At 40.2% G+C, this 125,862-nt stretch overlaps 6 protein-coding genes across 8 annotated transcripts; 1 reads left to right on the forward strand and 5 right to left on the reverse strand.

Annotated features, from left to right (window-relative positions):
- Nucleotides 1-1,506: 1,506 nt before the first annotated feature.
- Nucleotides 1,507-24,553, reverse strand: gtf3c1 (general transcription factor IIIC subunit 1). The gene is made up of 39 exons (XM_085458734.1): nt 24,116-24,553; nt 22,260-22,472; nt 21,406-21,582; nt 21,146-21,289; nt 20,782-20,881; nt 20,577-20,700; nt 19,967-20,146; nt 19,037-19,152; nt 17,793-17,845; nt 17,295-17,686; nt 17,101-17,169; nt 15,731-15,968; nt 15,498-15,651; nt 15,275-15,378; nt 14,172-14,263; nt 13,443-13,817; nt 13,153-13,298; nt 12,470-12,567; nt 12,275-12,371; nt 11,881-12,064; nt 11,695-11,791; nt 11,047-11,179; nt 10,870-10,957; nt 10,706-10,767; nt 10,043-10,151; nt 9,818-9,960; nt 9,582-9,724; nt 9,424-9,508; nt 9,218-9,330; nt 9,071-9,130; nt 8,895-8,988; nt 8,201-8,373; nt 6,765-7,373; nt 6,304-6,446; nt 5,299-5,403; nt 4,920-5,209; nt 3,479-4,032; nt 3,209-3,392; nt 1,507-1,907 (listed from the first exon to the last, which is right to left on the reverse strand). The coding sequence occupies exons 1-39, from the start codon at nt 24,334-24,336 to the stop codon at nt 1,710-1,712; spliced, it is 6,660 nt and encodes a 2,219-aa protein (XP_085314860.1). The 5' UTR covers nt 24,337-24,553; the 3' UTR covers nt 1,507-1,709.
- Nucleotides 24,554-27,733: 3,180 nt separating this feature from the next.
- On the reverse strand, nt 27,734-50,600 carry LOC146707398 (axin-1-like). 2 transcript variants are annotated; one of them, XM_085458735.1, is made up of 15 exons: nt 50,388-50,600; nt 46,133-46,268; nt 45,456-45,621; nt 42,213-42,894; nt 40,492-40,685; nt 40,129-40,284; nt 38,829-38,963; nt 38,610-38,706; nt 36,334-36,471; nt 34,454-34,844; nt 33,544-33,721; nt 32,707-32,883; nt 31,399-31,695; nt 31,155-31,304; nt 27,734-31,070 (listed from the first exon to the last, which is right to left on the reverse strand). In XM_085458735.1, exons 4-15 carry the CDS (start codon nt 42,822-42,824, stop codon nt 30,944-30,946), a joined length of 2,652 nt encoding a protein of 883 aa, XP_085314861.1. In that variant the 5' UTR covers nt 42,825-42,894; nt 45,456-45,621; nt 46,133-46,268; nt 50,388-50,600; the 3' UTR covers nt 27,734-30,943. The 2 variants fall into 2 exon arrangements, with proteins under 2 accessions (XP_085314861.1, XP_085314862.1); XM_085458736.1 differs by lacking the exons at nt 45,456-45,621; nt 46,133-46,268; nt 50,388-50,600 and adding an exon at nt 43,815-43,997.
- A 9,088-nt stretch (nt 50,601-59,688) lies between these two features.
- Nucleotides 59,689-62,542, reverse strand: thumpd1 (THUMP domain containing 1). The gene is made up of 5 exons (XM_085458737.1): nt 62,070-62,542; nt 61,414-61,591; nt 61,235-61,320; nt 60,853-61,015; nt 59,689-60,764 (listed from the first exon to the last, which is right to left on the reverse strand). Exons 1-5 carry the CDS (start codon nt 62,274-62,276, stop codon nt 60,436-60,438), a joined length of 963 nt encoding a protein of 320 aa, XP_085314863.1. The 5' UTR covers nt 62,277-62,542; the 3' UTR covers nt 59,689-60,435.
- Nucleotides 62,543-64,252: 1,710 nt separating this feature from the next.
- Nucleotides 64,253-69,032, reverse strand: eri2 (ERI1 exoribonuclease family member 2). The gene is made up of 9 exons (XM_085458738.1): nt 68,832-69,032; nt 68,518-68,579; nt 68,345-68,425; nt 68,125-68,252; nt 67,888-68,044; nt 67,563-67,663; nt 67,223-67,304; nt 67,052-67,140; nt 64,253-66,309 (listed from the first exon to the last, which is right to left on the reverse strand). The coding sequence occupies exons 1-9, from the start codon at nt 68,852-68,854 to the stop codon at nt 64,840-64,842; spliced, it is 2,193 nt and encodes a 730-aa protein (XP_085314864.1). The 5' UTR covers nt 68,855-69,032; the 3' UTR covers nt 64,253-64,839.
- Nucleotides 69,033-69,693: 661 nt separating this feature from the next.
- rexo5 (RNA exonuclease 5) lies at nt 69,694-78,210 on the forward strand. 2 transcript variants are annotated; one of them, XM_085458740.1, is made up of 19 exons: nt 69,694-69,889; nt 70,472-70,744; nt 70,874-71,000; nt 71,099-71,210; nt 71,397-71,504; nt 72,101-72,189; nt 72,606-72,721; nt 72,887-73,025; nt 73,291-73,385; nt 73,460-73,562; nt 73,642-73,706; nt 74,677-74,764; nt 74,979-75,095; nt 75,177-75,314; nt 75,411-75,503; nt 75,617-75,977; nt 76,066-76,223; nt 76,385-76,498; nt 77,666-77,731. In XM_085458740.1, exons 2-18 carry the CDS (start codon nt 70,494-70,496, stop codon nt 76,484-76,486), a joined length of 2,262 nt encoding a protein of 753 aa, XP_085314866.1. In that variant the 5' UTR covers nt 69,694-69,889; nt 70,472-70,493; the 3' UTR covers nt 76,487-76,498; nt 77,666-77,731. The 2 variants fall into 2 exon arrangements, with proteins under 2 accessions (XP_085314866.1, XP_085314865.1); XM_085458739.1 differs by lacking the exon at nt 76,385-76,498 and adding an exon at nt 77,862-78,210 and having other exon boundaries at nt 69,696-69,889; nt 77,666-77,775.
- A 2,193-nt stretch (nt 78,211-80,403) lies between these two features.
- On the reverse strand, nt 80,404-90,630 carry parn (poly(A)-specific ribonuclease (deadenylation nuclease)). Its single transcript, XM_085458741.1, has 26 exons — nt 90,505-90,630; nt 90,182-90,259; nt 90,004-90,083; nt 89,763-89,830; nt 88,569-88,650; nt 88,338-88,398; nt 87,133-87,301; nt 86,905-86,967; nt 86,774-86,812; nt 86,652-86,694; nt 86,487-86,567; nt 86,314-86,370; nt 86,019-86,096; nt 85,837-85,880; nt 85,697-85,739; nt 84,713-84,788; nt 84,513-84,623; nt 84,368-84,437; nt 84,213-84,268; nt 83,793-83,879; nt 83,631-83,705; nt 83,356-83,524; nt 83,106-83,230; nt 82,646-82,703; nt 82,409-82,563; nt 80,404-81,290 (listed from the first exon to the last, which is right to left on the reverse strand). The coding sequence occupies exons 1-26, from the start codon at nt 90,521-90,523 to the stop codon at nt 81,244-81,246; spliced, it is 2,034 nt and encodes a 677-aa protein (XP_085314867.1). The 5' UTR covers nt 90,524-90,630; the 3' UTR covers nt 80,404-81,243.
- Between the last annotated feature and the right edge of the window lie 35,232 nt (nt 90,631-125,862).

Below are 125,862 nucleotides of genomic sequence, written 5' to 3' on the forward strand. Positions count from 1 at the left end.
AGGCTATGGAGAACTCAAGGAATTCACACACACCTGCACAGTGCACTCAAACATATTCATCTGTACATAATATCTGTAGGCTGATCGGAGGTCCACACTTACAGTCAACAATGTTGAAGGTTTGGTACTTTGGCTGAAGGAAAAGAGGAAGTTTTGTGCTCATAAGTCACATTGAAATGAATGTGACTGTGGTACATTCCTTTCCTCTTTGTTTCCCCGGTGATCGTTATCACGGTTTCCTGAGACTCCCCCCATTCTGTATCAGTCTTGTATTTATTCACCCAATAACAACGGTATTATTCCTGCACTTTCTGTTGTAACCCCAGTTCTCTATATGACTGTACCTATCTCAAGTGTATCAACAGATGACGGCAGAACATCATAACTAGACTTAAACTGTGAGTCTTTAAAAAAACAAAACAAAAACAGAGCAGTCCTGCCTAGTCCGACTTTCAGCACCTTTACAACCATCTAGGAAGTGAAAGCACAGCGTACGCCAGTAATTACAAAACCACCTGAACAAATAAAATTATAGCACTGGTCACAGACAGGCTGGTCTGAGCATTTCACATTTTCTCACACTAGCATCTCTAGGGTTTACAAACAAGTCTCAAAAAGAGAAAATATAGAGCAAGTTCTGTGCAAAATGTCCTGTTGATGCCAAATGACAATAAATGTAATAAAGGTTAGGCGAGCTTCCACTGCCAATCAAAGATACAGATGCTTTTCATTAAGTACTTAGAGCTCTGGTTTTCATATTGCACTCTCACCTGGCTTTTATATATTGTGATTGTCTTAAAATATCCTAATGACAGCTTATTGCTAAAACATCTCCACCTTCTTATCCTGTAATAAAACAGTTATTAAAGTGCTTTTCATTAGAGTGTGCTGGTGTTTTCGCCCTTTTCCAGATATCTGCCCGTTCTGTAAACACTACTCGCATTACTAGTCTTCTGCAGCTAGAAACAACCTCGCTCCACTACACCAATCTCTTGATACACTTTGAAGGTACCCAATCAGGCTATAGAGAGAACATGAGTGAACGAATGGGTCCAACAACAGGAGCCATGAAAACCTGACAAAAAGATGACTCCTCAGCAAACAGATATCAGACATACCATTTTTTTGCATGAAAGACTTCCCCCAGAGTCATTCACGCAACACCAAAGAATCTAAGTAATTGATAAACAATTAAATGACAGAAAATCTCTTGTTTTCCATTGTACTATAAAAAATATGGGAAATATGGGACAGTGTGGGCAGTGAGCGCAAACATTTTCTGTGATTTCACACCTTCATCATGTAGAAAAAAACTTGTAATGTAAAGAATCTAAATTTATTACTAAATAAAGTAAAAAATAGAGTACACCGAGTGCGTTTCTCTCATAAGACTTTACAAAGCTGATTTTAACCTTTAAGACCTGCATACTGTATACATAAGTGTAAACACAGCTTTTGCATGTTTCAGAGAAAATGACAAAAACGTGATTAACTAATAAATACAAGTTTTAAGAAGACTTATGGGTTTTTATTAAGAATTATAAGTTAGAGTACACAAAAGCTGAACACAAAAAAAAAACTTTCCCAAAAGAAATACAAACAACCTGATCAAATTTTTTAAATATCCTCACTTAGCTCTCAAAGGCTTGATCATTGTGTCAATATTTTCTCAGTCCTTGGAGATCTAAAAGAAGTTTAGCAAACACTTTTCAGGGTATACAACAGTTCCAGGTTCGCTCGTTGGGCAACACTCGACAGAGTCGCAGGCAGCAGCTGATGGTGGGCTCATACATCACTATGTCTGGTTCTCTCTCGCTTTTTCTTTGCTGTGCAGGACGAGTGAACAGTGAGGGTTTAGGACTTTTAGCCAGAGTTTTCTTCGTCACACAGCCCAGTTCGATAAGTGCCTGTGGAAGAGACAAAAAGAGTAAAAACACAACCATAAAAAGGGTCAATTTTTGTCTTTGATGCATTTTGGCTCACGGGTATTCTTAACAAAGTTGCGGAACTTGTCATCTCAAACTTTGAACATGTTTAATATGGGCACATTATCTATAGGACAAAAAATAAGGAAAGACAGCTCTTTTATAGCAATGCTAAAACTGTGACAAGCTAAAGAGTGCTAATGTGTAAAAACTAGTTATCCTGGGATGTACCACGTTTTAAGAATTTCTTCCTTTGCCCTCATCAAACTTGTGGTAACTTTTATAGTTGTCATTTTTCATGTTGTGTATACTGCCCCCCAAAAGTTGGGATGCTGCAATTTACAAATCTCATAAACTACTTCCAGCCAATTAGGTTAATGGGCAACAAGTCAGTAACATGACTGGATAAAAGAAGAGCATCTTAGAGACGCTCAGAGTTTCTCAGAAGTAAGGACAGGAAGAGGTTCACAATCTGCAAAAATAACGGTGTCTACAAATTGTGGAACAATTGAGAATGTTCAGCATCACGTCTTTTTCAGGGAAGATCTTGCATATTTCAGTAAGACACTACACTGCAGACCAGTATGGCTTCATAGCAGAAGAGTCCAAGTGCTGAACTGTCCTGCCTACAACCCAGCCTTCTCAACAACTGAAAACATTTAGAGCATGGAACCAAAAATGCAATAAAAAAAGCCAGGACTGCTGAGCGGCTAGAATCCTCCATCGGACAAGAATGGGAAAACATCCTCTCCCAAAAGTCCAGCAGTCGGTCTCCTCAGACGCTAAACGGCAGCAAACAACTTTTCTGAGACTTGATCTATTTCACAACTTTAAACATTTGATACCTTTTATTGTGTGAATAAAATCTGGGTTTATGAGATTTGCAAATCATTGCTTCCTATTTTTAAAATCACGTTTTACACAGCAATCGTGTTGCGTCTGCTATTCAAAGATACAGGCATATTTTTAACATTTAAGCATGGATTTAGTGCCGCTATAAGGCTGACTGGTTCATTTTCACTACTCTCATCAGTGCACTTGCTCAGCCCAGCAACAAACTGTCACTATAGAAAGCATTTACCTGCTAAAGGAGCTGATAGAGGTCAGAAGGGAGACTGAATATTGGATGTGTATGACCCAAGTGCTCAAATAATGGAAAGTCTATTTTATCTTTAGATCCTTTAGATTTAGATTTCTAGTGTTTGTGTGTATGAAATGTTGATACACTTAAACGAAAAAATAAAAAACTAATAGATGAAGTAACAACTACTAGACTGGAATACCTGCACAAGATCCTGAACTGCCACTGGCTGCAGCAAATCTTTGTAATGCTCTACCAGCGCCTGGTGTGTCAGGCCGGGCTGAGACATGATGTGGTAGAGAACAGCTTCCAGCATGCCCTTACACACCTGCCGGTTCACCTTACCATCAACCAAGCGCCAGGGCCGGCTGATGAAGCTGGTTTCACTGGATGCAAAAAGGAGAGAGATGAAACTTGGAATATTGATGAAGGGAAAAACGAAAACCTTGGTATGATTAAATTTGGTACTCACGCATCAGTATCGGGGCCTGTGGAGGAAGAGCACGCCTCATCGTTGTTCTCATCCTCTTTCCTTCCTCTTCTCAACCTCTGCTCTTTCCTGTTATCTTGTCTTCTCTCTGCGTCCGTCGTCTTCTTCCTTTCTGCAGCCTGTTTTTCCTCCTCCTGTATCTGCTTTCCTCCCTCCTCCTCCAATAACAACAACTGGTCTCCCCTCGATTCATCTGCCCTCTCCATCGGCCGTTCCAGTTGTTCCAGCTGTTTCTCCTCATTTGTTTCTTGGTTACTCGGCACTCCGTCCACATCCTCTTTGTCAGCGACGTCCTCTCTATCCACAGCCAATCTTTTCGCCGGTGGTTCTTCCTTCTCCACTTGGAATTCGCGGCTGCACCGCTTCCGTATAAAGGGGATGGTTTGCTTCTTCTCCAAAAACGGGTGTGACGCAGTGGATGACTGAGACCAGTGCTTGGAGCTGACAGTAAGAAGCCATGGTCCAGCGAGCTTCATGAGCACCCAGCGGACACTGAGACTCCCAACTTTTACCACCTGGCCTTCTTCTTCCAACTCCTAGAACACAAACATGTTGCTATGAGTCACTGCCATTTTTAATACTTTTTACAAGGTGATTCCTCTGTAATTATTGCAGCTTCAGTGTTGTATAACATTTCAACTACATATCAAGAAAATTAGAACAGACTAAAGAAACTGAATGAGCTGCTGTGGCTTTCATCATTGGAAAGAGGTGCGTGATGTAAAGCCTGGCTTAGGCTCCTGTGGGGAATCCTAGTAGAGACATACAACATAACCTATTCCCTACCTACCTAGTGTCTGATGTTATTGCCCACATTTATGCTGGTGCATTATGTGTAATAACCGTGTCCCGGTGCCAGTTTATAGAAGGGGAAAAAAAAAACTTTTTCCCCTCCTGGGTCTCCACTTTTTGTTCCGGTCATTTTTTTTTTCAGGAAAAACATATTTGCTTCTATTCAGATAGTTTCAACTCGAGGAATTTGCTGGCATTTGGGAATCTTTATATTATACTATGACTACTATTCCTTATACTGAGAGAATGATTGTTATTCTCTCACTAATAAATTCAAAAACTGGTGAAAAAGTAGTGCACAGAATGAACTGATGGTGCTGAACGACATGTAGTTCCATGGGGTTTGCATTTATGACATCGCTACAGTGTAGATTTCCCATTGAAGCACAATGAAAGCAGTAATGCCTAGAATTTTAAAACATCCTGAGGACTTGTCATTTTTCAGTTCCTGCAGTGCAGACACGCAAACAAAGGGAGAAATCCTTAAAGAGTCATAAGAACGATGACGAAGATCCTGTAGCAGGAAATAAATTAAAACGATGCAGAAAACACATCGTAACATAACTTAGACACCAAATCTGTTTTCTTCACCCTTCACATAAGGATGTTGCGTTTAGATTTTGATTTTTACCTCCATGTACTGCTGCAGCTTCCTGCTGCGTCCAGACTGCCGCTCCAGCAGGTTCGCGTGAGCCTCGAGAAAGTCATAAGCATCCCAACCTCTTTCACCAGCTTCATCTAAGCTCCTCATGATCTGAGTGCACGCTTCAATGTCCCGCGGGGTGTATCCCTTTTGATTTACAAAGCGCCTGTAACACTCCTCCACACTGGGTGGAGAAAAGGAGGCTGAACGGACGAAGGAGGTGAGGTTGGAGGGCAGAAGGGATGGACCACATTTTGTCAAGTCCAGAGGTGCAAAGTCTAAAAATGAAGGAAACAGAAAATAAAGGATTTTATACAAACGGAGTCTGGTGTTCAAAAATAAAAGTCTAAAATGCGGTGGCTCTTACTCTCTTCACTGAACAGGCTGTGAGCGGGCGTGTTGCGCAGCTGCAACCTCATAATACACGACTCCATCACAATGCTATCATTGGTGTTTAGGTTGCGCACTTTTACTAGAAAAAGAGAAGAACAAACATAAATAGAAATGCAACATCCTTTAATCTTCTTAACACAGAAAACACCTACAAATTATATTACTAGCAATCAACTGATGCTACTGCAGGACTGCTGCTAATAAACACAATGCTAGCGACTGCTGTCCATGAGTGTGTGAAAGACAGACGGGACCAGCTTTGGCTGGAGGTTGTTTCTCCGAAGATTTTCTAAGAAGATTCTTGATCGAGTTATAATTGTTTACAAAACAATGAAACGGCTCAACGATCACAAAACTTTTCCACCTTTGTGCATAAATTATAAGCCACCTACCTACCTCACCTCTCTTAAGACTTACAGTTAGGCATAGATCATGTGACCCTGAACCCTCCTTTAGTTATACTGTCTTCTTCACTCACTATGTGTTTAGACACCACTCTGTATTTAATCATTTGTTATTATTAATCTCTGGTGTGTGTCTTTTTGTCATGTCTTTGTTCCCTCACCCCCAACCAGTCACAGCAGACGGCTGTCCCTCCAACAGACAGCTGTTGTGCTGGAGGCTTCTTCCTGTATAAGGAAGTTTTTCCCTCCCACTGTCGCTAAGTGCTTGCTCATAAATGGTCATTTGAATATTAAGCTTTCTATTTCTATTACTGTCGGGTCTTTACAATAAAGCACAGCGACTGTTGCTCTGATTTGGTGCTATATAAATAAAACAGTTTCTCCAAATATGGCAGGAACTTCACTGAAGAGTGTGTAAACTGTTTTAGAACAAAATGCACTGACATAAACTGCTTGCCACTTGCTACAAAACTGTTTTGGAAGTTTGCTGACAAATTGTTCAATCAATCCAACAAACTTTCCGTTCAATCATCCACCAGGTATTATTACACAGTAAAAGGTTTCTAAAGCTTTACCGATGCCCGGGGTGCAATATCCTCGCATCATTAAGTACTTGGTGTGCGAAGCTTTTTGTGCCTTCACTTGTTGCCTTTTTTTCCCATCGTAATCGTCACCATCATCGTCATCCTCCTCTTCTTCTTCTACTAGTTCTGCCATACTGAAAAGAAAAGATTGTGACTTTTGTAAATCGGGCTACAAATAATTTTTTTATGTTTTCTGTTTGTAAGCTTCATGAGAGCCCACTGTACAGTTCCTTCTAGCTAAAAACGGGATATATCTGTACAACTTAATAATAAAAACTACTTTCTGATTTTGCTTTTACTTCAATGTGTTGTCACTACTACACTTTCAACCTGCTGTTGTTTATTAACACTTCAAGCAACATTTCATGTGTGAAAGATGATGTACATATCTTTGCCTGAGATGCTTTGAAACTGTATAAAAGTCATTACGGTGCTGAATCCTTATGCCTCACCTCTTCACTACATCCTTGTCCACCAGGTTGCTGTCCACCACCACCATCTGTTTAGGTATGGAGGCGTACACATTCAGCAGTCCTAGAGACATCAGGCTGAGCGAGACTAGGCAGGCTCCACCCGGGGACTGGAGAGAGAACTTGAGCATGTCCGACACATCTGGAGGCTCGTCTGAAGCTGGAGGTACCGTGTTTGACGTGGCCGACACTCCTGGAGCCTCTTCACCAGATCCAGATGTGGAGCTGTCGTCAGGCTTTTTCTGCTCGTCCGGCTTGCTCGAAACATCAGTTTTCTCGTTGTTCGTGTCAGCGTCCTTTATACTCTCGTCTCCTTTAATTTCACCTTGGTTGTCATCTCCTTCCTTTGTGGTGACATCTTTTGCCCTTTCCGGCTCACTCGCTGGTCTGTCAGCTTCTTTTCCTCCATGTTCTTTACTTTTGGAGCCTGTTTTTGTCTCCAGCACTTCCTCTCCATTCTGTGACCTGTACTCAGTTTCGTTGTAGAGTGTGATGATGGGCCTGTCATCATGCGTGCCATTGTCAATTAGACTCCTTAAGAAGCGGAAGGAATCGGTGCACAGGGAATGAGGAAAACGCCATGAAAAACACCTATAAGGAAGGAGAGGGAGAGGGGTGGTGAAAAACTTCAGGGGGCAGTAAGTAGTGCAGGAAGAATTCACATACTGGACTACTGGATTTTTATTTTATTTTTATTATTCTGTATCCACCTGTACAGTTTATGGATGCAGCTTATCAACCACACTTGCTAGCTTTAGGTGAATATCTTGAAGCTTTACCATCTTCACTTGTTTCTAGGAATCCACCATATAATAAAAAGGGCCTGACACCGGACACAACTGGGTAATGAATCACTCTGGATTTCCTGTAAGCAGTCAAATGCAAACAGAAACAAAGGGCTGGAAGCTACACTGATCCCAGGGGCACCCCTTCCTAAAGGGTACTTACCATAACATAGCGCACATAACTATTTGTCATGAAAGCAGCTTTTGTGTGAGAAATTTAAAAAAACCAAAGACGTCCAGGTTTCTAGACGAGTTCTAGCAGTTACAAAAATCACCTATAAGTCCTACTTATGAGTGCTACTTAGGTGAAAGTGGCTACAGCTCTATTCCAGCTAATTAATCAACTCATTCATTCAGACATACAGTACATTTGGAAAGTGTCCATTAGTTATAATGTAGGTTTTTTTTCTTCTTTGTTTTGAATACCTCGCCACTTTTGATGAGCAAACAGTGGAGCAAATAACATGTGGAAGACAGAGGAGGAGCCGTGGGTTACCATGGTAATGAAACAGTTAGTAAAACATTCCCACTCCGTTCTCTGTAGTGCAGGACGTTCACTCCCGACCAGCTACCAGGATCAAGTGTTGTTTCAGTGATGCGTGCGAGCGTATCATTTCTCAATTGGTCGCGTACCTGAAGTAGGACTGGGACAGCTGGTAGGACATGGGCAGGATGGGCAGCGCTCGGTTCTTCTTCGGCCCAAACTGCTGGCTGATACGCCGGCGGTTGACCAGACCCCTCTTCCTGCACTGTATGAAGACTTTGCACAGAAGCTCCTGGTCATACTGACTGTACAAGTGGAAGATCTACGACAGAAGTGAGACAAATAATCAAAGGACTGAGCCTTAAAACATGACACAGATCTACTTATTAAGGGAATTTAATCCTATATAAAGCTTGATTACACTTTTTACTGATTTTTTTGTTTGAAGACATGAATAAAAAAAAAACATTCTTTACAGATAAACTTAGTTAACCTCCTAAGACCCGAACTCTTCCAAAGTATGCATTTTTAATTTCTCTTTGATATTTGGGCTGATTGGCACTTGATGAATGTAAAAAACAAAGAATTACCAGATTTTTTTTTTACCTTTTTTTTGTTTCTAAGAAAAATGAGAGCCACATATGAGGATTTTCGTTTAAAATTTCGATAGAACAGTGGCAGTATAATGTCCTTCTAAGTGGATATCAGGCCCTTGTAGAGTAAAATTGAGTATTTTGGTCTAAATAACCCAAAATGTGATGTCCACATATGTGGACGCCAGGTCCTAGGAGGTTAAAGGGAGATTTTATGGAAAAAAGGACTAAAACTGAAGGTTGGCTGTACCTGAAAGGATCTGGAGGTTTTCATTTGATTGTTGGTCATGGCCAGAGTGCTCTGGATCAAGTTATGTAACACTACAGAATGAATGTCATCTGTGCTGCAGTGGAGACACACAAACAAACAATCACTTACTGCCATAAACATTCATATTCTAATGTAAAAATCTTAGATAACCTTACCTGTTCAAAGTGTCTTTGTATGGGAGCTTTTTCCCGCTGTCTATTGCAGAAACCTTAAACCTGTTTAAAAAAACAAAAACAAACACTTGTTAGCTTTACACTTAGCTACATATTGTATGTCAGCACATCAATCTTCCAGCTTTTTACCTCGAGAAGAGCTGCTGTTTGGTGTCAGGGATGATCAAATCATGAGCATTGACAATTGTGCTGAACTTCTGTCTGAGCAGCCGGATATACTCTGAGAACACTTTGGCACAATCCTAAAAAAGCACAGACAGAAATATTACACTTTCAATTCACTTAAATAAATAAAAATACAGAAAATGGAAATAAAAAGAACGGCAAACACATACCTCTGGTTTTTCGGGATCAGCAGGTTTCTCCTTCTCCAAAAGACTCATCAGCGACTTGTCCTGGTACACTTCAGCCAGGCAGATCCTGCAGCAAAATTCCACGAGTTTCACGAATGACTGGATTTAAAAGTATGTGTTTCTTTGCTATCTGCACTCACCTGTAGTTCAGAAGTGTCTGAGGATTTTTCAGGATGTATCTTGAGCGACGTCCAACGGCAACTGACGTTTTATCCGATGATATCTCAAACTCTGCGTGGAGCAGGTCTCTCACCACGCAGTGAGGTACAAACTGCCTTTTTAACTGCAACACATGACGTAACGTGCAGCACGTTTTGGAGGAAGTACGTGCGAGAAGCTGTAAAATTTAAAAAGATGATTGAATTTCTGTGCGTACCTTGCTGTTGAGCAGGTCTGCAGCCACACAGCAGAGCATCACCAGTGAGTCTTCCTGTACAGTCCAGTTGACTCTTTGTCTGGTCATCCGTTTCAAAGCCTGGTGGTCCGTCTCATCGTGTGCAGGAGTGCGTTTCTTGGGCTCTTTGATTATGAAAACACGTGTTTTTCCTCACATCCAGCAGACACATGCATTCATCTTTAGGTTAAGATGGACACTTTGTACCTTTTTTCTTCTTGCGTGGAACTTTGACAACATCTTTCTTGGTTCTCTTCCTCTTCTGCCCCTTTCCTCCAACCACCCGCTGGTTTCTGGATGCTGGTTCTATTCCCACCTGGTTATCAGTGAATAAGAATACAAACAATAACCTCTAGACAGTCTAAATAGATGTCTTTGAGCACTGACCAGTAATTAAATAAAAAGAAACAACACCATTACTGCCTTTGGATAGTTACAATACTGGACAAAGAATGAGCAGGTAAATAATTATGTTGTTTATTATATAATAAAGGCCCACATTATGATTGTACTCTCAATTTGAGCTTAATTAAACATACCTGCTTAAAAGCTTCTTCCACAAAGTTAGAATTATTAGTTTCTGTTAGCGTTGTGACGTACTAGATTATTAGACCAAATGTTGCACTGCTGCAACAGCGTTTCTATTCTTCTGCACATCCCATTACTATTAAGACGTGGCTGAAGACCAGAAACACCCCCACTGTTCAACAGCTTCCTCAAATTGTATGTCGGAAAAGAAAACCTCTGAACATTGTTCATTTTCTGCAGGCAGGATTTAATGCAGGGCTGTTGAGTAGCTTTGAACTTATTTAATAGACATAACAAACTGGAAGATGAGCATATGTTAGAGTTAGATAGAAAATCCCATACCTGAACTTTTTCTGCCCTCGCTGGCCGCTTGGATGTGACATAACGCGGTGTCGCTGTACCTCCTGTTGTAGAGATTTGTGGTTAATATAAATGTTAAAAGCTCCAGGAGCAGATGTGACATAGCTGATCACATGAAGTGGACAAAAGAAAAAAAAAAAACTCACCAGCTTTAAGCGCAAATCTGAGAGCATCTTTACTCAGGAGGCTCTTTAGTCTGGTTTTGTTGTCCTGTGCCTCTAAACCAGATTGCCTCTTAAAAACAAAAAAACCCCAATATGTCAAAAATGCCAGCATGCATTCAACATGCACATGACTGTCTGTATTGCATACTGTGTTTGTACCATGTTAACAGAAAGCAGCTGATTGGTCCAAAACCAGTTGCGTTTAAGATGACCAAAAAATTCAGAGTCCAGTCCTCCTGCTCCTTTACCGTCTCCTGGTATCAATCCGTCATCACACACTTCAGTACTGCCCCTGTGTGTGTTTGACAGATGCACATTCATCAGCGTGACTTTAAAACACTGTGTATGAAAGGTTTCTGTGCTACTGTAGTACTGTAACTGCTCGAGTTAGTCAGCTTTAATTGAAAATGAGAAATGGAAGAAAAGAAGCACAGTGAATAAGAACCCAGCCACACAGAAAAATGGGTGCTCTCTGACTGGCTGACAAGTGGCTGCCGGGAGTCGCTAGTGTGAAGCTGGTTGTAAAGTGGTATACGGTTGTTAGCAGCTCAATAGTTTGCATGGAAGCTGCCAACTTGTCTGCAAACACTCGCAAACTACTCACCAAGTAGTGAAGTAAAACTACATTTCTTTTGCCTTCAAAGTTGGCTGCTGTGGTAAGGCACAACTTTTACTTTAATAAGTCACAATGCGATTTATGATGCAGCACCCTCTTTAAAACCGATTTCACTCGGCGACAGCCAGGAACCTTCATATCGTTTTTTTCCTCCCTTGCAGCCAGAGGGAGAGAAATCATTACACACGTACTTTAGCAGGTACGCCATTCCTGCGAAAACGTGGCGTTCTTGCACAAAAGAAGGAGTCGTTTCCTCATCAGTGGTGTTCCTCTTACAACGAACTACCCCTAAAAAGAACATTTTCAAACAGGGACATATTATTATTTGAATAATTGCCAGAGCAGTGCGTGCGTTTTATGGTCATGTATGTACGTACCCAGTGGTGTGTTGAGGCAGACGCACATCAGGTCAAACCAGTACTTTTCCAGGTCATCAGCAGTGTTGAAGACGTAAGGGCGCCTTTCAAACGGTTTTTCAAGGCACTCTGTGACCAGCCAGTAGTGAGGCTCGGTGTTGGTGGTGTCAACAATAGTAGCATTACGTTTAAGATACACAAACACCTGGATGATTGAATGGATAAAGACATATTAGTGCATAAAAATGCTCCTGAGCAGCTACATTTACAGTCATTGATAAGTAAGATTTTTGTGAAGATCAAGCAATTTTTACAACCTTAGAAAAAACCTTAAAAATCAAAAACATGTGCTTGTATTCCTTTTAATAGTCCTCGTACGCTTACACGTACTTTACTGTTTTAAGGTTTTGTGTACCTGGTCTTTCTCCATGAACTTCTCAATTGGACCAAACTGCAGAAGACCCATGTAGACCAACTTTAGCAGGTTTTCATGAAATACAAAGATGTACTTCCTAAAATAAAAAAATAAAAAATAAAAAAATTAGTCCATAAATGCTCACTTTCAGGTCCCAGATGTGGCGTGTTACCGAGAGGACAGAATGAAAATCACCGTTTATAAAGCAGCCGTCTTCTCATTCGTGCAGGCAGCGCTCTCACCAGATGATGTTGCTTTACAGGATCATTGAGATATTCCTCCAGTCCTTCCACCTGTGGGCACAAGTTAGCAGTGTTAACTCAAAAGAATGGGTCGTTCTAAAGAGCTCACTGAATTTATGCATGGCACTGTAGTGGTACAAGTGTATTTAGGAGCACAGCATCTCAGCCATGAAGCAGCAGACCACATAAAGTCCCAAACTGGAGTTTAGCCAAGTGCTGAGATGCACAGTGTGTAAACATCACCAGCACTCTGCAGACTCAGTAAGCGCAGAGCTCCAACCCTCCTCTGGCATTAACATCAGCACAAGAACTATACTACCGTCCATATAGTGCATCTCAAAAAACAATAACAGGGCTGATGTTTGCCACTTGAAACTCAGAGAAAACTGAAAGACGGATGCTTTTAAAATATGTGAGCACATTTTTTAGTATTTACACAGTATTAAGGTAACTGATCCACAAATACCTAAACATTGCACTACATCTGCTACAAAATGAGTTCAAACTGAGAAAATCTGCACATATCTGCCACAAAGTTGACCCGTTCATCTTTTCAGAGAAAACATATTTTCCACTCCACACTAGCCAATGAACTGCATGGCCTTTTTCCCCCCAAAAACAAAGCTTCACACTCACCTTATAAGTAACTTGAATAATTTGCACAAAAACAGAAAGAGGCAAACAGAGGAGCAGGTCGCCCACCATCGCCCAGCCGCTGCTGTACTCCTCGTGAACACGGACAGGAGGGATGAATCTCTTCCAGGAGTCTTCATCGAGATAGACTATCAGTGTCACACAGGAAATAAAAAAGGGGAACCAAGAACATTAGCTGGGAAAATGCAAAACTTCCACACCCCTGTAGACAGAAACAAGCAATCCAAATTACATTTTCATTAGAAATGCAAGTATACATGAGGCTGTCTCACCTTTCATGTCAGACTGAGAGTAACTATCTTTTTGCTCCTCTCCTTCATCACCAGATGCCACTTCCATGTTAGATAAGCTGGAGTCTGCACTTTTCCGGCCGTCACATCCGGTGCCAACACTGTCAGACAACGGTGTTGGTCTGTCTGCAGGTGTAGAGCTTTCTGCTTCTTTCAGATCCTGTTGTGCTTTGCTGTCTGCGGGTTTGGCAGCAGGATCGGAGCCGTCTGTGCCGCTTGATGATTGACTGGTTGAATCAGAGCTGCTACAGTTGTGTCGGAGCGGATGCCCATAGATCAGGTACCAGAGGAAGGTATGCATCATGCGTAGACGATGCATTTTAGGCTGGAAGCCATAAGTCTTACTCAACCCTGGAACTATTTAAAAATAATAATAATAATAAAAAAGTGAGTCAAACATTTACTGGAGACAGATCTGATTTAGTATACACAACAGCATGATCTTAGCACGCCTGCTCAATTTACTGAATTTAAAAATGTTTTTAGTCTCTTCTTATTTTTGACCATCTGATGACCATCATTCACTTGTTAGAAGAGTATTAAGGAAATCATGAAAATAATGTTTATTCTGCCAGTTTGATATAGAGCTTGAATCACATGATTGACCCACTGGGAGAAACTATTCGTTTTTGCTCATTTCTGTTCTTGGGAATAGAAATCTGTGGGAAATTAAAGTTGTCTTTTTGTTGTGGTATAAAATCAAAAAACAACCTCTTGTGGGCTTGAAGTCCGGGTCATCATCGATAATTGCTTTCTTTTTGTCAGCCTCCTTCTCTTGTTCTCTGGCTCTGTCTTCAGCATGGCTGAGGGACAGAAGAAGAATACCGGGGGCACAACAGGCATAAGCCAGTGAAACACAGAAGACAACACAGATGTTCACATTCTGGTATAGAAAGATCTGAATACATAAACACAGCAATCAGGCAGGCCGAGTGATCATTACCAAGATCAGAAGTCCATTTAAATCTCTTCACATGTCAACAAACACCAGGTAACAGTAAAGGCACTGAGTACTGTGCAAAAGTCTTAAGTGAGACGATATTTCTTTGCATTTTGCTTCCATTGTTCTCCAGACTTTCTGAATATGGTAAAATGGATCTTTTAAAGTTTTCCTTTAGACATTGGCTGCCTTTTTGCTCATTTACTCTTAACACTCAAGGATAAACAAGGCATCAAACTCAAGGGATGAACCTGTGTTGTGTCTACACATAACAAATAAATTAGCAAAGAACCAATTTTAAGTTATATTTAGACAAAAAACACAATTTCTTTTTTAGTTGTATCTATGGGAAACACCACTTTCCTCAGTTTCACAGCCATTAAATGGTGTTTTTGAGAGTCACCTTGTAGAGTGTTAGCTGAAAATACCTCGGCTTGGTGTGCAGCATGTCCTAAAATAATTTTTAAAAAATGGACAAGTGGAGGACAAAAGAAAAATGAGGGTTACCCCAAGTAGACGTTTAAGGGGGAAAAGGTCAAAGGGAAAAGGCGGGAAGACTAAGATATGCCAAATTACACACGAACTGGACTGAGAATCTGAGGATCTAAATTTAACATTTTTTGAGGCAGCATTTGAGCCTGTGGTGATGGGGATCTCTTCAAAATTGCTGGACTAATGATCAGTGATCATCCAATCTCATCATTGTTCAGAAACACACTGACACCTGTTTTAATAAAGCACTGCCACTACTTTCCATTTTCCTAGTAAAATATTTTTTTAAAATGGAGGGGTCACGTAAGACATTAGGACAGCTCAAACATCCTGTTGTTTTTGTTTTTTTAAAAATGTGACTTATCTTTGATTATGTGCTCACCGTAACACTGCTGAAGAGCTGGAAATTCTGAATCGGACCTGCTCAATAACCTGTTTGACTCGGTCATTGTTGGGCTGAATGGACGGATGAACAATCATTTCAACCTACAGGTGCAACAACAGACACACACATCAGGCAGACAGAGGAGACTTTATATATGACTCCATAAAACTCCCATCTTGCCTGTATAGAAAGGCAGAGCAGATGTGATGTGTTCACGTACCTTCCTTGTCATCCCATCCTGTACAACAGTGGTCGTGTATATTTTAAGCAAGCCTTCTCTAGCGAGACAGTGGACGAGACGTACGATAGTCTTCTTGCAGCACTTTGAACTGACACCGTCCTGTTTCTCATCATCATTGATCATCTTCTGCAGCCTGTGGAAAGCACAGCACGCTCTTACCGTGCATCAAAAACACTTTGAACTTGAACTATTGCCATTTCAGACAAACTTACTGGAAAAGACCTTCTATGATTCTTAAGTTGCAGACAGCCTCAACTATCAAGTTCTTCCTCCTTAGCAGGCGGTACGTCTCGTGAGACCTCTCCCGAGTTACGCTGGCTTTTTTTGGAGAGGGAATACTTTTAACGACCACTGTGATGGGTGCCGCATTATCAGCTGCATTTGGTGTCTCACTTTGATGCAAAGAGCTGGCATCAGTTGAACTGGTTTCTTCCTTTTCCTCAACCGGAGCTTTGTAGGAGAGAAAGGAAATTTCACGGGCACATAATGCACATCATCATCATCCCAAAGAAAACTATCAAAGTTATTTCAGTAACAAACAAAGAAAAGCCATAAAAGGAGAAATTACAATTTGGCAGATGTTTGGTTTTTTAGGGCTATAAATAAACTGGTGGCACTTTTCTTTGTTAGCTAGGTTTCTGCACCAATTGTCCAAAGCGCACCTGAGCAGGACTTTCTGAATCACCCAACAAAAAAATTCCTTAGGCTGGTTTTAAAGCCCAACCTCACATGTAAATAGAAAATACTTGAAAAATGTCCTGAACTAACAGTTGGTGACCCCAGCTGTCTCCATGTGTGTTGAACATTAATCCACGTCTGCACTCAGAGAATGTGTTTCTCCTGCTTTTGACACTACGCCATCAGATGCATATTTTTACACTTTCATAACTGTGACTACATTTCTCTATAAGGAATGTTGTAATTATGCATACATAAGCACATTGAAAATAAATGCATTATAATAGCAGGAGCACAGAAGAGCCCAAACAATTTCTTAAAACTGGATCACCTGACTGCACCTTCTGTCACCTTCTTTCAGCTTTATAGTGAAATTCTGCTTCTGCTTTAACGTCTACAAACTTTTTTCATCTATACTGTTATTCTTTATTGATTTCATCGCCACCCTGTGGCTCATTTGGAACAATCTCAGACCGCTTTACCTGGATTTGGGGAACAAAAACAATCAAACAAAAAACCCTGGTAAAATCCACTTTAGGCTTCAGTCTTCAGTCTGCTTGTTAGCAGATCACCATGTTTGCTATAATTTCCAATTACAGATGCTTGTTGAGTTTGTGTTTGCAGACAAGTCAGCGTCTTCCACGGAAACTAGTGGAGAAACCTGCTAACAATCAAAGTGATCGCAAGGAGGTGTGACCAGTGGCTGCCAGTAACTATACGCAGACAGCAAAGCAAATCGAAATCGAAATGAATATTTACTCGATGTTTTAAGTTTTAATTCAAATGCACGCGTTTGTAAATAAGTATTAGTTTGATCTTTCTCCAACTAGAAAATATACAAAAACATTTTTTACTTTATTTTAATCTACAGTCAGAGCTCTTCAGGTTAAAATGTGGGAATTACCTGTCACAGCACCAGACACCGAGTCGGGTGTCCCGTGAGTCGCAGGTTTGCTGCACACTGAAGTTTCACCTGAGAGGTTCCAAAAAAAAAACAAAAAAAACAACTCATCAACATTAAGAGGTTATGATGTGGATTTTACCTTATAGAGATTTAGTATCTATTCTGAAATCAGCAAAGGTGTAATGACTGCTCACACTCAGCTGGTGCACTCTGCATGACAGGAACGTCAGGCTGAGTGTGCTCTGCTGTCATGCTGCCATTTTCCCCTGTTGTCTTTCTCCTGGCTCCTGAGTTTTCCCTCACTTTACTTTCATTTCCATCCAGCCCTTCCTCTCTTGAATTTCCTTTCCCGTCTTCAGATGTCTGCCCCCCTTCCTCTGCCTCTTTGCTTCTTCCCTTAACTTCTTTTTTATTCTTCTTGGCTTCAGGAGTTCTGGAGCTTCCTTTCACTGGCGCCTTTGACGATGACGGCGTTTTAGGGGAGGTCGGTTCTGCACTTGACGTTTGAGGTGCGGAAGAAAAGAGCAGCATCTGCCGCTCCTGCTCTTTAGCGAACAGCTGGAGTTGATTGCTACTGCCGACACACCTGCCAAAAGATGTGAGCAAAAGATATTTTTAACGGCAGGATTTAGTGCAAAGTGGCGCGAAAATAAGAATTTAAAGGTATAATTTATGCATTTAGGGTTACAAACTTATGGCTGATGAATTTTGTAGTCCTCTGCCGACCCTCATCTTCCATGAATCCCTACAGAGCGAGGCACACACACACACACACAAGTGAAAAACAGAAATTTACAATGTAAAACAAAACTAAGCAACACTAAACGACCCACTGCTTTGGTAGATTGCTGCGGCATATCATTTCCTGGTATGAAAAGTCAAGACAATGCTGAAGTGCCGGCTTATAGATCTATGACCTCATTAAACAATTTCCTGATGAGTTTATGATCGCAGTCAGTACTTGCAAGTTTTATTGAAAACAACGCGATATTCAGTTTGTAATTTTTGTTCCTCGTTTGAATCAAGAATGAGATCATGGATACCAGTGGCAGAAAAGAGTTTTCTCCAGTGGGTGGCTGTCCTCTGACTCAGAGACAGGGTGGGGCATCATTCGAAAAGGGCTCAGAGCAGCTGCTACTCTTTGGATGACAAGCAGAAATGATCCTGGGCTGGCAGTTGTGATGTCAGGTTTGGCATTTGCCGTTCATGAGGGCGAGAAGAGCTGATATAAAAAGGTTGTAACCGATAATTTCGGCTGCTCCCAAGGAGTTGCTTCAGAACATGGACCTGCATATTTAATTTGGCACAGATTTTACAGCCCAGGGTGGGTTCCTAATGCCTGTGCTTCCTCTCACTTGTGAACCGACGACCTTTCGCGTGTCAGAGAAACAACGGCAGAAGAATTAGAGGTTAAGCAGGGACATTTCTAGCACCATAAATATATACATTTTTAAAAATAAATAAAAACTGTATCAATCTATCAAGCAGATAATAATAAGGGCAATTAGAAACTGCTGATGGCACTAAAGGCCAAATCAGAGAGCACCAGAGGCAAGATTAGGTGCAGAATTTTGGGAAAACTTGGGGATTTACAGTTTGTAGCTCACCACAAATAAAAAAATAATACCAATAAAAAGGAAAAAAAAATTCCATTTAAATAAATATGCAATCCTCCAATTTGACACCAAATAAACTTTCAAGTGGGTATCTGATCGTCAGCACATGTGCCATTAATAATAGCGTTAGGAAGGACGTTGTTTGTGGCGGCTGACCTCTGGTCGTGTGGGTGGGAAGCCGAAACACATCTGACAATTGAGTATACCTCCAAATAAGCTATCCTGGTCATCAGTGCTGCTTTTTCTATTTTTAGCCTCGATCTTTTTTTAAGAGAAGGGCAAAAAGAAAGAAAGAATAAAAGCATGTGCCCAGACGTCACCTTGATCAACCCATCTTTCTCTAGCCTTCGCCAGAGCATGCGAGCTTCCAATTTGCTGACGTTCAGTCTGAATGCAATATCACGCTGGGGGATGCCCTTAGTGCCAGAGGATAGTACTGCATTACAAGAGAAAAAAGACAAAAGGCTACAGTTAACACAACACTCGAGTGTTCAGCTGATTACGAGCAAGACAAACAACTTCCTGTGAGACTGAACAGAAACAAAGTGATTTGAAGGTAAAATGCAGCCTTCATTAGAGAGTGCAGAGAACTGCAGTCTGTTATTAACTGTCCTGCTGCACTTTCTTGAGTTATGAGGACTAGTGATGAACTTCAGAAACAACAATATTTGTTGCCTTATTTACACCTCACTGTCTTCATGGAAAGAGATGACATAAGAATGATATTGTACATTTCACGAGAAGATTACGCTTTAGCACAAAATCAAACTATTAATAACAAATTAAGTAGTAACAATTTATAATGTAAGGAAAAAGGCCTGAAGGAGAATTAGTCCTCTGCAGCTTTGGACACTGAAAGCATGGTTCAATGTGGTGAATGTCACCATGGACACCGAGGTTTCAATCCCCCGTAAAAATTAAATCTTATTTTATCGCAGAAACCTTAAAAAAATTTAAAAAATTTAAAAAAAAGAACTTCGCAAAGAAGGAAGGCAATATTAAATATTGCATGAGATTTTAACTGTTGTAGTAAAATCAACGAGTTAAAAAGAGCTAAATGGGGTAAAAGCCCTTTGCTGTTGGCTCAGTACAGCTGTGATCACGCTCAAACATCTGCACCTTCATGCAACGGTTTGGAGCACAGACAGAAAAATATCGCTGTGTTTATGGAAGTGTTAGCTTTCACCAGTAAAAGCATCAAGACTTCATTTTTCTTTTGTTTCTTAACTTAAGGAAAAGATCAAACATACTGATGTGATAGGCCTGTGTTAACAGGTCCTTCTCCATGATCCGGCCCTCTGTAAGCAAACCCCCTCTTCCTGCTCCACCATCATCATCCTCGTCTTCATCGTCATCGTCATCTTCCTCAGCCACACCCTTCTTTATGTATGGCTTTAACAGCCTCACACAGCGAACAGTCACTTTGGAGCCTGAGAAATAAGTAAAGCAGTGTACTCTTTTATGTTTAAATTTTAGTAACGCACCAACAAAAACTAATTTCGAATACTCCAAAATCACTTCTTCATGGCTCTTTACTTTAGAAAGTCAAGCAGTGACAGAGTTGTTTTTTACCTCACCACTAAACATGGAATGACGACTTTTGCCAGGCACTGAAGGCCAGGCAAAAACGTGTGCATATACATCAAAATATCTGAGAAACTAAACACACAGAAGCAGCAACTCTGTAAACTGCACATGAAGGACAAATAAGACGTTGATTATATCAAGAAGCAGTTGAGTCATAGGCAATTTGTGTCTGATTTCTTGTCTTTCTGATAGGTCATTAATATCCAAATCAAGCATATGTTGTGGTGCACTCATGCACTGTGAGGCTTATGTGGTTTTTCAGTGTTGCATTACCATTTTTGTTGGTGCGGGGTCCAGCGCTGGGGTCCAACTCCTCCAAAGGGAATCGGCAAAACTCGATCAACTTGGACGCTCGCATGTACTTGAATAGACGCAAGTAAGTCCTGTCGTCCACGTTCTACGAGAAAAACAGACAACTTTCTACCACAAGCAGAAGGCTAGACAGACAGGGGCGACAGAAACTTAGAGGGATACTCACAACAAGCTGTTCTCTGAGCATGATGACTGTGGAAAACTGATTCGGACACTGCTGGAGAAAGTTGGACGTGACTTCCATCAGTATATCATACTTGGTCCTCCTGAAAGACAAAAACAGGAAGCAGATGTGATAAAGCCAACACACAGATGGATGCACCTAAATTTTAAAGCTGCAAAAACCGTGCACAGATTTAGGTGGTATCTTTATTGCAGAGGTGACGTGCATAAGACAGACTCTCAACTGAGGGTCCAAGGACAGACCATGTTTTATTTCATGCTTTTCTTTTTCACTGATGATGCTAAACCAACCATTCCCGTTTCTGCTTTTGATGAGATAAAATGTGAAACACAGAGCACAAACATACCTGTTTACATGGAAGCGTTTGAGCAGCAGAAGGATGGAGTGCTGCTGCTGTCCGGTCTTCATTCGCCTGACGTAGGACTGCATGGTGACCAACTGGTATCGGACAAGAGACTTTCTGAAGTAGTGAAACTTTCGGGCATCCACCCTGCTCAAACACAACACTGACTGTTAGAAGGAGGACACCTGAGTGTAAGCCGGTCTGTAAAGGAAACACAGAACAGTGATGGAACCGTGCGAAAGGTGGGTTTAAGTGTCTCCTACTTGAAAGAGCCTCCATGTAGATCCCTCTGCAGCTCCCCTTGCCATCGTGCTCGGCCCACTCTCTCCAGCACGCAGTAAGAGTCGCTGCCGAGTTTTACATCAGGATCGCTCTCGCTGCCAATCAGGGCACGATATCGCAGACACTGTGATGCCACGACAACCAGCTTTCTCCCGTATCTTAGAAGGAAGAGAGAGAGAAGAGGAGAATATGTTACTGAAAGACTTTGAAAGCACAATAAAGGACAAATACATCTGCTAATTCCACAGAGCATGTTAATCATCACCGGGGGGGGGGGGGGGGGGGGGGGGGGGTATGAAACATCCAACATCCCTCACTAAAAATCTCACCATCCTGCATAGATAGTTTCATGGTTAACACGAGCAGCTTTCATAAACACTATTTTAAAAATTGCATTTTATTGATGTTTTGTAGGCATAACCATGTGTTGCTAACTTTTCTGCCACTTAGGTCCTGTCTGCAACCATCTAGCAACCACCAGTCATCTGGAAAAATTTGTATTCTCCAACAGGTTGGGAGTGGTTGCTGCAGGAAAATCATTGCCAATGTCCCAGTCATGCAGGCCTGCAGACCAGTTGTTGCCCCTATGGCAACCACTTGTCACTAGGAAATCTAATAGCAACCAAAACAATCAATAGGAGGTTTTTGAAACAGCACCTCTGATGTCACACAACGCCAACCACTAGCAACCGGTATTATTAATCACATCCAATATAGCAGGCAACTCTGAAGCACTGTGCATGTGACATTGTATGAGAAATCTTCAATAAGCAGCATATTTAACCAGATTTAATTCCAGGTAGGGTTTTGTCAGTATCAGCGCATCTCTACAAACCTTTCCAAAGCCTCGCTCAAGCTGACCAATGGGGTCAGCGGGGACTTGGAGCGGACTTGCTTTGTGACGTCTTTCCTCGTTTTGAAGAAGGCACACGAGCCCTGAATCCCATCCTTGTTTTCTGGGACAACGTCGATGGGGTAGATGTCTTTGGGAGTGTCCGTAAAGCTGTCAGTCACTTCGATGCCTGTCTCTGCATCAATGTCCTTAAACCTGAAAGAAACAAGAGCAACTCCAAACATAAGGAGATGGCAAAATAACACATTTATTGCATTAAATTTCAATGGTAAACTTGACCCTGAAAGAAAAATGCTCTTAGAACTACTACTACCTCTACAAACTAGGGTGTAATATTAATAACTATCAATATTTACACTAATAAAAACAAAAGAATTCACTTCTGTTCAACCAGAAGAGCATTAGGAAAGTCCAAAACTTTTGTTAGGATGTCCACAAAAAGAGTTTACATCAGAGTTGTCAAACAAAAGGCTCGAGGACCAGAATAGGCCCACAAAAGATTCAAATTTGGCCCACTGGACATCTTCAAAGCAGGGAAGGCATAAACCTTGGATATTTTGAGTTTTACAGGTTTTCCTACTGATAATCACCTTCACCATGGAAATTCATACAGCACCGAGGTAAATAAGAAACAGATGAATGAAGAACAGAAAGTTCTTGTTTTAAAACTAATGCAGAAATTTATTATTTCTACAGTAGGTTCACAGTTCAAGAAAGAAAGAAAGAAAGAAAGAAAGAAAGAAAAGACATTCTGTCAATTAACAACAATTTTCCATGTTATACATCTTTCGCCATCTTACAATGCTGTGATTGCAGCCATTCCCCAACTCTCTGTGAATGGTACTCATGGCCATTGATCAGTGGTCTTTGATCAGTGGGTTTTGATCAATGGGTTTTGGTCAGTGGTTGTTGATCAATGGTCATGAGAATTTGCATAATTGTGATTAAGGAACTGACCTCCCAGCCCATCGTTCCTTCAGTGGGCTGGTTTCAGTCATTATGCAAATGTACTGTTTATAAGATTGGGGAAACCTGCAGTCAGCTGAGACTGAAGAAGTCACTGGATGCGTGACGAAACGTTTCTCCCAGAAAACGCTACGTCCAGATGAACAGAATCAACTTTTGGAGAGTTTCCATGTTATAATTACAGGACAGCCTGTGCAATTAATTTCTTACAATGAAGGAAAACTGAGTTATACTGTTCAAATTGCACTTTTGTTCTTATATTAAGATATCTCAGGGATTAAATGTGTAATTACACTTCTTTACAACAACAGAAAAAAGAATTTCACTGCTTCGGCTCACTTAAGATCAGCATGGATTGGATGCGATCAATGGTGCAAAATGACTTTGACATTCCTGGTCTACTTGCTTTTAGGTAAAGGGCGCACAGCTAAATGTTGTTTTTAAAGGATCAGTCCATTACCACCAGTGCTATCCAGCTGATGTTTCAGGTCACTAAAATCTCAGGAGTCACTGATGAGGTTAAGATGACTAATCTTTTTCTTTTGGTCGAACAAAAGAAATCAATGGAGGATGACAACAAAGGCTTGAGAAATTTACAGTGGGAGATTTTCTAACACAGATGCACACAGAGGATTATTAAGTGCATCACAATCTGGTTTACTGCAGGGTTTAAGATGGAGTACATAAAGTGCAAGAGTGTTAAAGTGTAGGAAAACAACAGCCCCACTCAGAAAATAATTGTTCCGCCTGTCTGTGAACCATCGTGACAAATCTGAGGATTGATTTACTTGTTGTGTGGAAGCCTGCCGTTTGTTTTAACTGTGTTAAAACTGTGAGATTCCTTATGATATCTGTGAGGATGAGAACGTCACCTGTCGGTCAGCACGACATCGTCTCTCTCCTCCGGGAGCTCGTAAAACAACAGGTCGCTGTTGATGACCAGTGACTTCCAGATGAGCTCCTTGGTGCAGTCGTCGAGCTTGAGGGGAAACCCGGGCTGCCTGTCTTCCAGTCGTATCCACAAAGTCGGAATGGTTATCCCGTCCAGCCCTTCCAGAGCCACTTCATCCACAACTATACTCAGCAGATCCATTCCGTGCTATTGGCTAGCTAACATGCTAGCTCACCGGCAACTATCCTGCAGTCTGTGCGCGCGCTATAGACTCGTAAAGTCACGGGATGTGACCGGAGAGCTCGCGGGCTCAGATATCTGTGTTAGTGGCAGAATAAATAAAAAGATTGATTTAGAAAGCATTACTTCTTACTTCTACTACGTCTTCCAGCTACTTTGTGTCCGTGTACGTTCCTGCGTCATATTTAAACTTTGACCTCACGTTGCGTGATTAGTTGGGGGAAAATGAAATCCACCAGGGGGCGTACAGGTACACTTTCTGAATGAGCTTCATCGACGCACTGGCATATTTTGAAAAAAAATTTTTAAAATAGAATAACTCGAAAACATATTTGCTTTACAGGAAAGTGAAAATTTTACAATTATGTTCCCATTTAAAAATTATTCTGGTTTTATGTTGAGCCCTGGCATTATATTCCCCCCGCCGCCTTTTTAAGTACTGGTGCTAGTAAATTTTGAGGTATATTGTATATTAGCCATAATTGAACCTATATTGTCCTCTCACCCAGTTGGACAGTTTCCAGATTTGAACGCCTTGAAACAAATTTCTGCCTGCTTCACAACCCTTCCCAGCGGATGTCTGCATATTAATCAGCATATTAATCATGCTTTTCTTTGAATATACACTCTTTCAGCAGTCACTTTGTTTTTAAGTTGCTGAGTAACCGCTGCAGTTTGTTACACCAATATTAAATGGCCATTGTTTTATTAGTTTTTGTAATTGCTATAAATTGACCTTCTATTCAGTGGAAAGGTTATCTCTTTACAACACAATACTCTGAGCCGATTACTCGAAAATAATAATAATAAATATGTACCAGTCAAGCATAAGAGTTTATTCATTTGAGACAGCGCGACAAACGACGGTGGTATATTTGGGGGGTTTCTGTCAACTTAACTTACAACCTTTTTCCTTAACTTGCTGTTTTTAAATATATTTATAAATATTTTTTATTTAAGTGTTTTGTGTGACTTCCCATCCATCCATTCGCTTCCGCTTCTCCTTTTCAGGGTCGCGGGGGGCGCTGGAGCCTATCCCAGCTGTCATAGGGCGAGAGGCGGGGTACACCCTGGACAGGTCGCCAGTCTGTCGCAGGGCCAACACACAGGGACAGACAACCATTCACACTCACACCTAGTGGCAATCTGGATTATCCAATTAACCTATCCCCACAAGCTGCATGTCTTTGGACTGTGGGAGGAAGCCGGAGTACCCGGAGGGAACCCACGCAAACACGGGGAGAACATGCAAACTCCACACAGAAAGACCCCGGCCTGATGGTGGAATTGAACTCAGGACCTGCTTGCTGTGTGGCAACAGTGCTAACCACCGTGCCAACGTGCTGCTATCCTGCTGTTTTGTGTGACTTAAATCTGTTGAATTTATCTGACTTAATTTTTTTTTTCAAACCTGACATAATCTAATTAAGTTTGTCCAGCAATTCTCCTTTTCCTTTTTAGGTCATGGGGACCTAACTCCATCTGCTGCTGAAGACAGTGCGTCACATGTGACACCTGTGGACATGAAAGCGAAGTGGATGGTACATGACATTTGGTAAGATGCTGAGTACATTAACTATATGCAACAGAAAGTTATATACATTTACACCCACACCCCCTGATGGAACAAGTATTGATATTGGAGACATGTATGATTATTGAAATCATGCTAAATTACATTTTCTTAGTGTTTCAATTAGTTAAGCTAAATAAGTGCCTGTAGACATTGCCAAGCGAAGGATCAATATTTGCTTCTAGGAGGACATTTTATATATCATACACTAGTGAACAAAGCTATAACTGATATAAAGACATTCAATTCTTGGCTTAAAATAAATCAGGCCCGACTTTATTAATTAGAGCTGTTTAACCTGCCAAGACCCGAACTCTTCCACAGCATGCATTTTTAATTTTTCTTTGATATTTGGGCATATTGGGTGGGGCCCAGTGAATGTAAAAACAAAGAATTACCAGCTTTATTTTTTTTACCCAATTTTTGTTTCTAAGAAAAATAAGAGCCACAAATGCGGGTATTCGTTTAAAATTTCGATAGAACGGTCGCAGTATAATGTCCTTCTAAGTGGATATCAGGCCCTTGTAGAGCAAAATTTAGTATTTGGGTCTAAATAACCAAAAATGTGATGTCCACATATGTGGACGCAGGTCCGAGGAGGTTAACTTCTCATTAACACAAATACAGTGTCTAATTAGCCAATCACATGGCAGAAACTTAGTGCATGCAGACATGTCAAGATAACCTGCGGAAGTTCAAACTGAGCATCAGAACAAGGAAGAAAGGTGATTAAATGATCTGAAAAAGAAGAAAATATCCAGAAGAAAAGCATCTCTGAATGTGGAACACAGCGAACCTTGAAGCAGATGGGTTAAAGCAGCAGAAGACCACACTGGCCCTGTCAGCTGAGGCTTACAATTTGCCCATTCCCACCAAAGTGGGGCGTTTGAAATACCAAAGGAGTTTGAAAAATGTTGTCTAGTCTGATGAGTCTCAGTTTCAGCTGCAATATTTGGGTAGTGATGTCAGAATTTGGTATAAACAACATGACAGCACAGATCCAAACTTCCTTGTATCAGTAAGGCAGGCTGCTAGTGGTGGAGTAATAGTGTGGGGAAATGCCACAGCTTACCTGAGTATTGTTGATGACCATGTTAATCCCTTTATGGATAGCGCACCATGTCGCAAAGCTCAAATCATCTCAAACTGGTTTCATGAACATGACAGTGAGTTCACTGTACTCAAATGATATCCACAGTCACCAGATGTCAGCCCAACCTCTGGGACATCACATCACGAATGTGCAGCAACTGTGTGATGCTATCATGTAAATATGGACCAAAATCTCTGAGCAATGCTTCCAGAAACTTGTTGAATCTGTGCCATGAAGTATTAAGACAGTTAAAAGGGGTCCACACTAATAGTAGTAAGGTATACCTATTGCAGAAGCTAGCGAGTGTACGTACATGCAGCCCTTATACAGAGTCTATACACACACGCGCACACACACGCGCGCACACACACACACACACACACACACACACACACACACACACACACACACACACGTGTAAATATGCTGTATGTATACTCAAAATACTGATTTCATTTCACAATAAATTTATCTAATGAAGTGGCTCATGAGTGTATGTGTGATTGTTAAAGGCTGCCTGAATATTTTAGTGTTTTTCATCACCAGCTACAGCTATCACATAAATGCAGAAGCCAAACAAACTCCAAACTGCAGTGGTGTACAAGTGCAATGCATCTGAAAGTTAAGACTTTTAGTTTAAGGCAAAAAGAGAAAGCCATATAAAATACATTTAACCTCAAAAATAAAGTTGATGAATTTATTCAACATCTTTATTATGAAGTACCCTTTTAAAAGAAATGTACAAGTGGAACCAGCACAGTGACATCTTGGCGTTGGAAAAAAACAAAACAGAAAACACCATGGACATGTGGTGCAGGTCTGAAGACACGTATGAAATGATAATGTACATATTTACAGCAGAGGGTTGATCAGAACAGAAGAAATAGAAATAGCATGACTGCAGCTAAAAATACAAATGGGACTGAGTGATGATTAAAACTAATAATAAAAAGCATGGATTGGTTTCAATAAACACATTTTTGAAAGGTTAAAGGCACTGTGTTTCACACAAATCAACAACGCAACAGATGCAGTTATTTGTTCTTGTCCATCAAATCATAAATCACAAGAAACAACTCAATGTAGTCATTCAACTGTCCCTGGGTGCTCTTTCTAATAAAACAGATGCAAAATATATCAGAGGGCCAAAAGCAGTTTGCACATAAACATTAAACCAAAATAGACAGTTCAATTCATCTGGAAACATTCCTTAAAGAACATGCTCGCTGATTATTAAAATTACATTTTTTTTTCTTATAAACAAATACATTTCTAAATTTTTTATTTCATACTGAAGGCATAATGGGTTGGAGTAAGGACAAACACATTTTCTGATCCTATGCTCCTCTTGCTGGGGCAAACCCAGGATGATTTCTATTTGACATTAATGCAACACATTCAATTAACAATCAGCATCGAGGACACAAAACAATCAGGTGAACAGATCAATAGTGAACCTGTCCTCAAGTAGCTGACATGATCGATCCTTCGAGGATATGGTGGACAAAAGTAAAAAAAACAAAAACAAACTTTTTAAAAAAAAAAAAATTCATAAAGTTACATTCGGCTTACGTAGCTGGTGTGCCCTCAGTGCAACGTTTGCACTGCGCTTTATATTCTGACCTCAAGGCTTTACCGCGTTATGGTACAAACACAAGCAGGTTAAAAGACTAGCTTGACATGTTGAAAAATTCACTCTGCTGTTTTCATAACAAAAAAGTGACCAAATGTGTAACACTCCTCGTGTCTATACAGTAAACATGAAGCTATAGGCAATTAGCTGAGCTTAGAATAGAAGACATCTCGCCTGGCTCTGTCTACATTTCGCAGTCTGCCTCCCAGCACATTTCAGCGTTTCCTAATCAGCATGCATCTATAACCTGAGCTGAAGGCCTTACAATCATTACGATCTTACAATCTTACTCCGACCTCAAATCTGTTTTTCCCCACCCGCAAAAGCGAGTAGTTATTAGACAGCTCATCAGGCTCTAGGCAATCGTGATAGGTCCTCTGAATCATCAATTTATATGTAATAATCTAGCAATCCACAGATCAACCAAATATCAATACTGGCATATTTTGAATCATCTACCGTGTCACCAATTTTGTGCTGAGCTAGTGTGATATAAATCTGAAAAACCTTTAAACAGTTTAGAATGACAAAAACAAAATAAATAAATAAACAAAAACTAACAATCAGCTATCAAGCAAACTATTTTAAACATCACCACTGGTGCCACCCTTCTTATAAACCAATGAACAACAAATAACTGATAATTAAATTAAATTAACTTAACTTGTAGTTGAAACTCACGTAGTTTAACTCACGTAAGAGCCAGGGTAGGTCCAATCTTTTTAGTAAACTATAAACTAACAACTGCTGGCTTTAGCTTTGCATTTACCGCTTAGATATATGAGCTGTATTAACTTATCACAGTATTCCTGGTGAAAATTTCTAATGTCAAACTATTAATTTAATTTGGAGAAAGGAAAACAAACAAAACAAACAACCCTGCAGTTTTTAAACTCAGTGTTCCTCTACAAAGTTTAAAGATGTAGGAGGAAATACTACATTCCCTCACAGTTATGTCAAATAACACACATTAGATAGCAGTGGACTGCACATACATGTGTATGTAGGCGAAGGGGGCTCACACTACACTCTTTGGCTGAGTTCCGGTGTACACGACGGACACTTAACGCTTCAGAATAAGCACTGTAGATAGTAATGGCACTGGCCAGGCAGGCAGGCAGGCAGGCACCTAGACTGAGCTTGGAGTTCTGTGCGCAGGCTTGTGATATAGCAGAAGACTTCTAAAGTTACACAAGGGGCCAGTGTGACCGTTTAAAAAAAAAAGATATATTGTGGTCTTTTTTGAGGGTAATAAAAAAAATCCTATATTTAAAAATCCTCCCGCAGTAGAACACGACTGCACACTCAAAGGTAAACAGTACAGAGCTGAGGTGCAGTGATGTGGTATACTGGGAAGAAACAAACAAATCGGTTGCCCTGAAATGACTAATGAACTAGCTTCAAAACATACACAATAATACAACATTAAGTCTGAGATATGACGAAATTAAGCTGCAATAATAAGTAATAGTACCTGCCTTGTACATACACGATTCAAATAAAATGAAAACAAGTAGCTAGAATACTTGTCTTATTAAAAATACGGTAAACAAGTTATGCAGAGAACTGTTATCTGAACAAGGTGATGTGAGAGATCACTACGTGACTTCTTGGAATTGAGGGTGAGCAGGTTTCTCTGTTCTGAGGCTATGAAGTCAACGAGAGGCAGGCTAAATGTTCCACTCCCCAAAAATCTTCTGTCACCAGCTGATGAGGAACAGAGACAGCAAAAGGCAGCTAGACTCCCGAGAGGAACAAAACTGCTTCCTTTACCGTCCTGAGCACCGATTGAAGAGTTTCCGTGGTAATGTAGCAGCATCGTAATGGTCTGCGGAGGACGGGCTCCTCCAGAGCAGAAGTGGAAGACTACTTTAAACCTCTCTCCTTCAGCAGTCCCCTCACCCTTTTCCCATCCATTGCAGTAGAAGTGGAAGACTGGTCAGACATACCTGAACAGCTCTCCTTGATCGTCCACAGTGGAGACAGGACAGGTGAAATAATTTATGTTCTTCTACTACCCGCTGTATCATCTGACTGAGCTTTTTTGCTTTATGTGGGTTTGGATCCAGGCGTTGATGCTCCGTAAAATTAACCGCCTCCTTAACGCTTGAGCTTCGACTATGCAGCGCAATCTCCATTCGGTCGCACGTTACTCCTTCCGCCTTTCTACTTCCCGTTGTTCGTTTTCTGGCAGGTGAATTTCAATCCCACCTGAATGTTTTCTTCCTCTTTTTCATGCCATCTGATTTGTTTTCATGTTCCCAAAATTTCAGTCAACCTTCTCCACCTTCCCAACGATCTTCTCCTCGAAGATAGGCAAGATTGCGTCATCGTCACGAACCTCCTCGAACACCACACCACAGTCAAACTCGTCGCTCACTTTCTTGAAATAGAACCTAAACACAAGCACAAGTGTAAGAGCACATCTTTAACATTCCCACACACACTTATGGCTTTTTAAAACCTGTCTATGTATTTACCTGTAGTGGCCCTTTTTGGTAAGCAGCTCCTTGAACTGGCCCAAAGTCACTACACGGCCTTTAACAGATGTTCGATAGGGAATTGGTTCTCCACAAAAGTAGTAAGCCACTGTCATGTTCTCGCACATTTGACGCTTTCCAGACTTGTGCCTGAGACAGAAAAAATACACGTAAACACACAACATAAAGAATAAACATTAATAATAATAATAACCGAGTACACAGAATTTGGCCTGACACCTACCTAGGCTTGACCTGTTGTAGTGCAGCCCTCCTCCTCTCCTCCTCCAGCCTCCGTCTAGCCTCCTCCAGCTGGGTGAGGGGGTTGGGAGCTGGGTTGGGGGGCATAGCTGGGTCCTGGATGAAGGGATGAGAAGGCTGGACTTGGGTGGATGATGAGCCGGGGATAGCGGTGGACACTGAAGAAGGGTTACGTAGTTGAGCAGAGACCCAGGGGTGCACAGCTCCAGGCCGCTCCACTGAAGCTGGACGTGGCGATTCGCTGCTGGTTCCTGTCCTCCTTGAGCTACTGGTGCTCCCTCTGAAAAAACAAGAGAATTGCCTGCATTAAAATGGGCACAGGAACTAGAGTCTCACAATATGAGACTATGCTAAGCATAGTCTTATTGATCGCTATATCAAGAACCACTGAAATTCTGGTTCTTGATATAGCAAGTACGCGTTACTCAGGACAAACATTTAAAACCTGAAGAAGAATAACCCCCAACATAAGCAGAAATGATTTGTTCGATGTATCCACGTGCTCCCCTGTGAGATTCTCCCTCTCCGATGCTGCCTAAATATCACTTTACTCTCATTTATTAGTAGGCTCCAAATTCCATTCATTTGCAGTAAACGTTAAATATTTCTAAGATATGTATGTCTCTCTGATCCTGTTTGAGGGGAATGGGCATCTGCCACATGGTGTTGTACACAAAAACTCATTTTTTAGCATCACTGGGGAAGAGAATTAAACTCTCACAAATAAAGTTATACTTCACTTGCGTTGTTACTGACAACATGTGCAACAAGTTCCTTCCATGTTAGAGCAGAACACGGGCAATCTGTAACACATCTAATGCTGGAGGGCGGCCTTGCTGTTAATCTTGTTGGCACAGGTCTGTTATATATGCCAGCTGACTAGTGCCCGCACACACAGTTATGTGGTCATGGGTTAATAATAAAGAGTAATCATTAGCCAGGTTATTGCTTAGCTGTGGGCACAATCGCAGATTCCATTTGCCGTTATCAAAGTGTCATCTATAAGGTCACAGAGACATTCACTTTGCTAGGAGCAGAGTCTGCTTTTACTTTGATCCTCTGCTTTAAATGGCGACCAACAACACAAAGTGTTCTTCTTTTTTGCCAAGTAAAATATCAATGCCAAACCACTGCCAAATAAAAAAAAAATTTCAATACACTATATCTGATGAGAAAGAAAACACATCACCTGTATTCCTAATTTAATTTTTATTTCATTATTTGATCTTAAGAATTTTAAAAATTTCAACAACTATAAATTACTGTCAGCTTTAAATATAAAACGACTCACCCATGGGAACTCTTTCTCTGTCTGTCTCCATCCATCATCCATTGCAGGATCTTCTGGTTTCTCTCCAAATCCTCCATTGGTACCTGTGCCTCCAGGCCACGCCCACTCTCGTCACCTTTCCCCGATGCCTCTGATGTCTTCTTACAACCTCGCCGTGATAGTGTGCTGCCTTTACTACTGCAGAACAAACAGGTAACAAAAGAAAAAAAAAAAAAAACAGTTGGAGTCATCCGATTACTTAACAATAAGATACTTTACTGCCACTAGGGCACTACCAGGATACGGACTTGTCATTAATAATAGTATAATACATTAAAGAAATACAAATGTATGCAAAGTTCTGGAGCCTATCCCAGGGTGCACCTGTCACAGGACAAACACACAGAGACAACCATTGGCACTCACTTTCACACCTATGGGCAATTGAGGTTCATCAATTAACCTAATCCCACTAACTGCAAGTCTTTGGGTTGTGGGAGAGAACCCATGCAAACATGGAGAGAACATGCAAGCTCCACACAGAAAGATCCCGGCCTGATGACGGAATTGAACTCAGGACCTTCTTGCTGTGAGCCAATCGTGCTCAGTGGGAATATGGCTGTACGGTAAAAACTGTTCAGGAATTGTCTAGTTTTGAATTTTTCATGAATCTGTATCTCTTAGCAGACGGTAAAAGTTCAAAAACATTTTAGGCAGGATGGAAAGGGTTTTTGAGTTGTATGCAAGCAGCAAAGAGATGAAGATGTCACTCAAAGCTGGTAGGTGGAAGTTAGTGACGCCTCTGCAAAGCTGTTCCCCTTCCATACAACTTCCTATAGACCAAGTGCACACGCTTACCTATAACCCATCCCCTCGTGTGTGCTGGCTCCAGCTCCGTCAGCATAGTTTCGACTTCTCCCGGCATACTGATTGGCTGACTCTCCATTCCACAGGAAGTTGGGCTGAGACCTACTACCCGTTTCCTCTGGCCCATCCCTTCCTCTGTGGTGGTACAACGGCTTGTGGTGATGCATACCTGAGATGGAAATCAGTAAAGTAAATGGAAACTCACAGCACTGACATCTGTGCTATTTCACCTGAAGAGTCAGTTATGGCTTGCCATTAAAAAAATTTGTAACAGGATGCACTAGTTAGTCCAAGCATATTATAGTTCCTTCCTGTGTTGTAAAGGCACATTAAAAATCTCAAGACTCCATCTTCACATTAACTCAATATAATGAGCACGAGTTAAGCCTACTCTGTTATACCAACATCAATATTAAACAGAGCAACAACAGCACATTATTCCACAGCAACACAAACACTTGAGCAGAATAACAACTATTTCTTGCTACTTGAGGTTACATTTGCCAAAAACTACAGTGTACAGTAGGTGTGGGGAATACGGTCTCCAAAAAACCAAAACAAAACAAAACACTCTTAAAAAGACAGGGACACAGGATATGAACCAGGTATAATGTTGAAGTATCAGCATTAACTTCTAATGCACAGTTCCGCAAATAAATAAAATAATTTTTAATGTTTGTAGAAATAATTTACCCAAAGTTGTGTAATGTAAGAAAAAGTCTGCACTTTTTCTAAATGTGTTTGTAGAACTGGAGAGGACATGTAACTGTGTCCGTTGGAGAGTTGCTTTAGCGACATGTGGTATTGGGGGCAGAGCTTAACACAGAGAGTAACCTGGGCCCACATTTAGATCGTGGAAATCGTGCTCGACCATTTCTCCCTCCCCTTCACAGCCTCTTACCTTTGACTCCAGCAGCAGGCAGACTGTGACCTGCACCTCTGTGTGCAGGGTAGTGAGGCGGCCCGATTCCCCCGTCAGGTGAACGCGATGATTTGGGAGGAGTGTGCCGACCCCCTCCTGCTAAGGTGCTGTTGTTTGCCCCTGGCGACTGGCAGCCTGGCGTCCTCATCACCCGCTGTACATGCTCATCCAAAATAGATTCTGGGTCGTCGTCATGGGGATCATCTATGGGGACCAGGCCTCCGTAAGTGGCGACTGTTGCCGTGTTAGCAGTTGTCTCGGAATAACGGGCACCATAAAGAGGTGGAAACGATGAGGGGACGGGTAGAGACATGCTATGAGAAGACATTGAGGTTGTCATGGAGACGTCAGCATCATCCCCCTCTTCTTCCTGTTAAGAACAGAAAATACATTTAGTTTTTCAATTTTAAAACTGGGTTGTACATCAATACAGAAGACAATGATTAAGGTGATGGAGGCTAATAAATGTGTTTCTTTTTTGCCTAGCCTTTCTGCCTGTGTATTACAAGCCGGATGGCTTCGTGGCAGTAACCTGACACCCAAGGGAAAAAAAGTAAATTAAAAAAGAAAAAGAAAAAAGAATTGGGCAAACTTTATCTAAAAATGCTGTTGTGCCAGTTCACCTGATATCAACTCACTTAGAATCACCAATAATTAAACTATCGATATATAATCCCAGAGTGATTATCTCTTCTCTTGATGGCATAGTCTCTCTTCTTACCAGCAGCAATGAGTCTATACAGAAGCTATCACTGTTAAAGTGGAATGCTAGAGCCAGATTAACTGAGTGTAATATTAAATTCCCACCGTGGCTGGTCACAAGAAACCGAAATGGCAAGTTTTTCTGGCAAGAATCTTGTTTGTCACTTGTTATAACAATGTGTTGCTGCTTAATAGGGCTGCACGATTTTGCATAAAATGAGAATCACAATTCGCTCACGATTTTCTTTTCTAATATAAATATTTATTGCACTTATTAACTGCACATCCACTTCGTAACAGTTGAGACTAAACATAAAAACAATTACGTCTCCACCGTTGCTCGACACTGCGTGTATACAGCAGGTAGTGCAACATTTGAAAAATAGTTGCGGGACGGCACCGTGTAGCGTTTGTCTAGGGTGTTGATCATTTTCCTAAATCCCTCGTTTTGCACAGTGTTGATGGGAGCCATATCTTTGGTCAGGTGATAAGTGATAGCCTCCGTAATTTCTTTGTGCCTGCGGGAGTTCGACAGGTATAGGGAGGCGCTGTATAAGGTTCCTGTTATTGATGTTTGGGTGGTTGACCGGGACGGATTTTCTCCTGTCACTTTCTTGGGCTTTACAGCTTCGTCATCTCTCACGTGCTCTCCGTTGTTTTTTCCCTGCCAGCTGACTTCTGTATCACGTGGTATAAGCCTCCGCCCTTGTCATTTGTTGAGCAGGAAGAGTGAGCGCTTGTTTTCATGCAGATTATGTCCCGGATCAAAATGCGGTACAATCGTCATCTTTTTTTTTTAAAATCGTTGTCATTTGGAAATGAGATCACACATAAGTATGAATTGAGATCGCGATTTTCTAACGATTAATTGTGCAGCCCTACTGCTTCATACAACTCTACCCTACTGCAAGAGAGTAGAATCAATCGCTAAACTGTTCACAGGCATTTCTGCATATATGGCATAATGCATTGTCTAAATTTCTACTGTGTAAATCTCCTTGTAGATGAGAAGCTAGCTGTGAGTCTGGAATAGAAGTGACAGAGCTGCATAGGCAGGCTGACTAAAATGGAAACAACTCTTTCTTTCACTTACAAAGTTTTAATTTCGAAGAATTAAAATCACATTGCAGGGTGCATATATATGATCGTGTACTCACCAGCCGTACTCTCTTCAGCCTCTCTTCAAGTCTTTCCTGAGCCTCTCGCTCTCTGAGCACCGTCTCCAGCCTGCTGATAAGCTCCGCTGCAAACCTCTCAGGCTCTACGTGGATGTCCTTTGGCATTCGATACGTGCGCTGTGTATTGACACAAGTAGAAATTATTACATACTACACACGTGTGCATATGTCTGCTGCCATAATTTAAATGGCAAACTTATAAACTAATATGCATTTAACACATTCAAATGGGAAAACTTAACTTGTGCAAACAATCAATGTTAGCAATGTGTGACAGTTATGGTAATTCCTTCTCAACTACTTGCAGATAAATACTGCCTTAAGACCACCTCACATTATGAGCTAAATCTGCCTGCTGTGTATAGTACCATTACATCTACTCCTCCTACTTCTTCAAACCCAGAATTTAGGAATATGTAACTATGTTTTATTCCAAAGTTTTAACTGGTATCAATCAGATGCCTCTCAGATGTCACTTCTGAGTGTCTGTACATCAAGTGCTTTTAGTTTTTAATGGGGCTGGTGATTTCAATCAGTGTCCAAGTTGATCCTGAACTTTTAAAAATCCAGTGCCAATAAGTTGCTGAACTTTAGCTGTACTCATTTTGACCAACAAGCTGGTAGTGCACCAGGACCTCAGCTTTGCATGGGATGCAGCACCTTTACTTCCAGTTTAAACTGTGGAATGTGCACACAAGTCACTTCACTGACACCAAAAAACACACAGCACCTCTGGCAGCGATTCAACACAGTAGCAGGCTACAAGCCCACCGATCAGACATGCTGTAATGACCTCGCACTGCCAGATAACCTCAATACACCAACAACAAAGGGCTCCCGTCGTCACCTGCCAAACAGATCATGTTCTGAAGGAATGTGTAGAACAACTGAAAGATGTTTTCACAAGGACATTTTCAACATCTTCCTCAGACAAAAATAACATTCCCACTTGTCTAAACGGCACCACTATAATTTTGTACCCAAGAAATCTGACCCAGCTTGTTTGAATGACTACCACCCTCTAGCCCTCACCCCAAGAAATGTGAAATGCTTTGAAAGGCTTGTCTTGCAACATAATAAGTCACATCTCCCTTTTAACCCCTAGAATTTGCATGCAGAGAAAACCAGCCTACAAAAGATGCCATTATATCCACCCTGCACCACCTCAGTCTGACTCACCTGCAATACAGAAAGTCATACACATCCTACTGATTCAAGTCAACTTTTTACACTATCTTGCCACAGCAGCTTGTGGAGAAGCTGAACCTGCTCCGTGTGGGACCTGGTACCTAGAACTGGATCTTGGGCTTTCTTACACAGAGATGGCAGATGGCCAGAAAAGGAAGAAAACAACACAATATGCTGAATACAAGATCGCTTTAAAGGGTGTGTATTCAGCCCATTATTGTTCAAGATGTGGATACATGACTGCTCTGCTAGTTTTAACACAACCACACCAAAAGGTTTGCTAAGGTAGGCCTCATTGCCAATCAAGATGAGTCAGCACACAGAGGAGTTGACAGCCTGACAACCTTAACCTCAACACAGGGAAAAACATCAACAATGAGATAATTGCTGACTTCTCGACAATCAGTTTCACCTTCCACTGATTGTTGGTTCTGTGGTAGAAACAAAAGCATGTAATTTCTGCCGATATGCCAAACTGATGACATCACTTCCAGTTACTACACCACCACAGCCTTAATCAAAAAAGGCCTAGCAGCACCCTCCGCCTCCTCCACATGCTGCAACTCCCATCAGACATTTACAACCAGTGCAGTCTGGGCATTGCCAACGTCCCCACTCATCCTTCTCACAGCCTGTCGCAGCATTCGCTCAAGGACACCCCCCCCCACACACACACACACACACCAGCTTTTCAACCCACATCGATCACAATGCTGAACCAGAACAACAAGAAGGGCCTTACTTAACATATTTATTTACTTGTGCATCACTTATTTATTATCGTCATGATATTTTGCACTGAGCAGGATGCCAAGCCCAAGTTGCTCTCCAATGCATCGATCCGTGTATGAATGATACACTGAAAGCACTTAAACATAAAAAAAAGTATGAAAAATACGAACAGGTGTGAATTTAGCAAAGATTACAAAGTTGTATTGTCACATAAAAGCCTAATAGTGTGCAGAAAAACTTTAAAACTGCATTCCAGTGTCAAATTCTGCACATATTTCACTGTGCATGCAGCAATACAAGAACTGATATTGCAGCGAATTGCTGTTTGTACTCACAGGTATATGAGGTAGGGGCACACGTCCGTTGGCTTTGGCACTTTCATGCATCTCTTTACGATGCTGTTTCCAATATCTGTATGGAGGAATACCATCTCTACACAAACACAGAGGGGAAAAAAAGATGAACAAAAATCAATTACAGATCTGTAACATTTTTACAAAACTCAAAAGTGTAGTATTGTCCGAGGCGCAGCAGGCTGTCTTGTGAGTACTTACACACTGCTGTCGGTCAGTGACATTGTGTCTGCATCGCTCGACATGCTCTGCTGCTCACTGTCATTGGCACTGGTTGCTGGAGCCCGCGCATAACCCATGTTTGCGTAGTATGGGTTTATCGGCTCTCTCCATGGCCTGAAGAAGAATTGAGACATCGTGATTCATGCGAAGGAGCCATGTTAAATTTTCAGGGGTTCTTACAAAACATTCGCACCAGTTTTGGTTTTTTTTTTGCCTTAGTCATGTCTGATATGATGCTTGTGAATTGTGCTAAAAAAAAATGTGTTAAAGGCTTCAAAATTGTGAATTCAAAAGTGTGAAGCGTCCCAATTAAATACACAAAATGGAAAAAAAGGCTCAGAAAGTTTGGCTGCACACTAAATTTGCTCTTCTCAAGAAAGACTTGTGTTCATGATTTCGCAATAAGACAAAATGCCACCTACTCTTGATATAAGTGGGTGTGCTGCAAAGATTCCCCGAAAAGAGCTATTTGCAATCTTGAAAGGGTTACAAAGAAGCTAACAGAAAAAAGTCTCAGCCTTGCCACATGAATATTTCCACTATAAGAATATCAACAGGTATTATATATTATTACTTATTATAATGAAAAATATTATAGATGTATTTTGGAAATGTTTGTAAATGACAAACTCTAATTACCAAAATATTACTCTTGCATAATACTAGGTCATCTACACCGCTATACACGAAACAAGAAACACCCACCGTTTCCCACGGGACATGATAGGGCATGTGATTATGTACGCGCACATGCATGTATGCAAGTGAAAGGAGGGGCACTCAAGCATTTTAAAAATGAATAAACATAACATAACCCAACCCAAACAAACATAACCTGACATCTACTTAGTAAGAACATATACAGAAACAATCAACAGCCTCTCCACAAAGTTCCTCCTCAAACAGATCAATTCTGAGTCCACTCTCTTAGACTGCAGCTGGTCCCTGTTCTGTTCTGAAAGTCTCAGAGAGCTCAGCCCAGTAGCATCAGCTCTCCGCCTGCTGTGGGTTCTACTTAGAGCTGAATCTAGGGCTTGCATCAGATCTCCAGAGAACCAAATACAAACGTAACCAGCTGCAGTCCAAGTCTGTCCAACTGCAGGACATGGGAAACACTAGACGCAAAGGATCGAAGCTGACTGGTTAGCACAGAACATTCAGATCTAGACTATGTTGTTTTTTTTAAAAATTGACATCGCATGGAAGTTTCAATAAATGTTTAGATATTATTTATGTTATGACTGCAAAACAGCAGGCGTATACACACACACACACACACCTGTACTCCCTGCTGTCCTGCCTCCTCCTACTGGCTGAGGCTCTCTGTGGTGCCGTCTGCATCAGCAGGGTCTGAGTCAACCTGCAAGCTGGTGTGTCTCCACAGTCGTCCTCATCTTTCTCTTCCTCCACTTCCCTCACTCCTCCTCCTCCACACCTAAGACCACATTTATGTTATTAAAAAAAGTCAGATGAATTATATTACTTTTAAATATTTAGACAAATGAATTTCAGCTTCAAAACTTTGTTAGAGCTGTTCTGATCAGCTGAGACAGATTAGTGAAGTTTACAGTTAAATCCTATGCAATGCATCAGAATTGAAATGTGGTATAACACAAAGTCTCAGGTTCCTTTCTCTTCTCACCTCCACTCCTCATCCTCAGCGAGTGTAGGCAAATACCCAGAAACAGGCTTGGCTGGTCCTGATGAAGGGCTCTGATCACTGGGGTTTGGCTTTGGGCTTTCTCCCCCTGTCCGTGTGTACTCCAGGTACAGATCTGACTTAAGGAACAAAGGGTAGGTGTTCTCCTCGATTATGGTCTGGATCTCTGTCTGAGCCTGGAACACACAAAGACCAAGTTGGTACAATAAAAATGAAGACATTATTTCTCACCTCTCACTAAGTTCACTGTGACACAGTGCTCCCAGACTGAAAGGCTTTGCCCTTTCAAACTATATATTTCATGCCAAATGAATACTCATTACAGACCAACACAATTACACAGGATATACCAGCATTTATGTCAGAGACTACACAGCTAGGCTAACACCTATTCCAGACTGAAAAAGCAATGTGTGTCAAACCACATGCAAGCAATAAACCTGAAAGGGTCAAAGTGCATCCCTCGATGTGGCTTCGCACAAGTCAAGTTGGTTTGAATTCTAGTTGAACAGTACACAGCTTTGGATTTTATTACTTTGATGACTTGCGGAGAAACAGCAACGGAAATAAAATCAAACGCAAGTCTGTGGAACAGCTATAAAGAAAGCTAATTGAAACAAGCTTCATTTGGTCCATCACAGTAATACCCATGCATTCTTACTCAACATAACATTATTAAGTATACTCTATGAGACTCAAGTCTTTAAGACTGGTGATAGAAGTCTCATAGAGTATACATGTGGTCTCAACATTAAGAAGATAAAAATGAGCAGTCATCTACGCAAAACTGAAAGTGTTCAGGGTTAAAGAGGGCAGAGAGGAGCAGATGATCCTTTGGTGTGGTTTGCTCATTAAGGCAGAAACAAAGCACAAGGAAACACAAATCTGTAGTTTAACAAAACAGCGACAAGTGTGTGACTTCTCTTGCTCTTTTACTTTTCCTGTCAGGATGAATGCCCCCTGTCAACCACAGGAACACTGTCAGAAGATCAGAAACTGATTGAGGTACTCAGGAAGTATAGCTGCACTTACACCGTGGGAACCTGGGTAAGCTTATAGTTTGAGTCACTGTTCCCTCCCCCTAAATAAAACCCTAAAGTCAATAAAGCAGAACTGAACGGCCCTGACAAATCTAACACGTTTCAAGACAGCAAAAGCTCCTTGTTCTGAGATTGTTTTAAATATTCAATGGAAATGAATACATGCAAGAACAAACTCTGTGAATTATAAATATGCTACTTTCCATGTTTTTAAATAAAGATACTCACTACAAAATCTGATCTGTATAAGGGCTGGTTAAATAGATATGGCTTTAAGTTCCTTAAATCTGGGAGTAAATATTGACACTAAAATTATAACGACTTGACAGGAATAGACCTAGTGCAGTGAGAAGAGCGAAAAACATAAGTTCCCAGCACCAGTCAACTGAAAGCACAGCCATATGAAAGCCATTGTCTGATTTTTTTTTCATCATGAACCATCTTGCCAACATCCACAATTCAGTTTCAGTTTCCTAACCTGTCGGCCTGCAACACTGCTTAGCATTGGCACCTTAATGGCTACAGTTTCCATTCCTTAGCCAAATCTGGCCATTTAAACAAACAAAATAATAGCTGTCAGGAATGAATAACAGTATCTACTAGACTGTTCTCTTCAACCTGACTGGCATTCTGTTAAATATTACAATATAAAATTCTAATAACCTGTTCAAAAATGGCTGCATCGGGATGCGGCTTTCCCACGCAGTCTCTGATGAAGCTCTTGGTGGCAGCTTTGATCTGCCTGGAGACGATCCCATTCCCATCTACAATATACTTTCTGTAGATAGCCTTGGCCAGCTTTGCCCTCTTGTCCTGGCTGGTCTTCCTGAACCCAGAGCAGGCAAACCAGAAGTCGAGAAGGTCTGCACACCCTTCCTGGCACAGGAAGGTTCTGAACAGCTGGGTGCCTTCCCTGTCGTCCAGGAGGGAGTGAAGTGACTCGGCCCACTTCAGGTAAGGAGGGGTTGGTGAAGCAGAGCCCTCAGGTTCATAGCCCAAGTCCAAGTCAGGGCGACGTGGGGTCGCAGACGAGGAGGAGGGTGTATAACTTGACGGGTCCCCCATTTTAGACGACAGGGGATAGCCTGCGGTTTGGGAAAGGGTGTTTGGACGGGTGCTGACTGACTGGACTGGGGTGTCCACGTCTGAGCCCTCCTCACCAGGAACCGGGGGCCGCGGTGCATCCTCTGTAAAGTGGGTAGGGGCACTCATGGAGGCCACAACCCCACCCCCGCCCCTGTACCCGATCCCATGCAATTCTCTGACAACGCTCATGTCTCTGATTGCACAAGGCAGAGGTCAGATATTCCCCTTTAGCAATGACTTGGCTGGCAAACAATTCACCCTGCAATGGAAACAAGAAAAGCAGTTAGATGTAGCAGTGGAAGGTGATGACTCAAATACAAATATTATTGCTAAGGTGAGAATGATGACTTGAGTCACACCTCATCACTGAACTGTGTCACCCCACTAATACACACACAGTATGTATATATTTAGAGTGCGAGAGATCACTGAGTAATAACGTTAGATGATGAGCAGACACACGAAGTATGATACTAACAGTATGAGACTCATGAGAATATAGTCATAGAAACTGAAAATACAGCTAGTTTGTTAACTTGGCATCTAAACTTACTAGCAAATACACCTTAGTTTAAATAATCTCGTATTTCTCCAACTCAATCTCCAGTTTAACGATGACGAACTCAACATGCTTTACTTGAGTATCCAAGCTTAAGTTCACCAACAAGTTTATTTCGCCTGTGTAGCAGCTAGCTTTAGCGCTAACTCCTGTCAAATAACACGCTCGGTATTGCTGGACACTGTTTTGCAAATAACCAACTAATGCTAACAAGCTAAAATGGCTAGCTAGCCTTGTAGCAATGCCACCACCAATGCCAGGGCTTTGAAGTGAGAATCTCATTCATCTTGGCCTGCAAAGACTGTGGGGGATGGGCACCGAAACAAACTCCACACAACACGGGCCTCCGTGCAAAAAAAGGAAAAAAACTTCAGCACTAGAGGAAACTATAAACGTACTCGTAAAGAGCACATTTGTACAGAAGCAACGCAAACTTTCTTGTTGGTTAACCCCAACAAATCTAGTCGCATAAGATCAAACAAAACAAGAAAGCGAGGGCACGTTTCTGACTCTGCTGGCTGCAGCGCCAGCTAGCTTGATGTGTTAGCTAGTTTTGATTAGCTGGCTAGCTTAGCTAGGTCCGTTAACGTCCGTGTTTTCCACAAAAGTTTACGTCCTACCGTCTCTGAAAGCCCGTTCCCCGTAATCCGCTGCATTGGGGATACTGGCGCGAACAGTGTACTCCAAAACGCAGCATATGGATAGCTTTTGAGATTAAATATTAACGAAAATAACCCGTCGTCTTGCCCTTAACTCCCCATGGTGGCTGCTTTCAGAGCAATAATACAGAGCGAGTACGTGAGTGCACGCCGACTGTAAGCGGAGCGTAGTACGTTTCTAGAAATGCGCCGGATAGAAACGCCAAACACACGAAAAAATACCCGAGATTCTTTAATCTTATCCACGATAAATGCAGCGATACGTGAACGTTATTATAAGTGTCCAGCGTGCATAATTTCCAAATAGTTACAAGAATACAAGAAATGTAAAATTATTTACTATGCAAGGCAAAACTGACTGATGCAGCATTTTGATTCTGCAGCAATGTAGAGCTAATTCAAATTGTTTTATGGGATATTTACTGAAAATGTGTTTGTTTCAAAACCAAAGTATGACCGCCAAGTCAATGTAGTAAAGTACAACTAGACTCCAACAGCATTTATGGAAAAAGGAAAATGTGCAAACTGCACAAGGTTTAAATATCCAAGTAAATTTAACCTATTTTAGAAACGCACCTAAATCCTGCAATTTAGCAAAGAGAAATTAGGTTCTTCTTACTTCTGATATTTTAATGGCTTTGCACTTAGAAGGCAGGCCATATGGTAGTGTAGAATAGTGTAGTGTAACTACACTATTCAAAGGCTTACTTTGAATGTTTCCAGCAACCAGTTACAACTGGAGCTTTTCTGACAATGCTCAACCATTCTCTGATGCATTAGTGTATGTATGTTTTTTGAATTATGTATTATTACTATGAAATGTATGTTAGCGCAGGCCCTTAACTGCTATTATTACCATTTTATGAACCTACTTAGTTGCAGGTAACAGTGCAGACATATCATCAAGAAACATGCAAAAGTATCACAGGAAAAAAAATACATCTGGAACCATAAGTGTAGTATTATTACAGATTATATGATTATATTATTATTACAATGGCGACTTTGTGTAGAATGATTGTATGTAGGTAGCTATAAAAATAGTGAAAATCTTTTTACTCTTCTGGAGTAAAAAGTTGATACTACTGCTTCTCAACACAATGAGAAAGACATGTTAAAAAAGTAAGCTTGAAGTATTTATTTATGTATTCATTAGTTTATTTGTTAATTTTCACCACTGTGGGTACATTAAATGAGTTATGAAGAAGAGTTTGTACTTCGTGTCGGTTCTATATGTCTCCGTTCTATGTCAAGGTAACCAAAAAAAGTGCACAACGGCGCCCCCATTGGCAAGAACGAGCAATTTCACAATATCTCTAAATGAATGGAAGTGTAATTCAAACGGTAGCCTTTTAATAGACTCCAATAAAAAAGTTATTCACGATAAGCCGACTGCACCGTACACTGTCACGCACATTTTAAAAAAAAAGTGGATGAAAAAGAAAAAACAAACAAATAAATAAATGAGCCAGAATCCCCAAACAGCACCAGGGCACCACAATAGATCAGGTAGGCTACGGCTCACTTTGCTCCAGGCAATCTGTGAGTCTAAAGGTGAGACAGTTTTTGAGCAACGCGCGATGACAAAACAAGGCGACTCACCTCTAATGCGTCTTTGCGTCTGAACAGGTGCTCAGTCCGAAGAGCCCATCTCTGCCGGCGCAGTGACTCACAGGACAGAGGGAGCACGCTGCTGCCGCCACCTGAGCATGTCACTCCTCTCCGCCGGGCTGTCAGTCATGCAGGAGCACCGAGCTCCCACCGGCTGCTGGAGGGACGGAGAGAGAGAGAGGGAGACAGAGAGAGAGAAAGAAGGGTGTGTGTGTGTGTGTGTGTGGGGGGGGGGGGGGGGGGGGACTACAGTTATCAGGCTGGGAAAAAAAGAACACCTGAACGTGGCCTTATTAAATGTTATTCCACAGATGTGTTGCAAATATCTGATATGAGCCATGTGTTACTGCATGATGTAAATTTGCCTTACACGTGGATTAAACTGTCACGTGTCTTAGTAAGTAACAAGACTAAAGAAATTACTGCACACACTGCCAAATTTTTTAATTTCTATAATCAGCAAGAATGATTTCAATTCACAGCACTCCTCGTCTTTGACAACAGCAAAAACATGAGAAAATACACTAATGCAAATGTCCATTAACAAATTGTTTTTGGTATGAATTTGAATCAGAAAATGAAAATAGCCCATGCCAGTAAAATCAGAAGAAGCAGCATTTACTCTCTTTGGAGATAATAAAACCAAACCAAGGATGCATGGAGCTTACTATGCCTCCTGAGGGGTCGTCAGGCCAGCTGTCCCATGTGAAGGAGAGCAGGGTCCGGTGGCTCAGGTGAGGTCCAGACACCTGTCCTCATCTCTGCCCACTCCTCGATGCACTGCTTCTTCATAACAACTCGAAGCTGGGAAATAATAACAATAATCATCATCAACATCATCCTTCCTGTTAAAAGGGAGTTTGCCCTTCCCACTATTGCCAAGTTCTTGGTAATAAGTGGTTTACTGATTGTTGGGGGTTTTCTCTGTATTATTGTAGGGGCTTTACCTTACAATATAAAGCATCTCGAGGGGACTGTTGCTGTGATTGATGCAGTATAAATAAAGTGAATTGAATTATTATTTTTATTATTTCATATGAGATTCAAAAATAAATTGTAACCCTCTTGTATATCTGGTTGTTTTATTTGATCGTGTATATTTGAGCAGAACAATATAACAGTATAGTTTTCAACCCTTATGACATGACATTGTTGGTAAAAAGCTTTTACCAGTCACATGAATTAACCGTGTGCAACTAAAAACAACAGATCCCTCAATTTCATGTTAACTTACTACTACATGTGAAAATCCTGCTGTGTAAATGCTCCACTTATGTCATAAGAGCTGATACTTCTTAAATGTAACTCTCTTAATATTGGATACAGCCTACATGTTGCGGTCAAAGGCTAATAAAAAAAAAAATCATATTTCTAGACTAACCCAACACAATAAACGCCTCCGTTTATTTCAACATATCCAGAACAAAATTATTTTCTTCATCTTGATTTTCATTTCTGTACATGTTCACTGTACCATTGTAATATATTTACATTTCAAAGATATTATTATTATTTTGTTAGCATTGTTTAATTTTGTCCGCCCTTTCGACGAGTGCCGTTGAATCCAACAAAAGCACGGTGAAATTTCCAGCACTTTAACTTTAAAACTCTATTTGGCATGCGCCATTTAAAACCATGTAATCGTCTCTAAACAGATAATCGCTGTGAAATTGTCAGAGAAGGCTTTCAGAGGACAGTAATGAAGACGGGCGGCAAGGTTTAGCGAATGGCAGTGTGTTTGATTGGCAGACTTTACAGCCAAGGCAAACACACTTCATTATGGAAATGTATGCACATTATTTTGGCCTATATCATCAACAGTCAACACACATACACTCGTTGCACCTGCAGATACAGGTTCTTGTGTGGTAACAGGCTGGTGTTGTCAGGGCTGCTGTGGTGCCCCCGGAGACAATGAGGGGAGAGGGAAGAAGACAAAGAGAGAATACTGACGAAGATGAACTTGACCTTTATGATGTCTTGGTGAGGAGGGGTTGGGGGCATGTTGGTACTTATGAATCTATAATGAATCTGAACTATGTATGTGTGTGAGTATTGCTGGTCTGTACTCTAAGCTGAAGAAAGGTCATCACACAAGGGGACCACTAATACACCTGGTGCTATCTATCTATCTATCTATCTATCTATCTATCTATCTATCTATCTATCTATCTATCTATCTATCTATCTATCTATCTATCTATCTATCTATCTATCTATCTATCTATCTATCTATCTATCTATCTATCGATTGCTTGAGACATACATGAAACATACTTTTCCATCCTAATACATTTTTCTTGACTAACTCATCATAACTCATCAGAGCAAAATCGTATTGTATTGACTGACGGCTGAGTTGCCTAGGGTGAAGACGTGGATATACCAATAACCACGTCTTGGTATTTGACAGATAGGATTGGCTCCAGCACCCCTGCAACACTCAGTTGGATAACCTGCTACGAAAATGAACGGATTTAATAGTTATATGATCATTAGTTGTGTTTAGACTTGAGTTTTTGTGGCTTTGGAGTGTAGTTTTCAGAGTTTATGTGATTGTATGTTAAGATTTAGCTAGCAATGGGCTACCGTCACCAAAACTCCATGAGGTGTACAGGGAAATCAGAACCAATCTACTTGTTTGTTCAAGAAGGTCAAGCAACTGAATTCAGGAAACAGAGGAAAAGACATGCAGATTGAGACAGTGTTCAGTGTAAGGAATAGTGCATTTATAGATACAGATCCATAGTACTTGATTGCTTTCCTTATCAGTTTCAGTTTTAGAATTTTAAAGACTTGGATGGTAGGAAGTGACATTCAGAGAATGAATATTCCTGCACACCTATATGCTCCACATCATTTGACATTTATGCAATACGACAATGTAACACATTTTTACTCATAGACAACATATATGTTTGTTAAACATTAAGCACATTGTGCCTCATTTATTCCTGTTATATATCTTGTTTTATTGGCTTTACTGACTTTTTTTATTGCATTATTAGCAGAGCAGCTGTTACAAATAAAACTGACAAAGACGCCTTTCAACTCAGTGCGCCAGAACCAACGACGCCTGAACTCTGGAATCAAAGAAGGTAAATGGTATTCAACAATTATTAAACGTATTACCTGTGCTGTGCTTTTACTCCTCTGATGTGTCAAAATATCTTCTGGGAAAAGCTTTCAGTAGATCATGTTTGAAGTGAAGTCATTTTTATTCATAAAGTCCAATATCCCGGATCACAGCCCTTTACACTCTCTGTCGTCAGATGCCAGACTGGGTTAAGGAAGACTCATCCACCAAAATTCAAACAAACCTACCGTATGTTTTGGCTAACAAGAATCAAATAATGTGTTCTGCTGCACCTGTTGCCACTGGACTAATTCAGATGAATAACGTGATTGATACATGGATGATCAATAATCGACTGGTCACCCTTGCTAGCTCTTCTCAATTTCAGTAAAAACACAGTCACCTTTTCATAAGCTGAAGTGAAGTGAAGACGAGAGTAGATCATTAATTCCTAAATTGAGGCAACCCTCTTAGACTACTGAGACGGAGCTTTTTGTCAGTGAGCCGGTCCAGCTCAGGGGTCCCTTTGTTCCAGCTGCCACAGCAGATTTGGGCGTCTGTACGGAGGCCTGTCAGAAACAGGCTTATCTCTTGGGGGCCTCCCAGCACAAAGACCCATTTAGATGCTCAGAGAAAGTGAAATCTTCATTATATACCCCTTAAAAGAAAAACACACCCCTGCTCTTTAGGAAAATTAATTGGAGACAAGTATTTTATTCGGGTGAAATAAGAGCTCCAAAGCAAAGTATAAGGCTGAGCTTGTACAGTGAGCCCTTTTATTATGTTTGATATGTAGTAGTGAGTAGGATAACGTCAACGTTTCAGGCAACTTTGCACTGAGAATTGGCGATTACATTAGTCACAAACATTGCCACAGAGCTATGAAGGACGGCTAGCGTCATCACCCTCCTACTTAAACACTTCCCTCTGTTTTCATTTTTTTCTTTCAATCCTCAAAGTTACACAAGCCAACCAAAACAATATGTGAACTACAGAAAGCACAATATCAACACTCTCCCATCTATATCTATCTCTCTATCATTTATCCACCTATCCGTCAATCCACCTATCCATCCATCTGCTGGCCTTTCCCAGCCATGCCTGTAGTGAGAGTGTCAGTATATCTGCCATGGCGTCCCGCTGATGTGTATTGTGATGGGGCTGAATACTCCAGCAACCAATATGGCCCGCACCAATACTGGATTAGCCACAGTGGATTAGCTCGCTGCCCTCCTGCTGCTTATTCAAATATTGTTTCACGTATTGTCATCATTGGGGCTGAGCTCTGGCCCAGTAGCCTGCAAGCTACAGAATATTTTCAAAGAAACCCCAAAAAAATGTCTTTGCTTCCATTTCCCTACAAAAGCGTCTGATTTCAGCGAATGTGGGATCTGGACCACTGAGGGTCGGGGGAAATTGTTGAGGGTTCGGAGAGCATCCGCAGCCCTAGAACAGGCAGGGGGAAAAAGGGATGGAAAGATGATGGAAAAGCAAAAACCCAACTAGGCCAAAAACAGGCATGAAAGCGTGCCTTGATCTTTGATACATGGTGTTCTTCTTTTTTTTCTCCTCTCTCCCTTTCTTTCACCCTCACACATACACTTGGGAGTCAAGGCAATTGATGTGCTGCCTTTGATGGCAAAGAGAGGCCTATATTAACGGCCAAAAAGACCATGATGAAAGGGCTGAGGAAAAAGAAGCAAAATGGGTAGAAAATGTGTTATTAGAAAGAATGGCAACTCATGATGAATACTTGGGATGAAGTGATGGTAACCAGACATCGGGGTCTTGAGGGTTTGATGATTTAACGGCAGCGGAGGAAAGGCTAAGGTAGACGGAAGGCTTACCGTGCTAGCCCCGCGGTAGTGATGGCTGAGGTTGGCTTGGTGGTTCCAGTGTGTCATGCTGATGGTCGTCCTGTTAGAATAAGGGAGGTGAATACACCTGCTGCATTGCCCGAGTTCATCGCAGTGATTCCGAGGTCTGGACGCCAGTGGACGTCCCATTGCAGAAGCAGTCGCCATCTTTGTCCCGTTGTTGTCTTGGATATGCTCTCCTGCGTCTTCATCCCTCCCTCTTTCCTTTGATCATGCCTCCCTCCCTTGCTGTCTGCCGTATGACATCATCACGCAGCGGTATCGACAAGCATCAAAGAACCTCTGGGCAGGACGGGGTGTAAATATGGAGCATAAAGAGTGCTGTAACCCCCCCTGCTCCTAGCATCCACTCCTCTTCTCTCACTGCAGATGGGTGGTTTATTAGGCCGATACAAAACTATAAGCACACACCCACACCACCCATTTCTCAGACGGGTGTATCCCAAGGCCCCCTGCTGTGCTTGCAGCGTTTGATGATGCGTCTAGCTTAATTCGATCCCAAAGCTCGCTCCTTTTCTAAGACGTTCATTTCACCCTTCTTATATGTTTTTGCAAGCTGCTGCAACAAAACACAAATGTGTTCTTGGTCAACTTTGTGATTAAATGACAACACTACTCTTCGCGTAGCCACCCCTCCTTCTTCACACTTTGACTCTCATCCCCTGCTCTTTCTCTCTTACCTCTTACAGCTGGTCGGTACCATTTCCAATCCTGTTAAAGTTCTATGTCCTCTCAAGGAGACCTTCTGTCTGTCTGTCATCGGCCCCAAAATCACATATACATGTTTCACTGTCACACTCTCAATCCTCTGTGGCAGCTGGTATCAAACCCAATAAGATCATCCCTTAAAAAAACACACAGAATTAGCAACTGAATGGATTAGATTTGTCCAACATCAATGTACCTGCAAAGAGAATGAAGCAAACCAACGTTTTACTACATATATTTAAAATACAGTGTAATGGATTTACAATTAAACTGCTCTGCAAAGGCCGGCAGTAGTAATGTAATTATAAAGATAATAAAGTCAAGAAGAAACAATTAATAGTTTAAAGTTTTCAAAGTGGAAAAGACAGAAAGGCTGCAGTACAATTACTTTATGCGTTCTTAAAAGCTGATTATTTTACCCTAATTTAACCAAACTGAATCACATAAACTACTCTAGTTACTGCTAAAATGGCTTAGCTAGCTTTTAGCCAAGCTAGTTATACCGTTTTTCTACATCAAGACTAAAAATTAATGTTTTGCACTTTTTTCAGTCATAAAGTCAACACTTCAGCAGAATAGCATTTTTTAACTGTTGAATCTTGTGTCAAAAAGTCCTGTCCAAGCAAAGTTTTAAGCGAATACAGTAAAGCTATGTAGCAAGACAGTTTTAGCTTAATACTAACATTTTTGTCAATCCAAATAATTTCATAATAAAAGCTTTTCAGTAAAATAAATGTGTCCCCCTATCAAAAATGTTATTAACAGTCTATCTTTGACTGAACTGCTGTATTATTATACCTAATAATTTATATTGGCTGCTGTCTCTGCTGTTCACTAGCTAAACGGGCCTACTTCAGGCCAATGCAGTTGAAGTAACCTGGGCTCACGCTGTATAATATCACTGAAACAACATGCTGTATCACTGCGGTCTTTCTGATGCAGTTTTTCTGATGGAAAAACGAAAACTGACCATCAAAGCAATGAACAGTCCCACAGTCCCATTCAGTTACCGAGGTATTTTCTGTAATAGACAAAGAGCCGAATCAAACATGACTCATCAGTGTAACAGAACCTGGATCAGCTTTCTCTCAAGCACTGATCATTGAGTGGAAAAAAGAATGAAAAGTAATTGGAGCTCTTTAGAGTCACACAGCTACCGCCTCCTCGCCTGTCTGCTGTTCTTCTACTTTCCCCCAGTTTCCATTCACATCTTTACTCTGCCCTGCCGCTTCTCTGCCCCCACTCTCTACACCCCCCCCCCCCCCCCAACTAATTGTCAAGGTTCTTGTTAGCGTTATGCTTTTTTTTTTTTTTTTATGCTTAAATGCACCTCTCTGCAGCGAAAGCCACCCAGTGATATGGAAAGAATCCTTAGCAAAGGATTATACACCACTGATTGGAAGTACCAAACAAACGTGAGTGTTTGGAGAGGAATAACTGCTACGAAATCTGTTGTTCACTCAGGCTTTCGCCTTTTTCCATCCTGTACTTCCCTCTATTCAACTCAACAAACTGTTTCTCAGCTTTCCAACTCTAAGACCAGGCATTCTCTTTCTCCTTCCCAAACCAATCACATAAACAGCCATTTCCATTCAAACAGCAACTTCATTCCAGGTATTAGGAGAACTAATTCCACCACATTATTAGACTCCTTAAAAATGCCCACTTATTTCTTCCACAAATTACTTCCCGTAATCCCAATCAACTAAATCCATTTGCTGATTGCTGCCCTTCTGCAGGGGACAAACAGCAATGTCTGGAATCAATATGAGGACTCTTAGCCTACCTGTAAGATTGTTGGGGTAACAGCTAATGGCAGCAAGCTGACAGGCTGTAGAGGGTTGATAAGCATTTCTCATTACTGAACCCCCATTCACATAAGCGCCTGCCACACTTGTATAATACACATTCACACACACACAATCTGTGGGAGAAATACATGTCCTCCAAAACATATTGCCATTGTTGTAACAATAGATATAAATAAATAAATAAATCATCGGTGTGTGCATCTATTAACTATGTGTGACAAAAGAGAAGGCATCTGGAAATGCTATAAACTGGCACATAGCTAGAGGGTATGGATAAAATAGCAGAAAAGCTTCAACTATACAAAAACATACCAGCTTGGCGAGGCTTGTAATTGCTTATTGTCACCATCGCACAAGTGCGTCCAACTCTGTGGTCATTTCTGATTTCATTTTTTTGGCTCTAATTTGTTATGAAGTAAATACCACACTCAGCGTCTTTCAGTCAGTTTTAGTCAGCTCAGTGCATTCCCCTCCACTTTTAATAGATGTGCTTGAAAATTATGCAAAGAACAACAAAAAACAACAAGATAAATATTCAGTATGTATTTTATGTAATGCTAGCAGAATACCCGGATTTTATTCTTACTTTGGGGTTGCTTCACAGCAGAATATTTGACTTGTCACAGTAAAGCACTGACATTTTCATTAATGTGACATAGCACAAGTCAAATGTGTTTATACAGGGGTTATTAGTTTGTTTAACTGGAATTAAACAGTTCGAGTAGTGGTTTCCATCACAGAAGATGAGACCACGCGAGGTAACTCTGTAGGACGGAAAAATGATTAACGGGACAAATATAGCTTTTCTTTAGGTTGCCTTACTTGTTGTGTGATGCTGGATTGTTTCACCTTGAATTTCTGATCTAGTTCTTTTTGAGGAGAAAATCTTTGGTCAGCATCCACAATGATTGTTCAAAATATCTTTTGGTTAAATAGTGTCTTTTTTGCGGACTCAGTCGAATTTAATGCTTTTTGTACTTTTTTTGTACTTGGACATTTTATGTGTGGTTAATGGAAAGTGAATGAGAGTGCCCTTGTTCATTGCAGTTAGCAAACTTACCATATTAAGGCTTTGCCATAGAATACATGTCGGTCCAATGTATTTGTTGCTGTTCACCCAGTTTTAATGAATCAATCTCATGGAATCAGGGTTAACTCTGTTAACTATTTCAAACTGTTAACATTAACCCTATAATGCCCATTGTATCATTTTTGATACATGAGTTTCTGAGACCTCTATATCATCAACATGATCAATACTTGGCATAATTTCAAAATGTTATGAACAAAACTCTTTTTTTTGTCTAAAATTAACATTGTTGTTAACAAAAAGTTGCCAAAAATGCCTAATGTATCAAATGTGATACAAAAAATATATAATAAATATGTAATAAAAATATATCATACACCACATGATACAGCAAAAAAAGTGGATTTTGTTATAAGGGTTAATAAACATCTCAGTTTTTTGATTGCTTGGGTCTTACAGGGTTAACACTGAAGACAATCTTCAGGGCTCTAAATGCTTATTAGTGCAATTGATGCGCATTACGACCATAAAGCCAAGGATGATAATGTAGTCATGATGCCAGTTGATGAAGAACCTCATAATGCTGATGTCCATGTAGAACTGTATGCCCACTCACACCCACACATGGACAAGCTAACCTTTTGTTTTCCACCGTGTCTTGTTCTAATAAAGCTTGTCATACTGTAATGATTGTACTCTTTCACTATTTAATGCTTTCATCATATTATTACACCATGTGTATATTTTTAGGAGCGGCGTTTTAAGGCACTAAAAGGTTTTTTCTTAGTCATTTTCTTGCATATTTTTTTTTGTCTGAGCTCTACTCACTGGTTTGCTGCAAGAAGAGATGATACTATCTGTATTATATTATAAATTCCTTAATCCTTTTTTGTAAAATCCAGAATTGAGTCCATTTCCTAGATCATTTTACATAATTCTGATTGTATCTACAACTCAGTCTCAGTCAGTCATCTATATTATCAGTTCCCAGAGTCAGAACCAGACACGGAGAAGCTGCATTCAGCTTTTATGCTCCTTATATCTGGAACAAACTCCCAGAAAGCCTCAGATCAGCTGAAACACTCAGTTTATTTAAATCCAGGTTGAAGACTCACCTGTTCTCAGCTGCATTTGAATAAAGCACCAAATCCACACTTTAAGCTTAAATTTCAAAACTTACATTAACTACTGATTTTATCTACTGTTCTGATTTTATCTGTTTTGATTTTATATACTGTTGTTTGTTTGTTTGTTTGTTTGTTAATTAGTTAGTTAGTTTATTTGCTTGTTTTAATCAATTTTAAATCATGCTTTTTATTTGTTCTTGTTTCTAATGTCTCTGTAAAGCACTTTGAATCACCTTGTTGTTGAATTGTGCTATACAAATAAACTTGCCTTGCCTTGCCTATATGTGCACTGGAGGCTTCAACCTTTCATATTTTATTCAGCTTACATGTTAAAACCAGGTTACAGGTGAGCAGAAGTTATATTGAAAAACTATTTCCTGATGTAGCCATAAAGGGTCCTTAATAACCAGGAACTAAATGCTTTCTTACAAATTGTCACTTTCGACAGTGGTTTGCTTGCTTAATGTTACATTTTGGAACCAAATTTTCACACCTTTAATGGTTATTTCATCCACCTATAAGTGGACCTCGAGTCCTTGGTGTGCTCTTAAGCTCAACAATTTCAGGCTCTGAATGTTCATTCTGCAGAGAGAGAAAGCTGCAGTCGTGAGGGGATTGAGGCCATTGTTCAGTTAAAGTGAGACAAATGAGACCCCGGAGAGCACTACTTAGCCACTCATAAAGGTCAGATATGGAGCCACACCAATGGATGCTAATCCTGACCCTGGGGACTGTGTGCACATGCGCCTGTGGATGTAATTGTTTCACAGGCCTGTGACATTTAAACCTGAATGAGTGTACAATCCTGGGTGGCTGAACAGTGTGTACGTGCTTGTAAGTCCTTTGGCTGGAAACCAATGTGCTGCAGTGCCCACAGAGGTTTAATTAGACATTGCCTTGGGGGCAATTAAAACATCAGAGGCTATGTTTTTATGTAGACAACACCATTTTATTACTGCTGTAAATATTCTCTTGATTTAGATGATGTTGTTTCTGGCTAAACATTTAAAACTGTGAGCTCTGAAAGACAGATTTTCAAAACCTTCATATGCCATGAAGAATCATCTGGAAGTTACTAATATTAGAAAAAAAGAATCGATGGGAAATGATACATTTTCTATACCATACGAATTTCACCTGATGGTAGATATGTCATAATGAGGCATCACTGTATGTCTCTCATTAAAATGACTAGCTACATAGTCTAATTGGTATTGCACTAATAACACACTATTGAGGCTGAAAACAGCCAATCCTTCCTTCCTGTATAAGCGCCACAAGCTTGTCAGTAGGTCTCACTGGCTGGGGCACCAGAGAGCTGGAGGTAATGCAATTTGTGAGTTTTAGCAGAATGTGGTGTAGATAACGACTGCCAGGGTCACAACAACAGTTCAGCACAAGTGTAATGAGCAGAAAAAGAAATGACAAATCAGTTAGAGCATGTGTGCGTATCTGAAAGAGACAGAAAACGTGAACTGGAGGTCCTTATTATGATTAATTACCATCACTACACTGTATCCAACATCCTAGTTATACTGCACAATTTTTTTCAGAGACAATTCTTGCTATTTCTCTTAGATTTGACATGAAGTTTGATGTGTCTGCCCACAAATCTATAAACAGTGCCTGGTTCTCCTGGTAATATCTTTAAAAGGCAAACTGCAAAACTGTTTATGACCTTTAGAGGAAGGCAGAGCAGAAACAGAGAACATACCCAGGATAATTCTACAAAGATATGAGCATGTACTCTGGCATGAACCTGTAAACTGAGGGAAGAGTCACAGATGCGAGACCTTTTGCAAACAATGGCAAAACAAACAATGCAAAAAGAGAAAGCGGCTCTTATTTTTTGTCATTGTTTGCAAGGCAAAGGTGCCAGTGAGTGAAATCTGAGTTTTTATTTTAAATCTATCATCATCAGCAAAATGAATTTCACTGGCAATTTCATGCCACAATATCTGCAAAACAAACAGCAGCAAACATTTCCATCAGCTGCTTTTGTCTTTGTGCTAATAAACAAACGTTAGCATGCTAACAAGCTAAACTGAGATGTACACATGAAACATTATATGTGTAAACAATTACTGTTAGGTTTGTCATTGTAATTCTATTAGCATGATTAGATCAAAAACGATGACTCACTTTATTGTGGCTCCCCTTGGAGACTTTTCAGCAACATGAGAGTGCACCAAATGATCTTTGTTTTTATTCTGCTCCCAGTTCCCACCTCTCCTCTGTTAGCTAGGTAGTTTTTGCTTAATCTTACAAAAAAGCAACAATGATCACTTCTGCTGCAGTGTTCCTCTTACCGGGGGAAATTTATAATAATAACAACAACAACAATAATAATAATAATAATAATTTAGCACCATATTATCAATCAAAAACACAGCTGGCTCTAGCCGTTTCAGTGCCCTGGGTGAGATAAGTACTGTTCTATCTACAAGTTTGTTCATCTGTCTGAGATGCACACTCATGTTTGGGGATGCTCATATGTATGATACTGTAGGTTGGTATAATAAACTCAGGAGAAAGACACGAACAGATGTTTGATTCTTCTCTTTTTCATTCATTCTCTTTTAGATTTGCTGCTGTGCTTAAGATTATCGTCCTGACAGATGATTTATTTTCAGCCAACCTTCAGCTGTCAGACAGATGCTCTCACATTTTTCAAAATTTTGGTATACAGCAGAGGTCATGATCATCTCAGTGACTGCAAGGTGCCCAGGTCCTTTGGAACAAGTCCAAATTATCATCCTTCCATTTCCATGTCTAACAGGTGGCAGAGGTGCTGATAGGCTGTGTTTTCTTCTGGCCAAACATGATTTGCACTACAGCCAAATATCTCGCCTTTGGTATCTTCTGTGCAAAGGACATTGATCCAGAACTCTTGTGATTTGTTGTGATATAAGTTTGCAATCCTAAAATGTGCTGTCATGTTCATTTTAGAGAAAGGAGGCGTTTTCCTGGCAACCCATCCAAACAAGTCGTACCTGTTCCGCCATTCTCTGATTTCACTGTCAGAAACTTCAACATGTAACATGCTACTTGAGGCCTACTTGAAGTAGTTTCTGAGATGTACAGTGCTAAACAATGTTAATAGAAACCAGATATTTTGGAAATCTGTCAAAAACTTGTTTCAAACTAAACTTATTTATTAGGCAAATAACCAACAGGTTTCAAGTTTAGTTTAGCTTTGTTTTGTTTTTTTTTTACCAAATTTGAGCTAGAAGTCAGCGATTAATCAAGCATAACATTCAACTGCAAAAACACATCTTTCTGTGCAGGAATACGAGTAAATACCTCTATTTTGGCATCTTAATCAAAAAATAATATTGTGCTTTACTATGTTTCTTTCCATTTTTGTAAAGCAGTAAATCTGAAAATTAATTTTCAACAATAATCATATTTTTTGCTTTAAAAACTTTGATTAAAGAGCTTGCACATACTGGTGGTTTAACCATTACAAAAACATAAAAATTATTTACCAATACTGTTAACTGTGGCATAAACCTTACATTGGTTGACGGCCTAATAAATTGCTAAGCACTGTAGCTCTTGCTGCTTTTATTCCCTCTCTGAACATTGCACGCTCTTGGGCTGAATTTGAGTGTCGACTCCTGCAGGCTGTGGCTCTACGTCTCCTCCAGACCAGCAAACTGTTCACACATCTGCTTCTACAGAGGTGATCACACTCTGAATTTCAGTTAATCAAGTACGTTTAACTAACAGCACCTGGCTGCTATTACCCTCTTAATTCCTATGGAAGCAGTGAGGCTGTACTTAGTATTTCACAGGACTGCACTACAGACTTTTGCATTTATAGCTTACAGGTTATCAAAATGTCTGAATATGCTTCCTCGTGACATTGACTTAATTAGGATGTGGGTTGCTCCTAATTACAGACTTTTTCTGTTTTTGTTAAACCTACTGACTCACAGACCTGCGTGAGCCACATTGAGAGCACACCTTCACTTAGACAATGCCATCTACACTGTATCTGGTTACAAAATGGATCATGTTATATTTGCATGACACATAAGTAACACGGGCTGTTTGACTTAGGTGTAGGAGCAATTACCTTTGGGACCTGATAATATAGAAATGAAAACCCCCCCCCCAAAAAAAAAAAAACAGCTTATGTGAGAGTCGGTGCCTCTCACAGCCCACCCGTACTTTCTTCCCAGTATCAGTTGTTTATTGCAGTGTTCTAAACAATGCACTTGACACACTGCACGGGAGTAGTCAGTATTCATTAGAAACTTAATGCATGAATAACAAGTACTCACAGGTAGGACCGCACCTTCAGACCGGAGATTATTTTGTTCTCAACTGCACGATATCAATCAAGCACTAGAATGGCTGAAATATTTCTTCCTCTGCTGGCGTCGCTCCAGCTGTTGCTGCTGGAGCGACGCCAAAAGAAAAAACTGCACTCATATAAAATTTGTCTGTGTAACAGGTTATACTCTTCATGTATTCTGTAATAAGATGTTACTCTCTTATATGAAGTGTTTTATATTTTAAACGGTAGGTACAGCCTGGAGTATTCAAGTAGGATTATGTAGTATTCAAGACTAAAACAAACGCAAGTCTGTTTCTCCTAAAATAATTTTTAAAAGAAAACAACAGTACGCAGTATAGCTACAAATATCCATTTAGAGGGTAGCACAATTATCACGTAACAGTCAGTACTCTGGAAAATGATGTTTTATCTCCATCTTGTGGAGCACAAAAGAACTGCCAAAGAAGTATCTACACTTTCTAAGTGTAACACACCATACAGAGTTTATATGTATGCCATTTCTAACCTGCTCATTCTCCTCCACTTCGTTCTGTTTATTGTCCCAATGAGCAGAACAGAGAGCACCACGAACCAAGTAAAGGATACGTGAGGAACCAGTTAAACACACGGGCAGCAGGGACGAATATAGGAAACAAGTTACACAACAGTAAAAGGTACTAGGAGTGATGCCTGTTAACTTGAAGAAAAGTCCATTTTTAAGCGAGTAATAAAAACACACTGAAATTAAAAGTCAAATTAACCATTTAAAAGAACAAACAAACAAAAAGACAAACCAAAAACTGTGAGCAGCTACAAATAGTTTGTAACATCAATTAAAAAATTCTCCCATTTGAAATGTACAACTCAATAAAGGTGATAATGGATGCCAGATATCCCCATGAATATTAAAAAACCCCAAATATTAAATTATATTAGAATCGTTTGTGATGTTTACGGAGTTCATGATGTTGACAAATCAGTCCATTTAAAACAAAAGCACGGCACTACAAAGAAAATTAAACGGTATTTCCTCAACGATTTTCTTCAGTGTGAGCTTTCACTCCCCCCCACCTTCACCCTCATCACCCTCCCCCTTCTCTGAAACACTCGTGCCCTTATCTTCTTCGCCCTTCGTCTCTCTTCTGTCAGTCTCTCCCGCATCGGGTTTCTCCGTCTGATCGCTTGTGTCGGCGTCTGCTTTTGCTGTGGTCACGTCAGGCTTCAATATGTCGTCTTTCACCACTTCCTGAACGTTGTACTTTCTGTACAGCGTATAGTCTTTTACCACACTGAGGCAACACACTGTCTTGATGACCTCCACAATGATTGTCAGTTCAGGGTTTGTCAAATCCACTTTGTTCTTAGGGTTCATCTTCCCCACAAGGCCTGTAAAACAGTCGGATTCGAAAGGAGTTAGTTTCCTTTAGCACGGGCACCGGCAGCCATGAAAAACATGGAAAATGAACGAGCTTACCTGCGATAGATTTGATGATTTCGTCTCGCTTGTTGTGGTTGCTGTTGCGAGCCTTGAACGCAATCTGGTAGGTAGCACAGCTTGGAGTTTTGAACCAAGGCTCCAGGAAAGTGGTCAGATATTTCACCATGTCTTCCTGAAAAGCTTTGCAGGTTCCAGTTACCTGAAAGAAGAAAGAAAAAAACCCCAAGGGTTTTACTGTTGTTGTCATAATGCATCAATATCAAATAATAGCTCATTTTAAAAGCACTATTTTAGAGCTTCAGTCATGTGAATGCTCAGATGATTCAACAACCCCTCGACTTACAGTACGGCGGCATCTCTCTATCCTGCATCAGTTCAAACGCATATGCACATCGAGACTCGCAACTAAGCTACTTACTGGCAACATTCGAAGGATGACACGTGACTTTTTCTTCTTTGTAGTATGGAGATCTGACAGGATATGATGAACCAGTTTATCAGACTCTACAGAAAAACAAAATAAAACAAAAATCAGGAAAAAAAAGCCCAAACAAAAACACTGAAAGACAGACTCGCATCAACTACAAAAAGCTTTACCGATATTCTGAGTTCTGATGAAGATCACGTTGTTTGCTCCGCTGTCGAGTGCCTGGAAGCGCCTCTCCTGTTTAGTTTCTGATGCTCGCAGCTGGGCCACTTCTTTCTTCAGGGCAACATCAACATCTTCTTCTTCAGCCTCCTCTTCTTCACTGCTGCTCCCCGTATTTTCCTGAAGCTGTGAGCAAGAATCAAGTCAACTTTTTTGTCATATATGCACACTGCAAAACACAGAGGTTACGCTGGGCAATGCCATTCTTACTTTGTATGTTGCCTTGACACAAGTTAAATCAAAGAACTACACTAAGAGAATAATAAGCACAGAAAATTACTGAATGTAGAGCATTAAAAACACACAAAAAAGTACAAGTGATACGAAAAAGCAACATGTGTGCTTCTCGTTTTACGCATGTGGAACACGAAAGCATTTCCAGTAACGTAAAACATGAGAAAAGAAGCAATCACACGTGGAAACACCGAAACCAGCCATTTGTTCTTCACATATTCATTATAGCTTGTATGAGATCGTTGCTTTTCCCTTACTCCATTAACAGAGCAAGCTAAATCCTAGTTTAACTCAAACCATCCAGCATATTAGCCCCAAACACTGCTCGTCGGAGGCCTTTGATCCAATAATGTAAACAATGTAAACTTACCTGCTCGAGACCATAGAGCTTGTCTGCGTATTCACCGAGCAGATTCAAGGCCTCCGCCGTGCACTTTCTCTCGTTCATGTTGCATGTGATGAGGATCCCCTGCATGCCCACCTCCAGCTCCCGGGAGCCCTTCCACCGCTTGCTGTGGTGGCCGGCCATAAAGCGCTTCTTGCTCCGTTTCCTGGATTCGTTTTGCACGGCTGACATGTTTCCAGAGCGCTTTCAGATACAGAACTAAAACCGGGAGTTTGGAGGCTCACTAGCTTATCGGCTACCTGTTTTGTGTTTGTTTTGATTGTACCTCCTCGCCTGTATTAGCCGTAAGCTCAACACGAACTGTCGGAGATTTTAAACCTGCAGCAACAATATAAAAACCGAGTGAAGTTGACGGACTGGTGCAGCCTTTCCCCCCCTCACGTGCGTTCAAACCATAGCCGTTCCAAGAAAGGAGGTCTCCGTGCACGTTTGTTGGTCATCCTGTACGGCGTGTCAGGAGGGACAAAAGTCTCTGGCCGCGTGTTAAACTACGCTACTCTAGGACACCGTATCAGATTTCCAAAAAAATGACCACATTCTTAAAATAATACAAAATAACTAAAAAAAACAACAACTTTATTTACAATGTTGTCACAGTAAACATTTGTTCTTGTTCACAATCTTTTTTCTGTTAAAATTGCTATTGTACATTATATTGTTTGACAAGAAAAAAACCCATATATTTAAAAATGTATTTGGTAAATAATAATAATCATTATAAGGTTGATATATATTTGGGGGAGGGGGGTCAAACTCGAAATCATTCCAAAACAATGCTAAAGTACATCCTGAATGAATAAGTGTTAAAGAGTTTCCACCCATGTAATTTATATCAGGAATCAGTGTTTACAAATAACTCAATTTCACAGACAATGTTACACAAGAGTTACTGATTTCTTTTAGCCAACACTAGGGGTGAGTGTCTTCCTTCTCTCACCCCAACCGGTCGCAGCAGATGGCCGCCCCTCCCTGAGCCTGGTTCTGCCGGAGGTTTGTTCCTGTTAAAAGGGAGTTTTTCCTTCCCACTGTCGCCAAAGTGCTTGCTCATAAGGGGTCATATGATTGTTGGGTTTTTCCTCTGTATCTATGAAGCGCCTTGAGGCAACTTTTGTTGTGATTTGGTGCTATATAAATAAAAATGAATTGAAATTGCATTGAATTGAATAGAACCATAGATGGTATAAAAAATTATACTATCACATGTAGATTATGTGATAGTATAAAAAAAACCCTGAACACTATCTGAAAGCCACTAGAAGGCGATGCCGGTGGTTCCAAAAAAGACATCCAGCCCTATTGAAGTCTATGGAAAAATCACCATGACATGACCTCTCGAGTTTATGGGCTCAGTCACTCATTTTGGAACACATTGAATAAATAAAGTTGTCTTTTTTTAAAAATTTTGGTCATGGGATTATCTTAAAAACCACATTATTATTACCTAATGAGCTGTCAGTCAGAAGTCATTAGCCAGTGTGTGGTTTGACAGTCAGACCCGCCTTTCCTTGTCACATCTGATTTTTTGTAGTGGTGGCAACACTCAACTGGAAGCTTAAACTTCAAACTGGGACCATCTGTAACCAATAGGTTATGTCACAGTGGAAATAGTCGAGGAAATAATTATTTCAACCGCAGGTGAATCTGTAAGTTTGCTAGCTTACAAAGAAATGAACAGTCTCACATTTTTAATAATATTTTCATATTAATGGAGAGAGACAGAATTTTAACCAAACTAATTACACAACAGTTATACACTGAATTGCTTGTCATTGAGTGAATTATTTGAGCTACTAAAACTCAGCCTGAGTTCTGGCTCCTACAGATTCAAACGTGACCTGACCAATTTTTAGGACCAATGCTTCTACCAATATTTAGCGATATAAAAAGCCAATATTCTGATACATTAGCTGATATTTATTTCAAAAATGCAATACAAGCAGAATTCCCTAACATTTGTTATATGTAGTTACTTTTTCCACACTCTGCTTATACCAGCTAGTTGTTTTTGTGATATTCTAAACACCAACAGAGAAGTTGCCTTCTGGTGGTCAATACTTTCTATACTCTGTTAAAGATCATGGTTCCTCTCTACCTGCAGACAAATATAATCAACTTTATTATTATAAAATAATTTAATGGATCCTTGATTCAAATTTAAAAATATATTTAATATAAACAACATAATAATAAATTATTTTCTCTTTTGAGTGGCCCCAGTTATTGATCAGTGTAGTAATGAATGAATCCAGTGTTTCCCAAACACGTGGGCCAGGTCCCCCTGGTGTGTCTCAAAGGTTCTCCAGGTGGACCACAGTGATAACAGAAATTCAGTTTGAAATTATTAACAAGTATGTAAAGTTACAAATGTATATAAATGCCTATATTTATATAAAGAGTTAATTAAAACTGGTAATCAGAGGTGGTTAGTTTGTGATATTGATTGGCATTGATGCCATAATACTAGCCTTTCCACCAATAATACTAATGCAGGGGTAGGCAACTCAAGGCCTCGAGTGCCGGTGTCCTGCAGGTTTTAGATCGCACCCTGGGTTAACACACCTGAATCAAATGATTAGTTCATTACCAGGCCTCTGGAGAACTTCAAGAAATGCTGAGGAGTCATTTAGCCCTTTAAATCAGCTGTGATGGATCATGGACACATCTAAAACCTCCAGGACACCGGCACTCGAGGCCTGGAGTTGCCTACCCCTGTACTAATGTATGATGGAGGATTTCAGTAGCTTTTCCTTAGCAGTGACGTGTGGGCTGGACGATGGGACACAGTGGAGTTGAGCTGACAGAGTGAAACAGAGGATCCGACAGCAGGAGCGGCCGCTGATGCGCTCTTCATCACGGCCGACTCCCACTTAAAAAACTCGCACCCTTTCTCCATCCGTCCTCCGCTGCCCGATCGGCGGACTGGGCAGCAATAAAACCCTCGACCGTGGTTTGGACCGCCGTTTGACACGACCTGACGCTTTGCACGACGACCGCACGCGCACAGTGGAGAAGTGATCTTCTGAGCTCCTCTCACAGAAATGATGGAACGGTCGGCACGAGAGGGGAGAGCGTTGGTTGACAAAGAGGAGAGGACACTGCCGTGTGAGGAAGGACGCAAGGGAGCTGTAGCTTGTTTGGCCGGCTCGGTGTAGATGGTAAAGGAGGATCTCAGAGTGTCTTTATGTTTTGGGATTTGTGTGATGGCGGGTTTGGGCCGGGCAAAGGACGTGTTGGGGGTGGAGGTTTTTTCTGGGACAAAAGGATTAGGCCTAATCGAACAGTTCTTAGTGGGAACATATGATGTTTTGTGAAGTTGGAGGGAGGTTCTAAGTCCTGTGTTGCACTGATTTGATTTACCAATGTTAACAGTTTTAGGCACAGCAAAATAAATATCTGAGGTCACTGAATGCATCGTTTCTGTTGTTGTTCTGTTGTTCATTGCTGTTAAGATACAACAATGAGATTTTTGACCTTTACTGGTAGAATCTGTGGTAATCTTTTGCATTTTAGAGCTCTTTCCAGTTGATTCTCTCATATCATCATTCAAAGTGAGCCGACTTCCTGCTGAATGTGAAGTATGCTGCTCTAACCAATCATAAGATCCACTATCAAACTCGGACATGTACTCTGCATCACATTCATCATTTGCTTCATTAACATCACCCTCCAACACCATGTCGTCATATGAGCCGCACCTCTCCTCAGTTTCCACTAAAAGCTCCGCACCCTCCTCTTTCTCCGTGGATCCTAGCATTGCTTCTGTTTTTGAGGCCCAGTTTGGTGGAGACAGATTTGAAAAGCAGCTCACGGTAGTGGAACACAGAATAAGACTGCTATTGTTATTCTGGGGAGAAACACAGTTTGTAACAACTGAGGTGGAAAGGCTAGGGGCAGCCTCTGCTGTGACTGATTTCCTGCCGTGCCTCAACAGCGGCGCCATCGTGCCGTTCAGAAGAGTCTTTGGTGAGATCAGGCTTTGACAGATTTGAGCAGATTTGTAAACGGAGCTTGGGTTTTTCTCTGTGGCAAAGTTTTGAGCAATCTCCTCGGGACATGGTTGTTTTTGACAAGCTTTGAGGGGAATTTTAAATGATGAGTGTTTGCTACGGATGACTGCATTTTTCTTTTCATTCTCATTAGGTTTTTCTTTCTTGTCTGCAGGACAGGCAGTGTTTCCAAACACTGGTTTGGCCATCACCGGGGTCTACAGGACACAGAGAAGATTTTAAATCAGTATCTGAATGGTACAACCCATTAACTATCAAATTAACTCTGGAAGCACTTCTTCTGAGTTACATAAACTATATTGCCAACAGCATTCCCTCAGCCAGCAAAATAATTGGATTTCCAAACTCAGGTTTTCCAGTTATTTCCATGGATGCAGGTGTGAAAGAATGGCCTGCACAGAGTCCTGACCTGAACCCAATAGAACACCTTTGAGATAAGTTAGTGTAGAAACTCCGAGCCAGGCCTTCTCATCCAACATCAGTGTCTGACCTTACAAATGTGATTCCAGACAACGGTCAGAAATTCCCATAAACAGTCCTAAACCCAGTGGAAAGGTTTCCCAGAAGAGCTGAAGCTATCACAGCTACAAAGGGTGAACTGACATAAAACTCTTTGGATTAAAAATGGGACGTCACTAAAGTTCATATGTGTGTGAAGGCAGACGAGCGAACACCATTGGCAATACAGTATACTTAGTTCTAATGTTGTCTTCTCTCCAAGCACACAAAATACAAACTTAAAGATATAATTTTATTAATAAATAAAATCTAAATCAGTACAACATTTTTAAAAAATGTCCACAATCAAAATGTTTTTGCACAGAGCAAATTTCCTTTATATTATTATCTTCACAGAGCTTTTAAATTTGGAAGATGATGAGGGATGCTAGGATTTCCAGAGTTGGGGTTCGTTAAGGGCGACATCGGCCGGCCACTCACCCTCTCCAGGCTCCTAGTAACCTTCATTATGCACCCATCCCTCATCATTCTTGCTGCCAGCTGAGCTGTGTTTCGGGCATCATCTAAACCTGAGAGAGAAAACAAAGAAGGGTTAGGCCGTTAGGTTGATGGTCGTGTGTAATACAGAATTATCTACACTTGGTCACATACCAGAATGTTCTCTGCCCGAAAACTGTATTCCGAGATCCTGAAGAGCTCCATTCAGGCCTTTGGGTTTCCTGTTGTAAAAAAGCTGGAAAAACAAAAAGAAGTTAGAGAAACAACCACATGAGCAGAGGTAATTAGAGTAAATCAGCTCAATTACACAGTCTGTGACATCTTAGATCTTAATAAAAATATGTACTCCTTTTACTGCATAATATATGCCTTTTTGGACTCACTTAAATCTGTATTCTAGTCTTTGTGCTTTTACCTTAAAACTGACACCCATTTAAACATTTTATGCTTAAATAAAACATACAATAAACAAAGACACCTTCGAAACTCTTACCCGGTATGTGCTTCTCAGGTCTATCCAGCTGTTGAGAACATCAGGTTTATGAAGCTGTTTGCGTTTACACTCGTACTGCAGACAAACTCCAAGATCCCAGTCTGACACCCAGCAGAGACCAAAGAACACAAATTTCAGTGCACTTTTGCTCATTTTATACCATTTAATACCTTAAATAGTCTTAAGAACTGCAGTAAATGAGCAGATTTAATGGTTCTCTATAGCTAGTTTAAAAATACAATTGAGACCCCAGTGGTTCATCAATGTCAATTCATAGCAATGCTGAGCTTACAGATGTGTAGACCAATATACTGAGAACTTTTACCTGACCACGTGAGGAAAGTACACAGCTTTTGAGATGGTCCCGAACATCTCTGGTCTTTGTTGGCAAAGGCCACTCCCATTTCGAGCTGAAGGTTTTGGAGCCAACGGCTGAACCGCGAGAGACAGATGTGAAGCGGGATCCCTGCTTCAACCTGCATCTGTACAAGAGAGAAATAAAAGTTGGTTGTAATGTAACACAGAGCATGCTGGCATTTTTAAATGTGTATGCTGCAGACACCTGTGTAATCCCAGTCAGCTCAGTGCAGAAGTCAGACAGGATGGGGTGCTCCTGGGGTTGAACATAAGTGTGAAATTCAGACTCCATCTCCCCCGTGGACGTGTTCAGCAGAACAGCAGGAAACTCGACTGCAGGGAGGAAGAAAGAAAAGATGGGCCGGTGTTAAAACAGTAAGGACATCACCCGGATGTAAACTGTGAATGTTAAATCTGCTCCTTACTAATTTCTTGGCTGCGGTTGTTTTTCTCTCTCCAGCAAGTGGACTCAAAGTCGATCACAATCAGATAAGAAAATATTTGATCTGAAAGAACCAGACAGTTTTCACAGCCATGATCCAGTGTTAAAAAAAAAATCAACTGTCAAACAAATCCGATTTGAACGTGGCATACTCACTTGATACCACAGATTTCTTCGACACAGAGGACTTGCTCCGCTGTCTCAACAATCCTAATTCCCTGCGAAGGGACGAAGATAAAATAGTGTGTATATCGTAACAGCACCTGAATTTAAAGTTTACAGTGAACCACAATTCTACTTTTAACTGAATACGCTGTCCTCGCAGATGTACTTATAGCATTTATCTAAAACAATATTGAAAAACGTAACTTGTAATCGACATAAACTTATTCGTTGCTTTCAAAACACGTTCCTTTGTTCAGTTTGTTTAGGTTAGCAGATAAGCCAGCAAACAGGCTAATTTTACTTACTTCGCCAATTTCTTTGTGGTCATAGCTGTTATTTAATTTTGCCACGGTGATGTTTCTGCGACCGTCTTTCTATGAGAAACTGTGAACTATAGCAGGAGCTTGACTTTAGCCATTAATTGAAAACTCGGGGAATTCGCGCTGTTTCTTTCAAAACGGCATCTGTAGCTCCGAGCTCGATTATTTAAGCCTGCAAGTCGGCAGGCATCACTGTAGAGTCAAAAATAGTCGAGCTTCTGTTGCCGTCTTACGATTTCTTATCAAAATAAAAGACCTCTTAACACTCAAAGCAGCTAGGTTGTTATATAGTTAACAAAAAACTGAACAAAATCTAAGACTAGATGTGTGAAAAATACTCCACTTTTGTAAAAACTTAAACAAAAATAAAAACGACTTAAAAACGTCAAATTAAACTATCAGAAACGGTTTTGTGAACTCGAAAAATGTTTAAAACAAAAAGAATAAAAACTATAGATGAAATATCCTGTTTTAGTATCTGTTTGGTAAAAACCTTATTACAACATGCTTGATGAGGCACTGACGTCGTGTATACTGAGATTGTGGTTGTCTGCATGCCTGTGAGCCAGCTGCTTTTAAAAAGTGCTGTGTTTTTATTGTAGTAACTTTGCTGATTTTCCTGAAGCTTGCCCCTGAAATATGTGCTTCATACAATAATAATTGAAAAAATTGTGAAAAATAACACTGAAACCATTAACAAATAAATCTAAACATTAAATAACAATAACTAAATTAAAACAAAGAAAATTCCCCCTGGAAACTAACTGAAACCAAGCTCAATTTTAAACAAAAAAGTCAAAATGGAATAAAAATTAAGAACTAACTAGAAAATGCTAATCTATAAACAACAATTCTGCTACATGCACATAGCCGTAGCTACTCGTGTTTTATTTTTAAAGTTACAGACAGGAAGTAGTGCTAGTACCTGTTTTTATTTGCACTTACAAGACAAAACTAGTAACACATGCTTTAGCCATGTGTTACTAACTGAAGATATTGGCAGAAACATATAATTTTGGACCAAACCGGACCTATGGCGTGTGGTATTTACACAATTTTACCCTTATTATACATCTCACGCGTATACCGGACTTCAAATTTGATTTAAACTAAAATTTCAGCTAGGTTGAGATTTCCTGTGTAACTGTGACTCTGATATAAATAAACTAACTAACCAGAAAGAGAAGAATAAGAAAGTCGTCCGCTGAACCAGCATTTATGAGCACTTTAATTTGTGAAACTGAACTTTTGTTGATAACAAATGGCTTCGCTGTGTTTTCAGTTCCCCAGCTCTGGGTAATGTGCTGTAAACGTAGCATAGTCTTTCTGTATTTTATTTTGGTTTAAACTGCCTGTCGAAAATACAGTTCAACGAACAATTACCAGCTCCAAAATTAAGTAAACATGAAAATGAAAAAGCTCACTGACAGCGTGTGATTCTTAGCTGTTTTTAATGCCCACAGCTATATTACGGTAGTAACTCTAAAGTTTGAGCTCCAGCTCTACAGAACAAGGCTGCATTGCTCTGCACTTATTTGAACCTACAAACATTGCACATTTAAAAAGGAGCAGCAGTAAATCTTAGCTCTACCCAAACTGAAATATGTTTTTGGTTTGCCTTCCAGTGTAAATATAATTGGCTGGAACATGGAGTCTTCCACAGTTGCAAAGTGCAAAGCAAAGAAAAGGAAAAACAGCACCCACACAGCTCAGGAGGAGGCTAAGAGATTTAAAACTGAACAGCGAGATGATGAGGTGCTGCAGTGTGGACCTGCCTCTTGCTTGCCAAGGGTTTCGATATTGCCTGACTGCCTTCAGCAACCGATCGCCCTGAATGAACTGACAGAGCTGCTGCAGTATGCCGCTCTCGGGAAAGCAGGTGGCATCAAAAAGCCCAGGTAACAGCTGCAGTAGTAATGTGTTATCTACCCCATCAGCTGGTGTCAAAGAGTCCTCAGTAACTCATACTGTGCCGTTATACTCACATAATAATAATAATTTAAAATGTGTTTTTTTCTGTCTACCAGCTGGTGCCGTCTCCGCCATCACAGAAGGGTTAAAGGTGTAAATGTTGTGATTGTGGAGGACCTGACACAGAATCACTTTTACAAACACTACCACTGTCTGCAGCACCTCAGGACCAGCTACACTTCTGTAAGAGGGAAAATAAACACAGCAAATCAAATTATTTATGAGTGAAGTCATATTCGTAGCACTTTAGCAAAAAAATAAATAAATCTTACTTTTTTTAGAGGGTCACCTTCACGCCATCATCTGTAGATGTAGTATCTGGAATCTTTTCCAGTCAAGTTCCCAAACAGGACAGTTTGTCTGTCTCCAAACCAGATGAGGAACTGCAGGAAGGTGAGAATCATGTGATGGATGATGGATTCATTTAGCTCCTATTATCTTTTCTTATTAATATTCATCATATTATTATACTGTAACATTAAGTGAAGAATATTCGATCTCTCTGGTGTTTTTGAGTTTTCATGTAAGGTTTTTGCTCTTCTCTGTACCTGTGTTCACTTTTTCTGTGCACTGGTGCAGCGATGAAGAACCACCCAATCATCACTGTGTTTGGGACCGAGAGGAGAGGACTCACAGCATATGTTCTCACAGAGGATGAGATGATCAAGAATAACTACCCTGTTAAAGGTAAGAATTTTTCTCTTTGTAATATTGTGTCAACTAAGAGTTGACACAATATTACAAATATTACATTTGGTAATAAAAAAAAAATCATGAAATAAGAGATGAGAGGGATCTTTTTTCTGTCGATGCATTTTTTTAATGTTGTCATGGCCATCCAACAAAAAGGAAAAGAAAAATAGATGTTCATACTGGGATCAATCACAATTGTTTCTGTTTTCCATCCTTTTTTTTAATTGCCACTTGGCTTCTTCTTGTTTCTATCTAACACTTTTCTACTCCCAAGGTGCTTTTTACTACAAGCCGTAGCAACCCATTCATACAGAGCTTTATTCTGTGCTCCTGAGCACTGATCTCTGAAGGATCAGGGCCCATTTGGGGTTTAGTGTGTTAAAACAGTAATCTGATATTTTTTAAACTATATCTTGTGACAAAATTACCAAATATTAGATGGAAAAATAAAATAAGCCAACCTGGGGCATTTCAACATGAGTGCTGAGTGGCGAGATTTACTTTGAGCTTTGACCTTGAATATGAGTGGTATGGTGTTGTGTGGGCTCAGCGTCTCCTCCTCACCTGTTGGTTTATTTGTTTTCAAACAGGAATGCCCGGCTTTGAGGAATTTGTGTGTACAAACTGCGCTGACTGTGTGACTGACAGCAGCCCCCTCTTTGGAATCGACTGTGAAATGGTGAGAGACTAAAATATTTTGTCACTTCCCATTTTCCACGATGGAATCAGGTGGCATCACAGAGGTGCAGCTGACAGCTAACAACCTGTACGGCGCTATATTGTGTGGCTGATTTTTGACTTACCCAACACTTTTGAAAACCAGATCCCAGATTAAAAATAAACAAACAAACAAAAAAAAACTGTAGCACTATGTCCATTTCTTTGCCCAGTGTTTCCCAGCAGGGCAGTGTGCCTCTGTAAATAGGAAGCTTCCACTCACATGCCTGTGTTAGCATCTCATTGACTATGCCTATGATAACAACTGCAGCACAAAAGGCATAAATCCATAACATCGATTTGTAGCTTTTTTCCTGCAATTTTTAGTATGATTGAGTTTTTGCATTCACTCACTGTTATGTTTATTTTATGTTTCAGTGTGTAACAAAAGATGGAAAAGAGCTAACTCGTGTTTCTCTGGTGGACGGTGATGGGAAGTGTTTAATGGATGAGCTGGTGAAACCTCCGAACCACATTCTCAACTACTGTACCAAGTACACACGCTTTTTTATGGTCTCGAGTTTTAATAAATTGTTAAGAGTCACATTATGTTTGTACAGGAATCTGTGTCAGTCAGTGTCATATGTTACATCTTATAGAAACATATTCATTGTTCTGTCTGAAATTCTTTCTCCAACACTGCTCGTATCTCCTGATAGATTCTCTGGTATCACACCTGCTATGTTGCAACGAGTAACAACGACTCTGCAGGATGTTCAAGAAATGCTTATTAGGATTTTGCCACATGAGGCAGTTCTGGTGGGCCATTCTCTTGAACATGACCTCATAGCTTTGAAAGTGAGTGATTTCTTTCAAACCTTCTGATGAAGTCATGGCTCACAAAAACAAAATATTAAAACAAAACACTGTGTGCAGGATATTGGCAGCTTTTTAACATTTATCAGAAATGTTAGAACATGATCATCTTGACTCGGCTGAAATAGTACTTTATTCCAGCAGTAATCATGTCCTGTAATTTCAGAGAAAATATCTTAAAAGAAATACTTCAGTTTTGTCATTAACATGAACTGTAAACCATGTTGCGTCTGTGCCCGCCCCGCAGCTCATCCACAAGCATGTAATTGACACGTCACTGCTGTACAAGAGGGAGTGTGGGCGAAGGTATAAGCTCAAGGTTCTGACTGGGATCATACTGAAGTGAGTTCTCGTGTTATCTCTAAATATTTCTGTCCCACTGTGATCGATAACCTAATTTTCCACTCGTATCTCAGGAGGAAAATACAAACAGAAGATATGTTGGGTCATCATCCAACTGAGGATGCTCTGGCAGCCCTAGAGCTGGCCCAGTACTTTATCAAAACAGGACCTCGCCAGGTAGGAAATCATATTTGGAAAAGCACACACACACTCACACACACAGGAATAATCTAACATTTCCTTTGCTTACTGTCAGGTTTTAGAGATTCACTGGAAGGCGCTGTGGAGAGAAACAAGAGAGGAGCCCTCACAGAGTCACAGGTACAACAGTCTCTATATTGTTAGCGTGCAGGTCAGTCTGTAACTTGTGTTTGGGTAACCTTAAAAAGAAAAAAAAAAACATGGGTCTGACTAAAAACGTAAAACACAGTGATCCACTAAGCCATGCTGGGATTACTCATCCAGTCTTTCTTCCTTCGCGTCATGTGTAAACCCCACACACAGCAGAGGGTGTGGGTTTTCTTATAGCCAGGCATTAACAAATTATAAAGTGACCTGATGTAACCTGTAGGTGGAGCAGGTCAGAAAATTAACCTTACTGCGCTCAGATGCTGCCATTATATATAATTTAAGGTCAAATAACTTAAATGACCCTGCTTGTCATTTACTGAGAGAGAGAAGGAGAAAACCCTGAACGAATAAACTCAATCTGCTGCATTCAGCTTCAAGGTGATCGCTGGAGTGGGTGAAACGGAGGAGAAGTGGATGAAATGGAATTGTAGAATAACAAATGTCACTTTAGTGTTGCAGGTCAGGTCAAGTAGTTAATGTCCACATATTTTGGAGGTCTGCTGGGGTGGATTGTCTCATGTTTGCTCTGAGCTGAGTGAACTGTGTCTTTGTCTGGGTTTTTTTAACCTTCAAGTTAAGGCAGTGCATTGCACACCTGAAAATTAAGCACTTGAAGAAATGTAGGTTTTAAAACAGGATGTAAACCTCCTGCAGTAAGCATGTAGGAACTGACCCATGTGACCCACTGTGTTATCTTCAGAGGTATTTAACACACTGTGAAACTATTTGCAATCGGCCTCCTGATCTCTGTAATCTGTTTTTGTCTTGTTTTGGATCTCTTTCCATCCAGTGGCCTCAGCTACCAGCTAAGACTGACCAACTTTATGAAAGTCTGAAATGAGAAAACAAATTTAGGCATTAAAGTCGTCTCAGAATACTGTGGATGGATTGAGTTGTTCACCTGCTGCTGACAGGTCCTCTGTCTTTCCTTCTTGTGCAGGTTTTCTGACGTGCTACACGCACTTGGACGTTCAGTAGCCTTTTTAGGAAAAGATTCCAGTCACAAGCAGTGTAACTCAGACAAAGAGGTAAGAAGTAAGGTGATGTCTCTTGTGTCTGTAATGAAACACTCGACTGAACCCCCCAAAGCTTTTTAGACGTTACTGACTCCTTCTCCAGTACATGTGAAAGTATTGGTTCATTGTTTTTCTTTCATATTTACCCTCACTTTCCTCTTGTAAACTCTTCCTGCTTTGCTTCTGCCCAATTACACCTAACTCATTATGCACCGCCCCCCTCCAGGTGCTTAAATCTTTCCGAAATCTGAAAGCGCAGCCGTTCTTCTCCGTCCTTCAGTTTTCCACCTTGTCAAACCATCTGAAGAGTTACTTCCCTCATCAGGAGCGGCACCATCAGATGGTGAGGCTTTTCGCCAGCGCTTTGTATCATTTTGAAGACATTCGCTTGCTTGTATTTACTCTGTCTATTTATTCCCTGCAGACTTGCTCAAGACTTCAGGACATGTGCGTAGTGTTTGCTGGGCCGTTCCCCACAGGCTTCTCTGATGGAGACGTGAAGCAGCTGTTTAGTTTCTGCGGAGCCGTTCGAAAAGTCAAGATGTTGAACACAGTGGTCAGGGTGTGCATCGCTTTCATTGTTTCACCAATTCGCTATAAAACCAGAGCTGCGAAATTCTTCACCGTTGCTTGAATGCTTAAGTGTTTGATCTCCCAGGTACACGCAGAGATTGAGTTTGAGTTGCTGGAGGGAGCGATGCTGGCGGTAAAAACTCTGAATGGCCTTAATGTGCTCGGGCAGAGTATAAAGGTAGCTCTCTTCCTTTTCCTTTTTTTCCCATTTGCTTCTGTTATTTATTCCCTTTGTGCTGCAGTTAGGCCCACATTTATGCAGATTATCTCCAACTACTTGTTATTTTCTAGGTACAGAGGCCGGTGTGTGAGTCAATGCTAGATCTGGACGTGACTCTTAAAGCACTGATGGGTGACGCTCTGAATGCCCGTCACCTCTACGCTGTTAAAATGAACCACAGTATGACTGAGTGCATCAGCACTTCCACAAAAGTTAATGGGCATGCGTCAGATGCTGAATGCTTAGATGTCACTCTTGTGAAAACAGTAAACGGGCTACTTCCTGCTAAAATAAACAAATGGTTGCATCTCAATACCTCTAAATCTGAACTGTGTGAGGAGTCAGTCAGAGAGACATTTGGCCACTTTGGCACAGTTAAGAGAGTCATCCTATCTGCCAAGCCTAAAGAATCCACAGGACATGCACGCATAGGTAAGGTGAAAACTACATTTATCACGCGTTGCACGTGCTGTGTGGGACGTTTGCATACACTTCAGAGTCTAACGTGTCCGGCTGTCAGTGTTTGTGAATTCAGAGGACAGACGCGCAGCGCTCAACTCTTCTGAGGATCTGTGGAAGAAGAACTACCTCATCTGTCCATCGCTGACGCCGGTCCATTTGCCTTCATGGGTTGGAGCGGAGATTAAGGAGACAACCCACAGGCACAGCAGCGCTCAGGTAACGAGTAGATTGTTGTGATTCCAGTAGGTTATCGTTCTTTTTTTAACCCTTTATCACCCGTGTTTGACACAGGTTGCCTGGACTTGTTTCATAATTTTGGCTGTAAAAATGACAAAATAATTCTCATCTTTTTGGAACCATTTGAATTTTCTTTCTAGCCAAAAATGGTTGAGAGGGAAGCCAATCAAAAAGCTGACCTGAAAGTGAGGGGAGTTAAAACGACCTGTTTTCAGAAAGCGCGTGAACTCGGGGCCTGCTAACAGGGCAGAACTGTGAGTCATGCAAAGCTACTCCAGTCAAGTCAAGCATAAAAATGTTGATCTGGAAATGTGCACAAAAAGGTCTCATTTGAAATGTTTGGGTTTTTTTTTCCAAGGCTCTGAATTCAATACTGTTGTTTTCTTTGAACAAGTATTTCAACCATCCTGGGTCATAACGCAGTTCTGTTGTGTCATCCTATAAAAATCCCAAATAAAAAGGGAAAAAGGAAAGGCTACACCAAGAAGAAACATCACACACAGATGACTTCACTAATTAAGAATATGACCAAAAATATAATATAGTAAAGTCTTACAGAAGAATTTGAATCTGTTAGTTACTTTTATTCTTTCCTATCTGCACACTTTCTGAACGTGTGGTCAGGTTTTATTGAGTTGAAATGTGACTAGTAATTAATTTCTCCCTCCTGTGGAAAATCAAACTGATCCCAGAATTCACACAGCGTGTCAGCACCTCAAAAGAGAAAAAAGAAAACACGTCATGAATTCTAAATAACTCTGTAGAGCGCAGGGATAAAACTGCAGCCTTGAGCTCACAGTATATCAGGGTTACTCTGAGCAGAGGCCAAGTGACAGCCCCACTGGAGTTTGTTAAATTGGATTTAAGAGTACGAGAAACAGAAAGCTGGATAGTGCTGGGACCATGATTATCTTTAGATGCTTAGCTGGCACGATCTTACAAATACAGATCCCCATGGTGAGCGTGATAAGCTGCTACGTTTAACGAATGGAGTATGATGGATGTCATCATGTGGTTTCAGGATATCTCCGTGTGATTGGTTGATATAGATAGTGCTGCATTGTGTTTTTTTCTTTTATAAGAATCCAATCTCAGTATAGGTTCATTTCCTGTAATAGTTATGCTGCAATATGTTTGTGCAGATGACTGCGCCTGGCTCTGCTGGAGGTTTCTTCCTGTTAAAAGGGAGTTTTTCCTTCCCACTGTCGCCAAGGAGCTTGCTCATAGGGGAATCATATGATTGTTGGAGTTTTCTTGCAATAAAAAGCACTTTGAGGCAATTCCTGTTGTGATTTGGAGCTATAAAAATAAAATTGAATTCAATTAGGAGAGCTAAAAGCATCTTTGGTAATTAGATTTTTCAGAATATTATTGATGTACAGAACATGTATAATGATGACTCTTATGTTTTATATGCGTAGGAACAGCAGATGGATGTCGTGATGAGGAAGCTAGACCGCTGCCTGCAGAAGCTCTTCAGATTCCTCCCGGCTGGCACCTTGTCTGTGGTTGTGTTGCTCGGACACGCCAGGTGAGAACCCCGCAGCGTCTCTGCCTCATTCTGCCCTCCAGTCATACATTTCTGAACCATTTCCTCCCTGTTTTTCCTCCCCCTAGCACAAATGGTCACCTTCCCGGCTTGTGTCTAATGGAAGTCAAGCAAGATTATTGAGGAGATGGAGCTGTCGGCTCCAGGATGCCTGAACCTGTGTCACCTGGATCAAATGAAATCTGTTCAGTAAAGTGAAACCTGAAGGTGTTGGGTTTTACTGAGACTTGCTCTACCTCAGGAATTGCTTTTTTAGTTTTGTGTAATGCGGCAAGTTTTTTTTATGGCCTTGAAATAATCAAAGCTGCAAACTAAGATTTGCCTTTAGTGTGTGGATCTAAATTGAAGAACTCCATACCCTAAGGGTATAATAAAAATATGATGGTTGTCATTCCATGAATAAACAATATTTATACATTAACCTGGCTTCATGTTGTGGTACAATGATAGAAAATGAAGAAAACAACTTGGGAGTCTCATTTATGAGGGGAAAACATGCAGAGGGATTATGCTGTATGTAAAAGGAAGATGGAATGATTTCCACGAATGTAATGCTTGAATTAAATACAAAACACATGAATATTATTGTGCTTAGAATATAGGAACTTTGAATTTGGATGTTGTACTTAAAAGGGATTACATTTACAGACTAAAATTACACATTAAAGCAGTTCTGCTGCGACTGAGTGCAAACATTTATAAGCCAAACCTGCGTATAAATATAAAGGTCATTGCATATAAAATCAATCAGTGCTTCTTATCTGATTCCCTCAGAGATAGCTGATGTTTTTGTGATACAGAAACTTTAGCATATTTAATCAAACCATGCACGTCTGAATTGCAGGTCCTACAGTACAAAGTATGCTGCGATATTTCTTTGGAATATATCCACACGAATATTTAAGGGTTGAAAAAGGCTGGGCATCAGTGCATGACTGATCGAGGCCCTGCTCTGTGGATGTGTGTGAGAACCTCTATCAGGATGTAAAATTGTTTAATCAGTGTTGTATGTTCAAAATAATAGATCCCAGAATTAATACAGAACATGTAAGCGCCAATGCAGTTTCTTCATTTAACATTTGCAGGATTAAAGAAATGATTGTTTTAGAAGAAATCACAGCTAGAAAAATGACCCTGGTATCAATATAGGTATGGAAATGCCACTAATCACAAATATATCCATCCATCCACTTTCTTCTGCTTAATCTGCTGTATGGTGACACGGCCCTTGAAAATGTGCACAAAATGAACTTTTTGTAGTATTCTCCAGTGAATTATCAGAAGATAAAACAGTCAGGATACCAGTGCTTGTTTGCGCTCTGTGCAGAGGTGCCGCTTCCCAACAGGAAAAGGCTTCTCACCAAAACAGTGGTGAGTGGATTAGCTAAAAACTATAAATATATTAATATAATGGGCTGCATAGTGGTTAGCACTGTTGCCTCACAGCAAAAGGGTCACTGGTTTGAATCGACCATTTGGCCTCTGTGTGTGTAGTTTGTTCTGAATGGTTGTCTGCCTCTGTGTTGGCAACAGATTGTCGAGCTGCTCAAGGTGTACTCCACCTCTCATCCTAAGGTAGCTCCACCGCTCTGAATTGCATAAATAGAACAGAATTCAATTCAATTCAATAAAACTTTATTGATCCTGAAGGTTGACCCCAAAGGAAATTGTTTTATTTTATTTTTTTCCAATTCATGCATGGATATTACATATGACGCTATGTAAATGCAGCCAGTAGGGAAGAGGAACTCCCACCAGTATCACATTATTTCTTTTCTACACTTTGATGTTCAGCATTAATTAATTTAGCCAGCAGGGTAGTAATCTCTTTCATCAGGGTCAGATCATTTATGATGTTAAAAGGGACAGGATGGTCTCCCTGTGACTTTTTACCAAACGCCTCAACAAACAATCATGTCACAGACGTTACACTGCTGCGCTTTTAATTCCAGTCTAATATATTCCATGACGCTGATGTCCAACACTTTGGATATATAACTGATTTAACTGTGTTCTCAAACAGAGCTCAAATGTGTTTAAAAAAGTGGCACCTGTTCTTAAAAACCCAAAAGACATATTCAATACAGTGCCATGTACTTAAAGAATGAAGGCACAATTTTGTAAGGCTTTAACACATGTTCTGGAAAAAACAAAACAAGGAAAGAAAACAAACAACCCCTCAACTGATTCTGAAAGCCTCGTGGGATTTGAATGATTTTGTATTTTAAAGATCTGCAAGCTGGACAGATAACACAAGAATCGGGAATCAACACAACTCTCAAGTTTCCATTTAGGCTCCAGAATTTCCCATCTTCCCCCTCTGGGAGCAGTTTCAAGCCTTCCACCACCCCAGCATCCTCCTATAGGCTGCGGGGGTGTATACACAGAAATTGAGTGCAATATTTAACAACGTGGGAGGATCTTGAAGCCAAGTCACCAAATTAAATTCCTCTGCTATAATAAATAATTTCAGGCATGTTTTCCATTCAACAACATCAAAAATAATCAGAAGTAGTCAATTTAATCATGAGGAATGTTTAAAAAAAAAAAAAAAAAAAAAAAAAAAAAAAGTCTATTTAACAATTGTTTAAGAAAATGAGACAAAAACAATTAGTAAGAAACATTCTTTAATTTTTTCCCCCTTTTCCAAGGAAATATTCAAGGATTTTTAAACTTTCTCATACAAAAATGTATACGTCATTTTAACGCTTACACCTTTTGCATTAGAACATACTCAGACAGCTGAAGGTTGACACGGTTACAAAACATTCAACACAAAAAGGTAAAGAAAAATCATTTCTGTACAAGAGAGAAAAAAAAAAAAAAAAAAAAAAAAAGGAAATATAAGCACCTCTCATTACTTTTTTAAAAATGGAAAAAATATTGGACTGCATTAAAATACTAAATAACCCTGACTTTGTAAACTATAGGACCTGTCAAGTGGTATATCTCACAATTTATGACTCACAGGGATACAAAGACGGGAGAAAAATGTACATGTCCCTCACATGCATAAACTCTCACACTCACAACTCACACTCACAAAAATAAGACTGACTACAGGTATCCATCATTAAAACGTGTAAATGTTTCCAAAGTGACAACGTGGATGTGGTGGCAGATACCAGTCTGAACACATCAGAGAATAAATGAACAATAATTTCGATATTAAAGATCTGGTGGTACATCTGTGTGTGTTTACCCAGAGGAGTTGCCTGCTCCTCTGATGTAGGATCAAAATATGGCAGCTGCTGTTATGGCTTGTGTTCTCTGTCAGTAGTCCAGTTATGTAGCTTGGCTGGTAGCTATGGACACGGTATCCACAGCTGTTGGATGAACAAATGAATATAGTACTGTACGACCTTGAAGGAGAATATCCCAAGTGCTTAGGAAGAGAGACTGTGCAGGAGCCCAGTATGAGACAGCGGCCTCTACATGCTTCACCTCTCGCTACCAGACTTCTGGGACTTCGAACAGCGTTGGTGTAGATTCAGCACCTGCACAGGAGAGATGCACATTTTCCACATGACTGAAAAAACCCAACAACTTGCTCCCAGTGTCTACATTCACCAGGTCATATTAAAACAGTATATGATAAATGTACAGTTTTATTTTTTACCGTTAGTCCTCCCCTTCCTTAAACTGCCATGTAATCCCTTACTAACATCCTCAGGCTGTTGTGAACCCTTAGATTCTCACCTAATTTGAGCTTTCACAAATGAGACTCCCAGCAACAAAGAAAAGAAAGAAAGAAAAAAAACAAAACAAAAACAAACTATAGTCCAAGTATATTTGGTAACTATATTATTTCTATGAGATCAACTACAAGCAGATCTCCTTTGTCAAGTATTCCCTACCTGACTCCCACCATATTCCAGTTTCTCCCAATTCTCTGGAATGTCAAAAAGATGGCATAAAGGAACATAACACAAAAATACTGGCACCCTCAGTGCCATTTCTTGGCCTCCTGCAATATCAATTTCATAATCCTACGTCACCCAGTGTAAGTTATTGCATTCACAGGATTTTCAGAAAAATTGACCTCTGACCTTGAGGTCAAGGCCACTGGGATTCGAACTTGCCTGAGATTTTTTTAGTAGATACACCTATGGTCTCACTCTGAAACTCCTATTTTGCCCTGTTCAAGTTAACACACACACACTTTTAGGTTGTGGCTAATCAATGTATGTTGAGAAGATATTTAGTTTGTCTTATTCTTATCTAGGATAAAAGAAGGGAGTACAGTTAACTTAGGAAAGGGCACAGCTAAGCAGATTTTAGCTACACATCTTTATATTTGACAACACTACAAAGAGCCCAAAGCAGTGAGTCAGCCTGAATCTGACCTGGTCCTGTTTTTTACTTCCAGAACATCTAAATGTGACGATGAACCATTATTTAATAAATAAAGAAGAAAAAAAACAAAAAAAAAACAAAAACTAAAAACCACATGAGGAGAATCTTTGTTCCAGGCCTGCAAGTAGGTTAATGGACCGGTAATAAATCCGCTTGGCATCTTTCTTGGCCTTAAGACAACAATTCTGATGGCTAAAGATCCAAACGGGACACAAAAAAAAGAAGGTTAATGGACCGGTATCAAAAAACTAAAACGCACCTTCAGATTTCTTTTTCTTTTGACCCTTCCTCTTGTGTACTGTTGGAGTTTGTTGCCAAGGGACAGTCCCATCAGCGTCATTGCCTGGATTTGTACCCTCTGGGCTTTTCTCATCATCAGGGGCTGGACTTAGCCCAGGTGAATCTGATAGATCCCTGCAGAACACAGCAACCATAAGAGGCTTAAATCACAACAAACATGACAGTGTCAGCATAAATGATGGCTGCTTTTACTTACGTCGTCTTCAGCCATCCCTCGGATGTCTTACTCTCGACAGCTTTAGTATTTGCCGCATCTAGGAAACAGTGACAACAGTGCACAAGACCCAAGATTGTAGTTCAGAGTATTCATTATCATTTAATGGGACACAGCGTGTGTGTAGAAAATGCATTAAGACAGAGCTTTTATTAGTATATGCACTCCCTCACTATTCACCATAAATATCTTTGGGAATAATGTCATCAAAGTCATTTGACATCTCTGCTTTGGAGCAGGTCAATATTAATAAAATTACACTAATCTAGCGCTAGAGTACCCAGGCTTGCTTAACTTTAACTCCTTGGCAGTGATTATCATTCACCATGCCACCTGCTCTCATCCTCTACCAAGTACTTTCCTAGGGGAATCCTGCTGCATACTACCAAACAGAGAAAAAACAAAACAAAAACAGTACAGATGAACACACGTATTCACACACCATCAGTTTTCATCTTCTTGGTGCCTGTGGTATCAGGATAAGAGTAGTGACTCCAGCCATCTGTAATTTGAGCATCATCAGCTCCCTGCTCTCCCTGCATGGGACTGATGCTTCGCTTCCTCATCCTACAACAGCAGAATATTTCATGTAAACACAACCTGTGAAAATCTGAAGAAAATACTACAGAAGAGAAAAATGGACAGAATTTCATCAGGAAATGTACAACGTGAAGCATTCATTGCACGAGTACCTGGAATATCCAAACGCAGAAGTGGTGGAGCAGGTGTAGTGAGGCTTCACCCAACTGTCTTCTCCCCATGTTTTGGTTGTCTGCTTCTCCTTTTCCTGCTGCTTTCCCTGGATGTACTCTGCATATGTCTGGATCTTGTAGCTCTCTGCATAGCGGCTGGTGTTCATAGCTGTGTTTAAATTAAAAAGAAAAAAAAAGAAAAAAAAAAAGCACAGTTTGAAACATTTATGAAAGACTATTTACTACTTTGTGATTAGCTAAAGCGTCACACTCACCTATCTGTACCTGGTCCGTCTGACTTAGGGACACAAAGGCAGACGTGTCATCTATCCATGAAACCTGGATGTTCCCTGAGTAGATAAAGAGCAGAGGGTAAATTATAAAGAATTGCTAATATCCGTTTAAAAGCAGAATTAATGGGCTAAATTGTGACATACCAAAGGCACTAAAGAGCTGGTAGAGGTCACTAGTCTTCCATTCTTTTGGGAAGGTGACGTACAGGACATGGTCTCTCTTGGGTTGCACTGTGCAAGAAGAAGGGAAGAAAGACAAACATGACGTGGACGAGCTGCAGTTTGAATTTGTACCAAGCATATTTTATGTTTGAAACTTAACTTTGTATTGTGTTAGGGTGAGTCTAACAATATTTAAGCTGTTTCAGTTTATTTTGGTTTAATACCGCCGCAGCTCTAAGAAATGCTCAAAATTTAACATTTGGTCTGTAAAAAAACAAAACAAAACAAAACAAAAAAATAAATAAATAAATAAAAAAAACACTTTGGAATTAGTGAGTCCAAACCAAGATAATATAATAGACCATTAGTGACAGTCATGTTGCGTTGCAGTACTTTACTCACAATCCGGTCCTGTGATGTTGAGGTAGGGTATATCTATAATCCTCATCAGAAAAAGCCTTAATAACAGAAAACAAGTATTAAAAAGGTTTTATTAAAATAAAAATGTAAATCAAAATAAAACACTTAAAGCAAATCAAATCTATGAAATCACTTACTTATTGAAGAAAGGCTCAATTAATTTGGAACGAGCTGAGATGTATGCTTTGGGCGGAGTCAAGAAAGAACCTGTAAAGGGAAACGCCAAGTTTAAAATCAAATATCTGAACTGAAACTTTCTGTGTGAAAAGAATCAGTGATTACCCAGATAATTGGCCATGGCGATGAAACAAAGGCCAGTGATGTAGGCATCATAACCCGCCTCATGGAGCTGCTCCTGGGCTGTGTCATAGCTGGGGAAGCCCTCTGCTGTTTCTGAGAACAGCAGCACAGAGACAAAAGTGTGTCAGCGGGGTTTCTGGACAGTCACTGCATTTCAGACAGAGTCTGCTTTATTTACTCACCAACTTGTGGTGACTTGAAGGGGCTCTCCTTCAGCTGCTTCTCCAACTCTGCCAGAGAAGTATTTGTGATCAACTCCTGAAATGTAAAAGAACGTGCAATTATCGCCCTGATCACTTATAATTTACAACAAATCACAAATGATATCTTCAGTTGATTGAGGGCTCTAGCCACTTGTACCATCACATTATAATTAGACCCAATTACAAAAACTGTCTTAATAAGCCCTACTTAAAATCATAATCAGCTTGTGGTCAAGTTTGTTGACACCAGAGAAATTAAGGCACGGGAGCTCTTAAAGTACTTACAGAGCAGCGGGAATTTACAGGTTGACACAGATTTAGTGGACACTAATCTCAAACAACCACATCACAGGGATGTGGGGGTGACATGTTTGATGTCAGAAGCTTTTTGTTTCCATTTGTATTTTGAGCTCTCTTGACTAACTGGATATCAGCAGAATTCTAACTGTGTAGGCAAACGTTATTATTAATGCTACTGTTACTACCAAAACTGCAGGTCAGCACAACAGCAATATAAATCATACTGGCACTTGTTTAGAGTTCGGGCAGGATAACCCAGAAATGTTGAAGGTGTCGCCACTCAGGACTTAGCAGGCAATGCAGCCATCATACTGGGTAACAGTGTTAACCTTTCAGGGAGACTGTTGCCCTTAGATGAAGACTTCAAAGTAACTGCCTACATCCAGGAAAAAAAAGTCTACATGAAGCAGAAGACGAATTGAATTTTGAACACTGTCCAATTAAGACTGAGTTTTAAAAATAGGAAATTGTAGCCTAGATATTGGCTGGCTGTAGCAGAAGGCCTGAAAAATGGGCCTCATGAGGGTAAGTCAGCAGTTCAGCTGATGGGTTCACAGATGGAAAGTAAACAAAACATAAATTAGTGTTACCCCACCCCCATCTTTTCAATACATCTTAGTGACCAACAGCGATCCACTAAAAGCACTTAAGCAAATGATTTACCTTAAATGGCTGAGTGGAAGCCATCAATTTGGTGTCTAGAAGTCTGCAAGTGAATAAATCAATCAATTAAAGCAAACAAATAAAAAAGTAATGCAAAACCCCTGCTGTAATGACAAAAACCCCAAATTTAACAACATTACCTTGGGAAGACGCACATTGTAACTTCTTTAAAGTCTTGAATATCCTTAAAAAAATAAAAAAATATAAATAAATAAAAGAGTACCACCTTAAATAATGCATACATCTCATACCAAGCTTGAAATTGCCATTTCTTGTACCGAAAATGCATTTTAGCTCCATATTTAAAATATGCAAAACATACCTCAGGCAGAGGGCAGTAAAACTGATGGATGGTGTGCATCACATCCAAGAGCATGTTGTGGCCGACAACCAGTTTACCCTGCAAGTCAGAAAGAGTGGTTCTGTAAATGTCACATTTATGGGCGCAAATTTAAAAACCTTCTAAAAACAAAAAAACAACAACAACAAAAAAAACAAAACGCAACACTATAAAAGAAATTCTTTAACAAACAAAACTTTGCTCACAAAATTGCATGTTGGTATAAAGCCTCAGTCTATATTTGTGTATAAATCTGTAAGTGAAAAACTAGACTTACAGACTTTGAGATGGCATGGATGACTCTGGAGAAACCAACAGCGTCATTTAGCTCCTCCTGTCAGGGGGAGGTGATTCAGTTCGGTTAGTTTTATAAATGCATAAAGCTACAACATGTTTTTCTGAATTTCATACAAGCTTGACAATTAGCACAAGAAACATTTGATAGCTTGCCTGCTCTTTCTCTAGTTTCTGCTGCTCCCTCCGCTTCCTCTCCTCCTCGTCAACTTTACTGATTTGTATGTATCGCTCCTTCTGCAAAGACACAAATATGTATTTTCAAATGTTCACAAAACAGCAAAAAGTGAAAAAACAGCTTCAAACAAAATATAAGCATACCTTTTCTGTTTCCACAGTTTCCACGTGCAGGCCCTTTGGAAACCTGTAGGAACAAGACAAATGTTAATCTTTAAGCCAAGCAAGACCGTCAGAGCAAAGACAGGGCTTTAAGCAACACTCACTTCCAGTTCAGCGTCTGGTATATCAGCTTTCGCTGAAATCTGGAAAGCAAAAGTAGAAATAAAATGAAATTTACATGGTGAAAACAAAAGTTTGGGTTAGATGCAGCTTTTCTAGAAGAGTGTCCAGTTACCCAGTGCATGGTTCCAGGTCCAAAGTCTTCTCAGAGTTAACCATGAGGGCCTCAACCTTCTCGCTGTAGTGGAAACAAAACAAAATGATTGTAGAGTATTCAAAAGCAAACAACGTTTCCTTTGTGGCTTCCTTGACCAATACACCACCAAGGACATCAACCAAAAGCTAAAACATGATCAAAGAACTCATTTGATGCTGTAAAGAAAACAACTGAAGCAGCACTTACACAACTTTGTTGATGAAATCTTTATGTTCCTCAGGTACATGTGAAGAGCCTTTGGAGGATGATGGGGAGATAAAGGATGGTGTCCCTACACCATTGGCATGCTGATTCCTCCTCTCCTCTGTCTGCTCTCTCAGCTGGGCTTCCTCTTCCTGATTTAGGTAGGGGATTCCTTTAAAATACCACAAAGCCTCGTTTTTAAACTTTGCAGTGACCTGGAGCTTATTGTGCAGCGTGTACAAACATGGAATGTGTATCCAGATGAGGTTTAATGCACGTAATATAATGCAACCGATTCATCCCAACTGCATTTGTGGAAGGCCAGGTAGCAGCAGTCACGCTATTGTGCACTGCTGGTCCACTGCTTGCCTGGGACGTGCAATGTTTGTTGACAAATCAGCCGTCTGTGCCAAACTAATTTGCACATTGAGATTAGATGAAATTGCAGGCGCACAATTGAGACAGAAAGAATGCAACGTGAAAATAGAGAGAGACCCACAGGTTGTTGATTAACATGATTCAAGCAGGGTTCACTGGGCGTAAATGGGGCATAGTTGTAATGTGTGGTTTGTGCTCTGGAGTGTGCGCTAAGCCACAAGAAAAAGTTTCAGCAATGGGCCACATTCACAATGTGCACACAAACATTTGTACCTGAATTTGTTCGTACTCGATGAATGAATTGAAGATGACCGCAGACCATACAGATAAACAGATGAAGATTTAGCAGTCTAAGAAAATGTACTCACTTCTTTCAAATGAGCACTGATTTTACTACAACATTGTTACAGCTTTCTAAAATAACCATAAACCAAAAGAAAAAAAAAATGCTCAGAATTAAATACGATTCATTGAGTAATACTATAAAGAATTCAACACAAATTCTTTGCTTCCTTTAACACGAAGGCTTCCATTTATATTGTAAAAGCCTGCTGATGTAGAATGATTCTGATTCACTAACATACCCACGGTGGCAAGAAAACTGGCCAGAGCACATGGTTCATAAATCTGATGGCAATTTTGTGCGTGCACATCACCATAACTGCTATAAAGTAGAAGCAGAAAACCCTTTATAGCTTTTATGAGTAATTATATATCAAGTATAGAGGCCAAGTAATCACAGTGAGCTTCCATTTTAAGATTTTTGTATAACAATAGATATCTAGAACTGCTTTTTTTTTTTTTTTTTTTTTTTTTTTTTTTGCACTCACCGTGACAGAACACCTTGTTGAAGTCAAATCCCTGACTGGCCAGGAAGTCGATACTGGAACTCTGAAATGACAAAATGTGTTTGTGTTAATACTGTTATTAAAGCTTTCTGCAGCTGAACCAGCATTTCATGAAGCACCATTTTTAAACCATCTAAATCTCTCTGAATCCAAAAGGTCATATCCCAGTTGCTTATTAAGAAGCAATTCAATAATGTGGGGAACAATACTCACTTGACAGATGAACTTTATGTCAGGAGATGTCCTGTTGAACGGTTTAGGGAATATATAAAAGTTAAAGGGCTTTGTGATGTACCTGCAGAGAAAGGAAATGGGGAGGAGAAATAATTTAAGTTCCTGGGAGTTTATTGCAATAACCTGCAGAAATATATATGGTTCAAGCACTTTACATCTTTTAAGCACCACAGGGAGACTGGGCCCCAGTTATATATTGCTACAATGTCTTGCATTACTGACAAATATTTTGCAAGGTATACAGACACACACATACACAAAAATTACAGTGTCTTCAGAACCTGGATTTAACATTATCTCACATGCACAAATGCACAGAGAATTGGTTTAAACTGTATGCATCACAAAAGTAAACCAAACAATGGCTCAAAGATAGATTTTTGGACCAAAGGCCAAAATAGGACATCAACCTCCTTGTAAGTAGAAATAAACAAGGAAAACTAGGAATAGCATACATTAACGAATTAATAAAAAATGCCTGCACCCATGTCAATCTATGAGATTCTGGCTACACTCTGCAAGTAGTTGATGTGAATACTCGCTTATGCAATCAGCAACTGGCATTGGCCAGTTTCCCTGATTTATCATGGTTATTCTCTGTATTACCACAAAGAGAAGCTGGTCACGCAACAGCAGACTGGCTTCATCTTTTATTGCCATATTGATGCACCAGAGTTTGAAGACAACACCTGACTGAGTGGTCACAGGCCTGGTCCCCACCTTTAAAGTAACCATATCAAAAGCGACAAGCCTAATATTACTGGACACAGTTGCTCTAATTTTGGCCTCCAACCACCTCTTTCCCTAAACAGATTATGATAATGTGTCTAGAAACTGCACTGTCCCAGACCCTCATTTGAAATGGTACAAGGCAATGGGCATGTAGTAAGCCTGGAGGCTTTTGGGCCTAATTGTGGGCAGTGATCCATTTCATAATCCGGCTTTAAGTGTGAGAATGCCCAAGGAGGAGAATATCAGTAGATAAGTCTGAATCTAAAACAGTATGCCTACACTTGACCAGAGGCCATCTGTGGTTTATGCATTATGGTGCACTTCAATGTAAAGGACCAGACCCCAGCAAACTAATGGGAGTCCAGTAGCTGATTAGTTATTTTTGTGTTTCACCAATTAGAATAACACATTTACTGTATTCAACAAACAGACACCACTCACTTTGACTTTGCCTGGTCGTACTTGAAGGTACACAAACCAAACTGGAACAAGAGGAAGTCCATGGAATGCTGCAGGCATGGAGAGAAACACATGTTAACACGTTCAAACGATAAACGGAAAAGTGAAAGTGTTCAAGCTACTGCAGGACCATAAAAGAAGTAGAGGTTCCAACTAGAATTGTGTGTATGGAGGTTGCAGTATTATTTAATATGCATAAACTGCGTTTCTCAACGTTGCTAACCTTTTTAAGCTTCGTGTATCGCTCTTCCGGTGTGTCCAGTCCATTGGTTAGTGCACTGACATTAGGACCGTCGCTTATCCCTTTAAAATAAACAATTAAAAAAAAAAAAGAAGTCAGTTTCCACATATAATGCTGGGAACTTCAATACCAACGTCTGCTACAGCTCTGACACGGATACCTGAAAATTCCCCATCGATGGCAAGGAAGTCAGCCTCTTCTATCGCGCTGTACACAGTGTTTAAGCAGTCTTTATAATCTGAGAGAAGGAAACAGTCAGTCAGTATCAGAATGCTAGCGCAATGCTAGCCAGCAGTTGAACACACTGCAGCTATCAAGCTAGCTGGGTAGCTCGCTCGCAGGCAGCACTCACGCTGGGATGTTCATTTTCAGTCTGCTCAGTACTGAATATCTGTCATACCACTAGTCTATTTCATCCTATCGTGAAATGTATGGTGAGACAAAAAGTCCGTAAATCGCTGAAAACGGTGTCTGGCTACTTACTTTTCCGTGTAACCTCCATCCCTACACAATGACTGGACCCGGCTGACAGCTACGGTTAGCTAGCCTTCGTCAACTGGCTTTTAACCCGTTTGACATACACTTCCGGCGGCGGTGCCGCAGCACGAAGTAACGCTGTCGCGGTCATGCATCTTTGTAGCTTTTGAGCTGAAAGAGATTTAATTGACAATTATAAAAGGACAATATTTAAAATAAATGTTCCATTTTTTTCATGAAACCTTTGGGGCATGTTTATAGAGTAACACTTAAAATACGATTTTGCAATTTATTGCAGCTATCCAGTTATTTTCCTTAATTTTAACGCTGTTGACATTTCCGTTTAAAATTCCATTTCTTTTTCATTTTTAATATTTTTCTCTAAAGTTGAAATAGATTTTTCACATAAAAAAAAATCCTACCAGAAGGAAATCTCTACAAAAACGACAGCCATCTTGAAACGCCTGCAGCTATTTCTCTGGGCAGTTCTCTAGGATTTCTGAGGGTCTTTCAAATGTTTTTTTGGAGAAATTGGCCGCTTTTTCACAAATTTCAGTCCATTTGCAGAGGAATGTTTTGTCTGTCACTTAACACTTACCTATAGATCATTCAAGTATAAAATGCCATCTCACAATGGGTCTCGTGGAGTGATGAATCAAATGAAGTTTGAAATGTTTGGTTGAAATTATTGTCAGCAGAGCAGATCAGGAGAGAGGTATCACAGTGAAGGTCTACAGCCATTTGTAAAACACAGTGGAGGGTCTGTCATGGTTTGGAGCAGCATTTCAGTCGGTGGTATTGGAGATTTGTCAAAATAAATGGAACTATAGGTCGAAATCAACAGATTTTGATCCATAATGCAATACCATCATTGTTATCAGCATGACAATGATCCCAAACACACTGCCAATGAATTAAAAGCATACCGGGGTAGAAAAGCAGACAATAGATACGATCAGTCATGGACTGGCCTCCCCAGAGGCCAGACCTCAACATCATTGAAGCAGCATGGGATCATTTTTACAGAGAAGAGAACAAATGGCAGCAAAAATCCAAAGAAATGTCTAAGGCAGTTCAAACTTGTTAGAAGTTTGTACTGTACTCCCATGTATGTTTGTATGCCTTCATCCACCCACTTTCCATTTTCTAGCAAAATATAAAGAAAAGGGAGTTGCTCAAGACTTTTGCACAGTATTGTAGCTCTTTTCAGTCATCTCTTTTATTCTTGCCTACTGCGTCATTGTGATCATTATTTGTCATTTCTGGCTTGTTTCGAGGTACAATCTTGATTCGACCTCCTCTTTCGCCATTTTGCACCCATGATACTTACACTTATCAGTGGTAAACATTACCATCCTTACAGTTTTCATGTGTAAAACATACCACACATTCTTCCTCTTCATATTCTTCACAGTGACAGAATTCATCTCAAACACTGAACAAAAACCATTAACTCTGCGTACACCTGTCAAGCTGTACAAATGGTGCCTTGTAGGAGGCTGTGTTTTGTGGATCTTATATCTGTGGGCTACTCCAGATCTTGACTGATTTGTAACTGTCAGTTCCAGATGTGTTGTAAAGTGGTGACTCAATTCAATCTGGCAGTGTGTCTGCCACTGATTTTCTTAGAGCTGGAACAGCTTCTGCAATTATCATATGCATTTGTCAAAGGATTATATATATAAAAAAATCTTTGTCAATAGAAAATGTCTTCCCAGTGGAAGAAGCAAGGGGTGACGTGTTTTCTCCATTGAAATGCAAAGATGACATTTCAAAAAATAGGGACAGGAAGGTTTTCCTTTTCATACTTTTTTATAAAGGAAAGGGAAAAGAAAAGCTTCTGCTTGTATGTATTTTCTCAGGGGGTGTAAAGCTGCAGAATTACATTTTTTTTACTTCTCAGATTCAAATGTGAAATGCCACATCCTTTCTAGTTGTCACACTGAAAGCATTTTATGCTCAGTAGAAATGTAAAAAGTTTGTTTTGTTTTTATTTTTAGAGTTTTACTATGTGTTAGGATCGAGACAGAATGTATGCATTGCTACAAAAGGAGGATTAAATAATAATAATAGTATGAACAGATCTCACACCAGAACAAACAAAGGGAAATGCAGCAGCAAACCAACTGTTGGGATGACTCACAAAGAAAAACAAATTAGAGCACAGTCCGACATGATGACAAATGCTTACATAAGAGATGAATGACAAGTCATATTAAACAGATTTAATTAAATATGGTTAATGAGTGGAAGTGATAGAGTGTGGGGGAGGGTGTGGGAAGGGTGTGGGGGTGTGTGCATTAACCTTCAGCTGAATCACGACTAATCTGAGGAAGCCCTGATTTTTAAATGACCTTTAAGGTGTCGCTTCACATTTGCTGCCGTTCTCTTTTTCCTCCTATACACTCGGTGAGAGATCTGTGCGCTTCTCAAAAACAGCAAGGATGCTTGATTATTCTCCAGCTCGAAAAAGGAAAAATCTTTGTCTGCTAAATGTGAAAAGAAAAGTCACCTGTAATAGCTGAGCAACACCTGAACGAGTCGCAACGTTTCCATGACAAATATAAATTTTGTAACTTGATTCATTTCAGGAAACTCATTTCCCTGAAGGATGTTTGCTCTTGTAATATTGAGAACACGTCGAGTTTGAGCAAAGATTTTGGCTTTAAAAGGGAAACGTTTTTGCTGACATGGTGACAGTACCCTCACATATGTAATACTGAAAGAGTTTCTGGTTGCATTATTGGCAGCAAACACATGTCACATCAAGGTTTGTTGTAGTGCCGGTGATCTCAGCATTAGCTTCTGACAGGCCAACAATTCAAACAACTCTCATCATATGGATAGATTATAACTTAACTATGAAATTACATGCTACCCTTATGTCTGTGGATGTTTGTGTTGCAGTGATCAGGTTTAATGATTCAAGACTTGAGTGTCAGCTACTAAAGAAATAATCTTTAAATTATGTTATTGTTACCTGTAAAACAGTTTTAGGAATAAAAACTTTATACTTCAAATCTCTTTCAGTGCAAATTGACTGCTTTGCAACATCTCATGAGTTTCTCTCTCCTTTTATCTTCTTTTTCCCTCCTTGGGTGATTCCTGTCCATTGTATTCCCATCATTTAACAGCTTTTCATTTGTTGTCTTTTGTACACTGATCAGGTATAAAATTAAGTGCACTGACAGATGACAGGTAAAGTGAATAACACTGATTATCTCTTCATCGTGGCATCTGTTAGTGGGTGGGATATATTAGGGAACAAGTCAACATTTTGTCTTCAAAGTTGGTGTTAGAAGCAAGAAAATGGGCGAGCATAAGGACCGAAGCAAGTTGGATAAGGGCTAAACTGTGATGACTGGGTGAGAGCATTTCCAAAACTGCAGCTCCTGTGAGGTGTTCCCAGTCTGCAGTGGTGAGTGTCTATCGAAAATGATCCAAATAAGAAACAGTAGCGAATGAGCGACAAGGTCTTGGGTGGCCAAAGGCTCATTGATGCACTTGGAGAGTCATGGTTTTTCCTGTGTGGTCTGATCCAACAGGCAAACGATTGTAGTTTAAACTGTAGATAAAGTTAATGCTGATTCTAATAGTCAGGTGTCACATTACAGAACGCATTGCAGTTTGGTGTGTATGGGGCTGCATAGCTGCAGACCAGTGAGGGATCCCATGTGGATCCCTGTCCACCGCCTAAAGCACCAACAATGGGCACGCAAACATCAGAAGTGGACCACGAATCATGTTTTCTTCTACATCACATGGGTGACTGGGTTTCATGTATAACACTTACATGGAGGAACACCTGGCACCAAGCTGCACTATGGGAAGAAGGCAAGCTGGTAGAGGCAGGGAAAACCTGAGAAAAAACAGTGAACCTCCACAGGAGTCCTGCAGGTGGAACTAATTATGTGGATGTTACTTGAACTAGCTACCTGGACTAGCTACCTATAAGCAATGTTGCAGACCATATACACCTGTTCATGGTATTCCCTGATGGGTGCGGCCTCGTTCAGCAGGATAATGCAACCTGCCACAAAGTAAAAATGGTTTAAGAAATTTTTGAGGGTGCACAACAACAAGTGTGAGATATTGGCCTCCAAATTCCCCAAGTCGCAATCCAGTGTAGCATCTATGGGGGATGTGCTGGACAAACCGCAAAGTCCGATCCATGGAGGCCCCACCTCACAACTTACACTTTCCCATAGCGCTTAAAATATCTGTTGCTAACATCTTGGTGCCAGATACTACAGCACAACTTCAGGGGTCTAGTGGAGTCCATGTCTTGATGGGTCAGGGCTGCTTTGGTAGCAAAAGGGGGTAAAAAAACAAATCCTTTTCTGAAAACAGCTTCAATTTACAACCTACACCGTTTTTCTTTTGTGCAAACATCCATGTGGAAGATGCCCATTTTAAACCACAAGAAGCCTCATTCAGACAAAATGATGACCTCTTACAGTGAAAATACGTGACGAGTTCAGGTTGGAATCATGAAGCACTTGGTTCATTTCAGTTCTGTTCAAAGAGTCATAGCTACTGACTATGTTTGCCACCCCACCGCCCTGCTACATCTTATTCAAAGGCTTCACCATTCATACACCAAACATTCAGCTCTAATACAGACTAGATACAGACAGTTTAGTCTGTTTCTACTATAGGTTATTAAGATCATTTCAGTGTAAAACCTACAGAACATAAGCCTGCCAAAGCCTTTGAGCACCCCACATAATATCAATAACTCAGCAGCATATTATTTAAGCCAGCTTATCAGATCATAATTGTTTGATTTTAATTTACTGCCAATCCCAGCTGAGCAGTCAACGGCGCTGTTTCACCACTGAGGAGCTCCACCACAACTGCCACTCTAATCCTCGACAAGTGTCTATTAAGTCCAAGTTTTCATTTTCAGTAAATTTTCATTTGTTTGTACACGAACTGTTTCAGGAAGCGTGCTGCCAGGAAACAATCACAGCAAACGAAAACTTTTATGTACTAATATTCATGCAATTATTTTTTAAGACAGGCTTTCAAAATGTAGACTTAACCTTTAACTGACAGATGGGAAGTGATTGAAACAAATGTCCTCAGTTAGTGTCATGTGCAGTCTCCAAATCTTGAGGATAAGGCAGGACTTGCAGTACTGTGGCATTTCAAAAGTAAGGTAGTATGTGTTATATGTTCAGAGTCAATTAACTTGAGTGTACACATCACACTATATCACAAAGTACTTTTGTATTTTCCCTGGAAGCTCAAACCACTATATCATCTGGCACATGTTCTGGTGTGTTTGTCATATAGGTTTCTGGTAATTTTATCAAGGTAGAGCTTTTCTGTATTTATTTATTTTTGTCATATTTAAAATAAGGTTCATGAAAATACAAGTAATCCCTAAGAGCCCAAAGATCAGGCTTTACACTGCTCATAAATGCTCAATTTGTTACAGTTTTCTTTCCTACACTTTGATCTGTATAATGTCAAACAGAGTAGATATCCTTAAGATCTCCAGAAACACATTTCTAGCTGTTAGCACAGTGGCCTTGCTGTTCAAACCTTCTATCTGTGAAGGGCAGAGAGTCATAGAAAGCTGGTTTAAAGGGAGGGGGTCCTTAAAGGAGAGAGGAGTTAAACAATGAAAGAAAGCTGTTATAAGTTAAAGAATAAAAATATTGAGCTGGAAATGCCTGTAATAGGTCCCCTTCAGCTGCTTGTTAACACAAATATCTAATTACCCAATCACGTGGTAGTACGTCATTGCATTTAGGTACGCAGATATGATCAAGAAGACCTGCTGAAGTTCAAACTGAGCATCAGAATGATTTAAGTGACTTTGAATGTGGCATGGTTGTTGGTGCCAGACAGGCTGGTCTGACTACTTCACAAACTGCTGATCCACTGGAATCAGCAGTTTGTGATCCCAGTTGACACGGCTATCTCCTGGGTTTACAGAAAATGAAAAGAGAAAAGAGAAGATAACCAGTGAGCTGCAGTTTCTTGGGAAAAGTGCCTTGTTGATTCAAGAGGAGGGAAGAATGGCCAGACTGTTTGAAGCTGATAGGAAAGCAACAGTAACTCAAATAACCAATCTTTACAAAAAGGAATACAGAAGAGCATCTCTGAATGCACAATATGTTGACTTTGAAGCAGAGCTGTCAGCTAAAGACAGGAAACAGAAGCTACAATTCGCATGAGCTCTCCAAAACTGGACAAGAAAACACTGGAAAACACATTTGACTTGTATCAACAGTTCATACCACTGCTGTAATGGTATGGGGGGATAGTTTCTTTGGGCCCTTTTTGGGTTAACTGAGCATCATTTAAACTCCACAACCTTCCTGAATATTGTTGATGACCATGTCCATCCCTTAATGACCATCTTGTGACCACCATGTCAGAAAGCTTAGGTCATTTCAAACTTGCACTGAAATGGCTTCTAGAGTCACCAGATGCAGTCACCAGAAAAAGGGCGTCCAACCCAGTACTAGCAACTCATGTCAGTTTTCAAACTCAAATAGAAAGTTCTTCCTTATTTCTCTTTCAGTTGTCCGGACTCTTTGAAAAGCTTGTTTGACAACACTGAAAATTCCTTTTCATTCATTATACATATATTTATGACAGTTGTCAAGTTAATATTTGAGTGTCGTAACGAGTGATATTTTCCCCTGGCATGACAATCCGGCGTTAAGTTTGACTTTACGGATCAGATATGAATGCTTTGTATTAACCAGTTCTATTATCTAACATCATCCGGAAGATTTAATTGACCACCATCATTTTCAGCTTATAATATAAGTATAACCTAATTTAAGACAAGTAATTTTGCTATTGATGTGTATTTTTCTGGCAATGTTTTTTGTAGCCATTTAAAAACACTTTCTCGTACAAAACTGTGATGGATTAGGTGTTTACTTCCAAATAGTGACAAAGCCATCAAGACCACAAAGTCAACATTTAATTGGGCAATGAAAATGAATAGGAAAAAAAATCTATCCATAAATAACTCGGCTAACAAAATCCTGAAACAAAGCAGAGTATTAAATTCACTGATATTTTCTGATGGCCAATATAAAATTCAATTATTCATTCAGTATTTTTGAAAAGTGTAGCTTTTGCATGTTTTAATAGCTTAAATTATGCAACTAGATCTGATTTGTAAATTCTTGTAAAGTCATTCATAAATAAATTTTGCTGCGCCGCATGATAAGGCTGAACGCTGAAGAAAACACTTGATCATTACCAACTTCACCGGTTTTGCAGAGGGTGGGTGTCACATTTTTGTTTCTTTCCATTCACATTTGGGGATAGGCTCCAGCCTTCCCATGACCCTGAACTGGATAAGTGGAAGTAAATGAATGGATGGCTGGCGATCTTTAAATCCAGAGATGCACAAACTTGGATGGTAAAAATAGACAAGCACCACATGAGGGTGCTGTACTCCAGAAATTGAGATTTGTTTTTTAACTTGCTATTACATAGCCGCATTCCACTCTCCCTTTTACACACACACACACACACACACACACACACACACACACACACACACACACACACACACACACACACACACACACACACCGGTTCTTGAGATCACTGTAAAACCATTCTATGCCTCTTCTCCAACAAAGTCCACCATACCTTTTCAGTCAAAAGGAGCACAATGTCTGCAAACTGGGCAGAGTAGGAAGTGAATGTAAGAACGAAATGAAGTGAAGGCGAGGGGATGAATGGTGGGAGAGAGGCAGAGAAGGGGTGGAGGCGAGAAGGGGAGTAGCAATTTGTGGAAAAAGCATGCTGAGAGGAGACTGTTGGCTTCTGTCAAGTGAGAGTGTCCATTGTTTGCTGATCCAACGGTGGATGTCTCCTCAACCACCCTTTTTTCAGAGTAAAGAAATTGAAGTGCAGCCACAAGTGATGAAAGAGGTAAAGAGGGAAAATTGAGAATGTTAGATGAAGGTCAAGGGCAGAGATTTGTTATCCGGTTGGTATAAAAACAAAGATGGAAGGTGCACAGGTGGGGGGGAAAAGAAAGAGTCTGGTTGTAATGTGACAGTTAGTGGTTCGATAAACATTTTCTAGGCTGTCGCACACAGGGAAGCGTACATGCAAACACACACTGAGAAGGGACGCTCACATTTTTGTAACCTGCTCAGACAGTCGTGTTATTGCTCTCCTAATCATGCGTGAGATTAGGTAGCAACACACAAGCAAAAACCTGCTGTTGACACGTCCTGTGCCATTTCATCACTTACACACACAAATGCGCACACACTCTCTGTTTAAACTGGGCCTCCGGTGAATAGAAACTGATTTGCTTTCAGGCCAAAGAGACGAACGGTAAAGTGCGGTTTATCGCACGATAATTGCAGGGTGGGGAAGGGAAAGGAACAGAAACAGAGTTGTTGAAAGAGATAAAAGTTTTTCAGAGTTGTAGAAGTGTAACAGATAAGTGAGAACAAAGAATAAATTGATGGCAATTTAGGGAGCGGAGCTTTGCTGGCTGCCTGTCGCTGGTCTGGCTCTTTGTTTAAAAAAGAACTTGTGGGAGGATGAGGAGTTTGACTCGGATGAAAGGAAAGATACTTGAATGAATCTCAGCTGTGGAGACAAGTAAGAGGAAGTCTCCCTGTCAGAGGTGAGCCTCAGAATTTATACACTCATTTCCATCGCTGGTGTGCAGAAATGGCGTCACTTATTACACTTGGACTCTAAAATTATCACACTTAATCAGAGAGCTGCTGCTCAGTCTGAACATGACTCCCATTTGTTTGCTGTTGGTTTGACTGAGATCTCAAGCCAAACACGTGTGTGACAGCTCATGGGTACACAGGGATAACAGAGACTCAGTTTAAGTCCAAGGGCAGGCTGCAGGGCACGAAAGACAGAGGAAAATAGCTGTCACTGAGCTACTGTTCTTTTTTGATGTATAAAATTGTGCCCAATTGTCTCCCATTCAATCTTTATTACATTTATGTATCAAAAAAAGCTAATCAGTTTCATACTAAACACATGCATGTGTGTGAACGAGAGGCAGACAGCTGTAACAGCAAAGCTGCAAGGATTAGAGGTTGCAAAGGAGTTTAATTACCTGGCATCAACAGACAGTATATAAGAGAGGTGAAGAAGAGAGTGCAGGCAGGATGGAGTGGGTGGAGACGAATGTCAGGGGTGATTTGGGACATAAGGATAGCAGCGAGAGTGAAAGTGATGGCTTAGATGATGGTAGTGAAATCTGCCGTGATGTATGGTTTGGAGACTGCAGCACTGACAAAAGGACAGGAGGTGAAGCTGGAGGTGGCAGAGTTGAAGATGCTCAGATTTTCACTGGGAGTGATGAGGATGGACAAGATTTTAGTACATCAGAGGGACAGCTCAGGTTGAGCAGTGTGGAGACAAAGTCAGAGAGTCAAGGGTGCGAAGCTTTGGCCATGTGCAGAGGAGGGATAGTGGATATGCTGGACAAAGGATGTTGAATATGGAGCTGCCAGGGAGGAGGAAATGAGGAAGACCATAAAACACATTCATGGATGTTGTCAAGTAGGACATGCAGAGGGTTGGTGCGACAGAGCTCGATGCTAGGGATAGCGTGACATGGAAGCAGATGTTCTTCTGTGGCGACCCCTAAAGGGACCTGATGGAGGAGGAGGAGGGGAAGAAGAAGAGCCATCAAGACATTACAGTTATATCATTTAACTGAAGCTCACATTCGCTGAAGACGCCATGGAGTATATGTTGAGTGTCTAATATAGTCCATGTTGACTTGATCAAATTTCTAGACTTGATCAAAATTCTTAGAACACATTCAATAACACAGTATTTGCTAGCTTATGAGGGTATTATTTATTCTTGAATTAGTTTTACATTGGAATCAAGTCTGTCTGGCACAGAAACAAGTGTAAGGAAACTTACTGTATCTAGAAAACACTCCCACGGGTGTCTGTTGGACAAAGATCATTCACACTGGCCCAGTTTTATAAATGAATCAATCTGAGGATGATGACTGGTAACCTCTTGGACATGTACTCTTCCTTTTTCAGCAGGTATTGGCTACAGCCAGGTGGATGAGTGGTTAAGAAAACAGACAGATGTATGGATATACAAATATAATTGAATTGAACTGAAAATGTTGACTTCTGAAGCAACAACAGAACATTTGCAGCTCATTTGAGGCCATGGGCTATTGCTATTCCTGGATAAGTACTTTTTATTACTTATATCTCTCTACAACACTAAAATAAATATTTATAACACAAATCTGTGCACACATATTTTATTGACACCATACCTTAGTTGAACTGTAGCCACAAACACAAAAGGGTGGACACTGCAGATTTATATTTTAATATATTCATTATGAAATAAGAACTCCTCCTAGATATTATAGGGCGAAAGGGGGATACACCATGGACAGCACTCCAATCTTTCAGAGGGCTAACTAATAGACACAACCATTCACTCACATTCACACCTATGGCCAATTTAGAATCACCAGTTAACCTCGCGTGCATGTCTTTGGACTGTGGGAGGAAGCTGGAGTAGCCAGAGAGACCCCACACCCAGCCATCCAGTGGATTCTCTTGCCGTCATGGCGCCACATGTTTCAATCAGCTCTATGAAATATCTGACACTATACACGGAATAATTCTAACACAGCCCTCAACTAAGAGGTTAATGGTAGAATTGTAGCCACTAAACATGCTTATTTGATATTTACATGAGAAGATATTAAAGATAGAGTTAAACAGAGATTTGTAAAGTCAGGAGACTTTGCTGGCTTATATAGGTCCTGTTACTGCTTTTCAGCTTTGCCTTTTTCTTTGTACAAAGTGGCACTGCAGTTGTGCTAGAGTCCTAAATCAGAGTCTGACTCTCACTAATGATCACTTGACCCAATAAGTCCAATCAGCCTTTTTGTTGCTGTTGTGTAAGTTTGTCGCAAACAAATCTGTTGTGCAGCAACATAGTCTTGAGTCCTTTTCTGTCTTACAAGGACACACATGAAGAGCAACGGGGTGTTAAAAGATTAGAATTAGAATCAGGCTTCATTTGAAGCAAAACTCAAAGTGACAAAACATGGCCTGAGGAGAATGTGGCTGCAATGTCAGTGTTAATTTAATAGCCATAATGCTATGTTTGGAAGCTAAACATGTGGCTGGATAGCAATATCTGCAAAGTCTTTTAATTATGTCAGACAACCACAAAAACATATAATATAAGATAAAGTTAAACTAAAGTTACATCTTAGTTCACATGTGCTTCAAAAGATTTGGCCTACTGGTCTCAGATCTTATACATTTTCCTGGCCTTTAGTGGTTGTTCACCCTAAATACACCATCCTAAGTTGCATGAACAAACCGCAAGACAGATGATACAACAATATGAAAATGGATCAATATGAATCATAATAAGTATGATTCATATTGATCGCACAAAGACTTTTGTCTCTTCATCCATCAAAGTAAACGCACCACATGCACATCTCTACCGTGGGGCGCCTGGGAAAGATGAGCAGATTAAGCTCCAGAGCTGTGACACAGCTTAATGATGAAACACAGTGTAATAACAACAATATCTATCCATCTATCTTAGTAAGAGCATCTTGCAACTAGCGATAGTATTGGACACAGGGAATTGGATGTTAGAAGAGGTCTAACACAGCCATTTTTTTAAACTGGTAACTGCCTCCTTTCTTGTAGAGTCAGAGGGCTGGGAAATTGGAAGTGAGTCATAAAATTACTGTGTCAGTGAGTGCCATCACAGACTGAGATTATCACCATCCAATGCTCAGCTCTGCGTAAGTGGCTCTGAGTGTGTGTGTTAATGTGAGTCCGTGTGCGTATCCCGTTAGATGATATAGCCAATAAAATGCACACCTTGACAACAGGCAGCCTGCTGTTAGGTTAATTAAGTTGTGTGTTAACTGTTTTGTGGCCACTTGGGGATATACCAAGCAGTAAATATAACGTGGACATAAGAGAGAGGTAGGACACTGCGCTCTTTTAAGTCAACTTGTCAGTCACCTCTGCATTATAGTCTGTTTAACACTAGATGCAATTATATGTTTGTGAAAAATCATCATCTTCCTTGTGATGTATTAAATAATACCTGAAACTAGTGGCTGGCATCATAAAACCTTCAAGAAAAGTTTTGCTGAGGTAATAAATCAAGTGTGCATTCTTAAATAGACTTCAAGATAATCTGATTTCTTTATGCAGCCAAGCGAATCACCCCCTGCTGGCTATCTGAAAGAATGGAGTTTGAAGGCGCTGTTGCACATGCTTCAGTTTTCAGACCCAGAGGCTTTTATATAAGGTCTGATCATGCTGTATTAGCAGCAAGCTGCATCCACTAGATGCAGAGCAACATCACCATTATCTTCAGGAATTGAAGCATTTTGCACCTAACAAATGTGCAGTTAGGTCCATAAGTAGCTGGAGGAAGCCATAAGTTTTGCAATTTTGCCTCTGTGCACCACCACAATGGATCAAACAGGACAGACTGATTGCTTGGATAAATCAAACAATCAATATGTGTCCAATGAGTGCAGACTTTCAGCTTTAATTCAGGGATTATTTTACATGAACTGTTTAGGAATTAGAGCCATTTTTATAGACAGTCCATTTTTTTCAAGAATGTAAATTAATTGGACAAGCTGACATAACTCTACATGTAAGGATTGTTTTAAAAAATTGGATGAAAATTATTTGCATTCAGTCAGTGTCTAGAACCCATGGACATCACCAGATGCTGTGTTTGCTCCCTTGAGATGCTCTATCAAGCCTTTGCTATAGCCACCTTCACTTGCTGCTTGTTTGTGGGTCTCTCTGCCTTCAGTTTTTTATTTGATAACTGAAAGCATGCTCTGTGCTCAGGTGCTGACTTAGCCATTTAAGGCTACTTTTTCTGCCTAGAGAAACTCTTGGGTTGCTTTTGCAGTTGGCTTTGGGTCATTAGCCATTATCCAGTCTGCACTTCAATCACATTTGGATTGTTTGATTTAACGTTCACTGTGACAGTTCAGTTCAAGCAGTTCAATTCAGTTTTACTTATATAGCACCAAATCACAACATCAGTTGCCACAAAGTACTTTATATTGTAAGGTAAAGACCCCACAATAATACAGAGAAAATCTCAATAATCAATCAACCCCCTTATGAGCAAGCACTTGGCGACAGTGGGAAAGAAAAACTCCCTTTTAATAGCAAGAAACTTCCAGTAGAATCAGACGCAGTGAGGCGCAGCTATCTGCAGTTGTGGAAAAAAATTGTATCAGACTGTTGAAAACTTCTCCATGTCAGATGTGTAGTTTAGTAGCGTGAGCTAGCTAGCTGAAATGCAGTTGTTTGCTAAGCTAGCATAGTTAGCTAAGTGCCTCACAAACTAATAGCTTTCTGGATTATCTATTTCATGATACCACAACTTAACCTCTGGACATATAACCTAATAGCCTATCCAAAGTAGCCCAGCTTGTGTATTTGCCATATTTCCTGTTGCCTGCATTCAAATTTTTCTCCTTAGAATCCACAATTTTCATTTTTTTGTAAGTTTGTCAAATTTAGTTCTTCCCCTTTACTTAGTTGTTAATGGATCGCACCACAAGTACAGCCTTAAGATAATGTTTTTAGATTTTTTGCTGACAGACATAATCAACATAGAGGTAACTTCATGTGGTCAGATTTGTGATCCGTCTCATTATTACTTTTTTTGGGCCTCATTTTATCCTGCGCTAATTACTGAGAAAAATATCAAGCTCTGTAGTTCATAAATGATCTACTGTTTACTATTTACTAGTTGATAACTTTTGTTCTGGACAGGTATTTCATAATTAATTTCATTAAAGCTATTTGCCAAGAAGCAGCTGCCTGTTGTGTCTGGGAACAGTTGGTCCTACCAGCAGGTCAGAAACCCAATGCAGGGAGGAAAGAGATGCTGAAATACTCAGAAAACTGAAGAAAGCAGAAAGCAAATGACAACATTAAACACAATAATTTGAGCTATAAAGATGCTGAATAATTTTACGCAGATGACTTCTTTATTGGAAAGGTGTGCCATATCACAGATAATCATATTAAAACATTAGATTATTAATAGAATCTCCATCTGTAGAGATCTCAGCTGCTAACACTTAATCACTCCAGAGACACAGTGGTCTTAAAAAAAATCAGCTGCTTTTCAATTGAGTGTGCATGGCTTAAAATGATGGGTTTGTTTATTTAAGTTATGACTACACACACTACTTCTGTCTCTCTAAACCAAGATTCAGAGATTAAATAAAGTGTTTTTAAAAAAATCCACAGGGATGAGAAGAAAGTTTCGGTGTTGCCACTTCATTTAACTGAGAAATGGATTTTAGGCTCTGCCAAATCTTGATTTCATACTTGTTCTGATTGGATGGACTCGATGAATTAATCAACTTTTTTTAACCAAAGTGGGAAAAAACCCATTTCTCACATCAGTCGAATCTTTCTGATAATCCGTGTTTGGCTTTGATCACTATCAATGAATCACTGTTCGTTTACACAGTTCCTCAAAAATGGCCATTTTACAATCCGGCTTAATAAATATATTTCGGATATGATATGAAAACTATAGCTACATGTAATACTGTATAATATTTAAATTAGATCATTACTATGAATAATCGTCTCCAATGAATTATAGTCACGTACTGAGATGATATGGAAACTTTACTATTACCACTAAAATGTTCATCAAGGGAAGAATAATGACATTTAGAGTTAGAAAGATATGAATTATATATAGGATACCTCTTAATCAGCAGCACCTCCAACTCATTCGCACAGAAAATGTAATCTGAGCATCCATGTGGAAGAAATGGTTCCTGCAGTTGTCGACATTATGGCTTTTTGCAGGATTAGCTTGCTACACTACACAGGATCACTTCCTGTCTGATAAGTGCCCACAGATTCTCTATCACCAGCCACTACAGATAAAAAAATCACAGAGTTAAAGGGGCTTGGATTAAAGCTAATGCACAATCACAAATTTTAATCAAAGACGATTTCCACTACCTTATTATTCTTATGAGCTCAAGCTAAAAAAAATGTATTGAATACCTTGCTAACACAATCTAACACAAATCAGGACCAGTAGGCTTGGAACAAACCTAATAAATGGTTGCATGTGGTGCTTGGCAAAATCACTTTTCTTTGCTGAGAAAAAAAAATCATTCTAAAAGAAGATATTACTGGCTTCAAATTCTTTATTTGCAGCGCAACTCGTGCCTTTCGTGTGAAGCAGGGTTATGTAAAAATTAATGCTGCCCACAGCTCTCAGCTAATACAATATAGCCTCCACTCTTTTGGACTCTGCAGCTCTCAGTTCCCTCATAGGTCAGTGCTGTCAGGGCAGTTTGCGGCTGGTTAATAACGCAAATTATGCATGTCAGAGTTCACCAAAGATGAACTTTTCCAGTGACTGGACTAATATAGGCTCTTTTCCACAAAAAACTTTTTGACATCTTAATATCATTTAGCTTCTTCATTCCTCATTTCCTACTCACTGCCCATGTTCTTGGGACACAGGACTAAAACAAGTCATAGTTGCCAGAGCAAAATGGCCACTGAACAAGGCCTATATCTCTGGCACTCACCTTGGAGAGGCTGTGGCTCCATATTAGAGTAGGTCACCTAGTAATCAGAAGGTTGGTGGTTTAATCCCCATCTGCTTCAGTCTGCATGCCAAATATCCTTGGCTAAGACGGTAACCCCAAGTTACTCTCCATATGAATGTGTGTGAATGTTAGCTAGAGAGCACCTACATAGGAAAAGAGTAGAAAAAAGGGCTTGGGTGAGTGAGTCAAGTTGTATAAAGAGCTTTGAGTGCTCACTTAGAGTAGAGTATGTAAGAACCATTCCATTTACCTCTGAAATCAGTTCTGCTACAACAAAATACAGCTGGTTTGCATCTATGCAGCCATATTGAAAGGATTCTTTTTAACATTGGTTTCTAACGTTTAAATGAAGCTTACGTATAACTTCAATAAGGAAGATCTGTTGTGTAGCTTAAATCTGTGATTTCTGTCACTCTTCCTTTTCAGACTCTCATTGATGCAACCCACCTCCTCCCCATCTCTACCTCTCTACCTTTATCTTCACCAGCATCTAGACTCCTGGGGGTCCTGTCCTAAATCCTATCATCACTGGGATTCTGTTCGGTCGAATCGGAGTCTAATCACTGAAAACGTGACTTTCTCGATCTCATTAAATCATGTTCAGTTCTTCCAAGTGATCTCTTCTTATTGAAATAGCATTTGTTTCAACATCAATTCAATTCAATTCAGGTTTACTTATATGGCGCCAAATCGCAGCAACAGTCGCCTCAAGGCACATCCAAGTCATAATTATGAGAGGTGAGAGATGATTGAACCAGTGTGCTTCCTTGTTAGTTGTTAGAAGAAACTCCAGTGAGCCGGGTGAGTGTCCACTAGTCTTTACGATCTGGTCGTGGCAGATGGCAGCCGTCTCCTGAGTTTGGTTCTGCGAGAGGTTTCTTCCTGTTAAAAGGGAGTTTTTCATTCCTGCTGTCACCAAAGCACTTGCTCAAAGGGGGTCATGATTATTGGGGGTTTCTCTGTTTTCTTTGTATTATTGTAGGGTCTTCATCTTACAATTTAAAGCACTTTGAGGCAACTTTTGTTGTGATTTGACGTTACATAAATAAAAATGAATTGAATTGACCTGAATTACCAATAGGAAATTGAGTTGTGGAGGTGAGTATCCAGTTTGTATTCTGTGGGAAGATTAGGAGTTTTTATGGAAATGGGAAGACAGCGAGCAACTCTTCTTCAAGACTTAATTTACTTGGTACATGGACAGTGTTCTGCTTTATCAGTACTGGTACACAGATTGTTGACGCGATGCAATTTCTGGACAGCCTCATCCATCCTCTACCTGACTACAGGGCTAACAGGCCAGGGTAATTAAGGACACGTGAGAGGTTGTGCTGGGCCTTTAATCTGTAAATTCAATGTCGTCAATGCACATTACTCTTAACATTCACAAGACTTTCTCTGCAATCAGACAATCATATAGAGTTTTCCAGGTAAGTCAGCTTGGCCTAAACAAATCGTTCCCATTCTCCACCCATCCCTGACGGCATTACCACAGCTTTAGAATCTCAAAGAGAAACTGATTGGGAGCTTCACAAAAGTGGAATTTGTTGCAGGAGTTTGCCATGGCATTGCATTAGATTGCAGGGCTATACCTCATTAAGACCTAACTGATTTCTCCTACAGTTGTGGCCGTCATTCTGGCTCAGTAGCTCCTTTCATCCATTCACGATATAGAGTCTGACTCTGAATATACAACATGTCAACCTGGACAAATCCCACCATCTGGTATCTGAGACAGGCTGGTAGAAACGCACAGTCACTGACAGTATTTACATGGACTGCAACAATCTGTCCTGTGGCTGAGTGGAAATTTTCCCTCGATCTGTTCTTTCGGTGACTATATGCTGGAGTTGATTCATGCACAGTAATAACCCATGCATCACTGAGCAGCTGGATTGCTGTATGTGACGCAAAATGCCATGAAAGCTCTGAGTCACAGTCAGATAAAGGCATATACATGTCTTGAGTGCCCTTTCATAACAAGATTGAATCCCTCTCATCTTCAATTCAAAGCTCTGACCTTATTTGGGTTAAGCTAATTAAAAACTGCTGTTTACAATTTCTTACTGAGAGTACTGTTTTAATTGGATTAATGTAGTATTGCTTTCCATTTCAACACTGCGTACATTATATGCTAAAGTTACGGGGGTGGATGGTACCCAGCTAATCAAGGTTGCTGGGTTTGTGAATGTTGTCTATGCGTGTGTCTAGGCGTGAGAAAATATGCCTTGATGAAGGTGGAAGTCTTTGAACAGCGGTTTAATGAAGCCTGTGCGTCGAGATGCTGATCAAACTATGCGTGAGGCATAAATATTTTGTGTATACAAGCTTGCACATGTAATTTAGCTGTGTTATCTTCAGCCGGTGTGTGGGCAAAGCATGGGGGTGACACCAACATGAAAATATTGTACATTATTTATTAAGAAGTTGCCGCAGTTTGTAAAAAAAAAAAAGAAGTTGTCTGAGGCTGTGAATGCATGGATAAGTTAGGATGGGGCTTGTCAAAAGTGTTTAGTTGGCAATCACACGGGTGTAGCTGTGCAGCCAGACACTTTGATCTAAGTTCTTCATCTGCTAGGCAGCGACAAAATTAGACAGCTGCTTGATAATTTCTCAGCCACGCTAGTGGCATGGCTTCAGGGTGCCAATGAAGATCTGTCAGTAAGTTCACCACTGTGGTTTCAGATTGAAATATCTCAACAACTATTTAATAACTTGAACAGACCTTCACTGGGCCCAGACGATGGATTCTACAGATGTTCAGGATCCCCTGACTTTTACTTTTAGCACCAACATAAGGGAGAGTTTTTTTATTTTATCTGTTGTACTCATATTACCTAGAGACAAAGCACGTACAAACTCCAAAGCACATGCAAACTCCAGAACATATGCAAATTCCAAAACACTTGCAAACTAAAAAACACTTGCAAACTCCAAAACACGTGCAAACTCCAAAACACATGCAAACTCCAAAACACTTGCACACTAAAAAACACATGCAAACTCCAAAACACTTGCAAAATGACCGGATTTTGGGGTTTGCAGCCTTAAAGGCCACATTTTAAGGCCGATTAAGTCACAGCGACAAGAGAAGGCTTTCCCAATTCAAAGGCTGCTCGAAATGCGGCCCTCAAATGCGTCCTTAATTTCCCTGAATTTTAAGGATGGGTCGGTGTAGCCTTCATGGCCCAACATATCCCAGACTTCATAGTGCAGTGGTGGTGTGGATAATTTTGCTGAAAAAAAACCGGTGGAAGCGGAGCGGAGGAAGAGTAAACTTTCAGAAGTAAGTACTGAATATTATGTCACTTATTTATGCGCAAATATTTTTTTAATGAAGAACATTAAACCATTATTGTTGGCCACATGTCGGGAAAGTTATGTGACATTAGCGATGTCTGTACTTTCAGAATTAACTTGGTTTTAAAGCCTTTACTTTAAAAAAAATATATATAGTCGACCTTAATCTTACAGAGATTGTGATGATTTTGTGGATAATTAAAGTCAGTCATATATCCACAAACACAACAAGCTGAAAGTCAGTGATGCTGCTCGGTTTGCAGTCCTGAATATCACGACACAAGCAGGATCCACTGCACTGTTTAACGTGTGTTTGAACGAGCTGACGGTTCACTCGTTAAGCTGAAAGAAAGATGCTTTAATCACAGGAGTCACACATGTGTCCACTGTACCATCTGGGAACTCTTCTTGTTTCGTAATAACACAAACACTAAATCCTCCTTCTTTTGTGCTGTTTTGTAGCAGTGTATACACCTGAGACTTTAACCTGTCTGTCTGTCCTGCACTCTCTCTCTGTTTCTTTCTCTCTGATTGTGTAATAAAAGTATGAACATGTGTTTATAAGTTACACTTGTGTTTGAATCCTGCAGCTTATCACACATTTGATTTCCATGTGTGACAACTGCAAGTGTCCAGAGTGAGGACAGACTGAGGGACCCACTGCCGCACATCATCTGTGAGGCTTTGCACCCCTGATGATCCACCAGGACAAACTCAACAGTGTGTGAGGAAGAGGAGGAGGAAGAGCCAGCAGCAGCTGACAGATGGAGAGAATAGACAGACTGTTCCCTGTTTGTGAAGGACTGCTAGAAAAGTTTAAAATAACTAATTGTCTGTCCTGAATCAGTCTTATTAGGTAATTTTCAAATAATTTGATCATTCCAGTGTTTCCAGTGTGGGAGAAAGTACTCAGGGCCTTCAAGTTACACACTATGAAAGGCAGCAACAAGTTTAATGTTCAGAAACCTAAAGTATGTATCAGCAGCAGAATGGACCTAAAAATAAATGTTTGTTTCAGTTCTATGAAGCTTTGAGTATTTTGGATTAGTAGCACTGCTGTGTTTGTTGCATCATATTGCTGTAATTGTTTATATGCTTTATATATTCTGAGGTAAGTTGATCTATAGTGTTACATCATATTCTATAAGGATGTTATGTGTTTGTATACTTTCTGCCCAGTTTGACCCATTTAGCAGAAGTCAGCCTGTTTAAGGCTCTGATATCTATTCTGTATGACTTAAAGCAGTTATGACATGGTCTGATTTTCTCACCCAATAAAGGAATATTTCATATATCAGTCTACTCTTCGTTTTATCAGAAACGGTTATCACAGCTTGTACATTTTCTTTTTATAAATATATGTAAGCAATGAGCCAAATTTAGTAATGCCAACATACTGAAGGAACAACATTTGTCTCTTATATATGATACACCTATATATGCACTGTCAAAGATACTTGTCTTTGAGTGAAGATTTAAGGTGATAGGACATATAAATAACTGCAACTTGAATCTGTACTGAAGCTCAGTATTTGACACAGAGTTCATGTTCACTGCTGTACTAGCTAATAATGATTAATATAATAACTATAATATTGGCCATATTATATTTACATTACCAAAGTGATATGACTTTAGTCTCATGAACAACATCAGCTAATTCTTATTTACTAACTAATCTTGAAATAACTAATCTTGAAATAACTGTTCAGTACACTGGGGTGGCTGTAGCTCAGGTGGCAGAGCAGGTCAGCCACTAATCAGAAGGTTGGTGGTTTGATCCCAGGCTGCATCCTGGCATGCCAAATATCCTTGGGCAAGATACTAACCCCGTGTTTGCCTACTGGTGGTGGTCAGAGGGCCCGGTGGCGCCTGTGTCTGGCAGCCTCGCCTCTGTCAGTGCGCCCCAGGGAAGCTGTGGCTACAATGTAGCTTGCTATCGCCAGTGTGTGAATGTGTGTGTGAATGACTGAATGTAGTGTAAAGCGCTTTGGGGTCCTATGGACTAGAAAAGCGCTATACAAATGCAGGCCATTTACCATACAAATGCAGGCCATTTTACAGAAATGAAGCCCAAAAATCATGTTTTACTGTCCTGTGGTCTCAGCCTCAGATACTTATCAAATCACACAAAGCTCTTGTAGAAACAAACAAACAAATGAACAAAATATGTTCTCCCTCATTTCTGTCAAACAAAGTTGTATGACACGTTTCCAGCAGTTAGTATCATGGTTGCTAGGCAACCCGGGAAGCGCGACGGAGACTAGACCGTCCCATACAGACAAACTTGCCGTTTATTTTGCAAATCGAGCTCAACACTGCCCCTAGCGTCCTGGAGCACTTCCGTTGTGTTTTGGAATTTGCATGTGTTTTTGAGTTTGCAAGTGTTTTGGAATTTGCATGTGTTTTGGAGTTTGCAAGTGTTTTGGAGTTTGTACGTGCTTTGTCTCTGGGGGCCACCGTACATAAGCACTCAAGTTATATACGTTTATAAGCTTAAAGAAGAGATTTAAAAGAGGCTACAGATTTTGCCTGTCAGAGATCTTTAGGTTCTATAGCTTTGCGGCTTGAACTGCAAAGGAGTGACCACCTTTAGTGATCAGACGAATCTTTGAGATCACCGCCATGGCCTTGACGGAAGATCTTTAAAATACGCTGCTTACAGATGTGGGCAGGAGCCTGATCATATAGGGCTTTAAAAATGAGCAATAACATCTAATAGGTAACAAGCAATGTTCCCTCTAATTTTTCATGCGTCTGAGCGAACACACAAACTCTCTGAGCGGTCCCTTGGACCACTGTGAGCAACATTAGACGTGTGCACTGTGGTCACGCCAGCCACTATGGGATAAAAGAGATCAACAGCCTGACACCTGCAGGCCTGACAGCAGGAGATGTATCACTCCTGTAACACCTGTAACATTCAGCAGTCGCCTCATTGTTCTGACACACACTAAAAAACTATTGACTACACTACACACTAACTACACAAGAGTTGAGCTAAACGTCGCAAATCTCTCACATCTCAAAACACCGCTGCTCCTAACTCCCCCCGCCCCCCAATAACTAAATGCCATGTTGCCATATCATTTTTTGATTGGTCCACATGGTACATTTTTCGACCAATAGAAAAGGGTGGGGTTTTTTTGTTTTTTTTTTGTTTTTGCTCACAGTCGGAGAGCGCTTTCCTTATGAAATGCTGTTTTACTGTTAATGATGTACAATAGACAACAATAGTATTTGGGAAGAAAACCAAACATTGCATATTTTTATCATAACTCTGGTTTTACGTGGTCTATCAACACAATTTAAAAAGTGGTATAAAGTCCACACTTTTTCCGTCAATTGTTCCATCTGTCCTGCTCACATCTCCAATGGTTGTAGGCTACACGTTGTCATTAACATAGCTTCACTCCACATCAGCCACGCCGCTTTGCTTGCTAAAACACCGGTGTCGGCACATAAGGATGCTGTCATAGCCTGTCAACGATGTCAATTAGCTGAGTATGTACGAATGTGAATCGCATCATTGGCTGGACTATGGGATAAGGTGGCATCGTTCTAATCCCATATGGTAGCAGCCTGTCACTTACTGACTAACACTGCAAAACAGAATTTTTAAAGTTTTAATTTTAATTGCAGTTCAGGTTAGATTTTTTTGTGCGCAACGCAGATTTTCTGTGTGCAGAGGCTGTGCCAGCAGTGCGCAATTGCGCACGCGTGCAGCTTAGAGGGAACATTGGTAACAAGTGAAAGGGTACAAGGGCTGGTGTAATGTGTTAGAGGCCTGGCAGCAGCATTTTGAGTTAATTATAGCTTGTTGATAACTTAATGACTTATTCCAGATTCAAAGTGCACTACGGTAATTAAATCTGGAAGAAATAAAAGTGTGGGGGCATGCTTTTTCTTGCAGAATACTTTTGAACATCCAGTTTCTAGCTTCACTTCTTCAGTTCTTTTGGACTACATCAATAATATATTTTATCTTTCATCTTACTGAGGTTTTGAGTTAGTTTACTTTCTCTCAGCCTCATATTTCTTACAGTGTAATAATATATATATATATATATATATATATATATATATATATATATATATATATATATATATTCCTTATTATGAATAATGTGCCAGCAAACATGCCCATGTGAGCCCACAGTGGGTAGGGGTGAGGCTGTGTGGGTTGGGGAAAACCCACACTTATTTAACATGGGTGTGCTCACACAGGGCCCACAGCAGTTTTGCACTTTGGGGCTCCTATATGATTTTCTATGCACAAACCCACTATGGGTCGCCCACAGAAAACTGTTATGGAGGCCTCAAACTCCACTTGGGTTTTTAAGCCCTAAAGGGCAAAACTGCTGTAGGCCGTGTGTGAACCAGTGCTAACTTCACTGATTCATTAATGATTCATTAATCATAGTTTTCATCTAAAAGGTTTATTTTGATAACAAATGATAACAAAATAAAAACGAATACATGTTGAATTGTGACGAAATGTACCAACACATTCATCAACAAATAAAAACAGATAAAAATGTTGTGGAGAGACATGCAGTAAGGTTAGACATGCACAGACATTTACTAAATAGTTCAGTGAACATTTGGACACATTTGGCACATTTGACATCTGATGTCAAGGAAAAAAGAGATTGTGTAAACTGTGTGGAGCAGCTCTCACCGGTAAAAACCCAACAGACTGATTCAACGTTAGATTTAATCGACTGTAATCTTATATTATCAGTATGAATTAAAATAGAGAACAGATGCTTCTATAACAATTAACATTCAAGTTTCTTCAGTTTACACAATCATTTGAATTATTTGTCATTATCCTGTGTGACTTTCATAAACATTGCTCAAACAAAATTTAGTTGTTGATGAATGCAGAACTGGTAGAGCTAAATGAGAGTTTAACAGTTTGTTTCACAAAAGGAGATAAGAAATGGATGAGGTGAATTTTCTGGGAATTGACATGGTGATAAAGAACAAGGTGGAAAGTGTACAATCACGATTTTTCTAAGAAAGATTTTTCCACAGCGAATCCAGAGGAGATTTGCTCCAAAAGGAGCTGTCAGGCAATTGGCTGGAGATTCAAACACCAAGGAGAGTCTAGGACAGGAAATGAGAGAACACAAAACACAAAAAACACATTTGCAAGAAAGTAAGCTGAGTCTGAACATGTTACTGCTACTGAAGGTGCATGATGCAATGAAGAGTGGATGACTGAGTCCTTAAATACACAGGTGGGTGATGAGCTGTTGGAGAGCAGGTGTGCCAGGCAGGATCATCCACTGGGAACCAGTGGGAAGGCATGCCTGCAGAAAGACGTCTCAGGAGCTGTAAAGTCTGCCCACCCACAGGCACACAAACCAGACCAAGGAAAATGAAGAGGTAGAACATGACAGAAAAGGGTGAAGGCGCAGAGCGAGAAAGCAAGAAAAAGAAACAGGAAAAGTAAAAGAAAAGCACGAACAACAAAAAGTTCGATACAGGAAAAGCATTTACTACATTTGAAAGATTACTTACCCCACCAGAGATTCTACAATTGTAGGGCTTCAATCAACCTCAGACACACTCATCATTTGCAGTTGTTGACATCCAATGACATATCATAACAATGCTAACCAACTGAGGTGCTGTGTGTCTACCTCTGCCAGCTGACAGTGACAGCAGCAAACATAGCTGGATTGAGGACAATAAGCAGGATGAGACAATGAAGGAGTTTATATATAGGAAACACCAAAAATTTATTTATGAAGATGAATCTGACTTGAAATATGGCCTGAAACAATCACTGGTTGCTAAGAAAAAAGTTGATTGCTGCCATTTGCTAACGTAAAAATTCTTGCAATTGCATAGTTTGCTAAAGCAATGCAGGTTGCTGTTGTCTATAGTCCGAAAGATGCAGACTTTTCTGTAAACGCTTGGAAGCAAAGACATTTGTCTTTAAAGTAGTGCTGTCGGTGTTAATCTCGCTAAAATGATGTTAACGCCATAACCGCATTAACGCGGCAAATCTCCGTTAGCGAGTTAACGCGGATCGCCCCGTGCGTGGGGCTGCACTCACTCACTAACTGGTCTGGGAGTACATAGTTTTTACCTACGAGTTTGCCAGAGTTTGCGTCTCTGTGTTACTGAGGCTTAAGCAGCATTAAATTGTTAACTTGCTGCTAGCTGCTTCACAATTTTAAGTTAGTCAGCTGTATACATGTCACACAAAAGTGAAAATAAAGGGTTTACAAAATAGAACATAGATCTGCTTAGACATGGTTTGGAGACAGTGGACTGACAAAAAGACAAGAGACTGAGTTGGAGGTTGGCTGAGATGAAGATGTTAAGATGTTTATTGAAAGTGACCAGAATGAATGAGATTAGAAATGAGCACATCAGAGGGACTGCTCAAGTTTGGAAGCAAAGTTAGACATAGAGAGGGCTGGTGTGACTGAGATGGAGGCAAATGAGCTCCTGTGGTGGTCCTTAAAGGGAGCAACTGAAAGAAAAAAAGAAGCTGCAAACATGTCACACTGAGGCTGACCTCTGTTAACTAAACAAAAGTTAAACAAAAGCTTTTGTCATTGGGAACAAAGCTGTTCCTGATTGTATTCTCAGTCTCAGACAGTGCCATTCTTTATGAACAACCTCACAGTCTGTCCTTTAGGGCAGCTGAAAACTGCACAGGCTTCCTGGACATCATTGTCAACATTACGATTATTATTTAACTATGTAAAGTTATGTAACTTTACTTCTAGTACTTTTATTCATTTTTGTGTGTAGAAAAATTGAACTATGTTTTAAAGAAAACATCTCCCACTCCTGAGTGATTCACAGGTAAAGGAAGGAAAGAAAATAGAGAAGGATCTAAAACATTATCTTTCAAAAAAGAAAGGAAAGAGCTCAAGGCAGCTAGGATGCTGTATGACTGCATAAATCATCTGTAGTAAAAGAACACCAAATCAATGAGTGCTTATCATCACAGTGGTGATATAAGCCACAGAGATTGGAATAAAATAATTATGTGCGAGATTGCTAGTTCACAGTCTGCCCATGAATTTTTCAAACACGGTGTGAAATGCGTTGATTCAAAAATCTCTTCTTTTAAACGTTACATCTGTGTCCTTTCCTTTCCTCCTCAATCTCTTCTATCTCACCTTTTCTCTATCTCTGTTCTCACCCGTTTACCAATCCCCCACTTTCAGCATTTATTTAGTATGATCCTACTTTTTTACTTTTCTCTTTGAACTCCCATCTGCACTGTCCAAAGTGCCATATTTCTCTGTTACTGCCCAACAGATGCTCAGCCAAAGCCTGAATCATATATTTTCAGCATGATGTATAGAGGTCCCGTTGTGGATGCCTCTGTCATAGGACTTAACAGCACCAGACAGATTTGTCCTTCTGCCAACTGAATTTGTGATACATAGCAACAACCACAAAGCTTTTCTGACGCCTTCATGCATTAATAGTGAGAATATTTATGCTGATACACTTTAATTCATATTTTTCAATCACCACTAATCATATTAACGTCATCAACTGCAGTTGTTAGATTTGTATTGTTGATTGTCATTTATGCTTAGCAATATCTACTCATATATGCTTAGAGTTGTATAATCAATGTCATGTTGGTAGAGGGTTGATCCTTAATAGTCTGCAAAGACTTTGTGTGCATTCCAGAATTTTCTGGCATTCACACTTACATCCTGGGAGCATGGAAGAGGTCGTACCTTCTCTTATTGTTTTATGGTAGGATAAACGTAGCTATATCTGTTTTAGTCTAAGTGCCTTGAACTGCTGGACTTCCAGACCAGCAGGTTTAGAGAAGTCTTTATGGGGTCACACATTGGACCCCCCCCCCCCCCCCCCCCACACACACACACACACACACACACAGCCACACATACTTACACAACGCACAGGCAAGGTACTCTTTGTGTGTATGTATACGTTGTATGTTAATGAACCTATGTATACTCATGTGACCTCAATAAAAGAGCAGTGTTACGGGGGAGCAGATGAGAGAAACTGGGGTCAAGCGAAGGAACGGCATTTGTCCAGTTCTCTCCCGTGCACAGGAAACATAAAGAACTTTGCCTACTCGTGTCTTGCTTTTGCTGTGTAATTAAATTGTCTTCAAAGTTCCAGCGAATAGGTTTAAGCTACAAACCTATCAGCAGTCATGTGAAAAAATTTTCCTGTGAGAGACTAAATATATCCTATGGTTCAGTAGCTTGTAGAACCACCTTTAGCAGCAATACCTTGAAGTAATAATTTTTCCGTATGTCTCTCACATTGTTATGGAGTCATCTGGGCCTGCTCTTGTTTACAGCACCACTTTGGTTCACTGAGAGTTGCAAGTGTTCATTTATGCACAGCTCTCTTGAAATTCCACCACAGCATTTCAATCAAATTGATGTCTGGACTTTGACTGGACCGTTGCAACATCTTGATTATTTTCTTTACAGCCATCCGGTTGTAGATTTGCTGCTGTTGCTGCACGACCCAATTTCGGCCAAGCTTTAGCTGTCAGACAGATTTTCTATACTTTGTATATAAAGGGGTTCAAAGTCGACTCAAATGTCTGGTGGAAACCAAAACAAGCCCAAATCATCACCCCTTCACTGTCGTGCTTGACCGTTGGTATAAGATGTTTGTGTCTGTTTGATTTTCACCAAACATGGCGCTGTTCATTATGGCCAAAAACCTCCGCTTGTTGATCTACACTGCACCAGAAATCTCACTGTGCGACCACATTCTTTTTAGAGAGACGAAACTTTGACCTGGCAGTCACTAAAAGTAACCCATACTTGTGCAGTCTTTTTCTAACTAAAGACCTAAGAAATGACTGTGGACCAGGAAAACAGTGACCTCTGTTTCAATCCAGCCAGAGCTGTCTCTATTCTCAGGTCTATTTTGAGGTCTTTTAACACACAATTAGGTCCATAAATATTTGGACAGAGACAACATTTTTCTAATTTTGGTTCTCTGCGTTATCACAATGAATTTAAAATAATCAACTCAGATGCAGTTGAAGTGCAGACTTTCAGCTTTAATTCTGAACAAAAGAATACTTAAAAATGTCAGGAACTAAAGCATTTTTAATACAATCTCTCCATTTCACGGGCTCAAAAATAATTGGACAAATTAAAACGAGCTAAGCAAAAGTAGTCCAGGCTGGACTACTGTAATTCATTATTATCAGGATGTCCAAAAAACTCACTGAAAAGCCTTCAGCTAATCCAAAATGCTGCAGCAAGAGTCCTGACAGGGACTAGAAAGAGAGAGCATATTTCTCCTGTTTTGGCTTCCCTTCATTGGCTTCCTGTTAAATCCAGAATTGAATTCAAAATCCTGCTCCTCACATACAAGGTCTTAAATAATCAGGCCCCATCTTATCTTAATGACCTTGTAGTACCATATCACCCTATTAGAGCGCTCCGCTCTCGCTCTGCAGGCCTACTTGTTGTTCCTAGAGTATTTAAAAGTAGAATGGGAGGGAGAGCCTTCAGTTTTCAGGCCCCTCTTCTGTGGAACCAGCTTCCAGTTTGGATTCGGGAGACAGACACTATCTCTACTTTTAAGATTAGGCTTAAAACTTTCCTTTTTTCTAAAGCATATAGTTAGGGCTGGACCAGGTGACCCTGAATCCTCCCTTTGTTATGCTGCAATAGATGTAGGCTGCCGGGGGATTCCCATGATGCATTGAGTTTTTCCTTTCCAGTCACCTTTCTCACTCACTATGTATTAATAGACCTCTCTGCATTGAATCATATCTGTTATTAACCTCTGTCTCTCTTCCACAGCATGTCTTTATCCTGTCTTCCTTCTCTCACCCCAACCGGTCGCAGCAGATGGCCGCCCCTCCCTGAGCCTGGTTCTGCCGGAGGTTTCTTCCTGTTAAAAGGGAGTTTTTCCTTCCCACTGTCGCCAAAGTGCTTGCTCATAGGGGGTCATATGATTGTTGGGTTTTTCTCTGTATCTATGAAGCGCCTTGAGGCGACTTTTGTTGTGATTTGGCGCTATATAAATAAAATTGAATTGAAATTGAATTGAATTGAAAATAACTGAGAATAAAATGTTCATTTCTAATACTTGGTTGAAAACCCTTTGCTGGTAATGACAGCCTGAAGTCTTGAACTCATGAAGGTCACCAGATGCTGAGTTCCCTTTTTCTTAATGCTCTGCCAGGCCTTTACTGCAGCAGCTTTCCGTTGCAGTTTGGTTGTGGGCCTTTCTGTCTGACGTTTAGTCCTCAACACGTGAAATGCATGCTTAGTTGGGTTAAGATCAGTTGACTGACTTGGCCATTGAAGAATATTCCACTTCTTTGCCTTAATAAACTCCTGGGTTGCTTTGGCTGTATGTTTTGGGTCATTGTGCATGTATACTATAAAAAGGCCACCCAGTCAGTTTGACTGCATTTAGCTGGATTTGAGCAGAAAGTATGTCTACGAACACCTCAGACTTCATTCAGCTGCTTCTGTCCTGTGTCACATCATCAGTAAACACTAGTGTTCCAGTGCTACTGGCAGCCATGCATGGCCGAGCCATCACACTGCCTCTGCTGTGTTTTACAGATGATATGGTATGCTTTGGATCATGAGCTGTTCCACACCTTCTCCATACTTTTTTCTTACCATCATTCTGGTGGACGTTGATCTTGGTTTTATCTGTCCAAAGACTGTTTTTTCAGAACTCTGCTGGCTTTTTTTTAGAAGTCCAATCTAGCCTTTCTGTTCTTGAGGCTTATGGCTTCCACCTTGCAGTGAACTCTCTGTATTTACTTTCATGCAGTCTTCTCTTTATGGTAGACTTGGATATCGATACACCTACTCCCTGGAGAGTGCTGTTCACTTGCTGGTTGTTGTGAAGGGGTTTCTCTTTACCGTGGAAATGATTCTGCGATCATCCACCACTGTTGTCTTCCGTGAATGTCCAGGTCTTTTTGCGTTGCTGAGTTTACCAGTGCTTTCTTCCCTTTTGTAGATTTTGCGACTCCTAATATATTATCAGTTTCTCAGGTATTTTTTTTTCCTTTTTCACAACTTAAGGATGTCTTGTGTCACCTGCATGGAGAGCTTCTTTAACCGCATGTTGTCTGTTCACAGCAAAATCTTCCAAGTGCAATCACCACACCTCAAATCAACTCCAGGCCTTTTATTTGCTTAATTGATAATGACATAGCTAAAGAATAGCTTACACCTGCCCATTAAATAGCCTTTGAGTCCAATTACTTTTGATCCATTTAAAAGTGTTAAGGAGCTGAAACTCCTAAAGCCTTCATCTAATTTGAGTGTGGATACCCTCAAATGAAAGCTGGGTGTCGACACGTCATGTCCATGTTCATCATATGACTATAATTGGAATATGTTTCAGTAAACAGGTAAAAAAAAGTAAAACTTGTGTCCAAATATACATAACTGTATGTTGGACAATGCTCCGGATATTCTACATGTCTGTGGTATCATTGCTTTCCTCTATGCTGTTGCATGCTGGGGCAGCAGGTTGATTGCTGCGAATGCCAACAGAATCAATAAATTGATCCGCATGTGGCTATCTCACTGTACAATTTCTCCATGTAAAGAACAACTACAGACTGCACTAGTTGCACACCCTTAGTTTCTGCACATCCTCTACAGAGTATACAGTATGATAAGACGGGCACCTAAATGTTTAACCATGTATATTTAGTTTTGTGTATTATACTCAGATATTTATTATTAGAGCTATTTGTATTTATTTTAGCTATTTTGTTATAGTTTGTAACTTTGTAATATATTGTATCATTTAATTTAGTCTTGTTAGCTGGAGTAATTAACCACATTATTTCCTCAGGGATTAATAAAGTGTTCTGATTCTGATAATTGTACTTGTATGAAGGGCTGTAGAATCTGAGATGTAGATTTGGATTTCTTTTTTCTTTTTTCATGGGAAGATTGTGCACTCAGGTACTGCTTTTTAAAGGTGTTCACACTTGCTTGCACATCCATTTAATCAAGCCTATTTTATTATCAGCACCTGAATGCTACTTCCTTCTTATGTCTCATGAAGGCAGCAAGGGGGGGACTGTAGATGTGTTTTCACAGTGGATCTCCTTAAAGGAATAGTTCAAGATTTTGAAAACTATGGCATCATGGTGTCTCCACTTATGGCTTGCTATTGGTATTCTATAAGACAATGGTAAAGAGGCAAAATGATTAAAGAGGAGTAGTCACATAGCGCATTCAACCTATAAATAATAAATAAATAAATAAAACGCATCATCTTTCATGATATGTTTTTTTTTATCCTGAGACCTGTTTTATCATTTCCAGCACAGAGCAGATAAAAGCAGTTTTTGTCAGTGTAGAGTACTTACAAATAACCTCATCTATCTAGTTCTATGTGGGGGGAAACATGGGGAGGAAAGAGGAGAATTTATGGTAAACACACACACACACACACACACACACACACACACACACACACACACACACACACACACACACACACACACACACACACACACACTGTTAATCTTGCATGGCCTTGTGTTGAGGGAGGATTCTGAGGTAGCTTGAGTTCAGCCTTGAAGGCAGAGAGAAGCAGCGATAAAGAAATGAAAAATGAAAAAAGAGGGCGAAAGGAGAACATGAGGAGGATCATATGGAGTTTTCAAGCTATTCTCATTTGCTAATTTTTAACAGTGTACACATTTAACACAGAAACACATTTATGTTTCGCTTTTCATGGGCAGCTACAGTGTTATTTTTTGTAGTTTACTCTTTGAGCTTCCTTTTGCATGAATATATATTAAATAATTTGCATGTAAATAATATATTTGTACATGTAAACAGTTTATTACACAACAGAAGGACTGATTATGTTCTGTAAGCTGACATTGGACACACTCTGGCTTCGACATGCAGCCCTGAAACAAGCAGGAAATGAGATTGTGTTTTACTAGCATCTAACACAGATGCGTGCATGCACACACACACACACACAAACATGCACACACACTCTTAAATACCGTACAGTCCCCAAATGTAGAGCAAAAAGCAAAAAGTAACTCTTATCTATATCTGAGTGCTGCGGTTCAGCATTAACTCATTATAAACACTGTCAGAAATATGTAATGTGATATATAGTGTCAAATTTACCATCTAATAAACCATGAAAATAGAAGAAAATTATCTTCTGGTGACAAATGTGCACATGTGTGTTTCTCTGTGTGTGTGAACAACTGCTGTAACACCAGCATGTCTCATTTATCTGCTCCTTTTCACTTTTTCTCTCTCTCAGTTTTTGTAATTGCAAGACATTTTATGTGTTTTCTTTGAGTCTGCTATTTGCTTCAAAGCAGATCTTTTCCTTCTCTTCCAGTGAATGCATTATTTGACTCACTGCTTCTTGGATTACTGCTTAACACCCGTGCTGCTCAAGTAAACGACCATAATTTCTAATCAGAAATTAATGAAATATATTTAAAAGGGCCATGTGTAGGATAAACGTAGTGACAAGGCTACGGATTAAACTAACTGCATACCCTGAATCCCAAGACTGTCTGTGATCTTGAGATGGACGCAGTATTGGCTTCTCTTCTTCACTTTTACCAGATCATTCAGCTATCTCAGTGCTAACAACAGCGCAGCCTAGTTTGAATTCACTTTTCTCCTGCTCTTGTCTCCTTCTCCAGGAAGCTCCAGTGTACTGTCTCACTGCTTGCTAGTCAGCTAGATTCCCACAATGTGCATTTGGAGGTAATTGGACTTTTATTCAGAATCACTGGATTACTTACCTGCTTGCCCACTCATCTGCAAAACCCAGTGCCTCATAATTGCAGAATAGCAAAATGTATCTGTAATAAATGCTCCCGTAGTCACTGTCTGCAATTCGGTCTGTCTATCCTCATAAAATTATAAAACCTTATTATAGACTGAAAAAAACAAAACTCCAATATGATCCTTTAAACATAATAACAGTCACAATCAGTGTTTACACAAAGGAGTGTAATTGAAGCCTTGTATTTGCATCAGCACGCAGCACTTTTGCCCAATGCCTGCCTCTAGTTTGAAACACTCTCGTTAAAGCTGAGGGTACAGTCGCCAATCATTCAAGTCAGAGGACTCTGTTGTAGTTGCCGGTAGTCTGACAGTGATGGAAACACGGAAACATCACGCCTGGATGGGCATGCAAATTTTCTGCCACAATGCTATGACGGTCTGTCAGTAACGTCTCCAATCAATTTCATTCATCTTATTTTAAGCAGTGCTTAAACATTGTGCAGCATTTTATTTGACGAGACTGAATAAGAGACTTTAAAAAGTAATATAGCATTGTCACCGAACACTGAGCTGCTTTCGGCTGCTTCTAGGGGTGTAACCTAGACTGAATCCTTGATGCAAACATCCACCATCTCTGTCCACTGTTTCACAACACCCACCAGCAACAATTAACTTTTTGCCATGTGCTTTTGAACTCTCATTTTCATCACGTCTAGAGTCATCAATAGCAAATTTAAGACAGCAGGCATTGTGAAAGTTAGGTCCCAAATGTGGCTGGCAAAGTTCTGGTCATGGTCTGACTACAAAAACGGAAATTAATGGACACTGACTCTATTCCCTACAGAATAGAATCAGACTGTCAGAGGAATATAGATCAAAAATCTGTTTGTAGGTTTCTTTGCCTTATTGTAATCAGTAAAGGGTTTGTTGAAAACAGTTCTTGAAATGTTCTCTTTCTAGAGTTTAACATTATTTTTGGAACTATATATCAGCCAGAATTAGACATCCAAAAAACCCCAAAACAAACAATCAGCTGATGGGTATTCAATGTTTGCTGGTGTACAGTTTGAAGAATTTGTGATGGGGACACAGCAAAGAAACACGGCTTTGCTTTGTCACTGTGGTTAACTGCAGGTAAATGTAAATGGATACGATATGCTAGTCTAGTGAAAGTTGTAATGTTAGAAAGTCATTGAGGCAAAGAGTGAAGTAGATATACAGAACTAGATGTATCAGAATGAAAGAAAATGTGTTTGGTTCTTGGTTCTATCATCATCTATCATGAACATGTGGTAACAATGGTGTAATTTGGGGCTTTTTAAAAACCTGTCCTCCTATATTTCTTCAAATGTAACCAGATTTTTTTTTGTGCCAACTCTATGATGTTTTTATATCAAAAATCCCTTTTCAGCTTTGTTTATAATAGTTTTGTTGTGTTGCGTCATGACTGAAAACATACATACATTCAGTAGTAACGCAAAAAAGAAAGCCTGTATTTGACAGACATCACCTTCTGTTCTACATTGTTTAAGCTTAAACAGTTACACCTGTATCAGTTTTATTGTGACATGGAGTTTGCTGGCCTCACTTACATCTTACTTTATTTCCAGTCAACTTTGAGTAGAGCTCTAATCAGTGAAAATATCTCTGTGGGTGTGCTTGGAGTTTATACGCTGCATCCAAATGTTTTGTGGATAGAACTGGAAAAGTTTGGCTTCCTTCAGATTTAATTTTAGTGGGTGTTAAAAGACCTTACATGGCAGAGGAGTTTTTAAGGCAATTCAGTAAATAGAATAATCTAAATGAAAAGCAGTCATAAGCATAAGGACAATCGCATTAAACCCATGCATTAGTGTGTTGATTTAAAATAAAATGTCTAACCAGGAAACTGTAAAAGCTTTCTCAAGGCCGGAGGATGGCGCATGTGTGAAATACTGCAAATCACTCCTGGAGACTTTCCTAGACCTAATTTTGCAAACATCGGTGTGAATTAATGAATCACAGAAAAGCAAAATGATTAATTGTGGCCAAGCTGATTAAATCAGTGCTTATTCTAGTCCACTGGCACAAACATAACTCTCAGCTTGAACCAATAATAGACAGACTGACCGAGGCTGAGGGCCAGGGCTCTCTTAATTATTACACCACTCATGCTTGCATCGAGCAGGCTGAACTGTAGCCTTTGAGGAAACACACAAATTCACCCAGGGAGTGGGGTTTTTTTCTCCTTCTTTAAAAAAATAAAAAATTCCCCCTGCAGTCAGTGCACTCCTTGTTCATGAGAGTGGAAGTCGAGCTGTGCAGTTGGTTTACAACTCCCAGAGTGAGTTGTTTTTCCTCCCAGATGAGATGCTAGATTCCGGGCATCTCTTCTCACAGCAGCCCCTCCCCTTATTGCCCTGTGAAAACTAGACCATATATCCTCTTGTTGACATTAACGGCAGCTTGCTCTAGTGTGCATGCACACCGTTTTTGTCTTTCTTCTTGACATGTCGTACATGCACACAAGCATTTAAATAAGAGAGAGCTTCAAGCGAGCACAGGTCAGGAGCCGGTAATAAAAATGATGATTATTTTTGGAAAAGTTCATATGCTCATGATTCATAACTTTCATTCTGGGATTATCATGTAATTTTTATATGATCTCCTAAATGCCTGCTGTTGTAGCCT

Source organism: Copadichromis virginalis, linkage group LG6, assembly GCF_057382275.1.
Source record: "Copadichromis virginalis isolate Kocher_CV1m ecotype Utaka linkage group LG6, C_Virginalis_male_GT1.1, whole genome shotgun sequence".
Taxonomy (NCBI): Eukaryota; Metazoa; Chordata; class Actinopteri; order Cichliformes; family Cichlidae; genus Copadichromis; species Copadichromis virginalis.

What these genes read in the sequence shown, in the direction of transcription:
- gtf3c1 (XM_085458734.1), bottom strand. Translation starts at nt 24,336, where the DNA reads ATGGATCTGCTGAGTATAGTTGTGGATGAAGTGGCTCTGGAAGGGCTG. An exon ending in ACAGGCCCCGATACTGATGC is followed by an intron (nt 3,393 to 3,478) that starts GTGAGTACCAAA and finishes TTTTGCATCCAG; the next exon opens with TGAAACCAGCTTCATCAGCC. An exon ending in CAGTTCAGGATCTTGTGCAG is followed by an intron (nt 1,908 to 3,208) that starts GTATTCCAGTCT and finishes TCTCTTCCACAG; the next exon opens with GCACTTATCGAACTGGGCTG.
- LOC146707398 (XM_085458735.1), bottom strand. Translation starts at nt 42,824, where the DNA reads ATGAGCGTTGTCAGAGAATTGCATGGGATCGGGTACAGGGGCGGGGGT. An exon ending in ATGCAGCCATTTTTGAACAG is followed by an intron (nt 40,686 to 42,212) that starts GTTATTAGAATT and finishes TGTGTGTTCCAG; the next exon opens with GCTCAGACAGAGATCCAGAC. An exon ending in GCCTGCTGCTGGAGTCAAAG is followed by an intron (nt 33,722 to 34,453) that starts GTAAGAGGCTGT and finishes TTTCCATCTCAG; the next exon opens with GTATGCATCACCACAAGCCG.
- thumpd1 (XM_085458737.1), bottom strand. Translation starts at nt 62,276, where the DNA reads ATGTCAGCCGTGCAAAACGAATCCAGGAAACGGAGCAAGAAGCGCTTT. An exon ending in AGCTCTATGGTCTCGAGCAG is followed by an intron (nt 61,592 to 62,069) that starts GTAAGTTTACAT and finishes TCTTGCTCACAG; the next exon opens with CTTCAGGAAAATACGGGGAG. An exon ending in AATCATCAAATCTATCGCAG is followed by an intron (nt 60,765 to 60,852) that starts GTAAGCTCGTTC and finishes ACTGTTTTACAG; the next exon opens with GCCTTGTGGGGAAGATGAAC.
- eri2 (XM_085458738.1), bottom strand. Translation starts at nt 68,854, where the DNA reads ATGACCACAAAGAAATTGGCGAA. An exon ending in TACTTTCCTCACGTGGTCAG is followed by an intron (nt 67,664 to 67,887) that starts GTAAAAGTTCTC and finishes GCTGGGTGTCAG; the next exon opens with ACTGGGATCTTGGAGTTTGT. An exon ending in TTCGGGCAGAGAACATTCTG is followed by an intron (nt 67,141 to 67,222) that starts GTATGTGACCAA and finishes TTTCTCTCTCAG; the next exon opens with GTTTAGATGATGCCCGAAAC.
- rexo5 (XM_085458739.1), top strand. Translation starts at nt 70,494, where the DNA reads ATGGAGTCTTCCACAGTTGCAAAGTGCAAAGCAAAGAAAAGGAAAAAC. An exon ending in GGTGGCATCAAAAAGCCCAG is followed by an intron (nt 70,745 to 70,873) that starts GTAACAGCTGCA and finishes TCTGTCTACCAG; the next exon opens with CTGGTGCCGTCTCCGCCATC. An exon ending in CACAGGACATGCACGCATAG is followed by an intron (nt 75,978 to 76,065) that starts GTAAGGTGAAAA and finishes TCCGGCTGTCAG; the next exon opens with TGTTTGTGAATTCAGAGGAC.
- parn (XM_085458741.1), bottom strand. An exon ending in GACCTGGAACCATGCACTGG is followed by an intron (nt 86,813 to 86,904) that starts GTAACTGGACAC and finishes TTTGCTTTCCAG; the next exon opens with ATTTCAGCGAAAGCTGATAT. An exon ending in ATTGAGCCTTTCTTCAATAA is followed by an intron (nt 84,269 to 84,367) that starts GTAAGTGATTTC and finishes TCTGTTATTAAG; the next exon opens with GCTTTTTCTGATGAGGATTA.